This window comes from Bombina bombina, chromosome 3 (genome assembly GCF_027579735.1).
Source record: "Bombina bombina isolate aBomBom1 chromosome 3, aBomBom1.pri, whole genome shotgun sequence".
NCBI classification, from domain to species: domain Eukaryota; kingdom Metazoa; phylum Chordata; class Amphibia; order Anura; family Bombinatoridae; genus Bombina; species Bombina bombina.
Window position 1 is genome coordinate 464,989,252 of NC_069501.1, and position 139,894 is coordinate 465,129,145.

The 139,894-nt window shown below is 37.8% G+C and overlaps 1 protein-coding gene across 1 annotated transcript; it reads right to left on the bottom strand.

Annotated features, from left to right (window-relative positions):
- Window positions 1-53,565: 53,565 nt before the first annotated feature.
- Window positions 53,566-121,261, bottom strand: OPTC (opticin). Its single transcript, XM_053704695.1, is given in 9 exon segments — window positions 53,566-54,706; window positions 75,199-75,240; window positions 75,242-75,277; window positions 75,279-75,296; window positions 77,057-77,259; window positions 86,632-86,790; window positions 112,534-112,672; window positions 119,787-120,007; window positions 121,019-121,261. Coding segments are annotated over 8 exon segments (972 nt in total). The 5' UTR covers window positions 119,994-120,007; window positions 121,019-121,261; the 3' UTR covers window positions 53,566-54,538.
- Between the last annotated feature and the right edge of the window lie 18,633 nt (window positions 121,262-139,894).

A 139,894-nucleotide genomic window follows, 5' to 3' on the forward strand; every position in this document is an offset into this window, starting at 1 on the left:
CATTCTGTGGGAATCCTATGTATTGCTTACTGATACGTACCATGGCGTTCAGAAAGTTATCAAACACCCCAGAGAATGTACCTTGAGCCAGGCCATGCATGTACAGTTCTCCGGATTGAAAACTCCCGGAGGCCAGGACGTATAGACAGCTTAGCATCTTACTCATGGGGGGAACAGCAGTCCTTATTTGTATACGTGGCTCCAAATGAGGTTTAAGAAGCTCGTAAAGGCCAATGAGCTGTTCGCGATCGAGCCGATACTTATCAAAAACCTCAAAGTCACTCATGTTTTCCAAGGTGGGTCTCACCCTGTAGACACGACGACCTCGAACCAGACGACCCCTTCGTCTCGGTCTGAGCCGCCGAGGCTGCCTGATTCGACCAACAGCTAGTTCGCCAATAGCACCACCAGCAGCGTCTACCATGTCATCGTCATCCATCTTTCAAAACAGCGTAACAAGGTAAGCACTTGATCTGATGTGGATCACAAGTGATGCATTGGCCATGTTGTTTGGGGGATTTATAGTACAATTAGTCCAATGGTAGTGAGTTTGTAATGATTGCTGATTGTATTCACCTGTTTGTATGTGAGCGGCGCGAATGCTTTCACAGTGGGCGTTTATTTGTTGTTTGCTGAAATGTTAGTTTCAAACAATGATTCTCAATGTGAAAGTGTCAAATATCACACATACAGTGCATGTTTGTAATGTTTGATCATATGTGTAATCAATATTTCTTAAACGCGATCTTATAGTAACAAGCACACGTCCAGGCTAACATGAATGAAAGTGCATAGTTGTGTATAATGTGCATCGAATGTGATCGATCAATGTTGCTGCAATATTGTTTGTAAATGATAAAGGAACATCTGCCATCTGTAGGATTGTATATATAAGTTATTGCCGAGCTGTCAATATTGTATGCGTCCCTTTAAAATCGCAATAATAATTCAGAACTTCCCGTCTGCCATCTGTAGTATTATATATATAAGTGATTGCCGAGCTGTCAATATTGTACGCGTCCCTTTAAAATCGCAATAATAATTCCGAACTTCCCGTCTGCCATCTGTAGTATTGTATATATAAGTGATTGCCGAGCTGTAAAATATTGTACGCGTCCCTTTCAAATCGCAATAATAATTCCGAAATTCCCGTCTGCCATCTGTAGTATTGTATATATAAGTGATTGCCGAGCTGTCAATATTGTATGCGTCCCTTTCAAATCGCACTAATACTGAATAACTTCCGGCTGTCATCTGTAGTATTGTATATATAAGTGATTGCCGAGCTGTCAATATTGTATGCGTCCCTTTCAAATCGCACTAATACTGAATAACTTCCGGCTGTCATCTGTAGTATTGTATATATAAGTGATTGCCGAGATGTGAATATTGTACGCGTCCCTTTCAAATCGCACTAATACTGAATAACTTCCGGCTGTCATCTGTAGTATTATATATATAAGTGATTTTCGATCTGACGATATTGTATGCGTCCCATAAAAATTGCACGAATACTGAATAACTTCCGGCTGTCATCTGTAGTATTATATATATAATTGATGTGCGATCTGACAATATTTCTGAATTGTCCCATTGAAATCTCCATAATAATGCTGTTCAAAAGTGTGTTTTACGTATATGTTGTATTGTAGTATTGAGTGTTAAAGTTCCTAAAGGGGCGGTACAGTGGTGAATCTGTGATGTGTATGGTTGAATCTTCTAATGACGTCATGATATTATTAACCTGCCTATGTAGTTGTGAAATCCTCATTGTGTTGTTGTATTGTGCTACATTGTTATTGTGTGCTGAATAAAATCTAAATGTGTGCTTTGTGGTTGCGTGATGGGTGATGCGTGTTATGTACATGTACGTATATATTGTGATTGTGTCCCACATATGCTGACTTCTATATAGCGGTCTGGCATTGTTGTTCCTTCCCATAAAGTGACATCTGTAATCTGGTGTAATGATGTTCTTGTTGTACGTAATTCCTAATGGTTTCTGGTGATGGAATCATGATGTTAAAAGTACAGTAAAATCCATATGTTGTGTTTTGTGATTCCTCGAGAGAATGTAATGTGTTTTTCCCCCATCATTTGAATGCACATGTATGATTGAATGTTAAAAGTAATGTATGTGCATCCATGAGTGATCATGTGTTAAGCCTATGTAGATATGCAGTTGCTGCAAGCATATGAGTTGAATAACAGAAATGCAATAATAAAGGTAAATGAGAGATGTTTCCCATTGTGTAGTGTTTGTGAATCCAGAAATGTGTATGGAATTTTATTTTAATTGTAAATGTAATTTTATTGAAATAATAATGTGTTACTAGTGATGGGGATTTGTAGTTGATGTAATCTAAAAGTGTTAAAAATATTTATGGTGTGGTGAATATTTAATATTAAAAAACATAAATCCACCATAGGGAAATAGTCATTTCTTGATCTATTTATCATAGCTGGGTCTAACGCATAAAAGCATGTATTTTCTAGCGCTGGTATTTGGAGTTTTTCAGTCTACGCTATTTGCGTGCGTTAGGGAAATGAGGGTTTCGCGTGCACGAGCACGTCTTCCCAATAGAAGTCAATGGAGGCTCCAAAGATTTCTATATTTTTTTTTCTAAGACTGGTTTTCCTCGTAAAGTGAGTGACGTCATGAGCTTGTGTGAAAAAGTAACTAAATCGTGTTCTTTTTGTAATAAATAAATATTTTGTGTATGTAATGTGGTGTATATTGTTTGTATGCATCGATGAGTGTATGTTTGTGATAATGTTATTCGTTAGATGTAGGTATATGAGGGTCTTTTCCCGTATGTCCATGTAAGTCAATGGGAAAATGGATTTGTGTGGATTTTTTTCAAACACCCGAGATCTCGCAACTTTAATCCTTTGTATTTTAAAGAAAAAATAAAAATTCCGAAAAATAAAGATAGTGTTGTGTTTGTATGAGTGTAAGTGTACTTTGTGTAATATTTGTTTTGTGATTCGTGGATGTTTTTTTGTGCGGTATATGTTTACTACTGGGTCTGAGGTGGCGGTAGAAAGTTGAGCGTTAGGTGTATTTTGAGTCGCGGTAAATAAACTCTAAATACCGGAGTGCGTAAAAAACCCGCGTTAGGAGCCTCTAACGCTGGTTTTGACGGCTACCGCCGAACTCTAAATCTAGGCCGGAGTGAGCTTACGTGCACACTCATCTTATTTCCCTATTCAGTTTAAGGAAGTTTACTATGAAATCTCATGAGAGTTAAGTGAAATCTCATGAGATCACAGTAAAAGTGTTAATGACCTCAGCACTGCTGATGCCGATTGGCTGCTGTTCATTTCTTCATTTTTTTTTTAATTTTTTTTTTTACCTGCAGCTGCACAGCAGCTGAGTATAACTTATTACACAGAACTTACTCCGCTGAGCTGAGGAGATTGTGAGGTAAAATATCTTCCTTTTTTACATAGAGATGCTCAGGTGATATTTTCCTGTCAGCTTTTTACAGTTATACTGCATCAGTTTCAAGTGATTTAGCATATGAGTATTATGTTCCTTTAATTAAAAAAATGTTTTATACCTCTAATGGTACTTGATATGAAAAATGTTGAGACACACTTCTCCAGTATATGAGCTATTCAATTACAGAGTCAACTCTGATGTGCTTACCACTGCAATTTTATATCATTCTATGCCTCTTTCAGCTCAGTCCGATAACAAGGTTCAGTGGAATGTTTCCATGGAGTGCATTAAATATGGATAAACTTGAGCATGTAGCAGAATTTAGCATGTGTAAGAGGTGCCCATACATAGAGATTAATACAAATAGGGATAGCCCTGCTCCCCCATCACCCATCAATACTCATTCCCATAGAATGAGATCAATACCAGCTGTGACCTGTATTGACCCCATTCTGCCTTTACTACTCTGTCTTCCACCTGTCACAAACCAAACCTTTAGGGCAAATGTATGGATCAAGACATGCTCATAAGATAGCATCATAATTGTGCACGCCTTTTAAACAATGATTTATAAGATGTGGTGCATATTAGTATTCAGAGCTTTTATGATTGCAGTGATGGCAGGTTATGAATGAAGAGGTTAAAGGGACAGTCTAGTCCAAAATAAACTTTCATGATTCAGATAGACAATATGATTTTAAACAATTTTAAAATTTACTTTTATCACCAATTTGCTTTGTTCTCTTGGTATTCTTAGTTGAAAGCTAAATCTAGGAGGTTCATATGCTAATTTCTAAGCCCTTGAAGGCTGCCTCTTCTTTCAGGGCATTTTGACAGTCTTTCACCACTAGAGGGTGTTAGTTCATGTGTCATATAGATAACATTGTGCTCATGCACCTGGAGTTCCAGGGAGCCAGCTCTGATTGTCTATAATGGATGTCTGTCAAAAATACTGAAATAAGGGGGCAGTTTGCAGAGGCTTAGATACAAGGTAATCACAGAGGTAAAAAATGTATTATATAACTGTGGGAATGGGTAATAAAGGGATTATCTATCTTTTTTAAACAATAAAAATTCTGATGTAGACTGTCCCTTTAATGATACAAAGCTTTGCATCTCTTAGGGAAGTGGATTTAAATGGGCAAAAAAATGTGCATATATTAACAAAAATGTACCCTCATTCAAACACTGTACCTTGCTAAGAGAGTGGGCAGTGGTGTAAATTCATCAGCAAATTCAGTTATCAGTGACTTAAAGGGACATAAAAAAATATATTTTATTTTGTGGTTCAGATAGAGCATGTGACTTTAAACAACTTTCCAATTTACTTCTATTAACTAATTGGTTTTTTTGTCTTGGTATTCTATGTTGAAAGGGATACCTAGGTAGGCTCGGGAGCTTCTAATTGGTGGCTGCAAATATATGCCTAATGTTATTGGCTCAGCTGATGTGTTTATCTAGCAACCAGTAGTTAGTTACTTATTTTCATCAAAGGATACAAAGTTAATGACGCAAAATAGATAATAAAGGTAAATTGGAAATTTGTTTAAAATTTCTCTATCTGAATCATGAAACAAAAATTTGGGGTTTCATGTCGTTCAAATATAAGCTCTTTTAGCAAGTGTATAAACAGTCTTAGATATACAGTAATAACTTTTACTAGAAACATTTTTGCTAATACATGTGTATTGCAAACATTCTTCTGAAACTGAAATTGAAATTCAGGTACATTTCAGTTTTAAGTTGTATGTCCCTTTAATAGTACAAGAATTTGCATTTTTGTTAAGGAAATGGTTAAAGGTGCAGTGTTCTGCAGATTTTCTGTTACTGATAAAACGAATGACACAATGCACCATATTTCTTTCTATTAATGAAATGAATGATAAAATATGTTACATTTGCAGCTCTGTACAGAAATGAAAGTGTTAATGGTGCTTAAAGGGATACTAAACCCAAATGTTTTCTTTTTATGGTTCGGGAAGAGCATGCAATTTTAAGGAATCTTTCTAATTTACTCCTATTGTCAATTTTTCTTTGTTCTCTTGCTATCTTTATTTAAAAAGCAGGAATGGAAAACTTAGGAGCCAGCCCATTTTAGGTTCAGCACCATCGATAGCACTTGCTTATTGGTGGCTACATTTAGCTACCAATAAACAAGCATAACCCAGGTTCTGAACAAAAATGGGCCGTCTCCTATGATTTACATTCCTGCTTTTTAAATAAAGATAACAAGAGAACAAAGACAAAATGATAATAGGAGTAAGTGAGAAAGTTGCTTAAAGTTGTATGTTCTATCTGAATCATTAAAGAAAAAATTTGGGTTTAGTATCCCTTTAAATTTCTGTAGAGCGGGACAGTCATGTATGTCAAAGTAGTGCAATATTATGTAAATTTTCTAGTATGCAATATTTAGCATAATCCTGGTTTCCACACATACATAAATACCACTAAATGTGCGCACTACTGCCGGCTTGACAACCTTGAAACTATTTCATAATGTACTTTAATATGTATAATCTGTTGATGTCACTGAAAGAAATCTACTATAATATACATACAGATTCCTCCCTCTTTGTGGTTCCTCCCTCTTTCTATTGCAAGTTTTAATGGAAGCTATTGCTCAATATTTCTGAGAATGAGATAACCAAACAAAAATTTAAATCTACATATGTTTATTATTTAATTAAAGCTTTGTGTTGACAAAATGGTTTGTTTCAAACCTGTATTAAGTTTTACTCTTAATAATTTAATTGTCTAATAAAATGTTACAAAGTACCACTGTAAAAAATGAAATATATTGTAAATGAGGCGCCAACAATATTGATTTCTTGAACTGTTGATAATATAATGTATTTTGCATTTTCAGATTATTATAAAAAAGCATAGTAAATTTTGTTTAATAATATGATTTTATGGAATCATTGTGTGACCCAGAGGCTTAAAGGGACAGTATACACTCATTTTCATATAACTGCATGTAATAGACACTACTATAAAGAATAAGATGCACAGATACTGATATAAAAATCCAGTATAACATGGTTTAAAAATGTACTTAGAAGCTTTCAGTTTAGCTATGTTGAAAAGGTAGCTGGAAAGCCCACTGCAAGTGGGAAATAAGACACTCCTCTCCTCCCCCTTCTTTTTTATATGAAAAGACTCTTTACACAAACAGGAGCAAGCTGGAGAAGGTAGCTGACGGTATTCACATAAAACTTTGGGGCTTGGTTAGGAGTCTGAAAATCAGAGCAATGTTATTTAAAAATAAGCAAAATTATACATTTAAAAAAAAACAAAAAACTTTATGGGCTTTATAAATAGATCATCTACAAAACATTTATGCAAAGAAAAAATGAGTGTATAATGTCCCTTTAAAGGGACAGTCTAGTCAAAATTAAACTTTCATGATTCAGATAGGGCATGCAATTTTAACCAACTTTCCAATTATAAACCATGTCAATGTAAATTGACCACAGAACAGGACACCCTTGCGCAGCAAGTCTAACAGCAGACGACTTTGATAGATACCCTCCAAAATGAGGTTGATGGATAACATCAGAGAGAAACTGGACAAAAATACGATATGCAATATATTTTTTATTAAAAGCAAAATTAAAAAACAATGGGTATAGGCATTTACCCAAAGTGTATATAAAAGCAATATAAACAACAGATTGCAACGCGTTTCTCAGCTATGCTAGCTGTTTCATCAGGCATCTGTTCATTTATTAATTAGTTAAAGAATAACTGCTTCTCTGTGACTGTGGGTCATCGTTTCCCTTTGGTTAGTCTGTACCAGAGGATATGCAACATTTTAGAGCCTATCTGTACAAATATGGTGGAATGTTTTCTGTATAGCTAAACTGTGGTGGCCATTTTGGAAATTCTGCCACCATATTGTAAAGGCCAATCATAACACTTTCTTAAATGTAAGCCCTGTTTTGCAGGGGGGGACACAAAGCCTCAACAGGCCCCCCTCCCCCTGTAGCAGTGCAGCTACTGATTGTAACTCCAGATGGGCCAGAATGAACAAGAGCTTGCTCCTGGCTGCTTTTTCTTTTCAAAGAGAAGACATACTTGGTAACTGTCCCAATTTTCACTGGACATTCAATCTGCAACAGTTAGGGTTGCCACCTTTTCCTAAAAAAATACCGGCCATGGGTGTGGTGGAGCCTCAAAAGGGCGTGGTCACAAAAAAGGTGGGGCCAAAAAAGAGGCAGATTCACTCAATGTAACATGCCCCTAGTAGTTTATAAGCATAGGTACATTTATTTTCTTTGCATCAGATAAGAAAAAAAACATATTTGCCTTTTGTATTGAGAATTCTCTTTCATTAAAGCATTTGTGATATTTTATTCTAGCTGGATAAAATAACCTTGTAAATGATATATATATATATATATATATATATATATATATATATATATATATATATATATATATATATATATATATATATATATATATATATATATATACATAATATATATAATGTACAGTTATATCCCCCCTCTGAGTTCTTAGAAGATGGATGTTTTTTTTTACAAGGAGGGAATTTGGCATTGCTTAATATGGTTTATGATTTATTGTAGGCAGCCTGGGCAAAGTAAAATACACTTAAAAACATTTTTGTCAGTAATTTGAGCACAATAGAATTTATTAATAAAATAAATAAATTAAGAAGCCTCTTTTATGTCCTATGCCATTAATATCAGGGAGCTACGAGCAATCCATTAAAATAAAACGAGTCGCTTTCTTTGCAGATGATGTAGTACACTGCATAGTTTATTAATTAACCTGTTCACTCGTCTCCTCATAGTCCTCAGCAGTATGAGTATCCTACTTAACTTACCAGCAAGTCTTCTTGATGTTGTATGAAGCAGCGCGCACAGCCGGTCAGCGTCAGCCACACCCACAGTTAGGCACGTGACACACGCACGCTCGCAGACAGTGCCTCAGGTAGATCTTAAGAATGAGATTGACGATGATGAAATTACGTCACTGGCGCTAGCAGAATTCAAATAAAAAAAAAACGGCTTTTGCATTGCCGGTATTTCACTCATCCCGGCACCGGCTCCTAATCTCTGGGTGGCAACCGTATAGGGTGACCACATATCCAAACTGCCATTCAGGGACGCCCCCCAGCCCATCCCACAAGACACCTCGTCGTCCCCCCATGACGCCCCGCCCCCAATAAAAAAAAGGTGATTTTAATTATTAACTAATATTTGTCTAACATACCTGGCGGCGATTGTGGCGAGTGGCTCAGTCTGATTGTACAGCACGCTCTCTCTCTCCTCGGCCTCCATTACATATAGAGCGTCGCCCGCAAAAGCCGGCGACGCCGGTTTTTGCACTGTTTTGGTATCAGATATATGGCGTAGCATACATGTTACGCCCGTATATTTCACCCGTCGCTCGCAATTTTTACTCCCATAGGCTAACATGGGACCGCGTCGTAAATCGGTATCCAATATCCAGCGCAAGGCCTTATGTGGCGAAAATGGAGAAATCTTACTCCATTTTTACCTCGCCATAAAAGGCAGCCGTAGCAGGCCTTGCGCTGAGTATGGGAGCACCGTAACTCCCGAAAATGCCTGCAAAAATAAACTAACACCTAACGCATGCACAATGTCTATCTACCTGTCAACCACAATCCCCCACCGCAATAACTAATTAAGTCTATTAACCCCTAAACCGCCATAGCCTACACCGCAATAAACCTATTCTAGTATTAACCCCTAAACCGCCATAGCCCACACCGCAATAAACCTATTCTAGTATTAACCCCTAAACCGCCATAGCCCACATAGCCTATTACATTTATTAACCCCTAATCTGCTGCCGCCAACGTCGCCGCCACTATAATAAAGTTATTAACCCCTAAACCTAAGTCTAACCCTAACCCTAAATGTGGTGATGATGACTTTCTGAAGTTCAAACCGAGCATCCAAATGGGGAAGAAAGGGGATTTAAGTGACTTTGAATGTGGCATGGTTTTTTGTGCCAGGCGGGCTGATCTGAGTATTTAAAAAACTGCTGATCTACTGGGATTTACACGCACAACCACTTCTATGGTTTACAGAGAATGATCCGAAAAAGAGAAAATATCCAGTGAGCGGCAGTTGTGTGGACGAAAATACCTTGTTGATGTCAGAGGAGAATGGTTTTAGATGATAGAAAGGCAACAGTAACTCAAATAACCACTCGTTACAACCAAGGTATGCAGAATACCATCTCTGAACGCACAACACGTCGAATCTTGAAGCAGATTGGGTACAGCAGCAGAAGACCTCACCAGGGGCCACTCCTGTCAGCTAAGAACAGGAAACTGAGGTTACAATTTGCACAGGTTCACCAAAATTAGACAATAGAAGATTGGAAAAACTTTTCCTGGTCTGATGAGTCTCGATTTCAGCTGCGACATTCAGATGGTAGGGTCAGAATTTGGCATAAACAACATGAAAGCATGGATCCATCCATCCTGGTGGTGGTGTAATTGTGTGGGGGATATTTTCTTGGCACACTTTGGGCCCCTTAGTACCAATTGAGCATTGTTTAAACGCCACGGCCTACCTGAGTATTGTTGCTGACCATGTCCATCCCTTTATGACTTTATGAAAGCTCAAATCAACTCAAACTGGTTTCTTGAACATGTCAATGAGTTCACTGTACTCCATTGGCCTCCACAGTCACCAGATCTCAATCCAATAGCGCACCTTTGGGATGTGGTGGAACGGGAGATTTGCATCATGGATGTGCAGCCAACAAATCTCTAGCAACTGCCTGATGCTATCATGTCAAAATGGACCAAAATCTCTGTGGAATGTTTCCAACACATTGTTGAATCTATGCCATGAAGAATTATGACAATTCTGAAGGCAAAAGGGGTACTAGCAATGTGTACCTAATAGAGTGGCCGGTGAGTGTATGTGTTAAAGGCATATGTGATATATATGTACTATATACAGCATATGTATGCATACTGTATATATTGTGTGCGGAATTACTGTCTTTACCTTACAAGGGGTCATGATAAGGATAACACATCCTGTGCTGAGTGTTGTGTTCCATTTGTAATCTAGCTTAATGTGTGCAATTTTAATAGTTTGTCTTGTGGTGGATCAATACTCTTGTAACCCAGTTACTTGGTTGCTCGGCTGCTAAGTGTCCCTGGAATTTGTATTTCAGATATTGCAACTATAAGTACTGATTTTTTATAGTACTTGTTTTTGTTTAATATTTTTCTTGGTCTGGAAATGATGTGTTGATGTGGTGTCTGGTTCTCTTAAATAGATGTTATTTAACAGTCATTCTCCTTTATCCTTGATGCAACTGTAAGAATAAAAATAATATGATGTATACCTGTGTTTTACTTAATTAAAAACTAAGATGAGTTCACCTGAATAACAGCTCTATTAGCAGATACCATTCAGCTACTCTTTTACCTTTCACTTGCATGGTATAACCCCCCCCCATAAACAGCCAATTAGGTTCATCAGCACTAAGTGCTTTATTATAATTTTGTGGGATTTCACCCTAATCTTATAAGATTTTCATGTGATTTTGCAACATTTAATAATAGACTTCCTTAAAGTGAATGTAAATTTATTCAATTAAAAACAGGGGCACTTTAATTCATAAAAATTTACATTTCACTCCTGTTGTGAAAAAAAAACTTACCTTTTAATCTTCACAGCAGCTCCAGCTTCCTCTGGTCGTCGCAAGCCATTTCTTTCATGTAATTGGCAAGAGTCCATGAGCTAGTGACGTATGGGATATACAATCCTACCATGAGGGGCAAAGTTTCCCAAACCTCAAAATGCCTATAAATACACCCCTCACCACACCCACAATTCAGTTTTACAAACTTTGCCTCTTATGGAGGTGGTGAAGTAAGTTTGTGCTAGATTTCTACGTTGATATGCGCTTCTCAGCATGTTGAAGCCCGTTTCCTCTCAGAGTACAGTGAATGTCAGAGGGATGTGAAGGGAGTATCACCTATTGAATACAATGGTCTTCCTAATAGGTATCTATTTCATAGGTTCTCTGTTATTGGTCGTAGAGATTCATCTCCTACCTCCCTTTTCAGATCGACGATATACTCTTATATATACCATTACCTCTACTGATTCTCGTTTCAGTACTGGTTTGGCTATCAGCTATATGTGGATGGGTGTCTTTTGGTAAGTATGTTTCATTTACTTAAGACACTCTCAGCTATGGTTTGGCACTTTATTTATAAAGTTCTAAATATATGTTTGTCGCAAGCCATTTCTTTCATGTAATTGGCAAGAGTCCATGAGCTAGTGATGTATGGGATATACAATCCTACCAGGAGGGACAAAGTTTCCCAAACCTCAAAATTCCTATAAATACACCCCTCACCACACCCACAATTCAGTTTTACAAACTTTGCCTCCTATGGAGGTGGTAAAGTAAGTTTGTGCTAGATTTCTACGTTGATATGCGCTTCTCAGCATGTTGAAGCCCGGTTCCTCTCAGAGTACAGTGAATGTCAGAGGGATGTGAAGGGAGTATCCCCTATTGAATACCATGGTCTTCCTCTAGGGGATCTATTTAATAGGTTCTCTGTTATCGGTCGTAGAGATTCATCTCCTACCTCCCTTTTCAGATCGACGATATATTCTTATATACCTACAGCAATATCTCTGAAAATTCCTCTGCAATTTTCAAGCTCACATCTACAGCAATATCTCTGAAAATTTCTCTGCAATTTTCAAGCTCACACCTACAGCAATATCTCTGAAAATTTGCACGCACTAGCCCCCCAAGCCTCCCTCCGCCTCCCACCCTGGTGTTTACCTTAATATATAAACACCTCCTAACTGCAATTAGGTGCAGCTGTAGCTAATGAACCAGGTTAGAGACAAAAATTCACACTCACAGCCTCTGTACTGACACTTTACCATATTCTGTTACTCTCTCCCAACCCTCATTTGCTTGCCACACACTTCACCCACAATCAGTTTACCCTGCCTTATATCAGACTTATTTCCCTTACCTTTTCGTGTCCATTACCTCTCCCTTAGATTGTAAGCTTGAGGGCCTTTCTATCTGCAGGACACTTTGTATTTAAAGTGAACTACTACTGATTGTGCTCAAGGGCAGGGCATTCCTCTCCTTTTGTATAACTCATTATTGCACCTACAACTGTAATGTACCCCAATTAGGGTTGCCACCTGCCCCGGTTTCACCGGGACAGTCCCGGTCTGGGACTGTATGTCCCGTGTCCCGGAACTACAGTCAAATGCCCCGGGCTAAGAGCTCCCCTTGGGCGGGCACAGCACAGTGAGCGCAGATAAAAAACAAATTAGCTGGCCAGGGGACCTCTTAGCCCGGCGGGAGGACAGACGGAGGAGCCTGCTGCTGCCAGGAGTAGTATAGCATTAGCATACTGTATTTGGGAGGGAGCAAGAGGAGGGTCACTGACACTTACAAGTCCATTAGTCGCTGCGCTGAGCCTGTGCTGCGCCTGCGCAGCTGTGATGCTTAGATTGGCGCCATTAGCACTGTAGAAGTGCTCACTGCTCAGAATGGACCTTGGGAGCAACAGCTGCAGAGCAGAGTGCAGAGAACTTGAAGACGATAGAGGATAGATGAGACAGTCAAACAGCAGAGGTTCAGAGGTGCGTGCAGCCGGTGACCGGTCCCATAACTAATAGCACAGAGGACCTCTGTGATAATTGATGCTGTTTGATTGCAAGTCTAAGTCTTGTAGATCTGGCTAACTTGTGAAATACAATAAATATGTCCCATATATTTATGACAAAAATATCAAACATACTTAGAAGGCGTTTTGCATTTTCTTTGCAGTATATAAGGAAGGCTGCGTGTCTGTTGGGCCAGCTGGGACAGGGTGTGTTACTCACACTTGACACCATTATTTAAAAATTACATCACCCATGAATTAAACAATTTCTTTTCTGCAGTAATTAAACAACTAATATAATTAATATATAAATTAAGGGGCGTGGCTAAGCAGGGAACATGGCCGGTCGCAATTTCTAAGGCTCCGAGAGCAGATCAAGAGACCTACCATCTATCGCCTGAAATACCCAACTTCTTGTGTGCATACTGCTATATAATGGATCCTAAATACCCTCTGCACAGTATGCCGTGAATATTTCACTGGGTTCTCTTCCTATTTATCAATCTACAAGAGGGTGGCCTACTACGCAAGCCTTCCACCCTTCCCCCGGCAGCGTGGGTTAAGCTGTACTTGCACCTAAATCCCGAACACATAAACAGGGATTGAAACAAGTGAGGAGTTATAATATCATTGATAAGGGCCTGTTCCACTAACAATTAAGAAGGAGCTACACTGCCTAATATTTGCTCTGTTAGAGGACTTTGGAAAAGATTACTGCGCAAAAATGGAGGACTTGAGATCTGTGCTGAGGTTTGAGGTGGAGCGCTCAGATAGACTTCCGAATCCGATAGATCCCCTCTTGATGGCTCCAACCACCCAAGCCGAGTTAAGCTTCAAAGCCCTAAAACCCTCTCACCCCTTCATAGGGGAGCCGACTCTGAAGGTGGAGCTCAAGCCGGACCTACACATCTTACCGCTACCCCAAGTCGTCATAACAGATGAAGTCCAGCCATGCTCCCTGTTGTTAGTAGGGAGTGCTGGCGCAGAAGCGATCACCGCTCAGCGTGCACGAGCCCTTTTTGGAGACAATTCAGCACGGGTACTGGGGTTTGTGTCGGGGGATGCGGCCGGCCCTCTGATGCATCTCCCTGATCCGTCCTCCACAGAATACCGGCTCCACAAATGGTCCCGATGCTGGCGCCAGTGGCAATCATCAGGCTCTCCAACACAATGGGGCTCTTTACCTGAGATGGTCCGCAATCCTCCCACTATGACCCGATCGCAGTGCTGCTACAAATCTGGCATCGGGTGAGATCATCTGAGATACCTTATCCCTTCACAGAACGTTGTTTTTGTGACATTGACTTTCTAGTTGCTCCATTAATGACGACAGCTATGTCCGACAATGACTTTACTAAAGCATTAGTTCATTTCTACCTGTTTCAACAATTGAGAACTATTTGTTTAATACCTATATACTTAACATTGGCTCTAATGATATCTGCTTTAAATGTTCCCTTTGAAAACCTGATTGTGGATGGCTAGTAGTGTAATCTGAAGGTCTTACCGCATATACACTTCTATTGTTTTTTATATAATACAGGAGATAGCTTAGAGGTCTATAGCCCTATAGGGATGCCTGATAGACAATACTGTATACTGACCCTCCATAAGCGGTAACTACATCTTGCAATTGAACAATAGTACTTAGTAGTTAGTACCCTGGGAGACAGGTTGAACACAATAGGACTAACCTGTCTATGGTTATGTTCCCTTATCTATCAGTTATAAATATCTATAATCTATTTAACTATAGTTCTTATCATAACTGTGATATCTGTCTTCCACCGCATATTTGTATGTCAACATATTATATGTTACCTAACCTAATATCTAGTTACTTTCTGTTTTGTACTTGTACATTCCGTTGTAGAGCTTCAAGATCACTAGAGATTTATAGGAAACTATTGTCTAAAAGCCAACTATTTATTGTTAAATGCATCACAACTGTGATACCTGTTCCTCACTGCGCATTTCTAGGTTAATATATTATGCATCTTAAATGGCCTAATAACTGGCCAGTCTTGGTGTGGCATATTCTGTTGTTGGGCATTATGTTAATTTTAACATATAAATGAAACTTTTCTTCCTGTTGTTTTCAGGATAAATGCTTAAATTCTACTTTAGAGGTTGCCATGTTTCTTTAAGCTCTCCATATAGGTCTATACTGACTCCTACAGATCAATTCCAACACAGTACCCGCTGATTGATCTGGTCACTCCATTTGGAGGCTCCCCTCACATTGCCCTCCTTGCTAACATCTCTTTAACATTCTCTAATGTTAAATCAGCAGCTCCCTATGCCATTGCTAATATAATAACTTCCCTCATAATTGAATAGGTCCCAGTGAGATTTACCCTATACCACAATCAGGCATTACAAATAGAGAGGTTAGCAGGTAGCCCCCTTGATCTATATAGATAGGAACATAACCATTACACCTTAGACGTGTTAGACCCCACAGTTAGTAAAGGGTTGAGAGGTACAAGCGACTTATGCACTTGCTAACATACACACACCCACAACTCTGCAACTTATACCCTACAGATTAATTATACATATAATTAAGTATAACCTAGCATAAGAGTGTTAGACAGCAATTAGTGCAGATGGTTCCTGTGACCTCATAATGATGTACCACTTCCTCTGGGGGTTTACTGCAGCAGCAATGAGGTATATATGAGCATCTCTATACTTTTAAGATAATCAATCCTCATATTTGAATATAGGAAATCATTGGCTTAGCTGTTTAGTATTGTTTGATCACCTGTTAACTATTTAACCGTTCATGCATTCAGTTCATGACTGCTTAGCTCTATCTACTTATTTTATGGCTTAAGTATCAAGTTGCTTACTAGCCTTTCCTAGGTTCCAGAGCGACCACTCTAAATCCTAATCCACCTCAAATTATAAGCTTAGTAAAGCCCAAGGGAACTGCGGTTAGTTTTGGGAGGACTTAATTAATTACAGATTAAATTTGAAAAAGTGGTGCAAGGAACCGTCAGGCTATTCCTCATCAGCTATACCCTAATACTTCAATGGATACTTGTTTCTAACTGGCCACGCCCCCCTCCCCTATTCTTATTTTGAGCGGCTCTTGCCCTCTGCTTCCCCCCCCCATAACCATTACTAAGGCCCAAAAGTGGCCTCACAAATGCCAACTTCCCTTCTCATTTGCCATTAGAATTTTCAGGTCCAAAAGTGACCTCTCCTCTGAGTAAAGTAGGGAACCCTGACTAATATATAAAAATGAGGTCTCATTCTTAGACATTTGTATTTCTCACTCAGCACTGTACACCACCATTTATTACACAAATCATTATTATAATATTGACTTGCAATATGTAATATTTGCCCTCGAAGTTTCAACATGATTATAGACGTTCTTTTGGTTCCATCCTCAAAAATGTTTCCCTCATTAGCCTTGTAAGTACCTCAGTGAGTTACCAAAGAGACTCATGACTAGTTTAAAGAGAGACTCAAACTTCTCATTATTGTTATTGTCTAGACTATTACTCTCCTGCCTGATGGCTACTTACATGTAACGGGCACACAACGTTTATCTATGAAGTTGGTCTATGTACATTGTTTTGAATGGTGATGTAATATCATACCTGTACATTGATGTCTGTTAAGTTTTTTTTTTCTGTGTTGTTGTTATCGTCACTAATGACCTCAATAAAAATAAATTCAAAACAATATATAAATTAATATATATATATATATATATATATGTGTATATATTATATTAATTATATTAGTTTTTTAATTACTGCAGAAAATAATATGAATTTCATAATGAATTTGAGACCGTGACAAGCCACGCCCCAAGCCACACCCCCAAGCCACACCCTCACCACGCCCACTTAAAAACTGTCCAGGATTTTTTTGGGCAAAAGGTGGCAACCCTAACCCCAATACTGTACTTGTTTGTTTGTGTTTGTAATGCATCCTTGTAATGTTTTACTATTGCTTGTATAGCGCTGCGTAATCTGTTGGCGCTTTATAAATACGTGATAATAATAATAATAATAATAATATATACCATTACCTCTACTGATTCTCGTTTCAGTACTGGTTTGGCTATATGCTATATGTGGATGGGTGTCTTTTGGTATGTATGTTTCATTTACTTAAAACACTCTTAGCTATGGTTTGGCACTTTATATATAAAGTTCTAAATATATGTTTGTACTTATATTTGCCATGATTCAGGTTTATCAGTATATTTCCTTTTTGCAGACTGTCAGTTTCATATCTGGGAAATGCTTTATAAAATTTTAAAAAAAAAAAAATGTATTTCTTACCTGAGGTTTTCAAATGGACTTTTTCTAATTTGCAGGCTGTATTAGGCTAGCGAGAGCGCAAAATGCTATAATTTATTGCGTCATTCTTGGCGCGAGACTTTTTTGACGTGAAAAATTACGTTTGTTGACGCAAATTCGTATTTTCCAGCGTCTTAGTTGGCACAGAGTCTTTTCACGAGGTTGCGTCATCTATGACGCTCGACTTTTGTTCCGGACGTTTTTGGCGGCAAAAAATGTTTTTCAGTTTGTAGTGCGTCATACTTGGCGCCAAACATTTTTTCATTATTTAAAACCTCATTCCTTTTGCCTCTGGTCTTTTTTTCTATGTCAGAGGCCTATTCTGTTTGCATTTTTTCCCATTCCTGAAACTGTCATATAAGGAAATTGATAATTTTGCTTTATATGTTGTTTTTTCTTTTACATACTACAAGATGTCTCAATCTAATCCTGTCTCAGAATCTACTACTGGAATCCTGCTGCCTGATATCGGTTCTACCAAAGCTAAGTGCATTTGTTGTAAACTTGTGGTAGCTGTTCCTCCAGCTGTGGTTTGTAATAGTTTTCATGATAAACTTTTACATGCAGAGAATGTTTCCATCAGTAGTAGTTCATTACATGTTGCTGGCTCTCAACATCTAATGCTCCGGATATTCCTGTAAATTTAAGAGTATTTATTTCTGATTCCATTCAGAAGGCTTTGTCTGCCATTCCGCCTTCTAATAAACGTAAAAGGTCTTTTAAAACTTCTCATAGAGTTGATGAATTTTCTAATGACCGACAACATACTGATTTATCTATCTCTGATGAGGATCTGTCTGATTCAGAGGATCCTCTCTCAGATATTGACACTGACAAATCCTCTTATTTATTTAAAATGGAGTATATTCGGTCTTTATTAAAAGAATTGTTGATTGCATTAGATATGGAGGAGACTAGTCCTCTTGATACTAAAACTAGTAAATGTCTAAATTCGGTTTATAAACCTCATGTAGTTATTCCAGAGGTTTTTCCAGTTCCTGATGCTATTTCAGATATGATTTCTAAGGAATGGAATAGACTGGGTACTTCTTTTACTCCTTCTTCAAGGTTTAAAAAATTGTATCCTTTGCCTACTGATAGATTGGAGTTTTGGGAAAAGATCCCCAAAGTTGATGGGGCCATCTCTACTCTTGCTAAACGTACAACTATTCCTACGGAAGATAGTACTTCTTTTAAGGATCCTTTAGATAGGAAGCTTAAATCTTATCTAAGAAAAGCTTATTTATGTTCAGGCAATCTTCTTAGGCCTGCTATTTCTTTGGCTGATGTTGCAGCTGCTTCAACTTTTTGGTTGGAAACTTTAGTGCAACAAGTATCAGATCATAATGTGTATAGCATTGTTAAATTAATTCAACATGCTAATAATTTCATTTGTGATGCCATTTTTTATATCATCAGAATTGATGTTAGATATATGTCTTTAGCTATTTTAGCTAGAAGGGCTTTATGGCTTAAATCTTGGAATGCTGATATGACTTCTAAATTGACATTGCTATCTCTTTCTTTCCAAGGTAATAAATTATTTGGTTCTCAGTTAGAATCTATAATCTCAACTGTCACTGGGGGGAAGGGAGATTTTTTGCCTCAGGATAAAAAATCTAAGGGTAAATTTAAATCTTCTAACCGTTTTCGTTCCTTTCGACAGAATAAGGAACAGAAGCCTAGTCCTTCCCCTAAGGAATCTGTCTCAAATTGGAAGCCTTCCTCAATCTGGAATAAATCCAAGCCATTTAAGAGATCTAAACCAGCCCCCAAGTCCGCATGAAGGTGCAGCCCTCATTCCAGCTCAGCTGGTAGGGGGCAGATTAAAATTTTTCAAGGATGTTTGGATAAATTCAGTCCAAAATCACTGGATTCAGAACATAGTCTCTCAGGGGTACAGAATAGGTTTCAGAGTAAGACCGCCTGTGAGAAGTTTCTTTCTCTCACACATTCCAGTGAACCCAGAGAAAGTGCAGGCTTTCCTGAAGTGTGTTTCAGACCTGGAGTTATCTGGGGTAATCGTGCCAGTTCCTTTTCAGGAACAGGGTCTGGGGTTTTATTCAAATCTGTTCATTGTCCCAAAGAAAGAAAATTAATTCAGACCAGTTCTGGATCTAAAGGTCTTGAATCATTATGTAAGGGTACCAATATTCAAAATGGTGACCATAAGGACTATTCTGCCTTTTGTTCAGCAAGGGCATTATATGTCCACAATAGACTTACAGAATGCATATCTTCATATTCCGATTCATCCAGATCACTATCAGTTCCTGAGATTCTCTTTTCTAGACATGCATTACCAATTTGTTGCTCTTCCTTTTGGCCTAGTGACAGCTCCAAGGATCTTTTCAAAGGTTCTCGTTGCCCTACTCTCTGTAATCAGAGAGCGGGGTATTGAGGTGTTTCCTTATTTGGACGATATCTTGGTACTTGCTCAGTCTTTACGTTCTGCAGAATCTCACACAAATCAACTAGTGTTGTTTCTTCAAAGACATGGTTGGAGGATCAATTTACCAAAAAGTTTTTTGATTCCACAGACAAGGGTAACCTTCTTAGGTTTCCAAATAGATTCAGTATCCATGACTTTGTCTCTAATAGACAAGAGACATTTGAAATTTGTTGCAGCCTGTCGGAACCTTCAGTCTCAATCATTCCCTTCAGTAGCTATGTGCATGGAGGTTTTAGGTCTCATGACTGCAGCATCGGACGCGATCCCCTTTGCTCGTTTTCACATGAGACCTCTTGAGCTTTGTATGCTGAACCAATGGTGCAGGGATTATACAAGGATATCACAATTAATATCCTTAGATCCCAATGTTCGACTATCTCTGACTTGGTGGTTAGATCACCATCATATAGTTCAAGGGGCCTCTTTTGTTCGTCCAACCTGGACTGTGATCACAACAGATGCGAGTCTTTCAGGTTGGAGAGCTGCCTGGGGATCTCTGACAGCACAAGGGGTTTGGAAATCTCAAGAGGCGAGATTACCAATCAATATTTTGGAATTCTGTGCGATTCTCAGAGCTCTTCAGTTTTGGCCTCTATTGAAGAGAGAGATGTTTATTTGTTTTCAGACAGACAATGTCACAACCGTGGCGTATGTCATTGTCAATCATCAGGGTGGGACTCACAGTCCTCAAGCTATGAAAGAAGTATCCCGGATACTTGTTTGGGCAGAATCCAGCTCCTGTCTAGTTTCTGCGGTCCATATCCCAGGTATAGACAATTGGGAAGTGGATTATCTCAGTCGTCAAGCGTTACATCCGGGAGAGTGGTCTCTTCACCCAGATGTGTTTTTTCAAATTGTTCAGATGTGGGGGATTCCAGAAATAGATCTGATGGCATCTCATCTAAACAAGAAACTTCCCAGGTACCTGTCCAGGTCCAGGGATCCTCAGGCGGAAGCAGTGGATGCATTGACACTTCCTTGGAGTTATCAACCTGCCTATATTTTTCTGCCTCTAGTTCTTCTTCCAAGAGTGATTTCCAAGATCATCATGGAGCAATCATTTGTACTGCTGGTGGCTCCAGCATGGGCTCACAGGTTTTGGTATGCGGATCTTGTTCGGATGTCCAGTTGCCAACCATGGCCACTTCCACTAAGGCCAGACCTTCTATCTCAAGGTCCGTTTTTCCATCAGGATCTCAAATCATTAAATTTGAAGGTATGGAAATTGAACGCTTAGTGCTTAGTCATAGAGGTTTCTCTGACTCAGTGATTAATACTTTGTTGCAGGCTCGTAAATCTGTTTCTAGAAAGATTTATTATCGAGTTTGGAAGACTTACATTTCATGGTGTTCTTCTCATAAATACTCTTGGCATTCTTTTAGAATTCCTAGAATTTTACAGTTTCTTCAGGATGGTTTGGATAAGGGTTTGTCTGCGAGTTCCTTGAAAGGACAAATCTCTGCTCTTTCTGTTTTATTCCACAGAAGAACTGCTAAACTCCCTGATATTCATTGTTTTGCACAGGCTTTGTTTTGTTCGTATCAAACCTGTCATTAAATCAATCTCTCCTCCTTGGAGTCTTAATTTGGTTTTGAAGGCTTTACAGTCTCCTCCGTTTGAGTCTATGCATTCTTTGGACATTAAATTGCTTTCTTGGAAAGAGTTGTTTCTTTTGGCCATCTCTTCTGCTAGAAGAGTTTCTGAATTATCTGCTCTTTCTTGTGAGTTTCCTTTTCTGATTTTCCATCAGGATAAGGCAGTTTTGCGGACTTCATTTAAATTCTTACGTAAAGTTTTGAATTCCAACAACATTAGTAGGGAAATTGTTGTCCCTTTTTTCTTTGGAAAGATCTTTACATTCTTTGGATGTGGTAAGAGCTTTGAAATATTATGTTGAAGCTACTAAAGATTTCAGGAAGACTTCTAGTCTATTTGTTATCTTTTCTGGTTCTAGGAAAGGTCAGAAGGCTTCTGCCATTTCTTTGGCATCTTGGTTAAAGCTTTTGATTCATCACGCTTATTTGGAGTCGGGTAAATCCCCGCCTCAGAGGATTACAGCTCATTCTACTAGGTCAGTTTCCACTTCCTGGGCTTTTAAGAATGAAGCTTCAGTTGATCAGATTTGCAAAGCAGCAACTTGGCCTTCTTTGCATACATATACAGGTGGCCCTCGTTTTACAACGGTTCAATTTACACCGTTTCAGAATAACAACCTTTTTTTTCCAGTCATGTGACTGCTATTGAGAAGCAGTGCATTTATTAAAATAGCCAGTAGGTGGAGCTGTCCGCTTGTGTTGCAGCAAAGCCAAGCAAGCTGAAATTAATCAGTTTAACCAGACCTGAGCTATCAAACAGATTTCAAAGGAACAAGATCTTCCTGTCTATAAATCAGTCCAGATTGGAATGCATAGATAGAACTGTTTGCAGAAAAATGCAAGTGAAGTCTGTGTTGTGTGATTATTTTATTAGGTTTATAATGCTGTTAATTTAACTTAGTTTAATTATATATTCTGTGTTGCGTGATTATTTTATTAGGTTTATAATGCTGTTTAGCATTTAAAGTCTTCATTTCAAAGCTTTAAAAATAATGTATTAGGTGTTACTTATAACAATTTTGAGAGGGGCCTGGAACCTATCTCCCTCACTTCCCATTGACTTACATTATAAACTGGGTTTCAATTTACAATGGTTTCGATTTACAACCATTCCTTCTGGAACCTAACCCTGGCGTAAACTGAGGGCTACCTGTACTAAGTTCTACCATTTTGATGTTTTTTTCTTCTTCAGAAGCAGTTTTTGGTAGAAAAGTTCTTCAGGCAGCTGTTTCAGTTTGATTCTTCTGCTTATAATTTCAGTTTTTTCCTTTTCCATTATAAGATTAAAACTTATGATTTGGGTTGTGGATTAAGTTTTTCAGTGGAATTGGCTTTCTTTATTTTTTATCCCTCCCTCTCTAGTGACTCTTGTGTGGAGTTCCACATCTTGGGTATTGCTATCCCATACGTCACTAGCTCATGGACTCTTGCTAATTACATGAAAGAAAACGTAATTTATGTAAGAACTTACCTGATAAATTCATTTCTTTCATATTGGCAAGAGTCCATGAGACCCACCCTTTTTATGGTGGTTATGATTTTTTGTATAAAGCACAATTATTCCAATTCCTTTGTTTATGCTTTTGCTCCTTTCTTTATCACCCCACTTCTTGGCTATTCGTTAAACTGAATTGTGGGTGTGGTGAGGGGTGTATTTATAGGCATTTTGAGGTTTGGGAAACTTTGCCCCTCCTGGTAGGATTGTATATCCCATACGTCACTAGCTCATGGACTCTTGCCAATATGAAAGAAATGAATGTATCAACAGGGCCCTCAATTCCCCCTGTACTTGTCTGTAAAATCTTGTGTCTTATTGTATTGTTTCTCCACTGTACTGTTATCCTTGTACCCATGGGCAGCGCTGCGGAATCTGTCGGCGCTTTATAAATAAAGAATAATAATAATAATATCAGGTAAATTCTTACATAAATTATGTTATCTGATGTCAGAAATGATGGATAGGTCTTCCTCCAATCACAGCTCCCCCCCCCCCCCCCGGGGGAATCAGTGTCTGATTCAACGCCGTGATTGGAGGAAGCCGGATTCCTCATTTTAGACCCAGGAAGAGGCTTTGCAACGGGTGGAGGAAGTTGGTGCTGGTGTGAACATTAAAAGGTAAGTTTATTTTCACAACAGGAGTGAAATGTAAATTTTGATGAATTAAAGTGCCCCTGTTTTTAATTGAATTTTTAAAAATTGGGCACTTTAGCATCAAAATTTACATTCACTTTAAACTGAGGGAAATAAAATGACTGTGTCTGCACATGCCAGATGCATGCTCCCTTGTAAGTCCCGGGCAAGCATCCTGATTGGATGTTTAAAGATCTTCTACAGTGGGATATGAGTACTGAGGACATTTTGATATAAGAATGTTCCTGTGATATTTTCTAGTCAGCATTCACATATATACTGCATCACTTTCAATTAACTTAGCTTATGGGTAGCAAACATTTATAACATCTTTCTTGGGGGGGGGGCAGTTTATCCCCACCTTATGGTGCAGGGGAGGCAATGATCATTTACCTGTTTTGGATAGATGTAGAGCCCTTATTACCACCACTTGATCTAGTATATTTATTTTGCATATGTTAATTGTTGAGTTATTTAATGCATTGTAATAATTAGCATTTTCTATGGTAATTTCAATAATGAATGAATTCTATTTCACTTATGTAACTTGAAGAATGCCCATTTAACCCTTAGTAGATATGTCCTGTGTTACAAAAAAAGAATAATGTATTGCTATGTCCTGCAAATTACAATCTTTATGACTGCAATTTTTTTTTCTTCCAAGCATGGAATTATGATGGTGCAATACTCTGCAAATTGTATAGCAGAGGAAGGGTTAATGGTGCAATGCTGCTATTTGTCAGAATTAATGGTGCATTACACAATTAATTGTTTAATAGTTCAAGTCTGAATCTGTACACCAGCATAAGCATTTTTGTGTGGTTTTTTTAGTGCAATGCTCTGCAGTCAGATCCCTGGGGTTTCCCTGTCTATGCAGCTTCATTGCTACTCTGCAGACTGATTTAGTGTGTTGGGTCTCCACTGTAGGCGAGACACTCTGCACAGAATCCTAATGTGATCAGTAGATGCCTGCAGAGCACAGGGAGATCCCACCCAGTACCCTCCCCCCATCTCATATAGCACATGTCACTTCTCACTCTGCAGCACTAAATGGGGACTAGCGCACAGTATTGAGAGTCACAGCTGTCTCTGCACCACTTCAACAGTTGGGTTTCCACATCAGGTGCTTCGACCTTGAGGAACAGGGGGAGGAGGGCTCAAACAGCGAGCAACAGATGTGTTTTCAAGTTATATAGTAATGGGTTTATCCTGCTGCACATCAATCATACTGGATGTCTGTATCCAGCCGTATGTAAAATCCAGCTACAAGACAAATCCAAGCCTATATATATCTATTTTTATATGACTATCTGATGTCTATAAATATTTACATGTCCCTCCAAGAAAGTGATTTATAGTCTGCACCAAAATTACAAAAGAAAAGCTATAAATAATTGAACATTTGTATATTAAAACTGTTTCACTAGTCTCTTTTTCTTTTTAAATAGAGTTTCTGGCTCCCCCCCCCCATTTTTATTATTAACCCTCAACTGCCAACTAAAGGTGTGATGCATCCAACTGCACTCCTCTCAGGGAGCTAAAGTGTTAACTGTTGACAGTCTATGTAGGCAGTTATTTTACTTGTGAGCAGTCTCTTCTCTGTCTGTATTTAGTGTGTGCTGTCTCTGTGCCCCTGAGCTCAATACTCAGACTGATCAATATGTGAGATGTTGCCTGAAAGTCACCTTCAGGCTGGGAGGGGGAACCGAGTTAATGCTATGTTTGCGGTATGTGTGTGCAAAGCTGTATAACTTGTATGTGCTCAAGCTGTTTATTGTATTTGTATGTTGTATGTATGCAAGGTAGAGATGTCCTATGTAGGTTGCAAATACATGTCAATTATTTCTGCACAGTATAAGTGATTTTAAATACATCAAATATTCATTTAATTCAAATATGGTGCTTGCCTGTATGTTGGCAATTGAGTTTACAAATGAAAATAGTTTCCTTTTACAGGATAGATAGCATTGTTTATTTGAATGATTGTCACAAACAATTACACTATTATGGTGGTCACAACTGCACTATTAGATTATTTGAATCTAATTTACCAATCACTGATTATTTAGGCTCCTTATTCAGATAAAAAAAACAAACAAACTGGTGTAGTGGTCTGTTTAACCCACCTTTCCTTTGCAAAACACATCTTAAAGAAACACTGAACCCAAATGTTTTCTTTCGTGATTCAGATAGAGCATGCAATTTTAGGCAACTTTCTAATTTACGCCTATTATCAATTTTCTTGCTATCTTTATTTGAAAAAGAATGCATCTAAGCTTTTTATGGTTCAGACCTCTGGACAGCACTTTTTTATTGGTGGATTAATTTATCCCCCAATCAACAAGAAAAACCCAGGTTGTTCACCAAAAATGGGCCGGCATCTAAACTTACATTCTTGCATTTCAAATAAAGATACCAAGAGAATGAAGAAAATTTGATAGTAGGAGTAAATTAGAAAGTTGCTAAAAATTTCATGCTCTATCTAGATCAAGAAAGAAAAAAATTGAGTTCAGTGTCCTTTTAATGTGTTCTGATTTTGCAATTTCCTGTTCAGCTTCATGTTTTTAATTCAACTTGAAATAAAATATATACACTTTTACTGTCAATATTCTATTTTAGATGTTTTCATATAAATTTGGGGATAGTGCGCAGGTAACTGTTTTCTGTTATGAGTGCTGTGTTTGCCAAGCTGTAATACATTTGTGTACAATACTTCACAACCACTCTGTGTGCCAAGCTCTGTTTATGGCCATAGAACAAATGAACATCCAGTCCGTCTCCCTCAGTGAATAAAAGGGAGTTCTTCATTTAAAAAACATGAAAAGACGAAAATTTAAACAAACACACAGCAATCAAGCAAACGCAGAACAGATTGCAGACTGCTAATTAAGACCGGCTGGGACTACGACCAGGGGCCGTATGACGTCACTGACGCGTTTCGGGAGTTCCCCGTAATCATAGATGTGATTACATAGCCTGTTACTTTCGAATTCAGGTTTGATATGTATGCCTTTAATTAAACAGCTAAAACTCTGTGAGATAGCGGGACAACTCGTGCTCTGCTTATGGCATTTATATGTACAGTGTTGTATGATCTGTGTGTGTATATGTGCCACTGCCATTCTGTCTGGAAGGCTGTAAGTCTGCTCTCTACACAAGCTGTGTTTTTTTTGTATCTGTTTGTGCAATAAAACATGTTTGTTGTGTTTGTAGTATTGATGTGTGCAATTTAATACGTCTATATTGTGTGCGCCCCAACTGGTGTATAAAAAGTGTGTAAGTCACAGTGCAGAAAAGGTGTGGTTTATACTATTTCTGTTTGCAATACTGTATGTCTGCTGTTTCCTTTAGTAGTGTTGACAATGTTTGTGTACAATGTTGTAACTCTATGTGCGTGCTATGCTATATGTTTTTTTGTGCGCAATGCATTGATGGTATGTTTACAATCAATGTTTATGTCTGCTCTCTGAGCCATGGTCTGTTTTAAATATTTGTGTGCAGTGCAGGATGACTGTTATCTGTAACAAGGCTGCGTGTACTGTACTTTTTTTTAGGTTCTGTGATGGATACAGATTAAATAACATTAGAGAGGGTATAGGTTTACTATAAGTTGCTTTGGATACTATTAAGCTTATTATTATTATTATTATTTGTGTGTTAAGCAGTTAAAATTCAGACCAAATAGATGTCTAAGATTGTTTGTCTTGCATCTTCTAAAATGATCTATTTTTTTTTCTTTTTATCTAGAGACGTATCCTTAGCACCCTGGTCAGTTTTTTTTAATTATGAGGTAGTAGATAGAAAAAATTCCAGTGAAGCCTGTGCCAGCCCTTAAAAGTTAGGTATGGTCAGTAGCCCTCCACCAACATAATAATGATACCCATGATGTTTATTTCCTGTCATAAGAGGATTACAAATGAGATATCCCACTGGTAGCTTAGTGATAAAAATAAGAAAAACAGTCGTGCCTTGGCCTGAAGCACTGCCAGTGGACTACTGAAAACTGAAAGAAGGTCTTATGGGCCGATGGATCAAAATTCTCATCACTCAGGGTTTTTGTACTGCATAAAGTTAGTGAAACAAGGTTCCTTTTTGTGTGACATCATCTGCCAAACAAGGAGTAGGAAGCATGATGATCTAGGTCTCTTTTGCTGGAACCAGAGTGAGCTACGTACAAAGAGTGAGGGGCACCATGAAAAAAGGCAACCACAGCATTTTGCAGCACTATGTAATACCCTCTGGTATATGCCTAGTTGGTCAGTGGTTCATCCTACTGTAAGATAATTACCCAAAATATACATCTAAGTTTTGTCAGAACAAGATGGTAGACTTCAAATCATCGAATGGCTAGCACCAGATTTACACTACATCAAGTTGGTTTGGGATAAACAGTGCCGAAGGTTGAAAGCAAAACAACCTATAAGTGCAACACAATTGTTTGAACTTCTTCATCAGTGTTTGGGAAGAACTTTCAGAACAATTTTTCATTTCTCTGGTAAAAAAAATTCCACAAGTGTGTTCAGCTGTTATATCTGCAAAAGGTGGATACTTTGATGAGTCAACAATATAGATTACATTTTGTTAAACATAAGGATACCATGATTTATTTGTTTTATCTCAAATTGTTTATTTGTTCTATGCTTTAAAGGGCCAGTAAACCTATATGCACATAGTACAGAATTATATAACATTAGCTTAGCTCCAGATTTCTTAAGTGAATAGTTAAACAGAACACCGCTCCTGGCTCTACTGATCGAGTCTATTTTCTTCGGCCAAGCTCATTACAGGCACGTTGTCTAATCACAGCTGGCCCGATCGCGCTATTAAAATCAATCGCCTAGATTTAGAGTTCTGAGTTAGCCGTCAAAACCAGCATTAGGGGGTCCTAACGCTGGTTTTTACCGCCCTCTGGTATTTAGAGTCAGCCAGGAAAGGGTCTAACGCTCACTTTCCAGCCGCGACTTTTCCATACCGCAGATCCCCCTACGCCAATTGCGTAGCCTATCTTTTCAATGGGATCTGCCTAACGCCGGTATTTAGAGTCTTGGCTGAAGTGAGCATTAGAAATCTAACGACAAGACTCCAGCTGCAGAGAAAAGCCAGGAGTTAAGAGCTTTCTGGGCTAACGCCGGTTCATAAAGCTCTTAACTACTGTGCTGTAAAGTACACTAACACCCATAAACTACCTATGTACCCCTAAACCGAGGCCCCCCCACATCGCCGCCACTCTAATAATTTTTTTTAACCCCTAATCTGCCGACCGCACACCGCCGCAACCTACATTATAGAATACAATAAAGAAGAAGGCGCCAACATAGTGTGAATCTGTATTGAAAGTTGTTCACTCCCCACACATAAATGGTACTTACGAGAAGTAAAGCACTTGAGAAGTGCTACAACGACTTTCTGGAGCATTAACAGCTGTCCAGGTAGCTGGTCTCTCGTCCTCAAAATGAGCTCCTAGTGCTGTGTACGGTCTGCAGCAATTTGCAGCTTGAACCCTATCACCTGCTCCTTTCTCTCGCTGTATAATGTGAGAGGTGCCCAAACCAGGTGGGCTGGTAGCTATGATCGGATATCAAGTGTTTGTTAAAATAACGATACCTAAAAAATGTATCACTCAGCCGTGATCAGTTATGGTAAAAACAAATGTTTATTTCATAAACATATATCACAACGCGTTTCCCGGTCTACCTTGACCGCTTCCTCAGGTGATTCACCATTCACCATTCACCTGAGGAAGCGGTCAAGGTAGACCGGGAAACGCGTTGTGATATATGTTTATGAAATAAACATTTGTTTTTACCATAACTGATCACGGCTGAGTGATACATTTTTTAGGTATCGTTATTTTAACAAACACTTGATATCCGATCATAGCTACCAGCCCACCTGGTTTGGGCACCTCTCACATTATACAGCGAGAGAAAGGAGCAGGTGATAGGGTTCAAGCTGCAAATTGCTGCAGACCGTACACAGCACTAGGAGCTCATTTTGAGGACGAGAGACCAGCTACCTGGACAGCTGTTAATGCTCCAGAAAGTCGTTGTAGCACTTCTCAAGTGCTTTACTTCTCGTAAGTACCATTTATGTGTGGGGAGTGAACAACTTTCAATACAGATTCACACTATGTTGGCGCCTTCTTCTTTATTGTATTCTATACAGATTTCCTACGTTTGAATTGCCTTCATTTTTGGAAGAAGTCTTATGCTGCCATACCATCAACTTTGGACTTTTTTAGGCCACACACCTGATATTGGTTTGATTGACATTTTTTTATATATGAGTGTGGGATATTTATTGTTGTGTTTTTGCACTTGTATTTGATTATGTATACATAACTATTCGCTCACATTTGTTTTACATATGTTTATGGGAACATATTTGATCTTTGTTGTTTTTGGGCGCTGCTGATTTATCACACTTTTTGTATTTATTCGCAACCTACATTATCCCTATGAACCCCTAATCTGCTGCCCCTAACACCGCCGACCCCTACATAATATTTATTACCCCCTAATCTGCCCCCTCAACGTTGCTGCTACCTACCTACAATTATTAACCCCTAATCTGCCGACTGGACCTCACCGCTACTCTAATAAATGTATTAACCCCTAAAGCTAAGTCTAACCCTAACCCTAACACCCCCCTAAGTTAAATATAATTTTTATCTAACAAAATAAAATAACTCTTATTAAAAAAATTAATCCTATTTAAAGCTAAATACTTACCTGTAAAATAAACCCTAATATAGCTACAATATAAATAATAATTATATTGTAGCTATTTTAGGATTAATATTTATTTTACAGGCAACTTTGTATTTATTTTAATCAGGTACAATAGCTATTAAATAGTTAAGAACTATTTAATAGCTACCTAGTTAAAATAATTACAAAAGTACCTGTAAAATAAATCCTAACCTAAGTTACAATTAAACCTAACACTACACTATCAATAAATTAATTAAATAAACTACCTACAATTATCTACAATTAAACCTAACACTACACTATCAATAAATAAATTAAATTCAAATACATACAAATAAATACACTAACTAAAGTACAAAAAATAAAAAAAGAACTAAGTTACAAAAAATAAAAAAAGAACTAAGTTACAAAAAATAAAAAAATAATTTACAAACATTATAAAAATATTACAACAATTTTAAGCTAATTACACCTACTCTAAGCCCCCTAATAAAATAACAAAGCCCCCCAAAATAAAAAAATGCCCTACCCTATTCTAAAATAAAAATTGAAAAGCTCTTTTACCTTACCAGCCCTTAAAAGCGCCTTTTGCAGGGCATGCCCCAAAGAATTCTGCTCTTTTGCCTGTAAAAAAAAATACAATACCCCCCAACATTACAACCCACCACCCACATACCCCTAATCTAACCCAAACCCCCCTTAAATAAATCTAACACTAAGCCCCTGAAGATCTTCCTACCTTGTCTTCACCACGCCGGGTATCACCGATCTGTCCAGAAGAGGGTCCGAAGTCTTCCTCCTATCCGGCAAGAAGAGGTCCATCATCTGGCTGAAGTCTTTATCCAAGCGGGGGCTGAAGAGGTCCATCATCCGGCTGAAGTCTTCTATCAAGCGGCATCTTCAATCTTCTTTCTTCCGGATCCACCTTATCCCGCTGACGTGGAACATCCATCCTGGCCGACGACTTCCCGACGAATGACGGTTCCTTTAAGGGACGTCATCCAAGATGGCGTCCCTCGAATTCTGATTGGCTGATAGGATTCTATCAGCCAATCGGAATTTAGGTAGGAAAATTCTGATTGGCTGATGGAATCAGCCAATCAGATTCAAGTTCAATCTGATTGGCTGATCCAATCAGCCAATCAGATTGAGCTCGCATTCTATTGGCTGTTCTGATCAGCCAATAGAATGTGAGCTCAATCTGATTGGCTGATTGGATCAGCCAATCGGATTGAACTTGAATCCGATTGGCTGATTCCATCACCCAATCAGAATTTTCCTACCTTAATTCCGATTGGCTGATAGAATTCTATCAGCCAATCGGAATTTGAGGGACGCCATCTTGGATGATGTCCCTTAAAGGAACCGTCATTCGTCGGGAAGTCATCGGCCAGGATGGATGTTCCGCGTCAGCGGGATGAAGATGGATCCGGAAGAAAGAAGATTGAAGATGCCGCTTGATAGAAGACTTCAGCCGGAAGGTAGGAAGATCTTCAGGGGCTTAGTGTTAGGTTTATTTAAGGGGGGTTTGGGTTAGATTAGGGGTATGTGGGTGGTGGGTTGTAATGTTGGGGGGGTATTGTATGTTTTTTTACAGGTAAAAGAGCAGAATTATTTGGGGCATGCCCCGCAAAAGGCCCTTTTAAGGGCTGGTAAGGTAAAAGAGCTTTTCAATTTTTATTTTAGAATAGGGTAGGGCATTTTTTTATTTTGGGGGGCTTTGTTATTTTATTAGGGGGCTTAGAGTAGGTGTAATTAGCTTAAAATTGTTGTAATATTTTTATAATGTTTGTAAATTATTTTTTTATTTTTTGTAACTTAGTTCTTTTTTTATTTTTTGTAACTTAGTTCTTTTTTTATTTTTTGTACTTTAGTTAGTGTATTTATTTGTATGTATTTGAATTTAATTTATTTATTGATAGTGTAGTGTTAGGTTTAATTGTAGATAATTGTAGGTAGTTTATTTAATTAATTTATTGATAGTGTAGTGTTAGGTTTAATTGTAACTTAGGTTAGGATTTATTTTACAGGTACTTTTGTAATTATTTTAACTAGGTAGCTATTAAATAGTTCTTAACTATTTAATAGCTATTGTACCTGGTTAAAATAAATACAAAGTTGCCTGTAAAATAAATATTAATCCTAAAATAGCTACAATATAATTATTATTTTTGCGGGGCATGCCCCAAATAATTCTGCTCTTTTACCTGTAAAAAAACATACAATACCCCCCCAACATTACAACCCACCACCCACATACCCCTAATCTAACCCAAACCCCCCTTAAATAAACCTAACACTAAGCCCCTGAAGATCTTCCTACCTTCCGGCTGAAGTCTTCTATCAAGCGGCATCTTCAATCTTCTTTCTTCCGGATCCATCTTCATCCCGCTGACGCGGAACATCCATCCTGGCCGATGACTTCCAGACGAATGACGGTTCCTTTAAGGGACATCATCCAAGATGGCGTCCCTCAAATTCCGATTGGCTGATAGAATTCTATCAGCCAATCGGAATTAAGGTAGGAAAATTCTGATTGGGTGATGGAATCAGCCAATCGGATTCAAGTTCAATCCGATTGGCTGATCCAATCAGCCAATCAGATTGAGCTCACATTCTATTGGCTGATCAGAACAGCCAATAGAATGCGAGCTCAATCTGATTGGCTGATTGGATCAGCCAATCAGATTGAACTTGAATCTGATTGGCTGATTCCATCAGCCAATCAGAATTTTCCTACCTAAATTCCGATTGGCTGATAGAATCCTATCAGCCAATCAGAATTCGAGGGACGCCATCTTGGATGACGTCCCTTAAAGGAACCGTCATTCGTCGGGAAGTCGTCGGCCAGGATGGATGTTCCACGTCAGCGGGATAAGGTGGATCCGGAAGAAAGAAGATTGAAGATGCCGCTTGATAGAAGACTTCAGCCGGATGATGGACCTCTTCAGCCCCCGCTTGGATAAAGACTTCAGCCAGATGATGGACCTCTTCTTGCCGGATAGGAGGAAGACTTCGGACCCTCTTCTGGACAGATCGGTGATACCCGGCGTGGTGAAGACAAGGTAGGAAGATCTTCAGGGGCTTAGTGTTAGATTTATTTAAGGGGGGTTTGGGTTAGATTAGGGGTATGTGGGTGGTGGGTTGTAATGTTGGGGGGTATTGTATTTTTTTTTACAGGCAAAAGAGCAGAATTCTTTGGGGCATGCCCTGCAAAAGGCGCTTTTAAGGGCTGGTAAGGTAAAAGAGCTTTTCAATTTTTATTTTAGAATAGGGTAGGGCATTTTTTTATTTTGGGGGGCTTTGTTATTTTATTAGGGGGCTTAGAGTAGGTGTAATTAGCTTAAAATTGTTGTAATATTTTTATAATGTTTGTAAATTATTTTTTTATTTTTTGTAACTTAGTTCTTTTTTTATTTTTTGTAACTTAGTTCTTTTTTTATTTTTTGTACTTTAGTTAGTGTATTTATTTGTATTTATTTGTAGGTATTTGTATTTAATTTATTTATTGATAGTGTAGTGTTAGGTTTAATTGTAGATAATTGTAGGTAGTTTATTTAATTAATTTATTGATAGTGTAGTGTTAGGTTTAATTGTAACTTAGGTTAGGATTTATTTTACAGGTACTTTTGTAATTATTTTAACTAGGTAGCTATTAAATAGTTCTTAACTATTTAATAGCTATTGTACCTGGTTAAAATAAATACAAAATTGCCTGTAAAATAAATATTAATCCTAAAATAGCTACAATATAATTATTATTTATATTGTAGCTATATTAGGGTTTATTTTACAGGTAAGTATTTAGCTTTAAATAGGATTAATTTATTTAATAAGAGTTATTTTATTTCGTTAGATAAAAATTATATTTAACTTAGAGGGGTGTTAGGGTTAGACTTAGCTTTTGGGGTTAATACATTTATTAGAGTAGCGGTGAGGTTCGGTCGGCAGATTAGGGGTTAATAATTGTAGGTAGGTAGCGGCGACGTTGGGGGGGGGCAGATTAGGGGGTAATAAATATAATATAGTGGTCGGCGGGGGTTAGGGGCAGCAGATTAGGGGTTCATAGGGATAACGTAGGTTGCGGTGGTGTACGGAGCGGCAGATTAGGGGTTAATAATATAATGCAGGGGTCAGCGATAGCGGGGGCGGCAGATTAGGGGTTAATAAGTGTAAGGTTATTGGTGTTTAGACTCGGGGTACATGTTAGGGTGTTAGGTGCAGACTTAGGGAGAGTTTCCCCATAGGAAACAATGGGGCTGCGTTAGGAGCTGAACGCTGCTTTTTTGCAGGTGTTAGGTTTTTTTTCAGCTCAAACTGCCCCATTGTTTCCTATGGGGAATCGTGCACAAGCACGTTTTTGAAGCTGGCCGCATCCGTAAGCACCGCTGGTATTGAGAGTTGCAGTGGCGGTAAATATGCCTGTACGCTCCCTTTTTGGAGCCTAACGCAGCCCTTCTGTGAACTCTAAATACCAGCGGTATTTAAAAGGTGCGGGGGAAAAAAAGCATGCGTAGCTAACGCACCCCTTTGGCCGCAGAACTCTAAATCTAGGCGAATGTAATTAGCTCCCGCTACCAGACCAGAGCGGGAGCAAGCTACATTGATTTTAATAGCGCGATCGGGCACACTGTGAACAGACAGCGTGCCCATGATGCGCTTAGCAGAAGAAAACAGACTCGCTCAGTAGGGCCAGGAGCGGCATTCTGTTTTCTTTGCGTGATATCTATTTAACTTAACTATTCACTTTAGAAATCTGGAGCTAAGCTAATGTTATATAATTCTGCACTATGTGCAGAATTATATAACATTATTTCCTAGGTTTACTGGCCCTTTAATTTCAAAGTACAATGAGACATTTAACTGTGCAAATTTCAATAAAACTGGAGAAAAGGAGGTGTTCAAAAGCTGTTGACTGATAGTGTATATTAATCTCCAACCACAAACAGTGTATGATGTGGGGAAATAACATACAATACTTATATATGGGTCTCTCAAAATATCAAAATACCTTATAATAAACATTCTTAATGTTCCTTATGAACACCTTTTTTCTAGCACTGACTCCTCTTCGGCTCCATAGACTCCAGCAACTGTTTCAGTTTCATAATGAAGATGGGGAAAACGTAATTAAATACCTATTCCTAATTATTTTTTTTCTGAAGCTATAAATCCTTAATTGACTGAATCTCTTCTTTATCCATCAAAAAACAGGTTATTCAATTCTTGTTGTCATCATCATTAGCCTTTACCAAGGCCATTCTGAACGACGATACATTATGACAAGCACAGTAGACGGAGGCCGCTCCAAACTCACCAGCCGCACATGATCCTGGGCACACAACAGTGACGTCAGACACCACAAAAGCTATGGCAACACCAAGCAACCACAAAGGCAGTGTACAATGCCGGCTCAAAAAACAGCAAACCAACTGCACAATATCAGAAAAAGAAACAATGTCCAGCAGCACAGCAATGGAATAAAAAAAGAGAAGATTATTTCCACACGTTAAAAGAAGTAGTACAAACCAAGGGCAAGAAGACCTTTTTGCCCTTGGTTTGTACTGCTTATTTTAACTTGTGGAAATAAACTTCTCTTTTTTTTTACTCAACTGCTGTGCTGTTGGACATTGTTTCTTTTTCTGATACATTATGACAGGCAGGGCCAACCTTAACATTTGTAGGGCCCTGGTCAAGATACATTTGTGTGTCCCTCGGCCCAGTGCCCTTATTCCCCTCCCCTGCATGCCCTGCCCCTTGTATGGTCCACCCCTTTGCCCACATGATACCTATATAAAGAATAACACAAAATATTAAACCTCCTGATACCATAAACTAAATAGAAGATATATACATAGCACCATCTCATAACCTCACAGCTGACATTGCAAAGCCCCCCCAAAGAGCAAGGCCCTGGGCGAGAGCCCCTTTCACCCTGCATGAAAGGCAGGCTTGATGACAGGGCTCAATGGCTGCTAAATTGTTAATATTGTATAATAAGATATAAAGGCTTTTTTTACCTAGCATGCCAGAGATGGCTGAAAGATACATTATGGTCATCAAGGGTTTAATCTTTTTGAACACAGCAAAATCAGGAAAATGTGAATAAGTTCTTGTGACTTGATTTGAAAATATCCAGTCAGAGGCTGATTCTGAAGATAAACATGGACATTTCCTCCATGTGGGATGATTTCAAACAGTAAGTTATAATTTGAAAAATATTTTTTATGTTATTTGTTTGTTTTTAATTAAAAAGAAAACTACCCAAGTAACAAATATAATTTATAATTTACATCAATAATGTTTTTAATTATGTTTAATTTTCTGTGGCCCACAACATGTAAATAGAAGTTAACAAACCAGTTCTTAACAAAAAAGTGCCGGATGTCTTCAGGATGGAGCCGCTCTGCGCCGCCGGGATGAAAATAGAAGATGCCATCTGGATGAAGATAGAAGATGCCGTCTGGATGGATGAAGACCTCACCGCCTGGATGAAGACTTCTCACCGCCTGGATGAGGATGGATGTCTGGACTTCAAAAACTGTAAGTGGATTGTCGGGGTTACTGTTAGGTTTTTTTAAAAATTTTTGGGGTGTTTTTTTTTTTTTAGATTAGGGTTTGGGCTTGTCTTAAAAGAGCTGAATGTCCTTTTAGGGCAAGAAAAATAGCTGAATGCCCTTTTTAAAGGCAATGCCCATACAAATACCCTTTTCAGGGCAATTGGTAGCTTAGGTTTTTTTAGAGTTAGGTTTTTTATTTTGGGGGTTGGTTGGGTGGTGGGTTTTACTGTTGGGGGTTCTTTGTATTTTTTTTTTCAGGGAAAAGAGCTAATTTCTTTAGGGTAATGCCCTACAAAAGGCCCTTTTATTGGTAGTTTATTGTAGGCTAGGGTTTTTTTTTATTTTGGGGGGCTTTTTTATTTTGATAGGGCTATTAGATTAGGTGTAATTAATTTTATTTTCGATAATTTCGTTTGTTATTTTTCGTAATTTAGTATTTTTTAATATTTTGTAGTTTAGTATTTTTTTTTGTAATTTAGTATTTTTTATTCTTTGTAACTGTAGATTTATTTGTTTTAGTAGTGTTTTTAATGAGTAATTTAATTTGTTTAATTGATAGTTATTTTAATTTTAGTATATTAATAATCACCTAGATTACAAGTTTTGCGTTAGAGCCTATGCAGTGCTAAAGAGCAGTTTTCCCTCACCGCTCACTTACATGCAGCGCTGGTATTACGAGTTTTCAGAAACCTGTCGTTAAAAGACAAGAAGTGAGCGGTGAACAAAATTTTGCTCATTACCGCACTCCAATACCAGGGCTGCTTAAGTCAGCGGTGAGCTGGTCGTACGTGCTCGTGCATGATTTCCCCATAGGGATCAACGGGGAGAGCCGGCTGAAAAAAAGTCTAACACCTGCAAAAAAGCAGCGTAAAACTCAGTAACGCAGCCCCATTGATTCCTATGGGGAAATAAAAATTATGTCTACACCTAACACCCTAACATGAACCCCGAGTCTAAACACCCCTAATATTACACTTATTAACCCCTAATCTGCTGCCCCAGACATTGCCGACACCTACATTATATTAATAACCCTTAATCTGCCGCTCTGGACACCGCCACCACCTACATTATAGTTATGAACCCCTAATCTGCTGCCCCCAACATCGCTGACACCTACATTATATTTGTTAACCCCTAATCTGCCGCCCCCAATGTCACCACAACCTACCTACACTTTTTAACCCCTAATCTGTTGCCACCACTATAATAAACATATTAACCCCTAAACCGAAGCACTCCCGCCTCGCAAACATTAGTTAAATATTATTAACCCCATATCTGCCGGCCCTAACATCGCCGCCACCTACCTACATTTATTTACCCCTAATCTGCTGCCCCCAACATCGCCGCCACTATATTAAATTTATTAACCCCAAAACCTAAGTCTATAACCCTAAACCTAACACCCACTAACTTAAATATAATTTAAATAAATCAAATTAAATATTCCTATCATTAACTAAATAATTACTATTTAAAACTAAATACTTACCTATAAAATAAACCCTAAGCTAGCTACAATATAACTAATAGTTACATTGTAGCTATCTTAGGATTTTTTTTTTTTTTTACAGGCAAGTTTGTATTTATTTTAACTAGGTGGAATAGTTATTAGCTATTTAATAACTACCTAGTTAAAATAAAGACAAATTTACCTGTAAAATAAAACCTAACCTAAGTTACACTAACACCTAACACTACAATATAATTAAATAAATTAACTAAATTAAATACAATTACCTAAATTAAATTCAATTAGCTAAAGTACAAAAAAAACACAAAACACTAAATTACAGAAAATAATAAACAAATTACAGATATTTAAACTAATTACACCCACTCTAATAGCCCTATTAAAAAACCCCAAAATAAACAAAAACCCCTAGCCTAAACTAAACTACCAATAGCCCTTAAAAGGGCCTTTTGCGGGGAATTGCCCCAAAGTAATCAGCTCTTTTACCTGTAAAAAAAATACAAACAAACCCCCCCAACAGTAAAACCCACCACCCACACAACCAACCCCCAAAATAAAATACTATCTAAAAAAAACTAAACTCCTCATTGCCCTGAAAAGGGCATTTGGATGGGCATTGCCCTTGAAAGGGCAGTTGGCTTTTTTGCCGCCCAAACCCTAACCTAAAAATAAAACCCACCCAATACACCCTTAAAAAAACCTAACACTAACCCCCTGAAGATCGACTTACCGGGAGACGTCTTCATCCAAGCTGGGCCGAAGTCCTCAACGAAGCCGGGAGAAGTCTTCATCCAAGCCGGGCGAATTGGTCCTCCAGACGGGCAGAAGTCTTCATCCAGACGTCATCTTCTATCTTCATCCATCCGGCGCGGAGCGGGTCCATCTTCAAGACATCTGACGCAGAGCATCCTCTTCATCCGGAGTCTTCTTACTGAATGAAGGTACCTTTAAGTGACGTCATCCAAGATGGCGTCCCTTAGATTCCGATTGGCTGATAGAATTAATGTAGAAAAAATCCTATTGACTTATGCAATCAGCCAATAGAATTTTTCTCTACCTTAATTCCGATTGGCTGATAGAATTCTATCAGCCAATCGGAATCTAAGGGACGCCATCTTGGATGACGTCACCTAAAGGTACTGTCATTCAGCTTTAGTCGTCGGATGAAGAGGATGCTCCACGTCGGATGTCTTGAAGATAGACCCACTCCGCGCTGGATGGATGTAGATAGAAGATGCCAGCTTGGATGAAGACTTCTCCCCGGCTTCATTGAGGGACTTCGGCCCGGCTTGGATGAAGATGTCTCCCGGTAAGTTGATCTTCAGGGGGTTAGTGTTAGGTTTGTTTTAAGGGTGTATTGGGTGGGTTTTATTTTTAGGTTAGGATTTGGGCGGCAAAAGAGCTAACTGCCCTTTCAAGGGCAATGTCCATCCAAATGCTCTTTTCAGGGCAATGGGGAGCTTAGGTTTTTTTAGATAGTATTTTATTTGGGAGGTCGGTTGTGTGGGTGGTGGGTTTTACTGTTGGGGGGGGTTGTTTGTATTTTTTTTTACAGGTAAAAGAGCTGATTACTTTGGGGCAATGCCCCACAAAAGGCCCATTTAAGGGCTATTGGTATGTTTAGTTTAGGCTAGGGTTTTTTTTTTATTTTGGGGGGGGGTGTATTTATTTTATTAGGGCTATTAGATTAGGTGTAATTAGTTTAAATATCTGTAATTTGTTTATTCATTTCTGTAATTTAGAGGGTTTTTTTGTACTTTAGCTAATTGAATTTTAATTTAGGTAATTGTATTTAATTTCATTAATTTATTTATTATATTGTAGTGTTAGGTGTTTGTGTAACTTAGGTTAGGTTTTATTTTACAGGTAAATTTGTCTTTATTTTAACTAGGTAGTTATTAAATAGCTAATAACTATTCTACCTAGTCAAAATAAATACAAACTTGCCTGTAAAATAAAAATAAACCCAAAGGCCTAGATTTAGAGTTTGGCGGTAGCCGTCAAAACCAGCGTTAGAGGCTCCTAACGCTGGTTTTTTACCGCCCGCTGGTATTTTGGAGTCAGTCAGGAAAGGGTCTAACGCTCACTTTGCAGCCGCAACTTTTCCATACCGCAGATCCCCCTACGCCATTTGCGTATCTTATCTTTTCAATGGGATCTTTCTAACGCCGGTATTTAGAGTCGTGGCTGAAGTGAGCGTTAGAAATTTAACGACAAAACTCCAGCCGCAGAAAAAAGTCAGTAGTTAAGAGCTTTCTGGGCTAACGCCGGATTAAAAACCTCTTAACTACTGTGCTCTAAAGTAAACTAACACCCATAAACTACCTATATACCCCTAAACCGAGGTCCCCCACATCGCCGCCACTCTATTAAAATTTTTTAACCCTAATCTGCCGCTCCGTACACCGCCGCCACTTACGTTATCCCTATGTACCCCTAATCTGCTGCCTCCTAATAGCGCCGAAACCCTACATAATATTTATTAACCCCTAATCTGCCGCCCCCGCTATCGCTGACACCTGCATATTTTTTTTAACCCCTAATCTGCCGCTCCGTACACCCCCGCAACCTACATTATACCTATGGTACCCCTAATCTGCTGCCCCTAACACAGCCGACCCCTATATTATATTTATTAACCCCTAATCTGCCGCCCCCAACGTCGCCTCCACCTACCTACAATTATTAACCCCTAATCTGCCGACCGGATACCACACCGCTACTATAATAAATGTATTAACCCCTAAAGCTAAGTCTAACCCTAACACTAACACCCCCCTAAGTTAAATATAATTTAAATCTAACGAAATAAATTAACTCTTATTAAATAAATTATTCCTATTTAAAGCTAAATACTTACCTGTAAAATAAACCCTAATATAGCTACAATATAAAATTATAATTATATTGTAGCTATTTTAGGATTAATATTTATTTTACAGGCAACTTTGTAATTATTTTAACCAGGTACAATAGCTATTAAATAGTTAAGAACTATTTAATAGCTAAAATAGTTAAAATAATTACAAATTACCTGTAAAATAAATCCTAACCTAAGTTACAATTAAACCTAACACTACACTAGCAATAAATTAATTAAATAAAATACCTTACAATTATCTGCAATTAAACCTAACACTACACTATCAATAAATTAATTAAATACAATACTTACAAATAACTACAATTAAATAAACTAACTAAAGTACAAAAAATAAAAAAGAACTAAGTTACAAAAAATAAAAAAAATATTTACAAACATTAGAAAAATATTACAACAATTTTAAACTAATTACACCTACTCTAAGCCCCCTAATAAAATAACAAAGCCTTTTACCTTACCAGCCCTGAAAAGGGCCATTTGCAGGGCATGCCCCAAATAATTCAGCTCTTTTGCCTGTAAAAAAAACATACAATACCCCCCCCAACATTACAACCCACCACCCACATACCCCTAATCTAACCCAACCCCCCCTTAAATAAACCTAACACTAAGCCCCTGAAGATCTTCCTACCTTTATCTTCACCATGCCAGGTTCACCGTTCCGTCCTCCGAAGTCTTGATCCAAGCCCAAGCGGGGGGCTGGCGATCCATAATCCGGCTGAGAGTCTTCTATCAAGCCGCGGCTGAAGAGGGTCCAGAAGAGGCTCCAAAGTCTTCATCCTATCCGGGAAGAAGAGGAGATCCGGACCGCAACCATCTTGATCCAAGCGGCATCTTCTATCTTCATCCGATGACGTCCAACCTTCATTTCTTCAGTTGGACGTCGGAAGAAGAAGATGGATCCGCGCTGGAGGTCTTCAAGATGGAGCCGTTCGTCATCGGATGAAGATAGAAGATGCCGCTTGGATCAAGGTGGTTGCCGGTCCGGATCTCCTCTTCTGCCCGGATAGGATGAAGACCTTTGGAGCCTCTTCTGGACCTCTTCAGCCGCTGCTTGATAGAAGTCTTCAGCCGGATTATGGATCGCCAGCCCCCAGCTTGGGCTTCGATCAAGACTTCGGAGGACGGATCAGTGAACCTGGCATGGTAAAGATAAGGTAGGAAGATCTTCAGGGGCTTAGAGTTAGGTTTTATTTAAGGGGGGTTTGGGTTAGATTAGGGGTATGTGGGTGGTGGGTTGTAATGTTGGGGGGGGTATTGTATGTTTTTTTTTACAGGCAAAAAGAGCTGAATTGTTTGGGGCATGCCCCGCAAATGGCCCTTTTCAGGGCTGGTAAGGTAAAAGAGCTTTGAACTTTTTAATTTAGAATAGGGTAAGGGGCATTTTTTTATTTTGGGGGTCTTTGTTATTTTATTAGGGGGCTTAGAGTAGGTGTAATTAGTTTAAAATTGTTGTAATATTTTTCTAATGTTTGTAAATATTTTTTTATTTTTTGTAACTTAGTTCTTTTTTATTTTTTGTACTTTAGTTAGTTTATTTCATTGTATTTATTTGTAGGTATTTTATTTAATTAATTTATTGATAGTGTAGTGTTAGGTTTAATTGTAGGTAATTGTAGGGAGTTTATTTTATTTATTTATTGATAGTGTAGTGTTAGGTTTAATTGTAACTTAGGTTAGGATTTATTTTACAGGTAATTTTGTAAATATTTTAACTATTTTAGCTATTAAATAGTTTATTAACTATTTAATAGCTATTGGTACCTGGGTTAAAATAATTACAAAGTTGCCTGTAAAATAAATATTAATCCTAAAATAGCTACAATATAATTATTATTTATATTGTAGGTATATTAGGGTTTATTTTTTCAGGTAAGTATTTAGCTTTAAATAGGAATAATTTATATAATAAGAGTTTAATTTATTTTGTTAGATTTAAATTAATATTTAACTTAGGGGGGTGTTAGTGTTAGGGTTAGACTTAGCTTAGGGGTTAATCCATTTATTAGAGTAGCAGCAAGATCCGTCGGCAGGATTAGGGGTTAATTATTGTAGGTAGCTGGCGGCGACGTTGTGGGGGCAGATTAGGGGTTTATAAATATAATATAGGGGTCGCGTGTTAGGGGCAGCAGATGTAGGGGTACATAGGTATAATGTAGGTTGCGTCGGTGTACAGAGCGGCAGATTAGGGGGTTAATAATAATATGTAGGGGTCAGCGATAGCAGGGGTGGCAGATTAGGGTTTAATACATATAATATAGGGGTCGGCGGTGTTAGGGGCAGCAGATTAGGGGTACATAGGTATAATGTAGGTTGCGGCGGTGTACGGAGCGGCAGATTAGGGGTTAATAATAATATGCAGGGGTCAGCGATAGCGGGGGCGGCAGATTAGGGGTTAATAAGTGTAAGGTTAGGGGTGCTTAGACTTGGGGTACATGTTAGGGTGTTAGGTGCAGACATAGGAAGTGTTTCCCCATAGAAAACAATGGGGCTGCGTTAGGAGCTGAACGTTGCTTTTTTGCAGGTGTTAGGTTTTTTTTCAACTCAAATGGCCCCATTGTTTTCTATGGGGGAATCGTGCACGAGCACGTTTTTTAATCTGGCCGCGTCCGTAAGCAACGCTGGTATTTAGAGTTGCAGTGGCGGTAAATATGCTCTACGCTCCCTTTTTTGGAGCCTAACGCAGCCATTCTGTGAACTCTAAATACCAGCGGTATTTAAAAGGTGCGGGGGAAAAAAGCATGCGTAGCTAACGCACCCCCTTTGGCCGCAGAACTCTAAATCTAGCCGTAAGATAGCTACAATGTAACTATTAGTTATATTGTAGCTAGCTTAGGGGTTTATTTTATAGGTAAGTATTTAGTTTTAAATAGTAATAATTTAGTTAATGATAGGAATATTTATTTAGATTTATTTAAATTAAATTTAAGCTAGTGGGTGTTAGGTTTAGGGTTAGACTTAGGTTTAAAGGGTTAATAAATGTAATATAGTGGCGGCGACGTTGGGGGGCGGCAGATTAGGGGTAAATAAATGTAGGTAGGGTGGTGGTGATGTTAGGGACCCGGCATATTATGGTTAATAATATTTAACTAATGTTTGCGAGGCGGAAGTGTGGGCGGTTTAGGGGGTTAATATGTTTTATTATAGTGGTGCGATGTTGGGGGGCGGCAGATTAGGGGTTAAAAAGTGTAGGTAGGTTGCGGCGACATTGGGGGGGCGGCATATTAGGGGTTAATAAATATAATCTAGGTGTGGTGCGGAAGTTGGGGGGCAGCAGATTAGTGTTCATACTTATAATGTAGGTAGCGGCGGTGTCCGAGCGGCAGATTAGTGGGTTTAAAATTTTTATTATAGTGTTTGCAATGCGGGAGGGCCTTGGTTAGTGTTAATAGGTAGTTTATGGGTGTTTAGGTGTACTTTTTTAGCACTTTAGTTATGAGTTTTATGTTACGGGCGTTGTACCATACAACTCTTTAACTACTGACTTTTAAATGCGTTAGGAATCTTGACGGGTTAGGGTTACTGCTCCACTTTTTGGGCCTCCCAGGACCGACTCGTAATACCGGCGCTATGGGAAGTCCCATAGAAAAAAGACTTTACGAAGTTTACGTAAGTCGTTTTGGCGGTAAGGCCAAAGAAGTGTGCGGTGCCCCTAAACCTGCAAGACTCGTAATACCAGCGGAGGCGTAAAAAAAGTTAACGCTGCTTTTAACGCACAACTCGTAATCAGCCGAAGGATTTTTTAATTTCCCAGGTAAATTATTTATTTTAAGATAGGGATCTTTAATTTAATTTAAAGTTAGGGAGTTGTTAGGTTTAGGGGTTAATAGTTTAATTTAGTTTTTTGCAATGTGGGGGGATGGGCGGTTTAGGGGTTAATAGGTTTATTTAGTGGCAGTGATGTGGGAGGCCATGAGGTTTAGGGGTAATTACTTTATTTAGGGGGGCAATGTCGGGGAATGGCGGAATAGGGGTTAATATCTTTATTATAGTGTGGTGACGATATCGGGGAGTGGGCGGAATAGGGGTTAATAACTTTAGTATAGTGGCGATGAAGTTGGAGAGCAGTCGGAATAGGGGTTAATAAATTTTATTAGTGGGCGGTGATGTCGGGAGCGGCAGATTAGGGGTTAATAGACTTTAATTTCATGGTTTGCGATGCAGGAGGGGTCTTTGTTTAGGGGTTAATAGGGTGTTTATGGGGTTGTTAGTGTACTTTGTAACAGTTTAGTTATGAGTTTTGTGTAACAGTTTTGTTGTGTAAAACTTATAACTACCGGATTCAGGATTGCGAAATGGATTGGTGTCGGTATATGGTGTAACGCAAGCTTTTTAGCCTCACTGCAAAGACTTGTAATGGGCAGCGCTATGGAAATCCCACACAAAAACGTCATTTTTTTGAGTGCATGACTTGACGTTGGCATTACAGGCTAAAATGCTTGCGGTACAGCAGATACCGACAAGACTCGTAATGGCTGCGTTGCTGTTTTAACGCTGAAATGGCCATTTTTTTCAGCGTTAAAACACAAACGAAAACTCATAATCTAGATGAAAGGAACTTTATGAACCAAATAATTACTCCCCCCATTCCTGCACCTTTTGTGCTGGCACCAAACGACATGAACGTATAAACAAATCGATTTCATCATAAAATCATTTGTTTTTTTTTCTCTATTTCGTCCAATAATGTATTTGACGAATCAGCAAAAGCCTAAATGCGCATCTCTAATCCAATGCCAGGAGTTGTTGTTAGCAGTGGAATCTATTTACAATCTGCTGGTTAATAATAAACAAAACCTGAGCCTACAAGTGTGCAGATAGAATCCAGCGTACACACAAATAGCATCCTAACAGAAGAATAGGACAGTAACCCTCTGATGGGATTGAGAGCTAGAGGAAAAATCCAGGAGCCCAGGAAACTCTGGTTCATTTCCCAGCATCACCTAGGGTATCTGCACCAGGCTAAGCATCTTCTTTTGGTAAAGACACTGACAGTTAGGTAAGGATGTATATCTGGTTATCTCCCTCTGAATCTCCATTTCTAAATTATGGGGGTTTTCCCCCATGGCATGTTTTGTCTTTTTCACCACCTGAATCTTTCTTAAGGACAGGTTGGTCAATGATAACATTGACCCAGAGTTGTGTTTTGTACATTAACAATCATATGATGAAGCACTGCACTGGAGATTTTAAGGGGTAAAGATTAAGAAAAACAGAGGGGCGCCTCATGTGTAATATCATCAAGTGTGTGTAAAAACACAATGTAAAAAGAGCCAAGTGGGTACTTCACATATTCATGGAGCACAAACCAATGTGCTGTAGGTCAGGCTTGTAGATTTAACAGGTGTAACAGCTCACCCACAACTAGGATTTCCCATATGCTGCAGGTAAAGGGATAAAGCATAGACAAAGAAAAGCACTATATGTGCAGGATCACTCAGAGTACAGTTGTATCTACTTTGTAAAATGCCAAATGGGTACTCACATGTTAACCAAGCACACCAATGTGCTGGTAGAAGCAGGCTGGCAGATTTGGGGAAAGTTGGTTCAGCTCACCCCAAGGAAAGATCTCCAAATAAGCAGTGTTCAAGTGCAAAGATATTAGGATGATTCAGCTCCCATATGGTAACGATGAACGCAGGTAGGTAGGTAGGTAAGGTATAACCACTCAAAATTGTTTTTCATAAAAATATAGTATTTATTAAAAACAAATTAAAAGCAAAAATGCAAAAGAGTGGAATAGGGGTATTCTAATATCCACCTAAACATGCAACGCGTTTCTCAGCATAACACGCCATTTCCTCAGGCATATTGTTCACCTTACCACTATCCCAGCTTTAAGTACCTGTTCCCTAACACAAATGAACACTTTCCTCCCTTTAGGGGTGTGTGTTTTCTAATTGATGTAAAATGCCTGCTTGTTCTGAATCTTCCTATGTAATTAGCAAGCATTCAGGTTGTATTTCTTATATTACATCATATCTAATATAATCATTACAAAACACATTTATTGCCTCACAAAAATTTACAATTCTACAACATATATCCCAAAATCAGCCAATCTCTCTTCCAAAAAATGTCAGTCTCATATTCGACATCTGAAAAACTTATCCCAAATTGGCTGATTTTGGGATATATGTTGTAGAATTGTAAATTTTTGTGAGACAGTATATTATATTATTTGGTTGACCGTATTAAACATTTATGATAGTGCGGTTGACATTATTAATCATTTACGATAATGCAGATATGATGTAACATAAGCCATAATGATCATTCATTGTTTTAAATAATATGAAATGAAGTAATATGTTTTTTGAAAAAATGAAATGAATTTAACTGACATATAACTTTTGATGGAAGAAGTTTTATATATTGCTGGATAACTGTTGTTTTTTCTAAATATACACAAGGTAACACAATGGAATATATGTGTTTTGTAATGATTATATTAGATATGATGTAATATAAGAAATACAACCTGAATGCTTGCTAATTACATAGGTAGATTCAGAACAAGCAGGTGTTTTACATCAATTAGAACCCCCCCCCCCCCCTGGAAAGGGAGGAAAGTGTTCATTTGTATTAGGGAACAGGTACTTAATGCAGGGATAGTGGTAAGGTGAACAATAAGCCTGAGGAAACGGCGTGTTATGCCGAGAAACGCGTTGCATGTTTAGGGGGATATTAAAATACCCCTATTCCACTCTTTTGTATTTTTGCTTTTAATTTGTTTTTAATAAATACTATATTTTTATGAAAAACAATTTTGAGTGGTTATACCTTACCTACCTACCTACCTGCATTCATCGTTACCATATGGGAGCTGAATCATCCTAATATCTTTGCACTTGAACACTGCTTATTGGGAGATTCTTCCTTGGGGTGAGCTGACACACCTTTCCCCAAATCTGCCAGCCTGCTTCTACCAGCACATTGGTGTGCTTGGTTAACATGTGAGTACCCATTTGGCATTTTACAAAGTAGATACAACTGTACTCTGAGTGATCTGCACATATAGTGCTTTTTTTGTCTATGCTTTATCCCTTCTACTGGGAAATCCTAGTTGTGGGTGAGCTGTTACACCTGTTAAATCTACAGCCTGCACCTACCAGCACATTGGTGTGCTCCACGAATATGTGAGTACCCACTTGGCTCTTATTACATTGTGTTTTTACACACACTTGATGATATTACACATGAGGTGCCCCTCTGTTCTTTCTTAATCTTTATAGTCAACCCGGACCTGTCGGTGAGGAGGAGGCTGCCAGCATTCGCTCTTTTGGATTTAAGGAGAACTTATTTTCACATCCCTAAAGTGAAATTTTACTTTTTTCTACTCTGGGACAATCCTGTGTATTTTCAATTCTGTATGTATACATTACCATTGTAGTATTGTTATTAACACATTAGATTTGATTTGCTGTTAATTGTACATCATCAGCATACTTACGGCTAGATTTGGAGTTTTGTCGGTAACGACCCGAAAAACTAACGCCCGCTTTTTTCTGGCCGCACCATAAAAATAACTCTGGTATTGAGAGTCCACATAAAGGCTGCGTTAGGCTCCAAAAAAGGAGCGTAGAGCATTTTTAACGCAGCTTCAACTCTCAATACCAGAGTTGCTTACGGACGCGGCCAGCCTCAAAAACGTGCTCGTGCACGATTCCCCCATAGGAAACAATGGGGCTGTTTGAGCTGAAAAAAAACCTAACACCTGCAAAAAAGCCGCGTTCAGCTCTTAACGCAGCCCCATTGTTTGCTATGGGGAAACAGTTCCTACGTCTGCACCTAACACTCTAACATGTACCCCGAGTCTAAACACCCCTAACCTTACACTTATTAACCCCTAATCTGCCGCCCCCGCTATCGCTGACACCTGCATTTTATTTTTAACCCCTAATCTGCCGCTCCGTAAACCGCCGCTACTTACATTATCCCTATGTACCCCTAATCTGCTGCCCCTAACACCGCTGACCCCTATATTATATTTATTAACCCCTAATCTGCCCCCCACAACGTCGCAGCCTTCTACCTACAATAATTAACCCCTAATCTGCTGACCGCAAAGTGCCGCCACCTACGTTATCCTTATGTACCCCTAATCTGCTGCCCCTAACACCGCCGACCCCTGTATTATATTTATTAACCCCTAATCTGCCCCCCACAACGTCGCCTCCACCTGCCTACACTTATTAACCCCTAATCTGCCGACCGGAGCTCACCGCTATTCTAATAAATGTATTAACCCCTAAAGCTAAGTCTAACCCTAACACTAACACCCCCCTAAGTTAAATATAATTTACATCTAACGAAATTAATTAACTCTTATTAAATAAATTATTCCTATTTAAAGATAAATACTTACCTGTAAAATAAATCCTAATATAGCTACAATATAAATTATAATTATATTATAGCTATTTTAGGATTAATATTTATTTTACAGGTAACTTTGTATTTATTTTAACCAGGTACAATAGCTATTAAATAGTTAAGAACTATTTAATAGCTAAAATAGTTAAAATAATTACAAAATTACCTGTAAAATAAATACTAACCTAAGTTACAATTAAACCTAACACTACACTATCAATAAATTAATTAAATAAACTACCTACAATTACCTACAATTAACCTAACACTACACTATCAATAAATTAATTAAATACAATTCCTACAAATAAATACAATTAAATAAACTAGCTAAAGTACAAAAAATAAAAAAGAACTAAGTTACAAAAAATAAAAAAATATTTACAAACATAAGAAAAATATTACAACAATTTTAAACTAATTACACCTACTCTAAGCCCCCTAATAAAACAACAAAGCCCCCCAAAATAAAAAATGCCCTACCCTATTCTAAATGACTAAAGTTAAAAGCTCTTTTACCTTACCAGCCCTGAACAGGGCCCTTTGCAGGGCATGCCCCAAGAAGTTCAGCTCTTTTGCCTGTAAAAAAAAACATACAATACCCCCCCCCAACATTACAACCCACCACCCACATACCCCTAATCTAACCCAAACCCCCCTTAAATAAACCTAACACTAAGCCCCTGAAGATCTTCCTACCTTGTCTTCACCTCACCGGGTATCACCGATCGGTCCTGGCTCCGATATCTTCATCCAACCCAAGCAGGGGCTAGACATCCACTGAAGAAGTCCAGAAGAGGGTCCAAAGTCTTCATCCTATCCGGGAAGAAGAGGCGATCCGGACCGGCAACCATCTTGATCCAAGCGGCATCTTCTATCTTCATCCGATGACGACCGGCTCCATCCTGAAGACCTCCACCGCGGACCCATCTTCTTCCGGCGACGTCCAACTGAAGAATGACGGTTCCTTTAAGGGACGTCATCCAAGATGGCGTCCCTCGAATTCCGATTGGCTGATAGGATTCTATCAGCCAATCGGAATTAAGGTAGGAAAATTCTGATTGGCTGATGGAATCAGCCAATCAGAATCAAGTTCAATCCGATTGGCTGATCCAATCAGCCAATCAGATTGAGCTTGCATTCTATTGGCTGTTCCGATTGGCTGATAGAATCCTATCAGCCAATCGGAATTCGAGGGACGCCATCTTGGATGACGTCCCTTAAAGGAACCGTCATTCTTCAGTTGGACGTCGCCGGAAGAAGATGGGTCCACGGTGGAGGTCTTCAGGATGGAGCCGGTCGTCATCGGATGAAGATAGAAGATGCCGCTTGGATCAAGATGGTTGATAACTTTATTATAGTAGCGCTCAGGTCCGCTCGGCAGATTAGGGGTTAAGAAGTGTAGGCAGGTGGAGGCGACGTTGTGGGGGGCAGATTAGGGGTTAATAAATATAATATAGGGGTCGGCGGTGTTGGGGCAGCAGATTAGGGGTACATAAGGATAACGTAGGTGGTGGCGCTTTGCGGTCGGCAGATTAGGGGTTAATAAGTGTAGGCAGATGGAGGCGACGTTGAGGGGGGCAGATTAGGGGTTAATAAATATAATACAGGGGTCGGCGGTGTTAGGGGGAGCAGATTAGGGGTACATAAAGATAACGTAGGTGGCAGTCGGCAGATTAGGGGTTAAAAAAATTTATTCGAGTGTCGGCGATATGGGGGGACCTTGGTTTAGGGGTACATAGGTAGTTTATGGGTGTTAGTGTACTTTAGAGTACAGTAGTTAAGAGCTTTAGAAACCGGTGTTAGCCCAGAAAGCTCTTAACTACTGACTTTTTTCCTGCGGCTGGAGTTTTGTCGTTAGATGTCTAACGCTCACTTCAGAAACGACTCTAAATACCGGAGTTATAAAAATCCCATTGAAAAGATAGGATACGCAATTGACGTAAGGGGATCTGCGGTATGGAAAAGTCGCGGCTGAAAAGTGAGCGTTAGACCCTATTTTGAGTGACTCCAAATACCGGCGGTAGCCTAAAACCAGCGTTAGGAGCCTCTAACGCTGGTTTTCACGGCTAACGCCAAACTCCAAATCTAGGTCTATTTCTTTAATTAGCGCCCCCTTGTTGATTAAATCACCTCAGATTTTAAGGGTAGTAGGACTAGGGAGCATTGACTTGACATTGAGTCAGCTTTTTCATTTGCTGCCTGTCCATCCATCCTTTATATTGATGGACTTTCGACAGCCAATGCAGACAGATGTCTTTCTTTAGGGTCATCCATCTCCTGTGCATATGTTAAGACTATTAACTAAGTTTTGCATCAGGCAGTAGCTTTATATTCAGGTAGTTAATATTTAGCTTACTTTTAAGACTACTAGTAGGTGAGCCTAGGTCTATGCAGTTTTATAGGGGGTTATAAGTTCATTGATGCCAGAGTTTGGGGTGCTTCTGATGGAAGATAAAACTCAGGGGCCATTCAATTACCTTACATTTTGGGAACAGAGAGTGACACCATGAACATTTTATGCAGGCTACCTTTGGAAAAGATGCAATGGATGGCTGCCTCAGCACACTAAAATCTGCTTATGGCTGATAGTCACTTCTTGGCCTCCTCTGTTTAGCTGGTAGAGCTTTAGCCATAGGCGGAGTGTTTAAAAAGCTAAGGGGATTCACTGAAATGTCAGGGGATTATTTACAAGAATCAGGTTCACTAAGAAGATATGTTTTATGGTAAATGTTAGCACAAACTACCTATATCACAGGAAATCTGAGTGTAATTAATCTTTGAATATCTTCACAGAAACTGCACTTTTGTTTATGGAGCATATTAGGAAGGGGAGGAGAGTCCTTTAACTTGGCCCCCCATGGTGGGTCATGCTAGGCCTCACAAGAAACTCATCTTGCTCAAGCGTTTTCCCTAGTAGTAACTCTATTGTTATAACAACATCAGTGTTGTCTATGCCATTAACCATTTATCACCCTTCTCTACTTTATTGGTGCACTATCTTTGACACCTGGTGCTTTGGTTTCATAAGCAAAATATTTACTTTGTGGCCCTTCATGTACCAGGTGTGAAGAATATTCCTCCTGAAGCTGAGTACATTGTAGCAGGGCTGCTCCTCAGGTGGCTGTTAAAAATATCCTTCACCAACCTTCTCTTTGGCAGCTAGTGGACAATAGCACAGTATTCTCCAGTTAGTGTAGGCTTTGTTTTGTCCAACTACCTAATGAGCTTACAAGAGGTATTAGGACTTGTTTAGCAGTTTGTGCTTGAGTGGCTGCTATGGATGCATGAAAGGGCCTCTTTATTAGGTGCAGCAACAGGTACTCCATTGTAGGTTTTGTGTCTTAGTGTTATATAAGAAACAGCATATAGATTGGGGAGTAAGGACTAGAAGGTGATTTTGACCTGTGTGCATTTCACCATACAATGAATGAGAAGTTCAATCCATTATGCCAGTGAAAGACCACTTGTGGGTTTGGAGTGCATTTAATGGTTAACCCCTTGATGTTAGATGAGTAAATAGGGATGCACTGTGCAGGTAGTAGTCCTTTTGTTGTAGGATAAGGTGTGGACAAATGCTTACTGGCTTATAATGTCTGCTCTCACCCATGTTCCCACCCATCTCCAAACTTTTAGGCCAAATAATAAGGTCATGTCCAGGCAAACCCAATTGTTGAGTCCTTCCCTAATACATTGAAATATGTTATTCTAAAAGTTATGTGGAACATTTAAATAATTTAATGAGATAATTAAGATATTTGCCATTCAATGATCCGTACCTTCCAACATTTTAAATCCTTGGTATGAGACAAAAAGCTGGGAATTCTGGGTTTCACTGTATGAAAATTAAACAGTAAGATAGGTAGGAGGGACAGAGCCTCAAAACAGGGGCCGTTCCCCAGATTGGCAAATCATACATAAAATTCACACTTACATTTTGTCATCTCTTTTATTAAAGGCCACTGCAAAAATGATTAGTTCATTCACACATTTTGTTTAATAGAACAGATATCTTACAAAAAAATAAAATCCTTTGTCCTATACCCTTTAATCTAACAAAGGCTAAGTCTGCAGCGTGCAGTTTACATTAAAATGAAGGTATAAACCCACATAACAATATGTTATTTTTTTTAATTTTATAGTCTTACAATTCATATTGGGCCAGATTACAAGTGGAGCGCTATTTTAATGTGCTCCTATAAAGGGACAAATTTGCTCATTTACGAGCGCACGTTAAATAACCAGCCATTACAAGTGGCTGGTTAATGCTCGCTCAAGCTTGCGGTTTCACTTTGCGTTAAGCGCAATTAACCAGAGATCAGACCTCTGGTTAAATATAAAAAGTTGCCCAATTGCCCCTTAATAAAAAATAAATATGAGCATCTTTTTTTAAAAAAAAAAATAAAAAAAAAAATCTGCACAAAGCAGTTATAAGAGGTTAAAGTTAGAGAATGTGCTGTGTTTGAATAAAAACGACACCTAAAGTGCCTTTACATAGAGGTCAATGGGGAACTGTGTTTTCACTATAAATATATACAGTATGTATATGCTTATATACATAGATTTTGTATGTGTTTATATGTGTATATACACATATAAACACATAAATCAATATGTTTATAAGCATATACATACCTGTATATATTTATTTATTTATTGCTGCCCAACGCTGCGTGAGCACTTGGTTTCTGGACAATGCGAATGCGAGGTTGCATTCGCATTGCGCCACACTTGTAATACCAGCGTAAGCGGGATATTGCGCTCCATTCATAATCTAGCCCATTGTGTGTGGTGGGTAATTCAAAAGCAAAGCAATGGAAACCCCATAAACTGTATTCAGTGACCTCATTATCAGGCTGTATAATTAATTTCAAGATAGCTGATAGCAAGAGATAATTATGCTGATCATTAATATTGACCAATAGGAAGACGGGGAAGACAGAAGAAGCTCTCAGCAAAGTTGCTGAGGATTATGGGATTTCCATCCAGGCGTATATCTTCTAGTGTCCGCCGAATAAAGGTGCGATCCTGGCTGTCACAGAACGTTTCCTTGTTCATTATCTGAACATTGTTATTCTGTGAGGAAAAAAATAAAGAAATACTTTTAATCCCATAAAGGGAAATTAAACTCTAAATAAATATTAGATAGAATTATATATTCATATCAAAGATTAGCCTGAGAATAATATTCAGATGTGTTTAAAAATATTATGTTTTTTTAAATATTTAAAAATATAAGTGTAAAGTCTCAGCGTCCCTAAAATAATGGGAGTCGCCATGTTGCAATTTAGGTTTCCATTTCTGCTTATGCCAATCAGGGACAGCTATAACTCAGTAACTGACTGCATATATAGTAGAGGTGTGCACGGGCGAAAAATTCAGTTCAGCCGAATAATACGTGCCGAATATTCAGACTCATTCGTTTCCTGAATATTAGGATGCTGTGCTATTCAGTATTTGTTTTGTATTAAACATAATAAGTACTGAATATGCATGGAAAAATGACATTTGTTTTTGTGAAATGAATGGAAATATTTTTTTTGCTACAGGTAAAAAGCGTGGTCCTGGGCTCTGTAAAGAAGTGGCGGCATTAGCACGGCTCTCAAGCGCGCTATAGGCAAGTATTTTTAAGTTGGAAAAAATACAAAGTCCGGAACCTGCAGTAAAACTTCAATGCTTTAATAATCCTTTAAAAGCGGTACATGTACATAAGACAAACACATGACCTCAGTGCAAGCTTACGCGTTTCGGCTTAGCTGCCGTACTCATAGCTTCCTATCCACCTTCTCACTTAAGGGCTATTTAAGAGGTGTAAAACCATTTAATTGGCTGGGGTTACATGTTTGAAATTAACTGTTTCATTGCTGTCTAGCTTAGCTATATAAACAATAGGCTTAATTGGCCTTACTCTTTGAATTTAGCTAAACATATTAACATTGGCAATTTACATGTCACACTGAAACATTAATACATTGGTTGCAACAACATATTTAAATTCTTAATTTCACAAAATAATTGTTTTTCCTCCATTTTTCCATATTTACATTTATACAGAAATTTTCAATTTAAATTAAAGGTGCTGTTTTAAGTAATACATACTTCATTATACATTACACACCTTATGGCCTTATTAGTGATACATAACCAACCTTCCAGCAGTCTATCTAACTTAGGCCTAGATTTGGAGTTCGGCGGTAAAAGGGCTGTTAACGCTCCGCGGGCTTTTTTCTGGCCGCACCATAAATTTAACTCTGGTATCGAGAGTTTAATCAAATGCTGCGTTAGGCTCCAAAAAAGGAGCGTAGAGCATTTTTACCGCAAATGCAACTCTCGATACCAGAGTTGCTTACGGACGCGGCCGGCCTCAAAAACGTGCTCGTGCACGATTCCCCCATAGGAAACAATGGGGCAGTTTGAGCTGAAAAAAAACCTAACACCTGCAAAAAAGCAGCGTTCAGCTCCTAACGCAGCCCCATTGTTTCCTATGGGGAAACACTTCCTACGTCTGCACCTAACACCCTAACATGTACCCCGAGTCTAAACACCCCTAACCTTACACTTATTAACCCCTAATCTGCCGCCCCCGCTATCGCTGACCCCTGCATATTTTTTTAAACCCCTAATCTGCCGCTCCGTAAACCGCCGCAACCTACGTTATCCCTATGTACCCCTAATCTGCTGCCCTAACATCGCCGACCCCTATATTATATTTATTAACCCCTAACCTGCCCCCCACAACATCGCCGCCAGCTACTTAAAATAATTAACCCCTAATCTTCCGACCGCAAAGCGCCGCCACCTACGTTATCCCTATGTACCCCTAATCTGCTACCCCTAACACCGCCGACCCCTATATTATATTTATTAACCCCTAATCTGCCCCCCACAACGTCGCCTCCACCTGCCTACACTTATTAACCCCTAATCTGCCGACCGGACCTGAGCGCTACTATAATAAAGTTATTAACCCCTAATCCGCCTCACTAACCCTATCATAAATAGTATTAACCCCTAATCTGCCCTCCCTAACATCGCCGACACCTACCTTCAATTATTAACCCCTAATCTTCCGATCGGAGCTCACCGCTATTCTAATAAATGGATTAACCCCTAAAGCTAAGTCTAACCCTAACACTAACACCCCCCTAAGTTAAATATAATTTTTATATAACGAAATAAATTAACTCTTATTAAATAAATGATTCCTATTTAAAGCTAAATACTTACCTGTAAAATAAATCCTAATATAGCTACAATATAAATTATAATTATATTATAGCTATTTTAGGATTAATATTTATTTTACAGGCAACTTTGTAATTATTTTAACCAGGTACAATAGCTATTAAATAGTTAAGAACTATTTAATAGTTACCTAGTTAAAATAATAACAAATTTACCTGTAAAATAAATCCTAACCTAAGATATAATTAAACCTAACACTACCCTATCAATAAAATAATTAAATAAACTACCTACAATTACCTACAATTAACCTAACACTACACTATCAATAAATTAATTAAACACAATTCCTACAAATAAATACAATTAAATAAACTAGCTAAAGTACAAAAAATAAAAAAGAACTAAGTTACAGAAAATAAAAAAATATTTACAAACATAAGAAAAATATTACAACAATTTTAAACTAATTACACCTACTCTAAGCCCCCTAATAAAATAACAAAGCCCCCCAAAATAAAAAATTCCCTACCCTATTCTAAATTAAAAAAGTTACAAGCTCTTTTACCTTACCAGCCCTGAACAGGGCCCTTTGCGGGGCATGCCCCAAGAAGTTCAGCTCTTTTGCCTGTAAAAAAAAACATACAATACCCCCCCCAACATTACAACCCACCACCCACATACCCCTAATCTAACCCAAACCCCCCTTAAATAAACCTAACACTAATCCCCTGAAGATCTTCCTACCTTGTCTTCACCATCCAGGTATCACCGATCCGTCCTGGCTCCAAGATCTTCATCCAACCCAAGCGGGGGTTGGCGATCCATAATCCGGTGCTGAAGAGGTCCAGAAGAGGCTCCAAAGTCTTCCTCCTATCCGGCAAGAAGAGGACATCCGGACCGGCAAACATCTTCTCCAAGCGGCATCTTCGATCTTCTTCCATCCGGAGAATGCGGATGGAAGAATGCGAGCTCAATCTGATTGGCTGATTGGATCGGCCAATCGGATTGAACTAGATTCTGATTGGCTGATTCCATCAGCCAATCAGAAAATTCTTACCTTAATTCCGATTGGCTGATAGAATCCTATCAGCCAATCGGAATTCGAGGGACGCCATCTTGGATGACGTCCCTTAAAGGAACAGTCATTCGTCGTTCAGTCGTCGGTCCGGATGGATGTTCCGCGCTGGAGGTCTTCAGGATCCTGCCGCTTCGCTCCGGATGGAAGAAGATCGAAGATGCCGCTTGGAGAAGATGTTTGCCGGTCCGGATGTCCTCTTCTTGCCGGATAGGAGGAAGACTTTGGAGCCTCTTCTGGACCTCTTCAGCACCGGATTATGGATCGCCAACCCCCGCTTGGGTTGGATGAAGATCTTGGAGCCAGGACGGATCGGTGATACCTGGATGGTGAAGACAAGGTAGGAAGATCTTCAGGGGATTAGTGTTAGGTTTATTTAAGGGGGGTTTGGGTTAGATTAGGGGTATGTGGGTGGTGGGTTGTAATGTTGGGGGGGGGGGTATTGTATGTTTTTTTTTTACAGGCAAAAGAGCTGAACTTCTTGGGGCATGCCCCGCAAAGGGCCCTGTTCAGGGCTGGTAAGGTAAAAGAGCTTGTAACTTTTTTAATTTAGAATAGGGTAGGGAATTTTTTATTTTGGGGGGCTTTGTTATTTTATTAGGGGGCTTAGAGTAGGTGTAATTAGTTTAAAATTGTTGTAATATTTTTCTTATGTTTGTAAATATTTTTTTATTTTCTGTAACTTAGTTCTTTTTTATTTTTTGTACTTTAGCTAGTTTATTTAATTGTATTTATTTGTAGGAATTGTGTTTAATTAATTTATTGATAGTGTAGTGTTAGGTTAATTGTAGGTAATTGTAGGTAGTTTATTTAATTATTTTATTGATAGGGTAGTGTTAGGTTTAATTATATCTTAGGTTAGGATTTATTTTACAGGTAAATTTGTTATTATTTTAACTAGGTAACTATTAAATAGTTCTTAACTATTTAATAGCTATTGTACCTGGTTAAAATAATTACAAAGTTGCCTGTAAAATAAATATTAATCCTAAAATAGCTATAATATAATTATAATTTATATTGTAGCTATATTAGGATTTATTTTACAGGTAAGTATTTAGCTTTAAATAGGAATCATTTATTTAATAAGAGTTAATTTATTTCGTTATATAAAAATTATATTTAACTTAGGGGGGTGTTAGTGTTAGGGTTAGACTTAGCTTTAGGGGTTAATCCATTTATTAGAATAGCGGTGAGCTCCGATCGGAAGATTAGGGGTTAATAATTGAAGGTAGGTGTCGGCGATGTTAGGGAGGGCAGATTAGGGGTTAATACTATTTATGATAGGGTTAGTGAGGCGGATTAGGGGTTAATAACTTTATTATAGTAGCGCTCAGGTCCGCTCGGCAGATTAGGAGTTAATAAGTGTAGGCAGGTGTCGGCGACGTTGTGGGGGGCAGATTAGGGGTTAATAAATATAATATAGGGGTCGGCGGTGTTAGGGGTAGCAGATTAGGGGTACATAGGGATAACGTAGGTGGCGGCGCTTTGCGGTCGGAAGATTAGGGGTTAATTATTTTAAGTAGCTGGCGGCGACATTGTGGGGGGCAAGTTAGGGGTTAATAAATATAATATAGGGGTCGGCGGTGTTAGGGGCAGCAGATTAGGGGTACATAAGTATAACGTAGGTGGCGGTCGGCAGATTAGGGGTTAAAAATTTTAATCGAGTGGCGGCGATGTGGGGGGACCTCGGTTTATGAACCGGCGTTAGCCAGAAAAGCTCTTAACTCCTGCTATTTTCAGGCGGCTGGAGTTTTTGTCGTTAGAGCTCTAGCGCTCACTTCAGAAACGACTCTAAATACCAGCGTTAGAAAGATCCCATTGAAAAGATAGGCTACGCAAATGGCGTAGGGGGATCTGCGGTATGGAAAAGTCGCGGCTGAAAAGTGAGCGTTAGACCCTTTAATCACTGTCTCCAAATACCAGCGGGCGGCCAAAACCAGCGTTAGGAGCCTCTAACACTGGTTTTGACGGCTACCGCCGAACTCCAAATCTAGGCCTTAGTATGATATCATATCAATACACTGTAGCCTGCTCTATAAATGTTAGTATCATGACATATAATATGACAATTTATCAACCTAAGTCCTAAATTATACGAAAATTAACTGTATCTTCAAAGATTGAAAATTAGTATTTAAAATATATACAATGAAAAACTTCAAGTCATCCTTTTCAGTGTAACATAAAAGTAAAATATTTACTTCCAAAAATTGATGAGGTCATAGGAAGAATTCAACCCCTTTGGATATCTAGTTTGAAGATGAAATATACAAAAGACCTCACGTTTCCCTAGTGCCTGATCTCTATCCCCTCCTCTTTGATTGGTATTAACCACTTCTATAATGGTCCATTTAAAGCTCTCTGCTTGTTTATTATGGACCAAATTGAAGTGCTGCACCAGGGGGGTAGTCAGGACACCCGTCTTAATATCCGAAAGATGTTCCCTAATTCGTACACGTGTTTCTCTGGATGTCATACCTACATATGGTCGGTGACAAACTTCACAACCTGCTAGATAGATGGTGTACTTGCTTCTGCAGTTCATACACCTATTGTGTCGATATGATTTATTCGTTACTTCACTTTTGAAGCCTTCACCTGTAATCACATGTTCACACGCCTTACAGGAATGATTATTACATCGAAACACTCCCTTGAAACGTAGCCAAGAGCTTGAATCCCTCATTTGTCTTGTTTTAAGCTGTATAGGTGCTAAATGTTACCTAAAGAAACTCCTTTTCTAAAGGAACATTTACATCCCTTTTTTACCGTATCTTCCAAAGCTGCATCTGCTGCCAATAGTCTGAAATTCTTCTGTACTATATGGCAAATTTGATGGTACTGAGTACTATAATCAGTAGTGAAGAAAATTTTCCCTTGATTAGCAGGTTTCCTACATGCTGATTTCTCTAGTTAGGTCCCTCTATCAATAATAGCAACTTCCTGTCTTGTTTTTGCTACTATATGTTGATTATAGCCTCTATTGATAAGGCGTTCTGTTAGTTGGCGTGCATGCATCTCATAGACCTGAGAGTTACTGCAATTCCTCTTCAATCTAGAAAACTGTCCCTTTGCTATAGACCTAAATACTTGCTCGGGATGACTGCTCCTGTCGTGGAGAAGAGTATTACCTGTGATCGGTTTTCTATAAACCTCAGTTTCAATTCCTACATTTGGTATACCGATCAGGGTTAGGTCCAAAAAATTAATTCTGGACTTATTAAGTTCAAAAGTGAACTCTAACCCTATATCATTGGTATTAATCCAGGTTACAAATTCCATTGCCCTTTCTTCAGTACCTCCCCACACCAGGAGCAGATCATCTATGTAACGTTTATAAAAACGGATGTACTGTCGAAAGGGGTTCCCACCTCCATAGATGCGGGACAGCTCCCACCAACCCATGTATAGGTTGGCAAAAGAGGGTGCAAATTTTGCACCCATAGCTGTCCCGCATCTCTGGAGGTAGAAAACCCCCTCGAAAGTGAAAAAATTGTGCGTCAATAGAAACCTGAGTATCCTCAATACATATTGCACATACTCATCCATATATCCTGTTCTATGCAAGAATAATTTAACAGCCTCTAGACCTTTGTCGTGGGGTATTGAAGTATATAAGGCCCTGACATCGATGGTAAGCCACACATCCGAAGCCTCCCAGTCCAAATCTTTAATCGGATTTAGTACATGAGTGGTGTCCTGGAGGAAACTAGCTAGACCACTCACCAATGGCTGCAGTATACTATCCAACCACTGGGAGGTTCTCTCTAGTAGTGACCCAATGCCACTTACAATGGGTCTACCTGTGACTCCCTCCAAGGACTTGTGAACTTTAAGCAAGTGATTGAAAATTGGCATCACTGGATTTTCCACTAGGAGGAAGTCACAAGTAGACTCATCTAAAATCCCCAATTCCTTGCCATCGTCCAAAATTTGTGCCAGTTCTCTTCTAAACCTAATAGTGGGATCACCACCTAATTTCTGATAGAATTTCTCATTTCCCAATTGCCTCTCTGCTTCGGCAATAAACTGGGATCTAGACATCACCACAACAGAACCACCCTTATCAGCATTCCTAATTACCAGGTCTTTGTTCTTTTGTAATTTCATCAAAGCCTTTCTTTCCTTAGCATTTAAATTGTGCTGTCCTGATTGGGTGGTCTGATGTAGTGACGTCAGATCCCTTTCAACCCGTGCCTGAAAGGTTTCCAAAATGTTACCCCTGCACTGTATGGGGTAAAATCTGGATTCCTCTTTAAATTTTGGTGTATTTGCCGGTACTGGATGTCCTTCCACTGGCCTAGATTTGGAGTTTTGTCGGTAACGACCCGAAAAACTAACGCCGGCTTTTTTCTGGCCGCACCATAAAAATAACTCTGGTATTGAGAGTCCACATAAAGGCTGCGTTAGGCTCCAAAAAAGGAGCGTAGAGCATTTTTAACGCAGCTTCAACTCTCGATACCAGAGTTGCTTACGGACGCGGCCAGCCTCAAAAACGTGCTTGTGCACGATTCCCCCATAGGAAACAATGGGGCTGTTTGAGCTGAAAAAAACCCAAACACCTGCAAAAAAGCCGCGTTCAGCTCCTAACGCAGCCCCATTGTTTGCTATGCGGTAACCCTTCCTACGTCTGCACTTAACACTCTAACATGTACCCCGAGTCTAAACACCCCTAACCTTACACTTATTAACCCCTAATCTGCCGCCCCCGCTATCGCTGACCCCTGCATATTATTATTAACCCCTAATCTGCCGCTCCGTAAACCGCTGCTACTTACATTATCCCTATGTACCCCTAATCTGCTGCCCTAACATCGCCGACCCCTATATTATATTTATTAACCCCTAATCTGCCCCCCACAACGTCGCCTCCACCTGCCTACACTTATTAACCCCTAATCTGCCGACCAGACCTGAGCGCTACTATAATAAAGTTATTAACCCCTAATCCGCATCACTAACCCTATCATAAATAGTATTAACCCCTAATCTGCCCTCCCTAACATCGCCGACACCTAACTTCAATTATTAACCCCTAATCTGCCGACCGAATCTCGCCGCTATTCTAATAAATGTATTAACCCCTAAAGCTAAGTCTAACCCTAATACTAACACCCTCCTAAGTTAAATATAATTTAAATCTAACGAAATTAATTAACTCTTATTAAATAAATTATTCCTATTTAAAGCAAAATACTTACCTGTAAAATAAATCCTAATATAGCTACAATATAAATTATAATTATATTATAGCTATTTTAGGATTAATATTTATTTTACAGGTAACTTTGTATTTATTTTAACCATGTACAATAGCTATTAAATAGTTAAGAAGTATTTAATAGCTAAAATAGTTAAAATAATTACAAATTTACCTGTAAAAGAAATCCTAACCTAAGTTACAAATAAACCTAACACTAGACTATCAATAAATTAATTAAATAAACTACCTACAATTACCTACAATTAACCTAACACTACACTATCAATAAATTAATTAAATACAATTGCTACAAATAAATACAATTAAATAAACTAGCTAAAGTACAAAAAATAAAAAAGAACTAAGTTACAAAAAATAAAAAAATATTTACAAACATAAGAAAAATATTACAACAATTTTAAACTAATTACACCTACTCTAAGCCCCCTAATAAAATAACAAAGCCCCCCAAAATAAAAAAATGCCCTACCCTATTCTAAATTACTAAAGTTCAAAGCTCTTTTACCTTACCAGCCCTGAACAGGGCCCTTTGCGGGGCATGCCCCAAGAAATACAGCTCTTTTGCCTGTAAAAAAAAACATACAATACCCCCCCCCCCCAACATTACAACCCACCACCCACATACCCCTAATCTAACCCAAACCCCCCTTAAATAAACCTAACACTAAGCCCCTGAAGATCTTCCTACCTTATCTTCACCATACCAGGTTCACCGATCCGTCCTGAAGAGCTCCTCCGATGTCCTGATCCAAGCCCAAGCGGGGGGCTGAAGAGGTCCATGATCCGGCTGAAGTCTTCATCCAAGCGGGGCAGAAGAGGTCTTCCATCCGATTGAAGTCTTCATCCAAGCGGCATCCATCCGGAGCGAAGCGGCAGCATCCTGAAGACCTCCACCGCGGAACATCCATCCTGGCCGACGACTGAACGACGAATGACGGTTCCTTTAAATGACGTCATCCAAGATGGCGTCCCTCGAATTCCGATTGGCTGATAGGATTCTATCAGCCAATCGGAATTAAGGTAGGAATATTCTGATTGGCTGATGGAATCAGCCAATCAGAATCAAGTTCAATCCGATTGGCTGATCCAATCAGCCAATCAGATTGAGCTTGCATTCTATTGGCTGATCGGAACAGCCAATAGAATGCGAGCTCAATCTGATTGGCTGATCGGATCAGCCAATCGGATTGAACTTGATTCTGATTGGCTGATTCCATTAGCCAATCAGAATTTTCCTACCTTAATTCCGATTGGCTGATAGAATCCTATCAGCCAATCGGAATTCGAGGGACGCCATCTTGGATGACGTCATTTAAAGGAACCGTCATTCGTCGTTCAGTCGTCGGCCAGGATGGATGTTCCGCGGTGGAGGTCTTCAGGATGCTGCTGCTTCGCTCCGGATGGATGCCGCTTGGATGAAGACTTCAATCGGATGGAAGACCTCTTCTGCCCCTCTTGGATGAAGACTTCAGCTGGATCATGGACCTCTTCAGCCCCCCGCTTGGGCTTGGATCAGGACATCGGAGGAGCTCTTCAGGACGGATCTGTGAACCTGGTATGGTGAAGATAAGGTAGGAAGATCTTCAGGGGCTTAGTGTTAGGTTTATTTAAGGGGGGTTTGGGTTAGATTAGGGGTATGTGGGTGGTGGGTTGTAATGTTGGGGGGGGATATTGTATGTTTTTTTTTACAGGCAAAAGAGCTGTATTTCTTGGGGCATGCCCCGCAAAGGGCCCTGTTCAGGGCTGGTAAGGTAAAAGAGCTTTGAACTTTAGTAATTTAGAATAGGGTAGGGCATTTTTTATTTTGGGGGGCTTTGTTATTTTATTAGGGGTCTTAGAGTAGGTGTAATTAGTTTAAAATTGTTGTAATATTTTTCTTATGTTTGTAAATATTTTTTTATTTTTTGTAACTTAGTTCTTTTTTATTTTTTGTACTTTAGCTAGTTTATTTAATTGTATTTATTTGTAGCAATTGTATTTAATTAATTTATTGATAGTGTAGTGTTAGGTTAATTGTAGGTAATTGTAGGTAGTTTATTTAATTAATTTATTGATAGTCTAGTGTTAGGTTTATTTGTAACTTAGGTTAGGATTTCTTTTACAGGTAAGTTTGTAATTATTTTAACTATTTTAGCTATTAAATAGTTCTTAACTATTTAATAACTATTGTACCTGGTTAAAATAAATACAAAGCTACCTGTAAAATAAATATTAATCCTAAAATAGCTATAATATAATTATAATTTATATTGTAGCTATATTAGGATTTATTTTACAGGTAAGTATTTAGCTTTAAATAGGAATAATTTATTTAATAAGAGTTAATTAATTTCGTTAGATTTAAATTATATTTAACTTAGGGGGGTGTTAGTATTAGGGTTAGAATTAGCTTTAGGGGTTAATACATTTATTAGAATAGCGGCGAGATTCGGTCGGCAGATTAGGGGTTAATAATTGAAGTTAGGTGTCGGCGATGTTAGGGAGGGCAGATTAGGGGTTAATACTATTTATGATAGGGTTAGTGAGGCGGATTAGGGGTTAATAACTTTATTATAGTAGCGCTCAGGTCCGGTCGGCAGATTAGGGGTTAATAAGTGTAGGCAGGTGGAGGCGACGTTGAGGGGGGCAGATTAGGGGTTAATAAATATAATATAGGGGTCGGCGGTGTTAGGGGCAGCAGATTAGGGGTACATAAGGATAACGTAGGTGGCGGCGCTTTGCGGTCGGCAGATTAGGGGTTAATAAGTGTAGGCAGGTGGAGGCGACGTTGAGGGGGACAGATTATGGGTTAATAAATATAATATAGGGGTCGGCGGTGTTAGGGGCAGCAGATTAGGGGTACATAAGGATAACGTAGGTGGCGGCGCTTTGCGGTCGGCAGATTAGGGGTTAATAAGTGTAGGCAGGTGGAGGCGACGTTGAGGGGGACAGATTAGGGGTTAATAAATATAATACAGGGGTCGGCGGTGTTAGGGGCAGCAGATTAGGGGTACATAAGGATAACGTAGGTGGCAGTCGGCAGATTAGGGGTTAAAAAATTTTTTTCGAGTGTCGGCGATGTGGGGGGACCTCGGTTTAGGGGTACATAGGTAGTTTATGGGTGTTAGTGTACTTTAGAGTACAGTAGTTAAGATCTATATAAACCGGCGTTAGCCCAGAAAGCTCTTAACTACTGACTTTTTTCCTGCGGCTGGAGTTTTGTCTTTAGATGTCTAACGCTCACTTCAGAAACGACTCTAAATACCGGAGTTATAAAAATCCCATTGAAAAGATAGGATACGCAATTTACGTAAGGGGATCTGCGGTATGGAAAAGTCGCGGCTGAAAAGTGAGCGTTAGACCCTATTTTGAGTGACTCCAAATACCGGCGGTAGCCTAAAACCAGCGTTAGGAGCCTCTTCAGGATGCTGCCGCTTCGCTCCGGATGGATGCCGCTTGGATGAAGACTTCAATCGGATGGAAGACCTCTTCTGCCCCTCTTGGATGAAGACTTCAGCTGGATCATGGACCTCTTCAGCCCCCCGCTTGGGCTTGGATCAGGACATCGGAGGAGCTCTTCAGGACGGATCGGTGAACCTGGTATGGTGAAGATAAGGTAGGAAGATCTTCAGGGGCTTAGTGTTAGGTTTATTTAAGGGGGGTTTGGGTTAGATTAGGGGTATGTGGGTGGTGGGTTGTAATGTTGGGGGGGGATATTGTATGTTTTTTTTTACAGGCAAAAGAGCTGTATTTCTTGGGGCATGCCCCGCAAAGGGCCCTGTTCAGGGCTGGTAAGGTAAAAGAGCTTTGAACTTTAGTAATTTAGAATAGGGTAGGGCATTTTTTATTTTGGGGGGCTTTGTTATTTTATTAGGGGTCTTAGAGTAGGTGTAATTAGTTTAAAATTGTTGTAATATTTTTCTTATGTTTGTAAATATTTTTTTATTTTTTGTAACTTAGTTCTTTTTTATTTTTTGTACTTTAGCTAGTTTATTTAATTGTATTTATTTGTAGCAATTGTATTTAATTAATTTATTGATAGTGTAGTGTTAGGTTAATTGTAGGTAATTGTAGGTAGTTTATTTAATTAATTTATTGATAGTCTAGTGTTAGGTTTATTTGTAACTTAGGTTAGGATTTCTTTTACAGGTAAGTTTGTAATTATTTTAACTATTTTAGCTATTAAATAGTTCTTAACTATTTAATAACTATTGTACCTGGTTAAAATAAATACAAAGTTACCTGTAAAATAAATATTAATCCTAAAATAGCTATAATATAATTATAATTTATATTGTAGCTATATTAGGATTTATTTTACAGGTAAGTATTTAGCTTTAAATAGGAATAATTTATTTAATAAGAGTTAATTAATTTCGTTAGATTTAAATTATATTTAACTTAGGGGGGTGTTAGTATTAGGGTTAGAATTAGCTTTAGGGGTTAATACATTTATTAGAATTTGCAGTTTCAAAATTATTCAACCCCTTCATGGCTAACATCTTTAGTACTTAGTAAAGCACCCTTTTGCTGTTATAACCTGTTGCAAACGAGATACTGAGCCAGAAACCAGCTTCTGGCAGCGTTCCTGAGGGATCTTAGCCTATTCCTCATGAGCAATGACCTCCAGTTCTGTAATATTCTTGTTTTTGCGTGCTGCAAACTCCTTCTTCAAATCCCACCAGAGATTTTTTATGGGTTTAAGTCAGGTGACTTATTAATATAATTTTATTGTAATAACTTTATTATAGTAGCGCTCAGGTCCGGTCGGCAGATTAGGGGTTAATAAGTGTAGGCAGGTGGAGGCGACGTTGAGGGGGGCAGATTAGGGGTTAATAAATATAATATAGGGGTCGGCGGTGTTAGGGGCAGCAGATTAGGGGTACATAAGGATAACGTAGGTGGCGGCGCTTTGCGGTCGGCAGATTAGGGGTTAATAAGTGTAGGCAGGTGGAGGCGACGTTGAGGGGGACAGATTATGGGTTAATAAATATAATATAGGGGTCGGCGGTGTTAGGGGCAGCAGATTAGGGGTACATAAGGATAACGTAGGTGGCGGCGCTTTGCGGTCGGCAGATTAGGGGTTAATAAGTGTAGGCAGATGGAGGCGACGTTGAGGGGGACAGATTAGGGGTTAATAAATATAATACAGGGGTCGGCGGTGTTAGGGGCAGCAGATTAGGGGTACATAAGGATAACGTAGGTGGCAGTCGGCAGATTAGGGGTTAAAAATTTTTTTTAGAGTGTCGGCGATGTGGGGGGACCTCGGTTTAGGGGTACATAGGTAGTTTATGGCTGTTAGTGTACTTTAGAGTACAGTAGTTAAGAGCTATATAAACCGTTAGCCCAGAAAGCTCTTAACTACTGACTTTTTTCCTGCGGCTGGAGTTTTGTCTTTAGATGTCTAACGCTCACTTTAGAAACGACTCTAAATACCGGAGTTATAAAAATCCCATTGAAAAGATAGGATACGCAATTTACGTAAGGGGATCTGCGGTATGGAAAAGTTGCGGCTGAAAAGTGAGCGTTAGACCCTATTTTGAGTGACTCCAAATACCGGCGGTAGCCTAAAACCAGCGTTAGGAGCCTCTAACGCTGGTTTTCACGGCTACCGCCAAACTCCAAATCTAGGCCACTGTTCCTTCCTGCCACAAATCATCTAATATGGCAATATCGCCTGCCTCAGAAAATGATGCTGCATTAGCTGTAGCTGTCCTATTGTAATGTTCCACCCCACTTGGATGTTCAATTTCCTCAATGTTTTTGTTATAAAATTTTTTTTTCAAAGTTAATCCTCTGATTAGTTTATTTAGATCTATTAAAGTGTTGAAAAGGTTGAAGCTTTGTGAGGGAACAAAACCCAAACCTAAATTCAACACTTTTAATTCCATTTCCGTGAGTGTATAATGTGACAAATTTATGACATTATTATTCACTGGTATTTGCTTCTGAATCTCCATCTTCGAGTTGGGTACCTGTTCTGGCCTGAATGCCCCTCTGGACCTCCTCTCCCTCGACCCCCTCCTTCCGGTTTGGTATGGGGGAGGGAAAAAACCTGTTCCAAACCTAATCTTTCTTCCTGATTCATGCTGGGAAGGTCCCTATGACTTCCTTGTGCATTCTCTGTAGTATATTTAGAGCCTACTATTCTCTGTTGTGTTTTAAGAATGGGCATAATTTCTTTCGTTTTTGTCTTAGGGCTCACCACTTGTTCCTCCTCTGCATTAGTTGCCAAAGGGAAAGATCTAACACCTGTCTCTTCCCCACCTGACGCTGAACTCTCATCGTAAGATTCAGCCTCACTTTCAGAGAAAGTCACCTTTTTATTAGCAGAATCCTTTTCATTGTAGTCGGTGTTAAAAGCACTCCTGGTATTTTTATTACTATTATTACTATGTCCTCTGCCCCTACCTCTGCCTCTAGTCTTATTGTAAGTTCGCCGGCCTTCTTTTTTTTCTTTTCCATACAAAAATTTGGTTGTTATCATAGTCTGACTGATCCCTTAGGTACTTGTTATGTTTAACCTCTATTAGCAGTGTTCTAGTTTCTGCAATTGTTTTCTTCAAAATATTATCATATTTTGCAAACTCTTCTAAGGTTCAGCTCAACCTGTAATAATTCCTACCTATCTAAGGAGGTGAAGGTTGGCCGCACATTCCAGATGCCAGCGCTGTCTTTCCATTTGGAGGTGTCCTGCTTGGCATCAGTTTCCCCCTCACAAGTCGGCCGCGTCTTGTGACGTCACTTTGCAGAGCCCTGAGTGTTTGGGCGGACGCCAATGCAGCGTGTCTGTGGCTGCTTGCTTGTGGGAGCTCGCTCCAAGCTGAAGGACGGCGATCCGCAGTAGAGCCTAGGAGGAAGGTCTCCTGAACGGCTCTCCACCCAGTGGGCACTAGGAAGGCCGTGAAGAGAGGGTAAGTCCTTTTTCATAAAGGTGAAATAAGGACAGCTTTGAAATTTACATTTGGAAATTGTGTGTGGCTATTATAGTCGTGTCAACGGCACGCAGCATTACCTTTCACTGCATAAGTGTTTTTTACGTGTGTTGTTGGGGGTCTCCCCTTCATTGGGGTAAACTTTCTAAGTATTTTTAAGCCCTAAGGTAATTTAAAGGAAAAAAAATTCATACTGCAGAATTTCGTCAGTATTTATTTGTTTTCTTTAAATTGCGTGATGCGTTCATTCGGTTATTCGTATTGTGAAAACAAAATGAATATCAGTGTTTCGGTAACAAATTTACAATCGGTATGTAACAAAGGCACATGCCTAGTATATAGCAGTGTTAAGTCTGGTGTCTGCACTTCCACTTTTAAAATGCAGGAAAGGGGGACAAAATAAATAATGAAATCATATTGCAATGTTCTTTTACTATGCATAATTAAACATTTTATAAAACAATCTCAGTGTATTAAATATTCCTTTAATAATGCATCACTTCCACTCATTCTGTAATATACAAATAACTGACTCAGTGATTGTAACACAGAAAGGGTGCTCCGTATAACAACAAAAGCATAGGCGGCTCTAGTTTTAGGCCAAATAGGCGACTGCCTAAGGCCTCACTCATGATAGGGCCTCAGCCAGGGACATAGGAAAAAATGAGTACTTTTTGTTTTGTCCTGGGGACAGTTTGTTTTGGTAGTATAGGCCCAGTCCCCACCAACTGCCTCCAGTATTAGCTAGATATTCTAACCATGAACACAAACAAAAGCCTTGCACTCAGGGGTATAGTAAAAATGAAAAGATTCACATTATTCAATAATATATTTAAAAAGCATACAGTTGTAATCAAAATTATTCAACCCCAATGGCAAATCAGGTTTATTGTCAAAATTTACAGACTTTCAGCTGTTTGCAATGAACAAATCAAACAAAAGCAATTGAAATAGCTAAATACAACGAATGTTTCAAGTGGTTTCCCCAAATTTAACTAAAAATGCAACTTTTAATGAATTTTGCAGTTTCAAAATTATTCAACCCCTTCATGGCTAACATCTTTAGTACTTAGTAAAGCACCCTTTTGCTGTTATAACCTGTTGCAAACGAGATACTGAGCCAGAAACCAGCTTCTGGCAGCGTTCCTGAGGGATCTTAGCCTATTCCTCATGAGCAATGGCCTCCAGTTCTGTAATATTCTTGGGTTTGCGTGCTGCAACCTCCTTCTTCAAATACCACCAGAGATTTTTTATGGGTTTAAGTCAGGTGACTTATTAATATAATTTTATTGTAGCCGACTTTTCTTGTGCTTTTGGGTCAGTGGTAGTATACGTCTGTGAAACCTTCTGCGTTTAGTATGCGCCTTACTGTGCAAACTGAAACCTCGGTGCCTGTTGCCACCAAGTCTTGCTGCAGGTCTTTTGCAGTCACTCTAGAGGTTTTGTCAACCTACCTTCTCAGAAATCTGATTGCAGCCATTGATAGCTTCCTTTTTCTGCCCAGTCCAGGTAGTGTAACCACTGTTCCTTCAACTGTAAAATTGCTAACTATGCTTCCAACGGTGTTGCTAGGAACATTCAGTGCCTTTGCTATCTTTTTGTATCCTGTTCATTGTTTGTGAAGGGCGATTATCTCTCCTCTTAACTTTTTGGACCATATTTCTAACATAAAGTCAAACGTGACACTCAACAAACCCTTAGTCAGTTCAGGTATTTTATGCGGTCTAACTCAAGCAAACCTGGTGCAACTAATGAAGCCCTTGATTAGTTGCATCAGGTGTGCTTGAGACAACACCTGTTTTGCATATTTGTGCTGTTGTGAGGGATTCTATTCAGGGGGTTGAATAATTTTGAGACTGCAGAATTCATTAAAAGTTGCATTTTCAGTTGAATTTGGGGAAACAACTTGAAGCATTCGTTGTGTTGAGCTATTTCAGTTGCTTTTGTTTGATTTGTTCATTGCAAACAGCTGAAAGTCTGTACATTTTGACAATAAACCTGATTTGGAATGGGGGTTGAATCATTGTAATTACAACTGTAGGTCATCCTGAAAGCAACATATGAGTGTCACCCTCCCAGACACAAACATAAGTTCTCTGGCTGTCACATAAAGGTTCTCCCTTCCTGCCATACAAAAATGCTGTCAGCCTCAGCGAATCAGAAGACAGGAGGACCCAGGCATTAATAAATATGTTAAGGGGGGCAGTGAGGCTACACTAATTAGTCTGGTTTTCATTTTTTAACCCCTTTGCAACTAAAGGTGAAAAGCTGCAAGTCACATTTCTTAGATTTCTCTCTTTCCCCCTCTCTCTCACTCTCTTAACACTCTCTCATTTTTACTCTCTGCTCTCCCTCTACTCTTTTCTATTTGTCCCTCTTCTCTCTCTCCTCCTCTTCTCTATCCTCCTCTCTATTCTGCTGCTTTCTCTACCCATTTTTTTTACTCCCTTCTTACTATTCCATCTCTCCCCTCTTGACTTTTCTCCCTCCTTCTTTTCTCTTACACCCTTCTCTATCCCATTCCTTTGAACGCTCTAATTTTTTCCTCTCTCATCTCTCTTTCTCAATTATCTCTATCCCTCCTTTCCTCGTGTTCTCCCTTTTCTACTGTCTCCTCCTCTTTTTTCTCCCTGCTCATTCCATTTTCTCGTCTGAACTCAGCTGTCTTTTCTTGCTGTCCTCTCTCCCCTCCCTGTTTTGCTCTCCCGCCTCTCTTCCCCTGATATCCCTACTCTATGGGCCGATTTATGAAGCCCTCAATTGCTGCTTATTCTGTGCGAGCCTTCTGGATTGCCGGAATCAGAGTTAAGAAGTATCGGTCTTAAAGACCGCTTGCTCCTTAACCGTCCGCCACCTCTGAGATGGCGGGCCGCAATCATGATGATTGACACCCCCTGCTAGCGGCCGATTGCACCCGAATGTGTAAGGGGCGGCATTGCACAAGCATTTAACCAGAAATGCTTGTGCAATGATAAATGCCGACAGCATATGCAATGTCAGGCGAACATGATCGGCTACAACGGATGATGTCCATCCGACATTTAATAAATTGGCCTCTTTATGTCTTCTACTCTCTCTCTACCTCCCATCTTTATCCACCCTGTATTCAGTATCTCTCCTTCTCTAGACACTCTGTATTCTATGTCCACTCTCATCTTTTTTCCCTTTCTTATCTCTCCTTCACTCTTTCTCTTTCCTCTCCCTCCTCTTTCTTTGTTCTTTTTCTTTCTGCTACTCTCCCTCCCACTCGCTCATTTCACTTTTTCTCTCCCTCCTCTTTCTCCTGTCTCTCTTCAAGCTCTCTCTTTCTCTCCCTATTTTTCTTTCTCTGTTTCATATCTCTCCCCGTTATTATTATTATTTTATTGAGAGATTTGATGCAATGGAACTCCAGAACATAAATGATATAAATAAAGAAAAAAAAGAGTGAACAGTCTTGTTGTACACAACCAGGTATACAGTATAGAGATATGTTTATTGGGCAATAAAAAGTAAGCACAAGAGTAGCCTCATATTGGAATTTTGTCTAAAGCCTTACTCTAGAGGCAGCCTCTGAACAAAAGTCAGCAAAGATAGGTACATTTTTTGTAAGATATGTAGCATTTTAATGATGGGAATATAGAAAGAGAAAGCTGCTCTAAAAAAAGGTCTCTATAAAGGAACAGTGTACTCCAGAATTTTTGTCTGTAAATACATATTTTTTTTATAATAATTTTATTAGATGGTGTTATTATGTGTGTAACTGTACTTTGCAATTCATTTTTTATGTGTTTTGTGCAACTTTTATGTTTCACGAAACAGTTAAAAGGACACTGTACCCAAATTTTTCTTTTGTGGATTCATATAGAGCATTGCAATTTTAAGCAACTTTCTAATTTACTTCTATTATCAATTTTTCTTCGTTCCCTTGATATCTTTATTTGAAAAAGAAGGCATCTAAGCTGAGGAGCCAGCAAATTTGTGGTTCAGAACCATGGACAGCAATTGTTTATTGGTTGCTGGCCCAATCAGGCAAGGACAACCCAGGTTGTTCACCCAAAAATGGGCCGGCATCTAAACTTAAATTCTTGCTTTTCAAATAAACATACTAAGAGAATGAAGAAAATTTGATAATAGGAGTACTTTAGAAAGTTGCTTCAAATTGCATGCTCTATCTTAATCACAAAAAGAAAAATTTCGGTACAGTGTCCCTTTAACCAGAGCTCTGAGGGACGGGGTAATCATTCTAGTGTGAATCACTATTGCGCTCAATCGATCGCATTTACTTTCAGCTTGTAATATGAGTGGAAAACCTGATGTACGGAAACAGCCACAATAAACCCCTTATTGATCTGCGTAACTGTTAATGCGCCACTTGTAATCTGGTCCTAACTGTGCATCATCCCCAAACTATAAAATACCACTCCAGACCTCTCAAGTTCCAACCCTTAAAACCTTGTTTTCCAATTTGCAAACTAAAAGGACATTAAAGTCAAAATAAAACTTTCATGATTGAGATAGACCACTGGTTTTCAAATCTGACCTCCCTAACAGGCCAGATCTAAACTGGAGCACAGTGAAATAATCAGCTAATTAGTAAACTGGCTATTTTACAGAGCTCTCACCCAAGGTAACTTTTTCTGGCCTGTTATGGAGGCCAGAGTAACAGGTTTAATAAACCACTAACCATTGAGACAGAACATTCAATTTTACAATTTATTCCTATTATCAAGGGTTTTTTTGTTCTTTTTGTATCCTTTGTTAAAAAACACACCTATGTAGACTCAGGAGCAGCAATGCACTACTGCAATCAAGTTGCTAATTGGTGGCTACAAATTTATGCTACTTGTCATTGGTTCACCAGATGTGTTCTGCTAGCTCCCAGTAGCACAAGGCCTGCTCCTTACGCTTTCTCTTCATCAAAGGACTCAAAGAGAACAAAGCACTTAGAAGTAAATTGGAAAGCTGTCTAAAATTGTATGCTCTATATGAAAGTTGGAATTTTGACTTTTCTGTACCTTTAAAATACTGGGGTAGAAGTGTGGTGTTGAAGTAAAGTTTGACTTCTAAAGTACCCTGTATATTTGATTTTAGCAATAAATACTACAAGGATAGTACCAAAACAAACAAACAAACAAACAAAAAAAACAACAACAAGAGAAAGGTTTTTTGGGGGGGTTTTTACCTGGAGGTGCAGAGAGCGCAGACTAAGAGGTAGTGGTACAGGAAATGTAATCCAATTTGTTGTCTGAGAGATACAAATAGTTTCAGCTTGCTGAGGTCCTAGGAAATTCAGAAAATGAACATGTATTATAGCATGCCAAATATAACTGGATGTGAGGGAAATCACACTACAGGTCATATCCTACATAAAATTCACAGTAAACCTTATTTTTTATTTGATAAAACGGTTTATTATGCCTTGAAAAGTGGACTATTAGTAAAAGCTATGTTGTGTGTTGCCTTATTTTTTAGTTACTTACCTCAGAAGCTCAGTATTTTAGAGTTTCCCTGGCCGCATCCAGATTGGCTACTTTTTCATATTTCAAACAGCAGATGTCTCAGCCAATGAGGGCAGCACCAACAGCGCCGTGGAGTTTCCTTCTCTGAGTTAATTAATGAAAAAATAAGGCACTGCACAACAAACATTTTACTAATAGACCACTTTAAAGGCACAGTAAACCTTTATAACAAATAAAAAAAAAAAGACTTACTGTCCCTTTAATATGAAATTGTTTATTTATACTATTTTATAGCAAGCTATTTGAACAGTTTTTAAAGAAAATAACTCTGAAGTTACAACTTTTCTTTATAATATCCAATTCAAAAATATTTATCTGATGTTTGTATGTTCTAAGTCTAGGGTTAGTAGTAGGGCTAGAGTTGTGGCTAGGGATTTTGGTTAGGGTTAGTAGTAGGCTAGAGACATAGCTAGGATTGGGGTTAAGGTTAGGAGTAGGGATAGAGTTATGGCTAGGGATTTGGGTCAGGGTTAGCAGTAGGGCTACAGTTATGGCTATGGATTTGGGATAGGGTTAGCAGTAGGGCTACAATTATGGCTAGTGATTTGGGTTAGGGTTAACAGTAGAGCTAGAGTTTATGGCTAGGGATTTAGTTAGGGTTGAAAGTAGGGCTAGAGTTATGACTAGGGATCTGAGTTAGGGTTAGCATTAGGGCTACAGTTATGACTAGGGATTTGTGTTAGGGGTTAGCAGTAGGGCAAGAGGTATAACTACTGATTAAGGTTAGGGTTGGCAGCAAGGCTAGAGTTATGGCTAGGGATTTGAGTTAGTGTTGGCATTAGGGCTACAGTTATGGTTAGGGATTTGGGTTAGAGTTAGCAGTAGAGCTAGAGCTATGGATAGGGATTTAGGTTAGGGTTGGCAGTAGGGCTAGGAATTTGAGTTAGGGTTAGCATTAGGGCTACAGTTATGGGTTAGGGATTTGGGTTAGGGTTAGCAGTAGGGCTAGAGCTATGGCTAGGATTTAGGTTAGGGTTGGCAGGAGGTCTAGCGTTATGGCTAGGGATTTGAATTAGGGTTAGCCTTAGGGCTACAGTTATGTCTAGGGATTTGGGGTTAGGGTTAGCAGTAGGGCTACAATTGGATTTGAGATAGTGTAAGGGCTAGGTACTGGTGTTAAATTAAAGGGTAGGGGCTAAAATTATGGCTTGTAAATTATGGGTTATTGCTATGGTTAAGGTGCTAGGGATTGGAGATTAGTGTTTTGTAAGTCTAAGGTTATTGCTATGGCTTGGGGTCAGGGTTAACAGTGAGCTTGGTTTAAATTGAAGATTAGGGTTAAAGCTACTCTTAGGGCTAGTGATAACCCAATTGATGTTTTTCGGTGCATCACAGTCCTCTCTGGCATTAAGGGGAGTTTGCCAACCTCTATGTCAATGTCTCCTGCTAAGTGGCATTGCTGCAGCCATGGGGAAATCTAATCAGCACTAATTTAGCAATTACAATAATGCCACCAGAGTATAGATAATAAGATAATGTAACACTATCAAACTGATATTTTGCAAAAATTCTGTAGTTCACCTTAAGATCTTCTGTCTGAAATCCATAACCTTTCAGCTGATTCTGTCTGGCATCCAGTTTGATGAGGGTCAGAGGCATCCCAGGCAAAACAGTCAGCTCATTTTTAGAAAGGATGAGCTCCTGGAGGGCTGGTAAATTACTGAAGGCATCACTGTCAATCTGAGACAGAGTATTGCTAGAGAGGTCCACATACTTCAGCTTATCTGGAAATAGAGACAGTGGTTAGTAAATAAATTTGAAACAAAAGACCAAAGAATACCCCATATATGCTAGAATTAATACACTGAGTCTTTTTGCTCCTTGGGGGGGATTTTAGCTCATAGGGAGGTTAAAGATTTGAAGCATCCCTACTAGGCGACCATTATGGTTGCTTGTGATCCCTTTACAGCGCACCTCCAAGTTAAAGTGAGATCCCTTGTGGTGGAAAGTCATGGGTGATAGAGGTCTCTTGAGATGATTAATTAAGGGGGGTATTATGGCTGGCGTGATATCTTTGGCGATACCATCAGGGGTGGTGAGGCACTTTTAAGAGAAATATAAGATGTAGGTGTAATGATAAAAAGGTTTACATGGGCATATTGACAGGTTGCAAGAAGATTGACCAAATTGTTATGCTGGTGCAATTTGTCATTAATGTCTCTCACTAAAAGTAGTAGTTGTACTGGTTCCCATAGAAATTATTTCTCTGCTTGAAGAACAAAGTAGTTTGATCTTGTTGTCCACAGATGTTTAAAGGGATCCATTTAAATATATTAATAATACATATTGCAATTATTTATATTAAGTATAAGACACAGCTTAGTGCTTTTTTATTACAACAACAAAACAGTCTGTTTAACATCCCTTTAAGCATGAAGATGAGTAGAGAGAAAGTGACATTTTTGAACGTTTGTGATCGTTGAGGAATATAAATTGCTAGCTTGGCTTTAAAGAAAAAGCAGAATTACAATGTCTGGAATTCCTAGACTCAAACAATCAAAAGTCCAGAAATTCTACACTGTCAGAAGATTTTGTTTTACTTTCTATAAAACATAACTCTCATGACTTCACATATGACATAATTAATTACATCACTACAAAAATCATGTATGATATTTCATATGGAAAAATACATGACATGATAAATGACCAAAAATACTTTCTCTGGGATGGGGGGGGATATATTTACAATTTATTTTCCTTAAATGTTTCAGTAAAACTTAAAGATGTATTCAAGGAGGGCATTTCAAATACTACTAGAAGCATTTTGTAATATGATTTAGCTTGCAAAAATTTTTTTTTAGATGTTTATTTCTAAAATGATAAACTTAAAAGAACAGTCGACACCAAGATTGTTATTGTGTAAAAAGATAGACATGCTTTTACTACCCATTGCGCAGCTTTGCACAACCAACATTGTTATACTAATATACTTTATAAGATTTAAACCTCTACATTTCTGCCTGTTTCTAAACCACTACAGACAGCCTCTTATTACATGCTTTTTAATTTGATTTTCACAATAGGAGACTGCTAGTTCATTTGGGCTATATAGATAACATTGTGCTCACACCCATGGGTTGTGGATGACACTACAATAATTGGCTAAAATGCAAGTAAATAGATAATAAATGAATAGCCCTGATATCAGGGGACTGCCCAAAGAGGCTTATATACAAGGTAATCACAGAGGTTAAAAGTATATTAATATAACTGTGTTGGTTATGCAAAACTGGGGAATGGGTAATTAAGGGATTATCTATCTTTTAAAACAATACATTTTTTGGAGTGGACTGTCCCTTTAAATGTGCAATGCTGCAAACTGCTGACCCAGCTATGGCTTACAAGAGTAGCACGCATTAGTCTGGCTCTCATGATACTGGTGCTGCGAGTGACATCTCATATGAAGCATTAAAGGTTACTCTCATCTGTCATTCTACCAATTTTCAATGCAATTCATTTTATGTCATATGTGAGATATATATTTCAGACAAAAAACACAGTTACTTATTAACCTTTCCAGGCACACATATATAAAGCATTAACCCCATCAGATGAGTAAAATATAAGCAGTGATAATCTCTTCTAGACAGTTTCATAGAGAACAGGATTAATACCTTAACACATTCAAAAATTAATGTTCCCTTGCCATTATTTTTCAGATGACTCCTAATCCCGGAATATGGGAGATAGGGAAGCATAATGATTTTATGCAACCCCTTAAAATACTGTCACACACGCTCTGCATCTGTCAGATTACATAACACAATGGGGCCTAGTTATCAAGCCGTCAACCTCAAATACGCTGGAATTCCGCAGCGTATTTGTGGCGAGGCTGATTCGCCTTAGTTATCAAAGGCTCGAGACCAGCAAAAGTAGAATTTTGTGACGTAAGCATCGATCCGCCGGACTCAGTCCGACACAGATCGATTCTTACGTCACTCCAGATGTTCCGCACACAAGTGCGGCACATTCTCACTACTTTTGCTAGCTATCAAAAAACTAGCAGGTACGCTCTGCACTTTTACGGCCCAGCGTACCTGGTTTTCAATCCGCCACCCCCTGGAGGCGGCGGATCCCATAGGAATCAATGGGAGTCTGACCATAGCGAAAGTACAAGTTCGCTGCTGACAGACATCCCATTGATTTCTATGGGAGCTGTCTACACCTAACACCCTAACATGTACCCCGAGTCTAAACACCACTAATCTGTCCCCCTTACACCGCCGCAACTAAATAAAGTTATTACCCCCTAAACCGCCGCTCCCTGAACCCGCCGCAACCTATATTAAATGTATTAACCCCTATCCTGCCCCCCCTACACCGTCGCCACCTATAATAAATTTATTAACCCCTAATCTGCCCCCCCTACACCGTCGCCACCTATAATAAATTTATTAACCCCTATCCTGCCCCCCACTACGCCGCCGCCACTGTAATAAAATAATTAACCCCTAAACCTAAGTCTAACCCTAACCCTAACGCCCCCCTAACTTAAATATTAATTAAATAAATCTAAATAAATTAACTCTTATTAACTAAATGAATCCTATTTAAAACGAAATACTTACCTTTAAAATAAACCCTAATATAGCTACAATATAAATAATAATTATATTCTAGCTATCTTAGGATTTATTTTTATTTTACAGGTACCTTTCAATTTATTTTAACCAGGTACATTAGTTATTAAATAGTTATTAACTATTTAATAGCTTACCTAGCTAAAATAAAGAGAAATGTACCTGTGAAATAAATCCTAACCTAAGTTACAATTACACCTAACACTACACTATACTTTAATAAATGAATCCTATTTAAAACGAAATACTTACCTGTAAAATAAACCCTAAGATAGCTACAATATAATTAATAATTATATTATAGCTATCTTAGGATTTATATTTATTTTACAGGTATCTTTGTATTTCTTTTAGCTAGTTAGAATAGTTATTAAATAGTTAATAACTATTTAATAACTACCTAGCTAAAAGAAATACAAAATTACCTGTAAAATAAATCCTAACCTAAGTTACAATTAAACCTAATACTACACTATCATTAAATTAATTAAATAAACTACCTACAAATAACTACAATTAAATACAATTACATAAACTAACTAAAGTACAAAAAATAAAAAAAGCTACGTTACAAAAAATAAAAAAATAAGTTACAAACATGTTAAAAATATTACAACAATTTTAAGCTACTTACACCTAATCTAAGCCCCCTAATAAAATAACAAACCCCCCCAAAATAAAAAAATTCCCTACCCTATTCTAATTAAATAAATTTCAAAGCTCTTTTACCTTACCAGCCCTTAAAAGGGCCATTTGTGGGGGCATGCCCCAAAAAGTTCAGCTCTTTTGCCTGTAAAAGAAAAATACAACCCCCCCAACATTAAAACCCACCACCCACATACCCCTAATCTAACCCAAACCCCCCTTACAAAAACCTAACACTAATCCCCTGAAGATCATCCTACCTTGAGTCGTCTTCACTCAGCCGAGCCACCGATGGAACTGAAGAGGACATCCGGAGCGGAAGAAGTTAATCCCCCAAGCGGCGCTGAAGAAATCTTCCATCCGATGAAGTCATCATCCAGGCGGCGCTGAAGAAAAGTCTTCGATCCGGCCGATGTCATCTTCAAAGAGGCGATGAAGAGGTCTTCTATCCGGGCAAAGTCATCTTCCAAGCCGGGTCTTGAATCTTCCTTCCGCCGACGCAGAACCACCTTCTTCACCGACGGACTACGACGAATGACGGCTCCTTTAAGGGACGTCATCCAAGATGGCGTCCCCTCAATTCCGATTGGCTGATAGGATTCTATCAGCCAATCGGAATTAAGGTAGGAAAAATCTGATTGGCTGATGGAATCACCCAATCAGATTGAGCTCGCATTCTATTGGCTGTTCCGATCAGCCAATAGAATGCAAGCTCAATCTGATTGGCTGATTGGATCAGCCAATCGGATTGAACTTGAATCTGATTGGCTGATTCCATCAGCCAATCAGATTTTCCTACCTTAATTCCGATTGGCTGATAGAATCCTATCAGCCAATCGGAATTGAGGGGACGCCATCTTGGATGACGTCCCTTAAAGGAGCCGTCATTCGTCGTAGTCCGTCGGTGAAGAAGGTGGTTCCGCGTCGGCGGAAGGAAGATTCAAGACCCGGCTTGGAAGATGACTTCGCCCGGATAGAAGACCTCTTCAGCGCCTCTTTGAAGATGACATCGGCCGGATCGAAGACTTTTCTTGAGCGCCACCTGGATGATGACTTCATCGGATGGAAGATTTCTTCAGCGCCGCTTGGAGGATTAACTTTCTTCCGCTCCGATGTCCTCTTCAGTTCCATCGGTGGCTCGGCTGAGTGAAGACGACTCAAGGTAGGATGATCTTCAGGGGATTAGTGTTAGGTTTTTGTAAGGGGGGTTTGGGGTTAGATTAGGGGTATGTGGGTGGTGGGTTTTAATGTTGGGGGGGGGTTGTATTTTCTTTTACAGGCAAAAGAGCTGTTTTTCTTTGGGGCATGCCCCCACAAATGGCCCTTTTAAGGGCTGGTAAGGTAAAAGAGCTTTGAAATTTATGTAATTTAGAATAGGGTAGGGAATTTTTTTATTTTGGGGGGGGTTTGTTATTTTATTAGGGGGCTTAGATTAGGTGTAAGTAGCTTAAAATTGTTGTAATATTTTTAACATGTTAGTAACTTATTTTTTTATTTTTTGTAACGTAGCTTTTTTATTTTTTGTACTTTAGTTAGTTTATGTAATTGTATTTAATTGTAGTTATTTGTAGGTAGTTTATTTAATTAATTTAATGATAGTGTAGTATTAGGTTTAATTGTAACTTAGGTTAGGATTTATTTTACAGGTAATTTTGTATTTCTTTTAGCTAGGTAGTTATTAAATAGTTATTAACTATTTAATAACTATTCTAACTAGCTAAAAGGAAATACAAAGATACCTGTAAAATAAATATAAATCCTAAGATAGCTATAATATAATTATTAATTATATTGTAGCTATCTTAGGGGTTTATTTTACAGGTAAGTATTTCGTTTTAAATAGGATTCATTTATTAAAGTATAGTGTAGTGTTAGGTGTAATTGTAACTTAGGTTAGGATTTATTTCACAGGTACATTTCTCTTTATTTTAGCTAGGTAAGCTATTAAATAGTTAATAACTATTTAATAACTAATGTACCTGGTTAAAATAAATTGAAAGGTACCTGTAAAATAAAAATAAATCCTAAGATAGCTAGAATATAATTATTATTTATATTGTAGCTATATTAGGGTTTATTTTAAAGGTAAGTATTTTCGTTTTAAATAGGATTCATTTAGTTAATAAGAGTTAATTTATTTAGATTTATTTAATTAATATTTAAGTTAGGGGGGCGTTAGGGTTAGGGGTTAGACTTAGGTTTAGGGGTTAATTATTTTATTACAGTGGCGGTGGCGTAGTGGGGGGCAGGATAGGGGTTACTAGGTATACTGTAGGTGGCAGCGGTGTCCGGGAGCGGCGGTTTAGGGGTTAATACATTTATAAGACTTGCGGCGGGGTCTAGGAGCGGCGGTTTTAGGGGTTAATACATTTATAAGAGTTGCGGCGGGGTCTAGGAGCGGCGGTTTAGGGGTTAGTAACTTTATTGAGTTGCGGGAGGCTCCGGGGGCGCCGGTATAGGGGGTAGAGCAGTGTAGTTTAGTGTGAGTGCTTAGTGACAGGCTAGCAATAAAGCTGGGAAAAATCCGAAGGGCAGCGAGATTGGATGAGTGATAACTGTCACAGTCCGCTGCTCATCGCCCCGCGGCTTTTTGACAGCTTTATTTGATAACTTAGGCGTATTTTTTCAGGTCCGCGGCGGTGAAGGTAGGCGAGCTTAGGCGGGCGTATTGGGCCGGCGAAGCCAGAAAAGTAGACGGCTTGATAACTACCCCCCAATATGTTATCTATAATGCAAACGTTGTGAGATATCATTTACCTGAATCCAGCATAAAGAGACATGTTCTGGATGCAGGAAGCATGTAACAGTTTGTCAGAGTGAGCTAGGAGAGACCATGGGGCCGATTTATCAAAGGGCCAAACGACCCTTGATGCCCCTGTTTCCGCGCTAACCTGAAGGCTTACGGGAAACAGCAGTTATGAAGATGCTGTCGTAAACCGCTGCTCCTTAACTGGTCCGCCTGCTCTGAGCGACGGACAGCAATCAACCCGATCCTATACGATCGGGTTGATAGACACCCCCTGCTAGCGGCCAATCTGCAGGGGGGCGGCATTGCACAAGTAGTTCACCAGAACTGCTTGTGCAATGTTAAATGTTGACAGTGTATGAGCCTATTGGCATTTAGAGATGCCTGTTGGACATGATGCGCTACAGCGTATCATGTCGGACAGACATTGGATAATTCGGCCCCTATATGTATGTCCGTATAGACACCAAGGAGAAACATGCATTATACTGAGCGCTATTCAAAATGCTCCCCCTAGCCTTGATCTTGGCTTCATTATGATATATCTCTGTCAGCTGTTGTATGACATCAGCTAGCATTGAACATTTTAAGAACCACCTCTGCTTGTACAGCACTACATGTGAGTATTATAGTATCATATCACAGAAAGGCTTTTACGCACAGTACTGCAAATACATCAAACAGCAGAGTAAGATAACACTATCACACTGCTGTGCAGATAGTGCTTCATATCTGTAATCTGCCATCTGTGATATCTACATTGCACATAAACTATAAAGAGCCAGCAGGTTTGTGATAATCATTGTGACACATAGTTAAAGGGACACTGTAGTCAATTATTTTATCATGCATATAAAAAAGTAAGTTTTTAATATGCTGAAAACATATTTGGCCAGAATAATTAAGTCAAAGTTTAATTTAAAACTGAAACTAATGTTGATTGGCTTAATGACACCAGTCACAGCTCTAGAGACACTTGTGGTTTATTTAAGAGAGGATTATACATCTACAATTTTTTTTAAAAGATACTTTCATATATTTTAAAGTGCTCTGTTTGACATTAAACAAAACTATGACTACGATGTCACTTTAAAGGGATACTGAACCCAAATTTTTTATTTTATTATTTATATAGAGCATGCGATTTTAAGGCAACTTTCTAATTTACACCTATTATCAATTTTTCCTTCGTTCACACTTGGTATCTTTATTTGATAAAGCAGGAATGGTAAGCTTACAAGCTGGCCCATTTTTGGTTCAGAACACTGGGTAGCACTTGCTGATTGGTGGCTATATTTAGCCATCAATCAGCAAGCACTACCCAGGTGTTGAACCAAAGATAGGCCGGCTTGTAAACTTTCATTTCTGCTTTTTCAAATAAAGATACCAAGAGAACGAAGAAAAATTGATAATGGGCGTAAATTAGAAGTTGCTTAAAATTGCATGCTGTATCTGAATCATGAATGTTTAAATTTGGGTTCAGTATCCCTTTAAGACATCAAACATTTAGTTTCATACAGTACATACCAAGGGGGTAATTTTGATTGGGGCGGCAGGGTTTGGCTTGCAGCAAATTTTGAAGGACAGTTCTATGACACAATGCCTTTCTAGTCCTATAATCTCCAAATGTTTTATTTTTTTTAATTGTAATACAAATAAATGTAGCCACCAATCAGCAAGTGCTACCCAGGTTCTGAATAAAAAATGAGCCGGCTCCTAAGCTTTACATTCATGCATTTTTCAAATAAAGATAACAAGAGAACAAAGAAAAAATTGTAATAGGAGTAAATTAGAAAGTTGCTATAAAATTGCATTCTATGGGGCTGACATCAATCCGTCTGACACTATACGATCAGGCTGATTGACACTCCCGTTAGCGGCCGATTGGCCGTGAATCTGGCAGGGGGCAGCATTGCACAAGCAGTTCACCTCTGCTTCATAACTTCTCTGCCTGCTCTGAGGCCGCAGACATCAATCTGCAGGGGGCAGCATTGCACAAGCAGTTCACCAGAACTGCTTGCGCAATGATAAATGCAATGATAAATGCCGACAGGCGTATGCTGTCGGCATTTATCGATGTGCGGCGGGACATGATACGCTATATCGGATCATGTCCGCTCGCACCTTAATAAATAGGCCCCTATATCTGAATCATGAAAGAAAAAATGTGTTTTTTTTTCCCTTTAAGCCAGTAGTGACAGTATTTATAAGAAACGTGAAACGTTGTTTTTCTCAAGTACTTTCTGCACCACTACAGTGGCCTTATTAAAAGAAAAAGGGGGGGCTTCGGCACAAGAAAATTTAACTCTGCATAAAACAGAAATCAATTAAAAAAACAAAAAAAAAATGAATTTCAAACTAAACGTTCATGATTCAGATAGCAAATTCAATTTTGAACAACTTTCCAAATGACTTCTATTATTTTGTTTATGTTATTTACTTGATATCCTTTGTTGAAAGGCATTCAATGGTAGCCTAAGGAGCAGCAATGTACAACTGAGAGCAAGCTTGTGGTTGGTGGCTGTACCTATATGCATCTTGTCATTGCCTCCCTTGCTATGCTCAGTTAGCTCCCACTAGTGCATTGCTGCTCTTTCAACAATGGATACCAAGAGAATGAAGCAAACCCGATAGAAGTAAATTGGAAAGTTGTTTAAAATTGTATGCTCATCATGAAAAAAAAATGTTTAGGTTTTATGTCCCTTTAAGTACAGGCACCCCTGTTAAAAACTCTTCTTAAGCAAGTATACAACTGTTTTTTATAGGGGTTTACAGGTTAAACACATAGTTAAATTCAGCTCTAAAGTATCAATGTACTGCTAGGAGCTAGTTTAGCATATCTGTGAGCAAACCACCAGCTAGCTCCCAGTAGTAGATTTGTGCACTTGCACCAACCTAGGTATGTTTTTCAGCAACAACTAGAAGTAAATTTGATTACAGAAATAAATTTAAAATTGCACCCTCTATCTGAACCATGAAAGTGTAATTTTGACTTTGATATTCATTTAAATATTGGCAGTTCAGAAATGAAATAAAACAATATAGCTTTTGTAGGATCATAAACTGACTTCCTGTGAACTAGTAAGCGCCCCCCATGCATATCCCCAATCATTTTCACATACCCAATCCTGCAAAGTCTTTGGTGCGCACATGTGTGATTTTGTTGAAGCGAGCGTACAGATATACTGTATCTTTGGGAAGAGGAAGGTAACGTCTGCAGTCTGTATCATCACAGTATGTAGAAGACCCGAGGCAGACACACACCAAACAGGTGGGGAGACCTTAAGACAAAAGAGATAAAATCAACAATGTAAGATGCATTATAACCTCCTATATACAATACCGGTAGTACATGCTAGAAAAACTGCCAAGTACCATGTTTCACAGGCCAAAGGCACCTTCTCATAAATTATAAGTTATAAGGGTTGTCAACTGCCCTCCACATAAATTCTGGACAACCTGTTAATGACTGGAGCAAGGGGATAGTTGGGGGTCACACAATGGCTCCTCCCAAAAGTCTTACCTCAAGTAGGGTTCAGCCTTTTTACATAAAAAATAATGGCCAAGCTCATTAACATAATTTGGCATAAATAATTATACATGATAGAAATAGCTGGAGAGAGCCAAATTCTATACTAAAATGTGCTGGCAAAACTAAATTGAAATTCACATAAATTATATAAAAAATCAAAAATATAAGAAATAATAAAAAAGAAAATACATGAATAAAAAGTGGTAAATGAAAAACAGCAGCCGTTCTATTAAAATAACAAATGTGGTGAAAGAAATGAAACAGCTCTTGTTTCAAAAATAATCAGAGGACAGTGCAAATAAAATATAGATTATATTGTAATTTCAATAGACAAATGTCTAAATAAATAATGTGGAGTCGTATCACATTGACTTTACAACAATCAAACACAGATACATTGTCTCAGTAAACATATATTATTTACAAGTAAAAAGAGATATACTGACTGGCAAAAGCCAGAGTAGATAAGTATCAACAGATAATAAAAGGCAAATATCGTTAAAAAACAGATAGCATTGAAAAATGATGAGCACAAGCTGAAACTAAACAAACCATTAATAATGGATAGAAATGCTAAGAAAAGTCGAGTAAAATTGCCTATCCAGACTGCTAATTCACAATGTGTTTCAGGAACACGCCCCTCTCATCAGATGAAGGGGGTGTGTCACTGAAACGAGTTGTGGATTAGTGTCAATTGTGCTCATAATATTTCAATGTATTTGTTTTTAAACGATATGATGTGTATATATGTCTATTAAATACATACAGTCATATATAATACATCAATAATAAGTACAAACATATATACACACACACATATAGTATTATATATATATTATATATATATATATATATATATGTACCAACATATTCAGACCATGTATATGTATGTATCTCTATGCCCTTTGCAGCCTTATTTTTTCTAACACCTGAGACCTCGTATCTTTGAGCCCTTAGAACTTTTTTATGCAATTTAAAAAAAAAAATAAAAAAAAAAAAATTATCACACAGTGTTATTATGAGTCTAAACTGTACTGTTAAATGTATTTTTTGGTTGTGTTTTGTGACACTTTTTTTTATACCCTTACAGTTAACCAGAGCTCTGAGGTCGCGGTAATCATTCTAGCATAAATCCCGATTGTGCTCACACGTTTATATATTACTTTCAGCTTGTAATACAATTACATGTGGTGCGCAGCAGCATTAAGCGGCCTTCTAATTACCCAAAAGCAATGCCAAAGCCATATTTGTCTGCTATTTCTAAACAAAGGGGATCCCAGAGAAGCATTTACAAGTTTATGTTCCATAATTGTACAAGCTGTTTGTAAATAATTTCAGTGAGAAACCTAAAGTTTGTGAAAAGTTTGTCAAACAATTAAAGATTTTTTTTATTTGATCGCATTTGGCAGTGAAATGGTGGCATGAATATACCAAATTGGCCCTAGATCAATACTTTGGGTTGTCTACTAAAAATATATATTCCTGAAGGGTTATTCAGAGATTCCTGACAGATTATCAGTGTTTCAATGTAACTATCGCTAATTTTGAAAAAAAATGTTTGGAAATAGCAAAGTGCTACTTGTACTTGTTGCCCTATAACTTGAAAAAAAAAGCAAAGAACATGTAAACATTGAGTATTTCTAAACTCAGGACAAAAATTGGAAAACTATTTAGCATGGTTGTAGATGTGTAACAGATTTTGGGGGTCAAAGTTAGAACACAGTAAACAGTAAATGAGGTAAAAGGAAAATTACAACTAAACACAAACACCGCAGAAATGTAAAAATATGACTCTCTTCAGTAGGTCTCCTAGTAGACCAAGTAAATGACAATCTTGAATATGAGTGAAGTGAGCGCCTAAATCAAAGACTAAGGTGACATGGTGAAAATACAGATAGTGGTGTTTATTCAAAAAACATTAAATTCAGATATAAAATTACACTTAAAATGACAATGGAAATAGTAAAATCATTGATCCATGAGTTAACAAACAGACGAAATTAGAAAGCACATTAGTATAAACAACACATATTAGATAAACATATATGTTAAAAATAGAATTGATGTAGGTGTAGCTCTCCAGGGGGACGGTTCTTAATAGTGATACCCCTCTAAGGTGTTTGTAATATGAGAATCTCACTTGTAGTGGTGGTGAACAGAAATTATGTTGTCCCAAATCGAATTATCAACGTGTACTTATGTACAAATGTGTCTAAATAAATTTATTGTGAAAATCAAGTGCTGCATGGAAGTTGTCCAAAATCCAATGAAAATGTAAAAGGAGGATCAAATGATGAAAATAAAGATGGTGAAGATAATGGGAAAATGGATGTGAAAAAATAAGATGTGAAAAAATAAATACTTCGTGAAAAATGAAAAAAACTGAGAAAAAAAAATAAATAAAAATATAAAAATGAGAAAAAATATAATGTATATGAAAATAGTAAAAATAGTCCCTATATGAAAAAAATTCCCAATGTGATTTATATAATATAATGAGTGTCCCAAAATATAGTAGTGGACCACTGGTCCTATTAGTGAAGTCCCATCTGGTGGTGAAAAGATCTTAAATGTTCCTGTGGAAAACAGAAAAAACAATAGTGCAAAACAGCTTGAACACCTAGTTAAGGTATTAAAAAGGAACTTACCAGTTAAATGTCAACGCTTTTCGGCCTGTTAACAGGCCTTTATCAAAACTATAAAACTGTGTTTGGGCTGGTAGCTTTCAAAGGTAAGTGGGAGGTCTATTGTGAATGTTTGGGCACCAAAGTGGGGGTTACGACCCGCCCACTTCCTGTCTATTGCTAATGCATTGTGGGTGTTATTGCAAAGCCGGAAGTTGCAACTGGTTGTATTAATTCCATATATTTCTTATGTTTCAACTTTACTTGGTGTCAGTACCTAATAGTGCTGTCCTTAGCTGAGTTCAAAAGAAGAGTGTATTGCTGCTTGTATGTTCTAATCACCTTATTGTGCAACCTCGCTCTGTGTATTGTTTATCAGGCAATCTTAGTGTATTGATGTCGCTTCCGGTTCCGGTGTAATGACGTCATATCCGGTTTCCGTTGCACCGGAACTTTACTGTGATGTTTAACGTACTTGTCAACACTCTCCTACCTAACTTTCTTTGAGATTACTTGTTATTACAGTTCATTTCAGGCATGTATGATTTTAGATGAATTATTGTGAACATTGATATTAACTGAATTAGTTGGCTATATGGTAAATTTGCTTCTATGCATACTGAACCCCAAAATAAAGTGCCTGTGTGAAAATCTTTGAAAACACATATGAGGGAGCCCAATGAAGCCATAGAGGGTATGCCTACAACCAGTACAATCAGAGGGGCCATAATGGGAGTTATCATTGTAACCATGATGGTAGGCCATATAATAACTATAACAACAGACCAACCATAAAGGTTTTAACAACCCCTATAATAACCGTAACTATCAAAGAGTATCCCTAATAAGACACCCGCAAGATAGAAATATATCATTCTCAGACCATAGAGATGATAATTCTGGACCTCATTCATATGGATATGAGAGAAGGTACCCTGACCAAAGGACCCAGAATTGACAACACAATTACCATATGTACACCAATCAAAAAGATCTACATCAGAGACATAATTGGAGAGAGCAATAACTATAATACTTCCAATAGGTTTCTCACATACCATATGAAAAATGACCATCAGCATAAACAGGGAGTGGGAAAGAATAACCCAGGGTCTGACAATACAGGCACACAAAAAACAGAGCCAATTCCACTACCGAACAAAATAAAATATTAGTGTCTACCTCAGATCAGGGTTTTTTCTGCAGTGTTTGTGTTTAGCTGTAATTTTCCTCTTACTCATTTACTGTACCCACACATATTATATACCGTTTTTTCTCGCACTTAAATGGAATTTCTAAAGATACCATTATTTTCATCATATCTTATAATTTACTATAAAAAATAAAATAAAATATGATGAAAAAATGTAAAAAAACACACTTTTTCTAACTTTGACCCCCCAAAATCTGTTACACATCCATCTACAACCAAAAAAACACCCATGCTAAATAGTTTCCAAAGTTTACATGTTCTTTGCTTTTTTTGCAAGTTATAGGGCAATAAGTAAAAGTAGCACTTTGCTATTTCCATATTTTTTTTTTCAAAATTAGAGATAGTTACATTGTAACACTGATATCTGTCAGGAATCCCTGAATAACCCTTCACATGTATATATATTTCTTTAAGTAGACAACCCAAAGTATTGATCTAGGCCCATTTTGGTATATTTCATGCCACCATTTCACCGCCAAATGCCAAAATTTTATATCTGGATTTAATGTTATCTGAATAAACACCACTATCTGTATTCTCACCACGTCACCTTAGCCTTTGATTTAGGCGTTCACTTCACTCATATTCAAGAAATGTAAAAATAGCCCTGGTCCTTAAGGGAAGGAAATTGAAAAATGGTCTGGTCCTTAAGGGGCTAAAGTGGCAAATTTCAATCTCCCCGGTATAGTCCGACCAGGAAGATTGACAGCTCCTGCCCACACGTGATTGGCTGTGTGAGGGCTGGGGGCGGGATTGCACGCGAGCACAAAATAGCGCTCGTGTGCAGTGCTCAATTCCGCCAGGGGAATTCAGCCCTCCAGAGGTGAGCTGCGGCAGACAGGGGTGCGTATGAACCCCCTGTCTGCCTCAGCTTGATAAATCGCCCCCCTAATGTTAATGTCCCTTTTAAAGTTAGAAATAGGGTTAGGGTCACACAAAACTGATGTGTGCAACATTATAAATGCTGTCAAATTATGCATAACATTTTGATTGAGACTTTTTTGTAAAATACCCAGAAAAGAAGTGACTGAATATAACTGAAGGAAAAGAATGAGATAAAAAAAAGATGAATGTCATGTCCATAAAACAGAGGAAATATATTTTGACTGTATGATAAGAAAGTGCACATGAGATTAGAGAGAAAGATTGGAATAACTGTGAGATAATAATAATAATAATAATAATAATAATAATAATAATAAAACAGGCACTTGTGAGATTGTACCTCAGAACGGGCTGGGGCTGAACAGGGGCGTAATTAGACTTCACTAGGACATTGGACAAAGACTGTGCCCTCCATTTCTGCAGTGCCCTTTTTAGCTGTTTTCCGATGCCACATACGTAGAAGAGGAGCAGTTTCTGTGTGACTCTGAGTCATCCTTTCACCTGGTTTGTCCGTGCGAGAGGGTATAACATTTCTGTACAAAAATGGTGGCAGGTTTTCTGTACAGCTGTGGCAGTGGCAGCCATCTTGAAAATCCTTCCACCATATTTACAAAAAGAAATTCCAATTATGTTACACTGAGAGTCCTGTATTTCAGGGTAACCCTAACCCTCTAAAACCCCTGTATTTACACCCCTGAGTATGAAAAGCATTTGAGGTGTAGCTTTAGATAATAAATAATCAAGGTAGGGTAAGTAAATAAATAAATTATTGAAGAGGTTTTAACCACAAAATGTAATTCTCAACAAAATGTTTAATTATGCATAATACAAAAAATGTTGCTGTTATTTACTTTGCAAGCTTTTATCATAAAATAACTCTGAAAATAGTGTTATTTTCTCTGCTCTCTGAGATGTTAAAGTGCATCCTGCCAGATCCAGAGCCCTGACTTTACAACATGCTATATACAGTGATTCTGATGAGTGCAGTAGCACATTTATATAGTCCCTAAATGCTCTGTCAGAGTCATGAAAGCATACATTGGGGTTTCATGTCCCTTTAAGTTCTGAATTACAAAATACCTACATACAAAATACATGTTTTGAAAGTATTTCAAAATTACACTTTATTAATTATTTGCTATTCTTCCAGTGCATAAATGAACATTTAATTTTACAATCTAAATTTGGTTAATGTTCCTTTATAGCATATTGAAAAAAGAGTGCTTGTCTATGCATCAGAACTTAACCACTCCATTGAAAATGATATAAAAAAACTATCGGCTAGATTACGAGTTTTGTGTTATGAGGGGTGCGGTGCTAACTTGCACGTTATTGTCACCGCTCACTTACCTACAGCGCTGGTATTACAGGTTTTTATAAACCCGGAGTTATCAAGGAAGAAGTGAGCATAGAGCAAAATTGTGCTCCATACCGCACTCCAATACCAGCGCGGCTAAAGTCAGCGGTGAGCTGGTTGTACGTGCTTGTGCACGATTTCCACATAGACATCAATGGGGAGAGCCGGCTGAAAAAAAGTCTAACACCTGCAAAAAAGCAGTGTAAAGCTTTGTAACGCAGCCCCATTGATTCCTAAGGGGAAACACATTTTATGTTTACACCTAACACCCTAACATGAACCCGAGTCTAAACAACTCTAATCTTAAACTTATTAACCCCTAATCTGCCGCCCCCAACATCGCCGACACTTACATTATATTTATTAACCCTAATCTGCCACCCTTGGCATCGCCAACACCTACATTATACTTATTAACCCCTAATCTGCTGCCCCCAACATCGCCGACACCTACATTATATTTATTAACCCCTAGTCTCCCGCCCCCAATGTTGTCGCAACCTACCTACACTTATTAACCCCTAATCTTCCGCCCCCAAAGTCACAGCCACTATAAAAAACATATTAACCCCTAAACCGCCACACTCCCGCATTGCAAACATTAGTTAAATATTATTAACCCCTAATCTGCCGCCCCTAACATCACCGCCACCTACCTACAATTATTAACCCCTAATCTGCCGCCCCCAACGTTGCCGCCACTATACTATATTTATTAACCCCTAAACCTAACCCTAAGTCTAACCCTAACACCCCCTAACTTAAATATAATTAAAAGAAATCTAAATAAAAATGGCTATCATTACCTAAATAATTCCTATTTAAAACTAAATACTTACCTATAAAATAAACCCTAAGCTAGCTACAATATAACTAATAGTTACATTGTATTTAGCTTAGGGTTTATTTTTATTTTACAGGCAAGTTTGTATTTATTTTAACTAGGTAGAATAGTTACTAAATAGTTATTAACTATTTAATAACTACCTAGCTAAAATAAATACAAATTTACCTGTAAAATAAAACCTATCCTAAGTTACACTAACACCTATCACTACACTACAATTAAATAAATTACCCAAATTAAATACAATTAACTAAATTAAATACAAATACCTAAATTACAAAAAACAAACAAACAAACACTAAATTACACAAAATAAAAATCAAATTACAAGATATTTAAACTAATTATACCTAATCTAATAGCTCTATCTAAATAAAAAAAGGCCCCCAAAATAAAAAAAACCCTAGCCTAAACTAAACTACCAATAGCCCTCAAAAGGGCCTCTTGTGCGGCATTGCCCCAAAGAAATCAGCTCTTTTACCTGTAAAAAAAATACAAACAACCTCCCAACAGTAAAACCCACCACCCACGCAACCAACCCCCCAAATAAAACCCTAAATAAAAAAACCTAAGCTCCCCATTGTGCTGAAAAGGGCATTTGGATGGGCATTGCCCTTAAAAGGGCATTTAGCTCTATTGCAGCCCAAAGCCCTAACCTAAAAATAAAACCCACCCAAAAACCCTTAAAAAACCCTAACACTAATCCCTGAAGATCCACTTACAGTTTTGAAGAGCTGATATCCATCCTCAATGAAGCAGGGAGAAGTCCTCAATGAAGCGGGAGAAGTCTTCATCCAAGTCGGGAGAAGTGGTCCTCCAGATGGGCAGAAGTCTTCATCCAGATGGCATCTTCTATCTTCATCCATCCGGCGCGGAGCGGGTCCATCTTCAAGACATCCGGCGCGGAGCATCCTCTTTGAACAAAGTCTTCTTCCCGAATGAAGGTTCCTTTAAATGACGTCATCCCAGATGGCGTCCCTTAGATTCCGATTGGCTGATAAAATTCTATCAGCCAATCAGAATTAAGGTTGAATAAATCCTATTGACTGATGCAATCAGCCAATAGGATTGAACTTCAATCCTATTTTTAAAGACCTACTTGTTTGACCTACATATTGCAATCCACATAGGCATTCCAATAGGTATATTATTCCTTTGTCTTTGCAACTGATTAGTTGATTGACCTTAAAAGACTGCATCAGAGAACATCTCCTCAAAATAGAGGGGAATGCAGATGATGTACCTTTATATAAACACTTTAAAGAAATACACAAAGGAGATACAAAAGCTCTAAAATTTATGGGACTACAAACAGTACAAAAAGACTGGAGGGGAGGTAATTTTGAAAAAAAACTCCTCCGTGTTGAATAGAAATGGATCTTTAGCTGGACAGTATTTACCCTAAGGGTTTAAATGCCAACTTTGAAATTGCACATTTACTGTAGTCCCCTCAAAAATAAGTAGAAGAAAAGTAAATCTGTTTATCCCCATAGAATACAATATGTGATTAAAATTCCATACTTGTTTCTCTTTGATATATACCTAAATGTCCCATATATAACTCTAAACTCTACTATTCTTAAGTTAAACAACCAAGGGCCAGCATTAGAACATTTTCCCCTAATTTTTCTCCTTTTTAATATTGACTTTCTTTTAACCATTTTAGTAATCCGATAGGTCTATATAAGCCATACTATTTAATAATATATAGCTATTTGTGTAATCCCATACGTATATCCAAAATATCTAAACACTTTGAGCTTTATATACTTAAGAATTATTTTTTATACATTCTAAAAAAAGCCATATATCTTATTTTATCTTTGACTTTAAAAGAAGTCTAGATATTATATGCCCACATATCTCTCTATATTATTACTCTCAGTATTTGAATTTACCATTAGGATATGTTGTATTTGTGTATTTCTGTAATTATCTACTGAATACTACTCTTATTACTATTTCCTCTCACACAAAAAGTGCTTCACAAACTCGGGCTGTTTTAAACAAATTTATTTTTATAAGCTTAACTCCTATAATCTTTTGTTAAGTCCGAATTAAAATGGGCTAATAACGATTTTGGAGATTTTTTATAGATTTTTATCGATGTTCTTTTAGATGTATTTTAGATTTTTTTAAGGTATGTTTTGAGGTATTTTTAGAGTTATTTTGAAAATGTCTCTAAAGGTGTGCTTTTAACACTTCCGTTTAAACATGCCTATGCATCACTATTATTGTCATTATTGTACATATTCATTGTACATTATTGTACATATTTGTTACTTATCATTATTGTATATATTTGTGTTTTATAATTTATTACAATTACTTATATGTTTCTTTTATGCTCATGAACCCAAGGCTGTTTCTCTTTTTCTCATGTAGCCAAGGCTACTCTATTAGTATATCAATTGTCGTCACGATATTTGTTCCATTCTTTTTCTTTATTCTTTTTACGGTATTAAATTGTATATTTATCATTATCATTCATGAATCTCAATATTTACTCTTAAAATATTCCTATACTTATGATTGCTGTTTTATTGCCAACCGATTTTAAATATATATTGTTAGAATATCCTCTGTCAATACATTTCTACATTATGTCCATCAATGTATTTAAGTATTCACCCACGTAAGAAAGTGATCATATCACTGTATACGCTACTGGCAAATATATAGAATCACAGTATGTTTATAATCTTATCTACACCTATAAGTAATAACTGCTTTGGAACTTTGCTATATATTTTCCGCAAATAGGTGCAATGCTCTATACATATCCTTATAAATACTATAGATGGTTTCCTGTATTTTTATGTATAAGTATTCTTAGCACAAAGTTTAAATCTTCTATCAGATATCATATACAGTCACAATACCCTTTGGTTTCTTTGTATAACACTAGCGATACACTCGCACAAAGTGTATATTAAATTGCCCACATTCAAAATGGCGCATTCAGATACACGATCACACGATCAGTTTGTTTTCCAAAAATATCTATATGTATACCAAGTAGTGATACACTTTATTAACAATGTTTCTGGTACAAGTCTATAACACTTAAAGTCCTTTTGTGAACACATTAAAAAATCTATATACACGACAAAGACTTCATGATACACTACTCACGCCACCCCCCCCCCGTTATACGTGATTGGTTAGATAAATCTTTATATACGGTTAAAACTCCTAACTGGGTATAGTCTTGATAAAGGCCTCGTTAAAGGCTGAAATGCGTAGACTCCTGATCCACATACCAGCCCGAGTTTTTAAAATACGGTGAGCATTTTTTTCAATATTCTTTTTATTGCGCTTGAGTTGTACAGCACTTGTCTTCTCTCTTTTTTTTCTCTGCAGGTTTTTTGCATTGGACTATCGTCATACTTTAAACTGCTGCTACTTGGACACTTCGTCAACTTTTACACTTAGGATTCATACTTTTCTAAGGGTCTCTAGTTGATTGTAAATGTTTTGTGATTCTCACATCTTATTTTGGACTGCTTTCTCTGGAACTAATCATCACTCAATTTTGGATTTATTCATTAATTTTTTTCATTCATTTTTTTCCTTTCTTCATTTCATCACTTCTCCATCATTTTTAACCATCCTCATTTTTCATTTCAGAATAATTTGTTTGCATTTTTATACAGAAAACTCTCTTTTTTTTTTTCTTTTTGAATAAGATTGGCCAATCTTCCTTTTTCATTAGATCCATGTAGGATTTGTCCTATATTTATTTTGTTTAAGTTTATATATACAATCGTATTGATTTCTTATTAAACCATATTTTACTTTTGATTACTTATTTCATATAATATAAGTCTTTATGATATTAGATTTCTATAGCTCATATTTGATACAATATACCATCACATCACTTGCTAGACTCCTCACCACTGTGTGTCATACTGTTGCAATTGTTATATTGTGCATCTTTATTTTGATCTAAACACATTGGTCACATTGTTTCACATTTTAGATAATCTTTAGTTTCTCCCTCACAGTTTGTATTTTTTATTTTCTTCTTATATATTTTTGAGTTTTTTGGATATCCTACCACGTTATAGTATACTTAAAGGGATATTAGGTAGTTTTATGGTGTTAGTGTACTTTTTAGAACTTTAGTTATGAGTTTTATTCTACGGCTTTGTAGAGTAAAAATCATAACTACTGACTTTAGAATGCGTTACGAATCTTGCGGGATAGGCTGTACCGCTCACTTTTTGGCCTAAAAAAAAAAGCTTGTAATACTGGCGCTATGGAAGTCCCACTGAAAAATAGACGTAAACGCATATTGCGTAAGTTGATTTGCGGTAAGGCAAAAAAAAGTGTGCGGGACAGCTGTAACTACAAGACTCGTAATAGCAGTGGTAGTAAAAAAGCAGCGTTATGAGCCTTAATGCTGCCTTATTTACTCATAACGCAAGACTCGTAATCTAGCCGAATATTTTAAAATAATTTAAATATAGTTTTTTTTGGGCACAATCATGGAAAAGCCTTTTTGTGTTGTTTACCTTATCTACAGTACTACAATTAGTCAATTAGAGACAGATATAAATTGAGTTCCTGCACTGATCAAGCAATTACTGTTGCAGTAATTGTGGTTCTACATTGTATTCCCTTAATGTTTCCCAATTATTTGTAAAACTAGTTGAAGAGTTTTAAATATATTGGAAATTCTTTAGGTTTATTTTTTCAGTTGAAATTTGGTTAAAACCTCCAAGCACTATAAGAAATTCAGTACCTAGTTATTGGCCTTTGTGTGTATAGAAAAAGAAAAGAAACACCATTCATGCCAGGCTCAACCAATTTGAATGGGCATACACTTGAGAACAATGAGTGGTAGTTTGATTAAGCAAAAACAGGCTATCTCAAATACAAAAATAAAACAAAAAATAGCAATTTCCAATATATTTTAATACTCTGCATCTGATATAACATGCCATTTGGGAGTACGTTACAGCAAACAAATTTTACAGTACAATGTGTCAAGGTATATGTGAGATTAATAAATATATATTTTAATCATATATCTCAAGATTAATAAATCTGTAGTTTTGATCAGATATTTCACTGGTCAGAAAATAAAAATAAAAAAAATATTCATCCTCTCAGACAAACTGACTCAATCATGTTCAGCTCTTCCCCCACTTCTTCAATTGCACAGGAGATCTCACACACACTCAATATGCTAAATTAGCAATTGTAAAATTTAGCAAGAAGTTGAAAATTAACACAGTTTCAGGAACATCTGTGTGATTGCCTGGGAACCAATGTTGGATGACAGCACTTTGATACTATGGACATTGCCTGCCTCAATTTAATACAGTCACTTAGAGGAATGTTTGGGAGGAAGTAAATTTGAAAAGGAGAGATGCCGATCCGTCTGAGGAAATATGAGAACTACAAACAGTTTTCAAGGGGAACTGATAATTGGCACAGACTTGTGAGTGACTCAAGGCTGTTTGGATGATAACATCAGAATACACGTAACACAGACGTTGTGTCAGGGGTTAGAATAACACAGTGAAGACAAATGGCTTACATTATGATTTCAGAACAACAGTATATGTTTTAATGGACATGAGATTGTGTGTGTATATATATTATATATATATATATAAATATATATTATATAATATGTATATATGTGTATATTTTGAAAGCATGAATATCTTAGCCTCTGTTGTGTTTAAGAACATGAATAGATGTTTATGGACCTGAAGAGAAGTGATCATTAACATTTATTTTTATTTCAGATCTACATAAACAGGATTTATGTATTCAGGAAGAAACACACAGAAATGACACATACTATATCTGGGTGAAGCAGAATATCAGGAGTTTTAAATACACCAATCTGGAGATATAAAAATAAGCTGTTATTTGCAAGAAATGCCAGAATACTGATAAAATTATAATGCATTTTAAGCTAAATAACTAGCAGTATTAAATTACCTTAATATAATAAAATGTTAATAATATAAACATATTTGGTATCAGAATAATCAGAAAAAATAACCTAATATTAACCCATCTGTAATTGGGGTTATATATATTTAATGCAGAGAGTGTACTCTGATTAAATAACCACTTTATGAAAAATAATTAAGTTGTTTAAAAAAAAAAAGTTCAGAAACGCTGTCTTGTATTGCTATGTTGTACTGAATGCTGCCACGAGAGAAACTACAGCCAGAAAAGATTTTTTGGGCTGTTGGAAATGTGATATCCAGTATCCAATAGAGGGACAAGGTTTCGAGGGCCACCCATATTTCACACCAATGATTAAAACTATATAGTGGATGCAGAAGGAAGAAGAGGGACACTGGCTGCAAAGTTTGGTAACTGACTGAAACTGTTTTGCGTGGGACACACAGTCAAACTACAAAAACAAAGTGGGCCATATATCTCCTATTCCATTGCAATTACACTTATTTTATATGAGGTGTGAAAATTGGATCCGTTGCGAAAATTGGGAACTGGATTGCAGTTATTTGTGATGTATATAAAAGTTTTATTATAAGATAAGTTATATGCTAGTCAATTTGTATTTAATAGATTAAAGAAACAGTGTGTTTTAGTTAGCATTTTCACAGCCTATATATATATATATATATATATATATATATATATATATATATATAATATATATATATATATATATATATATATATATATATTATATATATATATATATATATATCGTTTAAATCTGTATCCTGATTTGCTAAGTAAATCATCTGTGCAAGTTTCTGATATTGTAAGTTAATTCTGTATTAAGATAAATTGCAGTTAAATAGCAGAATAATATATATATTATCCTATTGTTTTAGAAACACTGTTTAGAATGTATTGCTTGGATGTTAAAGGTTTTTAGTCCCATTGTGTTAAATAAATAAAAGGCTGAATTGTGAAGGTATATCTTCTGGGTTTTGTAAGAAGGATAGCATATCTTAAGAGTTGTTTTAACCGCATATAAATTTTGTTTCATTTCCTTTATTGCGAATATACTTCAATATGTTTATGGATATTAACTAAAATAAAAGAATTCAGATATTTATATTAATTGTATGGTCTAGTAGATGCATGTTATTAGGGTTTCAATTTTTAAGGAAAATTATTTTAAGATTGTGTTTATAACCCTGCCATAAACTTATATATTATTTGGATAGCACTACTAAGATTTTCATAAATATACTGACATAATAATTGGAGGCACCGTTGGGATTTATTAATATTCCATCATATTTGATATAATATATTTGTAAGTAAATAGAAATTATTATAAAAGAGAGAAAAAGTTTCATATTTCAATATTAATATTTTGAAGATATAATTTTTGAAGAGTTGAAATATTGATTTTCATATTTCGAGATTGATATTAATATCTTGAAATATTATTAAATATTAATTTTGAAAAATGAATAAAAATATTAATTTTTCATATTTAAAAATTAATCAAAAATATTAATTTTTCATATTTTCCAAGTTAATAAAAAATATAAATTTTTCATATTTCGAAATATTAATTTTTCATATTTCAAAATTAATAATATTTTTTTTTTTGAAATATAATTTTTTTTTTCTTCTCTCTTTTTATTGGCAAAAATTGTATTAGCGTTTTAGTTTAACTAAATACTAAACCAATACAATAATGTCTGTAGCCAGAAGTGACTCATTTAATTCTATACATAGCAATGAAATTGGTCCCATAACCATACCTATTACTAAAGGTCAGGTCCTTAAGAAAGATATCTTAAGTTACCTTAAAGGGAAGTTTAATATTGCGGGTGAATTAAATGATTTTGTGGATATGCTTGAAACTAGGGCTAAAAATATTACCGTTAATAATAATATGTGGAATGAAGAGAATGAATTCTTCCAGGAATTATTAATGATTAATCAATGCAAAGATCCCAAAAAGCGAGGAAGAACTAATACTAAAATCTTGGCCCCTTTTAATATGCATAATTGACGAAATGTCGTTTTGTGTCACAGACAAACGATTGCAAATACAGGAGCTAGAAAATAGTATCTCGTTCCTCGCGCAGACGCGAAGAGGGTTTAAAAATAGCCAAAAATAAAATGGATGAATTTGCCCAAAACCTAGCCACCTTAGATAAGCACAATATGGACTTAATCGCGCAGATACAAGATTTAAATAAACAGCTTGCGCAAAGCCAGAGAGAATTAAGCGATTTAAAAAGGTCATATTGCCATAATGAAAACCCCTATATTAGCAGTGAGAATAATGCAGATAATGCTAACTCCTTTAGCGAACGCTGTCAGGGACGAGGTACGAAAATATATAGAACCACATAGACAAATGACCCCTAACGGGGTCAGAATAGATTTCCCAAATAGACAATCCCCTCAGGATGTAAATCCAGAGGACAGCTGTAGCGCAGCTGGCGCGGGGGAGGGAAACTCTAACAGAGAAGCCCAGAGTAAGTCTGATAAAGTCTATGATTCCCATAAAATAAATCACCTTCGTACAACGCGCAGTACCTATATTCTCCAATAAGGGAACAACATCTGTAATTGATCATTTACAGGCTTTTGAAAATGCGGTTAGCTATAATGAATGTTACAAGTGAGAAATTGTGAAAATTGAATTTCTGCCTTGGGTATTTGACAGTAAGCATCACAAATTCTTTGCTTCACTAAAGGATATGATATTCATTCCTGGAATGGGGGTAAAACTACAATGCAGAAAAGAATTCGGGCAATATCGCACTAAAACTGCCGCGAAAATAGCGGTATATGGTTTAAAGTGTCGTGCGAGTCCAATCGAATTCCTTTCTGTATTGAAAAATGCGTACAGTATGGCTGAAGATAATCCCAGATTTGATGGCTCAGAATTTGTAAATTTATTTTTTGAAGCATTGCCTACACCCATCAAAATCAACTTAGCTAGAGATTTTGATGAGGACTGCTCATTGGAATGGCTGATCAAAGAGAGTACGAAGTTATACTCTATTCAGCAGTCCAGTGAGCAGGGGTTTAAAAAGGAATCAAAACCCAAAATTGTAGCAGAAACTAGGGGTGTCACCTAAACCCCTCAAATTTGGAGTCTAACAAGAGAACTTATGCAGAGGTGGCCAGTCAAAACAGGCCATCTCCACAGAGGTTTAATTCTGCCCCTCCCCCCTACACAGGTTGAGGCGCAGGGAGACTATATAACCAAAGTGGGGGACATAATCAAGGTGAATAATACTCACAAAGAGAATACCCACCAAATATTGGGTATCCACGCAAGGGTAGATACAATAGATGGCGAAGATATTCTCAGGGTAACCAGACACCCCAGGTATATAATGCTCCCCAAAGTACTAATGCTGAACAAGCTGAACCCCAGGGGCAACCACGCCAAGAATAGAAATAGCGGCCCCTGATTCTGAGGGAACCCAATGGTCCAGGAATCAGTACAATGGGGCACCAAGAGATAGGCCCAGGGGTAGAGGCACACTTGTACAATCAGGTAGATATGCCTGTTTTACCCAGTTAAATCGGTTTTGAGCGAACAAATCGCTATATGAGTCAAAAATCTACGGGCTCAGCACCGAACAATACTTTTTTAGGGGTACAGCAGTGGTCAGCAGTGGACCACAGGCACAGTCATAAATACTACGCAGTATCACCTGAAGGGGAGGAGAGAAATATACAAAATGTAATAATAAATATCAATGATACTAAATCATGTTCTCTCCCCACAGACCGAAAACGGACAATTTAACTGTGGTGACAAGCAACCTTATCCGGGAAAAGTTAACAAATCTCTTCCCTTGCAGCTCTCTCCTAACCTTATCTCCATAGATGCAGTACAAAAGAATCCAACCGACCCTGTCATAGAGGAAACAGGTAGGTATGAAGGTTCCTCTGCATCGAATGACACGGCGAATCCAGGTAACACGTGGCGAAGCCCACAGATGTGTGAGAATGCCAATTTTATGTGTGAAATGGTAGAAACTGCAGGAAGATATTATGTATTAGTTGAGCTGCAAGATTCAGTCTCCAACCCTATCAGGGGGATTAATTGACACTGGGTCACAGGCAACTATCTTATCCCACAGGTACTACACACAGCTAAATGAGCTACACCCCACAAACCTAAAATAAGAGAATTTGACGGTTCTCTAATAGGTGTTGGGGGTGGACTCCTAAAGTTTACGGTACTGCATGGTTAAAATATAAATTGGGGAACAGGGTCATAAGGACACCCTGTCATATAGTGGATCTGCAACTGATCGTTTAATTATTGGTAGTGATCTCCTGAAATGATTAAGCACCATAATTGATTGCAATAAATAATGTAATTTGGTCACAAGTTAAACGGCCTATCAATTATGAAAAAATGATCTGGTATAATCTCACGCCCGACATAGCTGTCACGTGGTAGAAGAGAAACCAGATGCTGTGGAGATTCATTTCAGGAATAACTCTGAACCTGAAATCACTATTCTACAAATAGATGATCAGACTCCTTTTAGTGGCTCTGATGGTAATACTTTTAAAATATCGCCTGGAAAGATAGCGAATATTTCCCTAGATGGCAATGTATTAACCATATCACTCCACAAGGGGGATCATAAAATCCCTAAGGGGGGAGGCCGACGCTCAATACCTCACAGGGATTGAGAGAGTTAAAGAGGATCTATTTATCCCTATACAAGTGCATGACCTTGGTAAAACCAAGTATGCTAAAATAAACTTAAAACAGGAAGCTAGCTATATAAGCGAAGGTTTATTAGCGCAAATAGCTGAACCTAAAGTTATTAAATATCTTTCTCCCCAAGACCACTGTGTCAACGGCCTGGATGACAGGTCTGAAAGCTATAACATCACAGCTAAGTGCTTATTATCTATCTCTATTGGTATTAAGTCAGTGAAGCACCTGTTTTTAGTTTTAAAATACTCCCCATAATCAGATATACATTGGCAATGATATCTTACATAGATATGCCATACAAATAGATTTGATTAACTCTTGCCTTTGGAGCAGGTTAAAGGGGGACCCTGAAGTATTTCAGGATGAAAATGCAGCCCTGAAATCAAACCAGCAATTGCCATATGCTGTGAATATGCAGGAATCTAGCGATGTTATAATTCCTGCTGGGGCTGATAAATTTCTTTTACCCTTACAGGTAAAGAGAGGTCAGAAATTAAAAACTTCTGAAACACTGATTTGCCTCTCCCATAGAATACAAAAATCTGGGTGTCACAGTGACTTACACTCCTATGGTGAATATTGGAACTATTCCAATACATATTATTGTACATAACATGACCCCACAGGGATATAACCTTATCCAAGGGAACTACCATAGGATATGCACTGGAATCAAGTTATTACACTTTTGGATTCCAGGAATAATGTAATTGGGCTAATACCTGAAGGATACCTAACTGAAGAACAATTAATAGAACAATCCTTTGCATCTATGCCAGAGGGTCTATTTAATGTTCAGTCTATTTATCCCTTCAGCTCAGAGGAAGGCATTTGTAAAATTGAAGAAGCTCTCTCTAGTGTTTGATCAACCAATCAAACAGCACGATTACCCCAATACCCAGAGTCATGGGAGCAATGCAAATTATAATCAAGGGGATCTCACCTCTAGGTTGGAAGAAGCCTATGAAATAGGACATGCCTGAAATCTTTCCAGGATTTCAGCAAATAGTCGAAGAGCAAATATCCTTAGCTAAAGGCTGTTCCAGCGATGATGAACGCCAACAGCTGCGAGAACTCCTGATGGAGTCTACAAGGATATTTTCGCTAAGGATTCATTATGACTGTGGTACTACAGACTTGCACATTGCAAGAATACAAAGAGATCCCGATGCACCACCTGTATTTGTCAAACAATACAGACTTCCCTTAAGCCTCATATGATTCTCTTGCAGAGATCATAAGGAATTTGGAAGAAAGAGGTATTATCAGACAGGTGCACAGCTCTTATAATAATCCTATTCTAGGTGTCCTTAAGCCCAATGGACAATGGCGTTTGTGTGCTGACTTAAGACAGCTAAACAAACGAGTATACATGTCTGGCTGGCCTGTACCATAACATTGACCAGTGCCTAGCACAAATAGCAGGGATCCAAAATATTCACTGCCATTGATTGTGCACAGGGATATTGGACCATAAAGGTACATGAAGAGGACCAATATAAGCTAGCATTCTCCTTCCAAAAGGTTCAGTATGCATTCCAGAGACTTCCATTTGGATACATAAATTCTGGACATGAATTTGCTGTATTCATGCATAAGGCTATGCCTGATGCACTGGAAAGGGGGACATATCTTATGTTGATGATGTTTTAATCAAAAGCACAGATTTTGAAAAACACATCGCAGAGCTTAAACACATCCTCAGCCAACTTAAAAGGGGCAGGTGTCAAATTATCCCTACAAAAAGCTCAATGGTGCCGCACATCGTGTAAACTTCTTGGGACATGAAGTTACCTCTGACGGATTAAATCCCCAGAAGAAAAAGGTGGAAGCGATAGTGAAATTCTAAAAACCCAACTAACTTAAAGGAATTGAGATCATTCCTGGGTATGACAAATTATTCTCGCAAATTCATTGATAATTATGCGGAATTAGCTAAACCACTACTACTTCTCCTAAAGAAAGAGGTGAAATGGCACTGGAGTGAGTCTCAAGAGACAGCCATCAGAGAGCTGAAGAGAAAACTCACTCAAGCACCTTGCTTAGCATACCCTGAAGGTGGTAAACCTTTCTTCTTAGAGACAGGTTACACAGATATAAGCATGAGCGCTGTTTTATACCAAAAGCATGATAATTTGAACAAAGCCATTGCTTATGTGAGCAAAAATCTATCCCCAGTAGAAATAAAGTTTAACAATTGCGAAAAAGCCCTCTTATCTACTGTATGGGCTCTACAAAATTTCCGCAGCTATATACAGGGCGAGAAAATTATTGTAGAAACGGCCCACCAGCCTTTGCTATATTTGCAGGAGTGAGAGAATAAGAGATGGGAATTTGTCTAATAGGCCGCATAACAGCGTCGGACTCTTCCTTGCAAGGCTGGCCATTAGAAATTCGCTACAAGCAGAATAAAAGAGAATCCAGTTGCACAGGGACTTGCTGAGCTCCACGACTGTACTGCTAGAGATCCTGGGGAAGAATTATCAGAAGATGATTTTCTGGAAGAACAATTGCTTTCTCCATATAAAATGTACAATGAGGAAAATTGCCAAACATTACCTTGGGTGTATGTTGATGGTTGTTCTTACCATGCCACTATTGATAATGAGCGCAGATTAGTCGCTGGCATTGGTATAACGGGGGCAAATGGATTCCCAAATATATCTATAGGTTTCAACATTGGACCAAGATCCAGTCAAGTTGCTGAACTAACTGCTGTTTTCAAAACCATTGAAATGGCTATTGAACATGGTATTCATGAAATTGTGATCATAACTGACTCAAATTATGTGCGTGACAGTTTTGTTGAATACCTGCCAACTTGGAAAAGAAATGGCATGCAGAAAAGCAATAACAAACCAGTCAAGCATGGCAAGTTGTTCTGCGAGATTGATAATCTGGTAGTATCCAATGATTTAACCATACACTGGAAAAAGACCAAGGGTCATTCCAGAATTCTAGGTCCTGATAAGGAAGGCAATGACCTTGCAGATTCGTTAGCCAAACAAGGAGCCATAACTGGAGAACTCCTTAATATTGACCACTTAATGGGTGCAATTCAGGTAGAAGCCATTACCAGAAACCAGGCAAAACAACAGAGTGAGCCTAATTTGGTACAATGGAGTCAGGATTCTCCTAGTGAGGACCTGATCACTAGTCAAAAAGAAGACCCCATTGTAGGCATCTTCTATAAACACATAGAAGATCCTGAAAGCAACCCCATCTCAAAAGATGATTGTATTGGCAAAGAAGATCTGAGAATCTTAATAAAATCTAAATCACAATTCAAATTACAGGATGGTTTGTTAATTAGAACCTCCAAAACTGGCATCCAGCAGTGGGTAGTACCCACCAAGTTCCGAGGTCTAATGCTTCAACATACCCATGATGCTCCCACATCTGGTCATCGTGGTGCCAAACTCACGTATGAAATATTGCGTGATTACGCTTTTTGGCCACACATGTTGAAAGATGTTCAAACCTACTGTCAAGGGTGTTTAATCTGCCCACAGTTCCAACCCACTGCACCAACGCATAGAGCGCCATTGCAGAAAAGGGGGATGGTAATGCCATGGTCAGATATACAAATTGATTTTATTGGCCCAGTAACAAGATCATCAAGAGGTAACAAATACATGTTAACAGTGACATGCCTGTTCACTAAATGGGTAGAGTGCATTAGTGCACCTAACAATAGTGCTGAAACATGTGCAGCATTGCTCATCAACCATGTATTTTCCAGATTTGGTTTGCCCCAAAGAATCGAATCAGATCGGGGGACCCACTTCACTAGCGAAGTGATGACCAAAATGTGGAAAATACTAGGGGTTAAAAGAAAGCTCCATATTGCTTATAGAGCTGCCTCAAGTGGTGGTGTAGAGCGTTACAACCAGTCCATTGTTAAAATCCTCAAAAAGTTTGTGAGTGAAACAGGTAAAGACTGGGATGTAAAACTACCTCTAGTCTTAATGGCATTAAGAGCAACTCCAAGTAGTGCTACCAAAATGTCACCTTTTGAGCTGATGACTGGTAGAAGAATGGTTTCACCTCAGCATCTACTGTACCGTACATCAGACCAAAACTTGATAAACGCTGCCAATACACATCAATATGTGGAAAACCTAAGAAAGCACCTGCAATATGCCTTTGCATTTGCTCAAAGGAATTTAGAAAGAGCCGCAACTGCCACTAAAACCTATTATGATCTCAAAACATCCAAAAAGGAGTATGAAATAAATGATAAAGTTTATCTTTATAACTTTGGAAGAGATCAGGTTAGGGAGAAGAAATTTCTTCCCTCATGGAAAGGTCCTTTCGTCATTACTGACAAAATATCTCCAGTGGCCTATAAAATAAGGATCCCCAAAAATGAAAGTTTCATAGATAAATGGGTCCATATCAATCAATTACGGGCATGTCATCCCAGATCCCAACTACAAGTCATAGAGGGAGAATGAGGTGTCATATCCCCAAATGAACTACAGACATACTGTAGTTTAAAGATGCCTAACTGATAAACATGAAGGCTCAAAATAACAAACTTCCTACATAACAGACTGTCTATGAGGTATAAGGTTGATCCTCATCAAATACCACTGACTTTAAGCCAATTCAAATACATGTGTCCTACATCTATTTAAAATTGGAAGGGGGATTTATGTCAAGGTATATGTGAGATTAATAAATATATATTTTAATCATATATCTCAAGATTAATAAATCTGTATTTTTGATCAGATATTTCACTGGTCAGAAAAAAAAAAAAAAAAAAAAGATTCATTCCTCTCAGACAAACTGACTTCAATCATGTTCAGCTCTTCCCCCACTTCTTCAATTGCACAGGAGATCTCACACACTCAATATGCTAAATTATGCAATTGTATAATTTAGCAAGAAGTTGAAAATTAACACAGTTTCAGGAACATCTGTGTGATTGCCTGGGAACCAATGTTGGATGACAGCACTTTGATACTATGGAACATTTGGCCTGCCCAATTTAATACAGTCACTTAGAGGAATGTTGGGAGGAAGTAAATTTGAAAAGGAAGATGCCGATCCGTCTGAGGAAATATGAGAACTACAAACAGTTTTCAAGGGGAACTGATAATTGGCACAGACTTGTTGAGTGACAGGCTGTTTGGATGATAAAATCAGAATACACGTAACACAGACGTTGTGTCGGGGGTTAGAATAACACAGTGAAGACAAATGGCTTACATTATGATTTCAGAACAATTGTATATGTTTTAATGGACATGAGATGTGTGTGTGTATATATATATATATATATATATATATATATATATATATATATATAATGTATATATGTGTATATTTTGACAGCATGAATATCTTAGCCTCCTGTGTGTTTAAGAACATGAATAGATGTTTATGGACCTGAAGAGAAGTGATCATTAAACATTTATTTTTATTTCAGATCTACATAAACAGGATTTATGTATTCAGGAAGAAACACACGAAATGTCACATACTATATCTGGGTGAATGCAGAATATCAGGAGTTTTAAATACTACCAATCTGGAGATATAAAAATTAGTGTTATTTGCAAAGAAATGCCAGAATACTGATAAAATTATAATGCATTTTAGCTAATAACTAGCAGTATTAAAATTACCTTAATATAATAAAATGTTAATAATATAACATATTTGGTATCAGAATAATCAGAAAAAATAACCTAATATTAAACCATCTGTAATTGGGGTTATATATTCTAATGCAGAGAGTGTAATCTGATTAAATAACCACTTTATGAAAATAATTAAGTTGTTTAAAAAAAAAGTTCAGAAACGCTGTATTGTATTGCTATGTTGTACTGTATGCTGCCACCCGGTGTTGCCACGAGAGAACTACAGCCAGAAAGATTTTTGGCTGTTGGAAATGGGATATCCAGTTATCCAATAGAGGGACAAGGTTTCGAAGGGCCACCCATATTTCACACCAATGATTAAACTATATAGTGGATGCAGAAGGAAGAAGAGGGACACTGGCTGCAAAGTTTGGTACCTGACTGAAACTGTTTTTCGTGGGACACAGTCAACTACAAAAACAAGTGGGCCATATTTCTCCTATTCCATTGCAATTACACTTATTTTATATGAGGTGTGAAATTGGATCTGTTGCGAAATTGGGAACTGGATTGCTGTTATTTGGTGATGTATATAAAGTTTTATTATAAGATAAGTTATATGCATAGTCAATTTGTATTTAATAGATTTAAAGAAACAGTGTGTTTTAGTTAGCATTTCACAGCCTATATATATATATATATATCGTTTAAATCTGTATCTGATTTGCTAAGTAAATCATCTGTGCAAGTTCTGATATTGTAAGTTAACTTCTGTATTAAGATAAATTGCAGTTAAATAGCAGAATATATATATATATTATCCTATTGTTTTATAAACACTGTTTAGAATTGTATTGCCTTGGATGTTAAAGGTTTTTAGGTCCCATCTGTGTTAAATAAATAAAAAGGCTGAATTGTGAGGTATATCTTTCTGGGTTTTGTAAGAAGGATAGCATATCTTAAGAGTTGTTTTTAACGCATATAAATTTTGTTTCATTTCCTTTTATTGCGAATATACTTCAATATGTTTATGGATATTAACTAAATAAAGAATTCAGATATTTATATTAATTGTATGGTCTAGTAGATGCATGGTTTGATTAGGGTTTCAATTTTTAAGGAAAATTATTTTAAGATTGTGTTTATAACCCTGCCATAAACTTATATATTATTTGGATAGCACTACTAAGATTTTCATAGATATACTGACAAGTGTCCCTTTAAATTAATGAAAATCAAGCAAAATAAAGAATTAATATTTCTGTCTTTTATATGTATATGTAAAAGAAACAGATAATATGTTTAAACAATTAATGTTTAAAGGGGACAGTCTACACCAGAATTTTTTATTGTTTAAAAAGATAAATAATCCCTTTATTACCCATTCCACAGTTTTGAATAGCCAACACATTTATATTTATATACTTTTTACCTCTGTGATTACCATGTATCTAAGCCTTTGCAGACTGGCCCTTATCTCAGTGCTTTTGACAGACATGCAGTTTAGCCAATCAGTGAAGACTCCTAAATAACTCCACGGGAGTGAGCACAATGTTATATATATGACACACATGAACTAGTACTGTCTAACTGTGAAAAAATGTCAAAATGCTCTGAGCTAGGAGGCGGTTTTCAACGGTTTAGAAATCAGTTTGAACCTACCTAGGTTTAGCTTTTCAAAATACCACCAAGGGAACAAAGCAAATTTGATGATAAAAGCAAATTTTAAAGTTGTTAACTAGTGCATGCCCTATCTGAATCATGAAAGTTTAATTTTGACTAGACTGTCCCTTTAAGTGAGAAAGAGCTGTTTAACTGTTATGTGGAGCTAACAGGAAGTGCCTGATAGTCTACTACTGAGTATCTATGACTGTACTGTTCATCATAGGATAATAGGGTCAACTCCCACAGGAAAAAAATAATTTATCCAGTACAAAAATATTAATTTAAAAAAGAAAGCACCCTGATACATTTCATATGGAAGATATTTTTGTGTATTATTTTTAAATAGCGGAGAAAGGGGAATGTACTGTATCTGGAGTTATAGAAGGGAAAAAAACAAGGAGATATTTGTTATCTTTGAGAAATAGAGAAATGGGACAGCTATACTATTATACTTGCAAAAGTAGTAAACATGTGACATAAAAAGGTGCTCATGTGACATTATTGAGGCGGTCGAGATAACAGAATTGTAAGGATTTTTTCCTGAGACAGCAGAAACAGTGACAGTGTCAGATGACAAATGAGGAAGAGGTGTATCTACAATCTGTTAGAGGAAATAGGACTGATTATATACTCACCCTGTTCTGTCATGGACCCAAATAGCCCAGTTTCTGGTTGTTTTGTAGTGACAGGTGGCTGAGTGGTTATCAGGAGTTTCTGGGTGGGCATTAATGTTTCTGATTTCTTACCCAGAGGAGCCAAGGTACCAACTTCAAACTGTGGAGAGACAAAGAGAATAGATTATATAGATAATACAATCAAAGGTGATAGAGGAGCTTAGAAGCTATAGTATAGAAATGGCCAACTGGTGCAAGGGCCACATGCATTAGTGTTTGCAGCCCCCTGGAAAAAGTTGAACTAAGAATATATTCTATAATTTTTTTTTGCCCTAGGAAAAAAATGAAACAAAAAAAAATATGCTTTTTTGATGACAGCAAATAAAAAAGATCCCTCTGGAGAGGAGAACAGCAGATAAAGGGTACCCTGCAACCTTACCTATATCTGGTCCTGTGCCCCTGTGCATCATTAGAAAATATATTATTATTTATGTGTTTAAAATATTGACCTGTGACCCCCATGTGTTATTAAAATAGCTATCACTGGCAAAGATCGTATGATATGTGGAGATATTTTACATACACATTCTGCATTGGTTCAGGGTCACTACACATAGGACTGAAAAGATTAAGTGATAGTTTCACATCAGTTTTATGAGGTCAAAAGAAGACAGCAGCAGGTCAATGGTCAATAGGCACTTCACAGGAAATAAGTGACAGGCAAAATACTGGCCATGTTACTCAAGCTGTGTGTGCAAAAAAAGAAAAAAAAAGTCTGTACATGTCAACAAAACAAACAAAAGAATAGTATTATATACATAAGCTTTTTAATAATAAATAAATAAAAATTAGAAGATGTAATTGTATATTTGTCACTTTGCTCTATCTATGTAGGAATGAAACCAAAAAAATATTAGATATTTTTTGATTTTACAGAGTTGACCACACCTAACATAAAATACTTGCACCAAACACCATCTTGAATACATTTTTTTTTTAAATGTCCTGTTTTCTCACCCAACTCTCATGTTTATTTAGATTCATGAAATAGTTTTTATTAGCTCACAGGAACAAGGATATATGAGCCCTGACTCCAACACAAAATAAACCTATTGGCTGCTGTCACGTCATTGTAACAATAATCATCACTCGACAACATCATGAATATGAAACCCTTTATTTTAAAGGAGGGTTTTAATCATATATTTCTAGGTTGTGGGGGCATCTTTAGAGTTTGTTAGGACAATCAGCTGGCAGCAGGATGGACACTGTATCAAGCATTTTAAATGATAGAACTGCTGCTTTTAAATAAGGGTTCACACGTCCCTTGACATATTGTTTGGGGCCATTAAAGCAGTTAGTCCACACCCTATGATTTTGTTCCTCATTAACATGCTTTTATTAGTTGTTATCAGAGTGAGCTAGATCAGATCTGATCTGATCATATGACGTCTAATATGAAAAGGGACTTCTTTCAAAATAGAGCTAGCTCGCACCATTTCAGTGTTAAGATGGGGGAGCAAGGATCACTTTTAGAACCATGAACAAACTCATGCTACATTGATGGGCATGTGACTTCTTATTTCAAAGAGGGTTGTGTGAATAGTGTATGCTATCTCTAGTGTTAGTATACTGACTCCCTCAAAGCTGCTATTCCCATAAGTAAATATATTAGGTAGGGGATTACCGTTTTTATAACATGGGGTTCATGTCCCTTTAAGGGAAAACACCTGCAGAGATTCTGCAAATTTAAAGGGAATATAGCAACCAATCAAAATAGCTGTAACCGTGCAAATAAAACTTGTCCAGCAGAACAACTGCCTCATAGTTCAAATGGTTAACCCCTTCCCTGACAAAGCAACATTCCAGTTAAAAGGGCAACTCCTAGACATTCTCTATATTTCCAAATGTATTTAACAACATTATCCTTATTTTTAATTTTACAGCTATTTTTGCCCTCCTTCTTATGTTGCTTTTCTACCTATTTCTCCTTCTCTCCCTCCTCCCTGACACTGTTTTCCTTTTCTCTGTTTCTGACACCCGCCCCCTCTGTTTTGCTCTCTCCTGTCTGCAGATGTATGTTTCATCTCTCTCCGTCTCTCCCCTCAGCCCCCCTTTCTGTTATTTTTTCCCCTTCCATTTCTCCCCCCCCCTTTTATTTGCCTATATACTTTCTTCTCATAGTGTTTTAATTTACAAAATCTGATTTAATATGCAAAATCTTCATATTTCTTACGTCTGTACACTTTTTTTTTTAAACCCCCCCCCATCTCTTTTCACACCTCAGTTCACAGTGCATACATATGACTGTCCCCTCATCTCAAGAAGAATAATTATCTCTATAGTCACAAACAAATGACATCAATATATTTTCAGTAAAAAAAAATAATCTCTCAACCTGTTAGTAAGTTGTAGCCTTAAGAAAACATGGAAATTAAAGTGTTGTCTCATAGAGATTGTTAAAGTATTAATGATTTAGATTAGTTGTTTATTAATATTGCAATATTCTATTCTACTACTTCCATATCGTTTTATTTCCTGTCACAGTAGTTTTTTTTCTCTCACAAATAAACCTTTGCATAAAGACACAAAAACTGAACCATGGAATCTTATTCTTAATCTTATTCAATATTAATATGTCCAATGTATTCAAATTAATTAGGGAGATTAGAATTTATGGCAACGTGCCTTGTGTTGCTCTACAGAAAATGCTTATTTTTCCATAAATCAGGGACATCCAGACAGGAAATGTTTGTAAAATGCAAATTCTCTCAGTGAGGTAAACGATGCTTCACACAGAAAAGTACAACTAGCAAATTTGGAAGCTATCACCACAGACAAGTGGATGTTAAAATGTTCCATGGAGGATAGCAGTGTTTCAAAAGATACCTGGTTCAGAAATCCCAACCCTTAAAGAGCACATGACTAGCTTTTGATGTGTCAGACTTAAGAGGAGCTATAGAGAATGAAAAAGAAGGTAATAGGGGTGGTGGTGGTGGGGGGGGGGGGGTGGACAAAAAGAGCGAAAGATAGGCAGTTTATCACAGATCTCCTAACCAAAGCTGGAGCAGCTATTATAGGAAGTCTCAAAGATGCAACTAGGAAGTATACCAGTATACTTTATGGTAACCATGGACAACAATATTCACTAAGAGGTTTCTTCACCTACACCACTTCAATGTTATTCTATGCAGATTTATTGAATCAACTGCATAATATATAATTTGGAGAGGCTAATGGTTACTATTTGTGAAGTTAGCCCACTGTTTTAGTGAGGATCGTGATTTATTTCTCTACTAATATCCACCAGTTGCAATTGTTACTTTAAAGAACATTGAACACCTATTATTTTCGTGTTTAAAATTGTGCTTTGTGCCACGCTCCATAGAGAGACCAAAATGCAAAGATTGTAACCTAGAATTTCAAAATGCTGTAAATTGCGTAAACTAGCAATTTGATTTACAGCATTTCAACGTTGCAGAATTTGCTTTTCGGTTTCTCTAGGGGGTTGTAGGATCAAGCAGAATTATCATCCAAAAGTAAGAGGCATTTAATGCCCCTTTGACTGTTATTGCTTTAACACTTTTATTTTAGGAACATTGGTTTAAACAAGTATTTTTTATCATTTTTGTTTATTATTTTCTGTGCTATATTATTTCCTTTTGCTTTGTTGTATTTCAGGGTGTGGCCTTTTCTGTTTTATTAAAGCCCAGTTTATATTAATAATGTTGTTTTTGGAAAAATTGCAAATGTTTTTCAATTATGTATCCCTGTGACCACTGATATAAGGAATTAATACTAAAATGTGTCTTGTTTTTCATTTACATATTCACATATCTGTAATTGAATAGTAACGTATTCCTTGTGTTTTTTTTCTCAGCAGATTTAATTTAATGTTGTTGCATGGGAATATATATATATAGGCCTATATTTAACAAGGTCTGGCGGACCTGATCCGACAGTGCGGATCAGGTCCGCCAGACCTCGCTGAATATGGAGAGCAATACGCTCTCCGTATTCAGCATTGCACCAGCATCTCACAAGAGCATATGCCCCATAGCCTCTTCTCTTGAATGCTTAAATCTCATACACTCTTCTTTCACATTATCCTGTTCCCGTTTCCTTACTACATTTTCCTTCTCACTCACTTTTCTACAATGGATTAAGTCATGTGAAGCAATGATGAATCTCTGTATCTCAAAATTCACTTGCTAAACTTTCATCTCTCTCTGCTGCCTATTGATTTGTGTATATGAATGAGCTGGTTTTGTGCTTTTAAACCACAGCCTATTGAAATTTGTTGAGCTTGCAGGTTATATCCAATCTTATTATGTTATCGCTTTGTGTGCACACACTTGCTTCCTTATCTTATATTTGTCTAGAAACCAAAGCCTAATACTTAGAGAGAACACTGGAAAATTAACATTTCTGGGAGTGTAATTTCTTCTGCTGGCTGTGTTTACTTAGGATTATCAATAACCTAGACTTCAGTATAGCAAAGTTCAGTGTAGATTGGGATTCCACAGGCTAAATCAGCTATTTCAGATGTTGAAATAAAGGTAAACTAGCTACTTGTAAACAATGTAATACATTCCAGCAGGTAAAATGGATCATTGCAACAATTTGAAGATTTTGTTTGGGTAAACCGTGCCTTTAAATCAAAACAAAAGTTAAATGGATGGGGGTAGCTATATAAACTGTTTGGGAAGGTGCTTACACTTCAAAGGACTTTGCTTTAGCCTTTTCTTTCTTTCAAGAATTGCACCTTTTGCAAGCCCTCTGGTGAGGATCTTGTAGCATACAGAGGCAAACAAGTGGTCACATGGAACATAAGCACCAATCCTTATTAGCCAAGGCCAGGAGTCAGAAACCTTGGCTTTTCAGATGTTTTGGAACTACATTTTCCGTGATGCTAAGACATTCTTTAGGCTGTCTGAGCATCATGGGAAATGTAGTTCCAAAACATCAGGAGAGCCAAGGTTGCTGATCCCTGGCCTAGGCCAAAGCAGCCCTTTTTTAATATACATTGTAGAGTGCATAAAAAAATCATGCTGGGGGCTTTACAGCCCCAACGCACTATTTCGCTTTTATATTCTTTTAAATAATTAAAACCAATAATACTGTGGTAAGAAGGACATAAATGTATTTCTAATACAGACAAGATGCTAATAATGAAGAATAAGAAGGTGACTGTCTGAGCACAAGCAGCCAACAAAAGGGATTCTCTTTTCCTATATTTTTTTCTTTCCCCTTTACTGTTCCAGTTTCACTCTACCATTAAGTAGAATGTTTCCACTGATTCTAGGAGCTGGGTTAAAGGGACAGTCTAGTCACAATTAAACTTTCATGATTAAGATAGGACATGCATTTTTTAGCAACATTCCACTTTACTTTTATCATCAAATTAGCTTTGTTCTTTGGTATTCTTTGTTGAAAGCTAAACCTAGGTAGGCTCATATGCTAATTTCTAAGTTCTTGAAGGCCGCCGCTAATCTTGGTGAATTTTGAAAGTTTTTCCCAGCTAGACAGCACTAGTTCATATGTGCTATATAGATAACATTGTGCTCACTGCAGTGGAGTTACTTAGGAGTCAGCACTGATTGGCTAAAATGAAAGTCTGTCAAATGAACTGAGATATGGGGGAAGTTTGCAGACAAGGTACTCACAGAGATAAAACGTGTATTCATTTAACAGTGTTAGCTATGCAAAACTGGGGAATGGGTAATAAAAGGATTATCTATCCTTTTTAAACAATAATACATCTGTAGTAGACAGTCCCTTTAACACAAAACATTTTAAATATGTTTAACAGGCTAACATATGAATTGGAGAGATTTATCACACTGGAGATTTTTGTTTTTAATTCCTGGTGAATCAAATCTGCATTCCTATCATAGCCTTCCTCTCTTCTATTTCCTTTGTATATTGCCTCATTTTCTCTTCTTTGTCCCCTCTTATACTCTTTTTAGCCCTCTTGTAGCCTTTGGTACTGCCACCATTTTGTCTCCCCTTCCCCTATGTATGCTCCTATGCACCCTGTCCTCTGCTCACTGCACATATTACCACTTGCACATAACTTCTCTCTCTCTTGTCTCATACCTTCTCCTATCACGCACCACCTTGTCCTCCTCTCTCCCTGCACACCTTTTTTTTTTTTACTGCCCACTCATCTTTTATTTGCTTTACCCCATTCCCAGAATGCTTTTCCTGACAGGTCTCTGCTTTCTCTGGCTTGTAGCTTCTTGCCCTGATCCGTCTGTCATGGCAGATGCTCACAAGCAGGACGTGATGAAAGCTCAGCCCTGAGAGATCTTTCAGTACCTTGTCCCCCCTCTGCTGCCTCCCCTTTCATGTTTCTTCTCTCATCAGCCGCAAAGAAATAAGTAATCTGACAAACCTGCTGCAAGATGCAGGATCAGAGGGTTCTCAAGTGAAGCTTTCATTCATCTTCCTAACCCTTCATAATAATCTATCTAATCTATTTTATCTATCATCTATCAGTCTGCCAGTCTGTCTGTGTCTGTCTATCTATCTATCTATCTATCTATCTATCTATCTATCTATCATCTATCAGTCTGCCAGTCTGTCTGTGTCTGTCTGTCTTTCAGTCTGTCTATCTATCTATCTATCTATCTATCTATCTATCTATCTATCTATCATCTATCTATTGCACTGTCTACCTCCGCTCTATCTGTCTAGCTATCGATCTATCTATCTATCTATCTATCTATCTATCTATCTATCTATTGCACTGTCTACCTACGCTCTATCTGTCTATCTAGCTATCGATCATCTATCTATCTATCATCTATCTATCTATCATCTATCTATTGCACTGTCTACCTACGCTCTATCTGTCTATCTAGCTATCGATCATCTATCTATCTATCTATCTATCTATCATCTATCTATCTATCTATCTATCTATCTATCTATCTATCATCTATCTATTGCACTGTCTACCTCTGCTCTATCTGTCTATCTAGCTATCGATCATCTATCTATCTATCTATCTATCTATCTATCTATCTATCAGTCTGTCGGTCTGTCTGTGTCTGTCTCTCTGTCTGTCTGTCTTTCGGTCTAATATCTATCTATCTATCTATCTATCTATCTATCATCTATCAGTCTGTCGGTCTGTCTGTTTATCTATCTATCTATCATCTATCTATTTATCTATCTATCTATCTATCTCACTGACTTTAATTTCTCACCATATGTTTCCCCTTGTGAGATTCTGGGAGATCTGATATGGTTTTGAGAATGACTCTCACCTTGGGCAAAGATTCAGTGTAGTCGTACAAATCCTCATAATTATAATTATTCTCCAGGTTCAGGTCATAATTATCCAGGTCCAGATTCTCATAAGAGACACTCTCTCCAGGCTTCTCTGCTCTGCGCCTGCCAGTCTCAGGAGGAGGAGGAGGAGGAGCTACACATAGGGCCACAGTATAAAGGCACAGGGCCAGAAAGAGTTGCATGTTTATGAGGAAGCCTGTAGAGGAATGTAGATTGATAATGTAATATACACACACAGAGTTCCATGTCAATAAATGTATATACCTTACATGCACTGATCTGCAGAGCATTGCTCAGCAGTAACAACTAACACAGTGGCATTCAGATCAATACATACCTCTTTTACATAGAAAGTCTTGGATTAATATGCACAGCTTTAAAAAGTCTACTGAAACATCAATGGAGCCATGCACACATTTATCAATTTTCCTACAACCCTGCAGAAATGCTTATCTTTAGCCTATGTATTTTAGCCTCAGAAGACATCAACAGAGCAAGTACCAGTGTACTGAGATCTGCAAATGTGTACCTCTATGTGAGGAACCATATCACTTTTTTACTTCAGGCAAATGAACTGAAATGATGTAAGTAATTAGAGTTCATTAATCTTTGCTTATTCCTACTGAGCATGTCTAGACTGGACTCTGTAAACTGCATACTGAACAATGTTATTTTCAAGTAAAAATGAATGTTTTAATATTTACACCAATGCACATATTGCTGACTGAGTCTTATATTTGCTCTAAACATGAACAGTGAAATGTTTTATGCAGGAGGTTATACAATTATATTAAGGACTATGGACTTCCACACTTTTTTGTCTATTGTTGCCTCTATATATAACACTTCTCACTATAAAAACCTCTATTGCTAAATATAATCTCTCATTATCAGTCTAGTTTTGCACCATTAACATCTTCTATAGCCAATCTTATTGGCCCATATATTTCCCAATAACACAATTTTTGCTAAATATAACCTCTCTCCGTTTAACCTGTCCTATAACTTAATATTCACTTTAATTTCCACTGTATAAAAAAAAAAAAAAATCTTCATTTATGCTATTTTATTTGTGCACTTGGACTTGGTGAATAATAAGGATCACCAGAAATATACAAGTTTGCAGTCCACTTGCAGAGGTATCACTTAGCAAACTTAGCAATGCTCTTATCTTTGAAGTAAACTATTAAAATAATCAATTTCTTACCTATGTACCAAGCAGGTCAGCAAAGTGGTGTCTATTGAAAACTGAGGCCTGGAGGGACTTGCTACAGTGTAGACTGGAACAGAAGAACAGGGCAGCCAATCAGGAACATCTCAGCAGCTGTCAGGAGGACCCCCTAGTATAGCACCTAATGACCCTGGGCCCCTGCATTATCCAATTATGTAGAGCAATGGTCTGTGAAGGGAGGGATTAGGCTGGGGCACTCAGATTTTTTTCAACTGTCCCAAAAACAAAATAATCCTGCCTGGACTTGTAAATCTGACAAAGGAAAGCAACAAGGAGCACAGACAGCATTAACCCTTCAATCATACAAACACCTCTTCATGTTATGCATTCCATAGCTCCATGATAGAAGTCCTTAGTAAAAGTCTTCCTATTGCTCTTGCAATACGTTTTATGCTCCATATGATTCAGTATTTGCCTGTGTCTATCAGTGTTACGTATTTTATGTGACATTAAAATGACATTTTACCTAAAGCTCCTCCTATTGCTCCATATAATCTCACTTTGTAACTTCTCCTGTTGCTTTATTTAACCTCTCCCTATAACAAATATTATTCAATATTCATTTTAACGTCTCCTCTACCTCTATATAGATTTTCTGTGTACTTCCTCTTACTGTTCCTTAATCACCACCTATTGCTCCATATAACCTGCTATTGATCCTTATAATGTCTCTCAATATCACCTCCTCTCTCTCTATATCACCTCATATTGCTCTATAACCTGCTATTGCTCCATATAACATTTCTCTATATAACCTTCTGTATCTCTATTTTACATCCTATTGCTCCATATAACCTCTCTATAAAACCTCCTGTATCTCTATATCACCTCATATTGCTCCATATAACCTATCTCTATATAACCTCCTGTATCTCTATTTTACCTCATATTGCTCCATATAACCTCTCTATATAACCTCCTATTGCTCCATATAACCTCTCTCTCTATATCACCTCCTATTGCACCATATAACCTTTCTATATCACCTCATATTGCTCTATAACCTGCTATTGCTCCATATAACCTTTCTCTATATAACCTTCTGTATCTCTATTTTACCTCCTATTGCTCCATATAACCTCTCTATAAAACCTCCTGTATCTCTATATCACCTCATATTGCTCCATATAACCTCTCTATATAACCTCCTATTGCTCCATATAACCTCTCTCTCTATATCACCTCCTATTGCTCCATATAACCTCTCTATATCACCTAATATTGCTCTATAACCTGCTATTGCTCCATATAACCTATCTCTATATAACCTCCTGTATCTCTATTTTACCTCATATTGCTCCATATAACCTCTCTATATAACCTCCTATTGCTCCATATAACCTCTCTCTCTATATCACCTCCTATAGCTCTATATAACCTCTCTCTCTATATCACCTCCTATAGCTCTATATAACCTCTCTCTCTACATCACCTCCTATAGCTCTATATAACCTCTCTCTCTATATCACCTCCTATAGCTCTATATAACCTCTCTCTCTATATCACCTCCTATAGCTCTATATAACCTCTCTCTCTATATCACCTCCTATAGCTCTATATAACCTCTCTCTCTATATCACCTCCTATAGCTCTATATAACCTCTCTCTATATCACATATTGCTCTATATAACCTCTCTCTATATCACCTCCTATAGCTCTATATAACCTCTCTCTATATCACATATTGCTCTATATAACCTCTCTCTATATCACCTCCTATTGCTCCATATAAACTCTCTCTCTATATCACCTCCTATAGCGCTATATAACCTCTCTCTATATATCACATCCTATTGCTCTATGTAACCTCCCTCTATATCACCTCATATTGCTCCATATAACCTCTCTCTCTATATCACCTCCTATAGCGCTATATAACCTCTCTATATCACCTCCTATTGCTCCATATAATCTCTCTCTCTATATCACCTCCTATAGCTCTATATATATCCTCTCTCTATATATCACATCATATTGCTCTATGTAACCTCCCTCTATATCACCTCATATTGCTCCATATAATCTCTCTCTCTATATCACCTCCTATAGCGCTATATAACCTCTCTCTATATATCACCTCATATTGCTCCATATAACCTCTCTCTCTATATCACCTCCTATAGCGCTATATAACCTCTCTCTATATCACCTCATATTGCTCTATGTAACCTCTCTATATTACCTCCTATAGCGCTATGTAACCTCTCTATATCACCTCCTATAGCGCTATGTAACCTCTCTCTCTATATCACCTCATATTGCTCCATATAACCTCTCTCTCTATATCACCTCCTATAGCGCTATATAACCTCTATCTATATCACCTCCTATTGCTCTATATAATCTCTCTTTATATATCACCTCCTATTGCTCCATATAACCTCTCTCTATATCACCTCCCATTTGTCTATATAAACTCTCTCTATATATTACCTCCTATTGCTCTATATAACCTTTCTCTATATATCACCTTGTATTGCTCCATATAACCTCTCTTTATATCACCTCCTATAGCTCTATATAACCTCTCTCTATATCACCTCATATTACTCTATATTACCTCTCTCTATATCACCTCCTATAGCTCTATATAACCTCTCTCTCTATATCACCTCCTATTGCTCTATATAATCTTTCTCACTATATCATTTTGTATTTCTGCATATAACCTCTCTCTATATCACCTCCTATAGCTCTATATAACCTCTCTCTATATCACCTCATATTACTCTATATAACCTCTCTCTATATCACATCCTATTGCTCCATATAACCTCTCTCTATATCACTTCATATTACTCTATATAACCTCTCTCTATAACACCTCATATTACTCTATATAACCTCTCTCTATATCACCTCATATTACTCTATATAACCTCTCTCTATATCACCTCCTATTGCTCTATATAACCTCTCTCTATATCACCTCCTATTGCTCTATATAACCTCTCTCTATATATCACCTCCTATTGCTCCATATAACCTCTCTCTATATCCCCTCATATTGCTCCATATAACCTCTCTCTATATCACCTCATATTGCTCCATATAACCTCTCTCTATATCACCTCATATTGCTCCATATAACCTCTCTCTCTATATCACCTCCTATTGCTCTATATAACCTCTCTCTGTATCACCTCTTATTGCTCTATATAACTTCTCTCTATCTCACCTCCTATTACCCTATATAACCTCTCTCTATATCACCTCCTATTGCTCCATATAACCTCTCTCTATATATCACCTCCTATTGCTCTATGTAACCTCTCTCTATATCACCTCCTATTGCTCCATATAACCTCTCTCTATATATCACCTCCTATTGCTCTATGTAACCTCTCTCTATATCACCTCCTATTGCTCCATATAACCTCTCTCTATATCACCTCCCATTTGTCCATGTAAACTCTCTCTATATATCACCTCCTATTGCTCTATATAACCTATATCTCTATTTCACCCTCTATTGCTCTATATAACCTCTCTCTACATCACCTCCTATTGCTCCATAAAAACTCTCTCTATATATCATCTCCTATTGCTCCATAAAAACTCTCTTTATATATCACATCATATTGCTCCATATTACTTATCTCTGTATCACCTTCTACTGCTCCATATTACCTCACCCTAAGCTCCTCCTATAGCTTCACATATTTTGATGAAGTTGTTGACAAATGTATATTATTTTGCCTCTTTCTCCATTATTATGAATCCATGTATATAATATTCCTGTGCAACGTATTAGAGACTGCTGAAGTACCAGATATTTCCAGTAGGTGGCAGACATTCCCCAGAAGTAGGGCTGTTTAAGCCTTTAAACAAGATATTAGTTGACCATTGACCTCCATTTTTGTTTTGCTAATTTTTACTTAGTTCTCAAACTAGGGTTACAGTGTTTACTGAAAAAAAATATCCATGATATTTTGAATAACTAATTATCACCCAGAAACTTAAGCCTTTACTACTGATTTAAAAGAATAATATTTTTTAAAATGGATTCTCTCAACTCAAGAAGAATTTCCACTCATAAGAGGCACTTATTGATATATTTATGTTTTATAATTACTTTAGTTCAAACCCTAAAATGTATTATAACATTACATAAAATAAGTATCCTTATCTGAAAATATTAGCAGACTGTGGCCCCAATTTTACCCAACTATCTGCAAGCAGCAGCCTATTTGATGTGCCTCTTATCAGACGTGTAGTCATAATTTAGTTACTGCGCATCAAGTTTCTGTTGCAATGCATGCAGAAACCCTGCAAAAATATACGTCTAAATATGTAATATTATAGTATATTATATATTATATATATATATATATATATATATATATAAATGTGTGTGTGTTTTGTGTGTAAAGATGTATTTATATGTATTTACAGGCAATATATACACATATAAACACATACGCCTAGATTACGAGTCTGCGTTATGAGCTGTGCGGTGCTACGTGCAGTTTTTTCTCACCGCTCACTTACCTGCAGCGCTGGTATTACGGGTTTTTACAAACCCGGCGTTAACAGGCAAGGAGTGAGCGTAGAGCAAAATTGCGTTCCATACCACACTCCAATACCAGCGCTGCTTAAGTGAGCGGTGAGGCGGTTATACATGCTCGTGCACGATTTCCCCATAGACATCAATGAGGAGAGCCGGCTGAGAAAAAGTCTAACACCTGCCAGAAAGCAGCGTAAAGCTCAGTAACGCAGCCCAATTAATTCCTATGGAGAAACACATTTTATGTTTACACCTAACACCCTAACATGAACCCAGAATCTAAACGCCCTTAATCTTAAATTTATTAACCCCTAATCTGCCGCGCCCGACATCGCTGACACCTACATTATACTTATTAACCTCTAATCTGCCGCTCCGGACATCGCTGCCACCTACATTATACTTATTAACCCCTAATCTGCTGCCCCCAACATCGCCGACACCTACATTATATTTAATAACTCCTAATCTCCCTCCCCCAATGTCGCCGCAACCTACCTACATTTATTAACCCCCTAATCTGCCGCCCCCAACGTCGCCGCCACTATATTATATTTATTAACCTCTAAATCTAAGTCTAACCCTAACCCTAACAGCCCATAACTTAAATATAATTTAAATAAATCTAAATAAAATTAATATCATTACCTAAATTATTCCTATTTAAAACTAAATACTTACCTAACTAATAGTCACATTGTAGCTAGCTTAGGGTTTATTTTTATTTTACAGGCAAGTTTGTATTTATTTTAACTAGGTAGAATAGTTACTAAATAGTTATTAACTATTTAATAACTACCTAGCTAAAATAAATACAAATTTACCTGTAAAATAAAACCTAACCTAAGTTACACTAACACCTAACCTTACACTATAATTAAATAAATTCCCTACATTAAATACAATTAAATAAATTAAATAAAATTAGCTAAATTACAAAACCCCCCCACTAAATTACAGAAAATAAAAAACAAATTACAGATCTTTAAACTAATTACACCTAATCTAATAGCCCTATCAAAATTAAACCCCCCCCAAAGAAATCAGCTCTTTTTCCTTTAAAAAAACAAACAAACACCCCCCCCCCAACAGTAAAACCCACCTCCCACACAACCAACCCCCTAAATAAAAGCCTAACTAAAATATCCTAAGCTCCCCATTGCCCCTGAAAAGGGCATTTGGATGGCATTGCCCCATAAAAAGGGAATTTTAGCTCTATTGCAGCCCAAGCCACTAACCTAAAAAATAAACCCACCCAATACACCCTTAAAAAATCCTAACACTAACCCCCAAAGATTCACTTACCGGGAGAAGTCTCATCCAAGCGGCAAGATGTCCTCAACGAAGCTGCCAGAAGTGGTCCTCTAGATGGGCAGAAGTGGTCCTCCAGACGGGCCAGAAGACCTTCATTCAGACACGGCATCTTCTATCTTCATCCATCCGAGAGGAGTGGCTCCATCTTCAAGACATCCGGTGCGGGAGCATCCTCCTTTCAACGGCGTCTTCTTGCAGAATGAATATCTCTTTAAGTGACGTCATCTAAGATGGCGTCCCTTACAATTCCGATTGGCTGATAGAATTCTATCAGCCAATCGGAATTAAGGTAGAAAAAATCCTATGGGCTGATGCATGAGCCAATAGGATTGAGCTGGCATCTATTGCTGTTCCAATCAGCCAATAGAATGCGAGCTCAATCCTATTGGCTGATTGCTTAAAATCAGATACATATAGATTACCAAAAATCAGATACATATAGAAATATGGATTTATGAATTAAATAGAACATATTCTGCAATGTGAAGAACATTGGAATGTGAAAATATTAATATTTTCATGCCGGTTTAGGGCATTTGAGAATATGCGATCGGGTTTGTGCATGAGTAGAGTAGCATACGCTGTTGGCATTTAACATTGCACAAGCAGTTCTGGTGAATTGCTTGTGCAATGCCGCCCCCTGCAGATTCGTGGCCAATCGGCCGCTAGCAGGGGTGTCAATCAACCCGATCGTATACGATTGGGCGGATTGATTTCCGCAGCTTCAGAGGAGGCGGACAAGTTAAGGAGCAGCGATCTTAAGACCGCTGCTTCTTAACTGCTGTTTCCGGCGAGCCTGAAGGCCTCGCATGGAAACAGCTGCATTGGGCCGATTGACAGCTTGTTAAATCGGCCCCATGTCCTCTTCCCATGAGGCCATTGTGAAGTAGGCTTAGGAGCGTGTTTGTGTCTTGGGCACTATGTGACAGCAATGTTTGTAGCAGGCAGTCAGTAAGGAGTAGCACAGCAGCTGGTAAAAACTTTATGGTGAAACGAGAAAACAAATAAACATTACAACTACTGTATTTAGCTAGAAGCGCTGTTTAATAAAGAAGACTGTTTGAACACAGACAGAGGCATCCGATCAGTATGCAGAAGAAGTGAAGAGCTGCAGAGATCTCACTTATGATTGTTTACTATATTCCTTTTCTATAGAGAATACTGCAGTTTTCATATTTTCAGTATGGGTGGTGTGTTTCAACTAGCAAAAGTGGCCTATGTCAATGACAAAATAAAGGTAAATAAGTTTGCAAACAATTGTATGCACTTCAGCAGATAAAAAAGATAAAGTTGACCGTTGGGAGCACAAGAAATGGGAGAAAATGTTACAGTACAATGTCTCTTTGAAGTGCATTATAAATTGTGTGATGTGATTACAAAGCTGTAGTGTTTTGTGACCCTTCAATGTATCCTATATTAATTCCATTAATATTCCTTTGCCCATATTTGAGACATGAAGTATGCAGCATTGTACAATGTATTTTGTATCTATATTGATTGCCTGCTATACCCTTGAATTTGCAGATCTACCATAGATTACTAGTTTTCTTCTGACATATATCAGAGAGAATCAATATCATAGTTTTTATTTCAGAAAGATATTCTAGCAGACATCTTTTTGTTGAAGTTAAAGCAAAATGCAGTAAGGAAAACATGCAAATAAAATAAATTGTAAATAACATTAACAACCAAATACATAGAAGCAGCAGGAGACAGATCAAATCTCCTATGAATTATGTTTAACCAAACTAAGGCCAAATGAAGACCACTGTCATCTTTGAAATGTGACAATGATTTAAATACAGAAGTTTAATTCATTTAATTGAAAATAAAAAAGTCTGTAGTTTTAAAAATCTACATTTTAATTTGATGGAAATGATTATGTCATTCACATAACAAACACTCTCATGGTTTTATCAAGAACAATTTTTTTTAATATTGCATTGACTTTCAGACTGCTTTGGGCACAGATATTAGTAGGGCTGCAACTAACGATTATTTTCATAATCGATTAATCGGCCGATTATTTCTTCGATTAATCGACTAATCGGATAAAAAGAAAATCAATAATAGTTTTCTATGTTTTAAATAAAATCCACATAATGAGTGTTACAAATATAAACTTCAGACTAAAACGTTACATTAACACAACTGTCTTTCTTCAATTTTTAAGCAGCAGAGCACAGTTTTATAATGAAACAAAACAAAACCACAAACTGTTTGAAAAGAGGTAGAACTAGAAAGAGACTATCACTGTTAATACATTCTGTTATTCACTCTTTCAGAAACTTTGCATTGAAATGCAAACATCTCAACATGTCCAACATGCTTCTGGCTATGGCTTGGTTCTCTGTTTGCAGATATATTTCCTGCAGCAGAGAAAAGGCTGTTAGGTGTATTAAGTAGGGTTTTGCCAATTTCACCAAAGTGGGATATTTATCTTTGTTAGCTCTTCACCAATGCTAAGTGTTTTCTACGTTGGCAAGGGGCCTCTTCAATAAAGTAACCCTTGACTTCATTCTAACATAAAAATATCTTGAATATCTATATGCAATGGTAAATAACCAGCTATAAGGTTAGGGGAAATATCTAGTCCGCTCTAAAAATAACGAATATATACTTATAAAGGGTTGAATCTGGTACATATCACAATTTATTAAAATATAAAAAAACAATATAAAAACAAAATCAGAAGCGTTAAGGACTGTATATCAATAACAGGACAAAGCCTTACACATTTATTTATACAGTACATATAATCAGCCAATAGCAAGCAATACGCTAATAATTGTGCAAACAGATAATAGTGCACATCAATTTAAATAACTCCCATCAATCTAGGGGCAAGGTGTAAACAACAAGCTCAGCACTATATCATGAAAAGCATAGATCCAAATCACCAGATTTAATATAAACAATCCAAATGATGACTATTATATCTTGGGTTGCACATAAGCCAGGGGTAGTTGTTTAAAACTGTCTTGAAAAGTGAAAAGTAGACGTCTGTAGACGTCCTTTAGGCTAAGGACATAACCATAAAACACAATACCATGTGCAGGAGCTCATTGGAATGAAGCAGCTGGTGTTGTGCACAGACCAACTAATTGCAAACCAACTAATCGATTAATCGATTATGAGATTCGTTGACAACTATTTTCATAATCGATTATTATCGATTATGACGATTAGTTGTTGCAGCTCTAGATATTAGAGATGTGAGTGGGATTACTAACCACTAAAAGGCAACTTAATTATTTGTTACATTTTTACACTTTATTAATGTCTATATTAGATAATAGTATAGATTGGCCCAATATAGTGTTGTTTGACTCAATATTTGTATGTGTATGAATATAAAGCATTTAAAGCAGTGGTCTCAAAATACAGACCCCAGGGCCAAATGCGGCCCTCAATATAGTTTCTTATGGCCTCCCTTGTTTAATAGGTAAACCATTACTTTGAGCCTGTCAGTTTATTTTAGGGTTCTAAGAGGTGTAACTAGTTGATATAACTATATAGGCACTCACAAGACAAATATAAAGACAAAGGCGCCCATTTAACAAGCTCCGGTAGTGAGCTTCTGGGCACGTGTTTCTGGCGAGCCTTCAGACTCGCAAGAAACAGCAGTTATGAAGCAGCGGTCACCAAAGACCGCTGCTCCATAACCTGTTCGCCTGCCTCTGAGCAGGCGGACAGACATCGCCAGAAATCAACCCGATTGGGTTGATTGACACCTCCCTGCTGGCGGCGAGTCTGCAGGGGGCGGCGTTGCCACCAGCAGCTCTATGTGAGCTGCTGGTGCAATGCTGAATACGGAGAACGTATTGCTCTCCGTAATCAACGAGGTCTGGCGGACCTGATCCGCACTGTCGGATCAGGTCCGGCAGACTTTTGTTAAATAGAGGCCAAAGCATCAAGTGTAGACTCCTACCACACACCTGCGTTGAGTAAATGTCACTTTTTACGTTGCTACACAGTTCCAAGATGCATCACTTTACTTGGTACTCACAAGATAAATATACAACTGTGTATGTCTATTGTGGGCTACAACTCCCACTATTCACTAGTACTAGCTACTTGGATAAATGTCCACCTTCCATTTTCCTATATCCAGTTTCGGAGCAACTTACTCAGTTGAAACGGCCCCCATGGGAGAAGAACACTTGACCAGTGGCCCTCAGATACTTTAAGTTTGATACCCCTGATTTAAAGGGATAGAAAAGTCAAAATGTGCATAGGCTCATTTCAATTTTAAATAGAAGCATTTTTGCCATAGACTTCTATTAGCAAACATTATTCTTGTAAATGTTTTTATTATTCGTTGACATATGCACATATACTGTGAGGGCCTGAGAACCTGTATTCATGCTCAGAGAGCTGGCGGTGGTGTGTATTGCATCTGTGAACTTAAAGGGACAGTAAAGTCATAATTAGACATTGATGATTTAGACAGAGCATACAATTTTAAACAACTTTTCAATTTACTTCAATTATTTAATTTGCTTCCTTCTCTTGTTACTCTTTGCTGAAAGGGTTTATCTAAGAAACCTCAGGAGCAGCAAATAAACTTGGCTCTAGCTGCTGATTGGTGGCTGCATATATATACCGATTGTATTGGCTCACCTGTGTGTTTCGGTTAGAAACCAGTAATGCATTGCTGTTCTTTCAACAAATGATACCAAGAGGAATGAAGCAAATTTATAATAGAAGTAAACTGGAAGGTTGTTTAAAATTGTATGTTCTACCTAAATCATGAAATATTTTTTTTGGGGTTTTTATGTTCCTTTGTGTCATACAAGTCACTGCTGACTCTCAGCTAGATTACGAGTTTTTGAGCGCTATAGGGATTTTCAACGACCACCACAAATGCGGCGTTTATTTCACCTCCCCTATAGCCACTGTTATTACAAGTTTTTAAAAAAAGCAGGCTTGTGTGGGCGATATGCCTGCGTTAAGCTCCATGCCGCACCAAAAACAAGAGCTGCTTTGACGTGCTCGTGCACAATTTCCCCATAGACATCAATGGGGAAACGCTGGAAAAAAAAAAAAGCCCTAACACCTGAGATTGCGGAATGAAAAGCTCGTAACGCAGCCCCATTGATGTCTATGGGGAAAGAAAAAAGTTATGTTTAAACCTAACACCCCTAACATAAACCCTGACTCTTAAACACCCCTAATCCTGCCATGCACCCCCGACATCGCCACCCCAACCCTACATACAGTTATTAACCCCTAATCTGCCACCCCCGATATCGCCGCCACCTACATCACAGTTATTAACCCCTAATCTGCTACCCTGACATCGCCGACCACATACATACAGTTATCTAACCCCTAACTCTGCCGCCCCCGATATCGCCGCCACCTACATCACAGTTATTAACCCCTAATCTGCCACCGCCCAACATCGCCTCCACCTACTTAAAACTATTAACCCCCTAATCCTGCCGCCCCCAATGTCGCTGCACTATACTAAAGTTATTAACCCCTAATACTCTGGCCCTCCCACATCACTACCAGTAAATAAATCCATTATCCCCTAACCCTAAAGTAACCCTAAGCCTAACACCACCCTCTTAACATAATTAAAATACAGCTAAACTAACGTTACAATTATTAACTAAATAATACCTATTTTAAACTAATACAAACTTACCTGTAAAATAAAACCTAAGCTAGCTACAATATAACTGTTATATTGTAGCTAGCTTAGGTTTATTTTTATTTCACAGGTAAGTTTGTATTTATTTTAACTAGGTAGACTAGTTAGTAAATAGTTATTAACTATTTACTAACTACCTAGTTAAAATAAATACAAACTTACCTGTCAAATAAAACCTAACCTGCCTTACACTAAAACCTAACATTACAAAAAAAATAAACACTAAACATTACTAAAAATAAAAATAACTAAATTACTTAAAAAAAACAAACAATAAATTACAAAAAAATAAGAAACAAATTATCAAAAATAAAAAAGAATTACACCCTAATCTAATCGCCCAATCAAAATAAAAAAGCCCCCCCCCAAAATAAAAAAAACCCATAGCCTTCAATAAACTACCAATGGCCCTTAAAAGGGCCTTTTGTGGGGCATTGTCCCAATATAACAGCTCTTTTACCTGTAAAAAACATACAAACAACCCTCCAACAGTAAAAACCCACCACCCCCACAACAACCTCCCCAAATAAAATAACTATCTAAAAAAAAACCTTAGTTCCCTATTGCCCTGAAAAGGGGCATTGTATGGGAATTGCCGATAAAAGGGCATTTGGCTCTTTTACATGCCCACACCCCTAAACTAAAAATAAAACCCCACCCAAAAAAACCCGACGATCCACTTACATTCTTGAAGTCCCGCTTGAAGGATCCCTCCAGCCGGCGAAGTCCTCATCCAGGCGGCAAGAAGTCTTCATCCAGACGGAATCTTCTATCTTCATCCATCCGGCGCGGAGCGGGTTCATCCTGAAGACATCCAGTGCGGAGCATCCTCTTCATACGGTCGCCGCCATAAACTGAACTTCAATTCAAGTGACATCATCCAAGATGGCGTCCCTTGCATTCCTATTGGCTGAAAGACTTCAATCAGCCAATAGGATTAGAGCTGCTAAAATCGTATTGGCTGTCTCCAATCAGGCAATAGATTAGAGCTGCTAAAATCCTAACCCAAAAAACCCTTAAAAAATATAGCACTAACCCCCGATGATCCACTTACAGTTCTTGAAGTCCGTTTGAAGGATCCATCCAGCCGGCGAAGTCCTCATCCATGCGGCAAGAAGTCTTCATCCAGGTGGCCTCTTCCATCTTTCATCCAGCCGCCGCCGAAGTCCTCATCCAGGCGGCAAGAAGTCTTCATCCAGACAGCATCTTCTATCTTCATCCATCCGGCGCGGAGCGGGTTCATCCTGAAGACATCCGGTGCAGAGCATCCTCTTCATACGGTAGCCGCCTTAAACTGGAACTTCAATGCAAGTGACATCATCCAAGATGGGGTCCCTTTTATTCCTATTGGATGAAAGACTTCAATCAGCCAATAGGATTAGAGTTGCTAAAATCGTATTGGCTGTTCCAATCAGGCAATAGGATTAGAGCTGCTAAAATCCTATTGGCTGTTCCAATCAGCCAATAGGATTTTAGCAGCTTTAATTCTATTGGCTGATTGGATTGGACCGGATGTCTTCAAGATGGACCCGCTCCGCGGCGGATGGATGAAGATAGAAGATGCCATCTGGATGAAGACTTCTTGCCACCTGGATGAAAACTTTGCTGGCTGGATGAAGATGGAAGAGGCCGTCTGGATGAAGACTTCTTGCCTCATGGATGAGGACTTCGCCGGCTGGATGGATCCTTCAAGCGGGACTTCAAGAACTGTAAGTGGATCATCGGGGGTTAGTGTTATGTTTTTTTAAGGTTTTTTTTGGGGTGGGTTTATTTTTAGTTTGAGGGTCCTGGGCATGTAAAAGAGCTAAATGCCTTTTTAAGGGCAATGCCCATACAAATACCCTTTTCAGGGGCAATGGGGGAGCTTAGGATTTTTTAGATAGTTATTTTATTTGGGGGGGGGTTGGTTGTGGGGGGTTGTGGGGCTTTACTGTTGGGGGGTGTTTGTATTTTTCTACAGGTAAAAGATATCTTTGGGGGCTAATGCCCCACAATAGGCCCTTTTATGGGCCATTTGTAGTTTATTGTAGGCTAGGTTTTTTTTATTTTGTGGGGGCTTTTTTATTTTGATAGGGCTATTAGATTAGGTGTAATTCTTTTTTATTTTTGATAATTTGTTTCTTTTTTTTCGTAATTTAGTGTTTGTTTGTTTTTGTAATTTAGTTATTTAAAAAATTTTTGTAATTAGATACTTTTTATAATTTTAGAGTTAGTGTTAGGATTTTTTTTAATGTATAGTTTAGTTGAATTTAATTGGCAGTTAGTTTAATTGTAGTTTAATAATTATTTTAAGTTTAATTGTTAGTTTAAAATTAATTTATTTTAATTTGTCAGGTAAGTTTTAATTTAATTTAAGATAGGGAAATTGTCATTTTAATATAATGTAAGGGGGTGTTAGGTTTATGGGTTGTTTATTTTAGTATATTTCATTGTGGGGGGCTTTTGATTTAGGGGTTAATAGTTTATTTAAGTATATTTCATTGTGGGGGGACTTGCGGTTTAGGGGTAAATAGGTTTATTATAGCGGCGGTTTGGGTGGACGGCAGATTAGGGGTTAATTATATTTAAATAGTGTTTGCGATACGGGAGGGCGGCGGTTTAGGGGGTTAAATAGGTTTATTATAGGGGTGACGATGTCGGGAGCAGCGGAATAGGGGTTATTACATTTTAGTAGTGGCGGGAGATATCCGGAGTGGCAGATTAGGGGTTAATAACTTTATTATAGTGTTTGCGATGTGGGAGGGCCTCAGTTTAGGAGGTAATAGGTAGTTTATGGGTGTTAGTGTACTTTTTAACACTTTAGTTTTAAGTTTTATGGTACAACTTTGTAACGTAAAACTCATAACTACTGACTTTAGATGGCGTTACGGTGGGTGACTTGTGGTTATAGAGTGTACCGCTCACTTTTTGGCCTCCCAGGCAAACTCGTAATACAGCACTAAGGGAGTCCCCATTGAAAAAGGACTTTTTAAAAAGTGTGGTACTGACGTTGCCGTGTACTGGCTAAAAGGGTGTGCGGTACACCTATACCTACAAGACTTGTAATAGCAGCGTTAGGGGAAAATGAAGCGTTATGGGCCATAACGATGCTTATTGACTCATAGCGCAAAACTTGTAATCTAGCTGTCTCTGAGGAGGTGTAGTTAAATACTGGTGCACTGGCACTCACTGCATATCTAAATATGCTGCTGAAAAACAGTAACAACTTTTACTAGAGGCATTTTTGCTAATAAAAGTATATTGCAAAATGATTCTATTTAAAATTGGAAATTCACCACATGCATTTTTACCTTTCTATCCCCTTTAAACATTAAAAATATATATTTTTTTTGTTTGACTAAATGCTGTGTGAAAGCAGTTTCAAGTTACAGGGACAGTCTACCATAGAATTGTTATTGTTTTAAAAGATAGATAATCCCTTTATTACCCATTCCCTAGTTTTGCATAACCAACACAGTTATATTAATGTACTTTTTACCTCTGTGATTACCTTGTATCTAGGAACCTTCTTCCAGCCCCTGATCACATGACTGTAACTGTTTATTATCTATTGTCTTAAATTTAGCATTGTATTGTGCTAGATCTTAAATAACCCCCTGTGCCTGAACACAGTGTTGTCTATATGGCCCACATGTACTTTCTGTCTCTTTGTGTTGAAAAGAGATTTAAAAAGCATGTGATAAGAGGCAGCCCTCGAAGGCTTAGAAATTAGCATATGAGCCTACCTAGGTTTAGTTTAAACTAAGAATACCAAGAGAAAAAAGCAAATTTGATGATAAAAGTAAATTGTAAAGTTGATTAAAATTAAAAGTCCTATCTGAATAATGAAAGTTTAATTTTTACTAGACTGTTCCTTTAAAGTGAAGTGATGTAATAACTATTGCCTAGATTACGAGTTTTGCGTTAGAGGCTGTGCGGTGCTAACGAGCAGTTCTGTCTCACCGCTCACTTGCAGACAGAGCTGGTATTACAGGTTTTTACAAACCCGGCGTTAGCCGCAAAAAGTGAGTGTAGAGCAAATTTAGCTCCACATCTCACCTCAATCACCAGCGCTGCTTACGTTAGCGGTGAGCTGTAAAACGTGCTTGCCGCACGATTTTCCCATAGGTATCAATGGCGGAGAGCCGGGTGAAAAAAAGCAGCGTAAAGCTCTTAACGCAGCCCCCATTGATTCCTATGGGAAACACATTTTATGTCTACACCTAACATCCTAACATGAACCCCGAGTCTAAACACCCCTAATCTTACACTTATTAACCCCCTAATCTGCCGCCCCCGACATCGCCGACACTTGCATTATATTATTAACCCCTAATCTGCCGCTTCGGACACCGCTGCCACCTACATTATACTTATGAACTCCTAATCTGCCGCCCCCAACATCGCCCGACACCTACATTTGATTTATTATCCCCTAATCTACCGCCCCCTATGTCGCCGCAACCTACCTACACTTATTAACCCCTAATCTGCCGCCCCAACGTCGCCGCCACTATAATAAAGGTATTAACCCCTAAACCTAAGTTTAACCCTAACCCTAACACCCCCTAACTTAAATATAATTTAAATAAATCTAAATAAAATTACTACAATTAACTAAATAATTCCTATTTAAAACTAAATACTTACCTATAAATTAACCATAAGCTAGCTACAATATAAATAATAGTTACATTGTAGCTAGCTTAGGGTTTATTTTTATTTTACAGGCAACTTTGTATTTATTTTAACTAGGTACAATAGTTATTAAATAGTTATTAACTATTTAATAACTACCTAGTTAGAATAAAGACAAATTTACCTGTAAAATAAAACCTAACCTACGTTACAATTACACCTAACACTACATTATAATTAAATTAATTACCTAAATTAAATACAATTAATTACAATTAAATAAAATTATCTAAAGTACGAAAAAAAACATACACTAAATTACAGAAAATAATAAAGAAATTACAAGATTTTTAAACTAATTACACCTACTCTAATCCCCCTAACAAAATAAAAAAGCCCCCCAAAATAAAAAGCCCTATCCTACACTAAATTACAAATAGCCCTTAAAAGGGCCTTTTGCGGGGCATTGCCCCAAAGTAATCAGCTCTTTTACCTGTAAAAAAAAAGTACAAATACCCCCCCAACATTAAAACCCACCACCCACACAACCAACCCTACTCTAAAACCCACCAAATCCCCCTTAAAAAAACCTAACACTAACCCCCTTGAAGATCACCCTACCATGAGAAGTCTTCACCCAACCGGGCAGAAGTGGTCCTCCAGACGGGCAGAAGTCTTCAGCCAACCAGGCAGAAGAGGTCCTCCAGACGGGCAGAAGTCTTCATCCAGATGGCATCTTCTATCTTCATCCATCCGGCGCAGAGCGGGTCCATCTTCAAGACATCTGACGCGGAGCATCCTCTTCTTCCGACGGCCGACGACTGAATGAAGGTTCCTTTAAATGACGTCATCCAAGATGGCGTCCCTTCAATTCAAGGTAGAAAAAATTTGATTGGCTGATGCAATCAGTCAATAGGATTGAACTGGCATTATATTGGCTGATTGGAACAGCAATAGAATGCCAGCTCAATCCTATTGGCTGATTGGATCAGCCAATAGGATTGAAGTTCAATCCTATTGGCTGATTTCATCAGCCAATAGGATTTTTTCTACCTTAATTCCGATTGGCTGATCCAATCAGCCAATAGGATTGAGCTGGCATTCTTTTTAACGCCGGCTAGTATTACGAGTCTTGAAGGTACAGGTGTACCGCTCACTTTTTTGGCCAGACTCGGAAATACCGCAAATCCACTTACGTCAATTGCGTATCCTATATTTTCAATGGGACTTGCATAGCGCCAGTATTACGAGTATGACCAAAAGTGAGTGATAGACCCTCTCCTGTCAAGCCTGGTACCGCATTTTAAAGTCAGTAGTTAAGAGTACAACGCCGTAGCATAAATCTCTTACTAAAGTGCTAAAAAGTACACTAACACCCATACACTACCTATTAACCCCTAAACCGAGGCCCCCTCACATCGCAAACACAAAAATACATTTTTAACCCCTAATCTGCCAAAACGGACATCGCCGCCAGTATAATAAACATATTAACCCCTAAATCGCTGCACTCCAACATCGCAAACACTAGTTAAATATTATTAACCCCTAATCTGCAGGCCCTAACAACGCTGCCACCTACCTACATTTATTAACCCCTAATCTGCCGCCCCCAACGTCGCCGCCACTATAATAAAGTTATCAACCCCTAAACCTAAGTATAACCCTAACCCTAAAACCCCCTAACTTAAATATAATTTAAATAAATCTAAATAAAATTACTACAATTAACTAAATAATTCCTATTTAAAACTAAATACTTACCTATAAAATAAACCCTAAGCTAGCTACAATATAACTAATAGTTACATTGTAGCTATCTTAGGGTTTATTTTTATTTTACAGGCAACTTTGTATTTATTTTAACTAGGTACATTCTAACAGGCAACTACCTAGCTAAAATAAAGACAAATTTACCCCTAACAAAATAAAAAAGCCCCCCAAAATAAAAAGCACTACCCTACACTAAATTACAAATTGCCCTTAAAAGGGCCTTTTGCGGGTATTGCACCAAAGTAATCAGCTCTTTTACCTGAGAAAACCAACCCTACTCTAAAACCCACCCAATACCCCCTTAAAAAAATCTAACACTAACCCCTTAAAGATTACCCTACCATGAGAAGTCTTCACCCAACTGGGCAGAAGTAGTCCTCCAGATGGGCAGAAGTCTTCTTCCAACCGGGTAGAAGTGGTCCTCCAGACGGGCAGAAGTCTTCATCCAGACGGCATCTTCTATCTTCATCCATCCGGCGCCGAGCGGGTCCATCTTCAAGACATCCGACGCGGAGCATCCTCTTTTTCCGACGGCCAACGTCATCCAAGATGGCATCCCTTCAATTCCGATTGGTTGATAGAATTCTATCAGCCAATCGGAATTAAGGTAGAAAAAATCATATTGGCTGATGCAATCAGCCAATAGGATTGAACTTTAATCCTATTGGCTGATCCAATCAGCCAATAGGACTGAGCTGGCATTCTATTGGCTGTTTCAATCAGCCAATAGAATGCCAGTTCAATCCTATTAGCTGATTGCATCAGCCAATAGGATTTTTTCTACCTTAATTCCGATTGGCTGATTTATTCAGGTAAAAGAGCTGATTACTTTGGGGTAATGCCCCGCAAAAGGCCCTTTTAAGGGCTATTTGTAATTTAGTGTAGGATAGGGCTTTTTTTATTTTGGGGGGATTTTTTATATTGTTAGGGGGATTAGAGTAAGTGTAATTAGTTTAAAAATCTTGTAATTTCTTTATT